This window comes from Artemia franciscana, chromosome 19 (assembly GCF_032884065.1).
Source record: "Artemia franciscana chromosome 19, ASM3288406v1, whole genome shotgun sequence".
NCBI lineage: Eukaryota > Metazoa > Arthropoda > Branchiopoda > Anostraca > Artemiidae > Artemia > Artemia franciscana.
Window position 1 is genome coordinate 5,572,342 of NC_088881.1, and position 109,868 is coordinate 5,682,209.

At 36.1% G+C, this 109,868-nt stretch overlaps 1 protein-coding gene across 3 annotated transcripts; it reads right to left on the reverse strand.

The window, feature by feature from the left end:
* Window positions 1-3,407: 3,407 nt before the first annotated feature.
* On the reverse strand, window positions 3,408-92,478 carry LOC136039214 (CCR4-NOT transcription complex subunit 3-like). Of its 3 annotated transcripts, none has more exons than XM_065722744.1 (12): window positions 92,338-92,478; window positions 78,957-79,189; window positions 56,602-56,757; window positions 49,597-49,776; window positions 41,130-41,408; window positions 24,176-24,425; window positions 21,514-21,671; window positions 15,864-16,205; window positions 13,539-13,641; window positions 10,403-10,635; window positions 5,111-5,320; window positions 3,408-3,978 (listed from the first exon to the last, which is right to left on the reverse strand). In XM_065722744.1, the coding sequence occupies exons 1-12, from the start codon at window positions 92,360-92,362 to the stop codon at window positions 3,880-3,882; spliced, it is 2,268 nt and encodes a 755-aa protein (XP_065578816.1). In that variant the 5' UTR covers window positions 92,363-92,478; the 3' UTR covers window positions 3,408-3,879. The 3 variants fall into 3 exon arrangements, with proteins under 3 accessions (XP_065578816.1, XP_065578815.1, XP_065578817.1); XM_065722743.1 differs by having other exon boundaries at window positions 49,582-49,776; XM_065722745.1 differs by lacking the exons at window positions 3,408-3,978; window positions 5,111-5,320 and adding an exon at window positions 5,549-5,680 and having other exon boundaries at window positions 49,582-49,776.
* Between the last annotated feature and the right edge of the window lie 17,390 nt (window positions 92,479-109,868).

Genomic DNA, 109,868 nt, shown 5'->3' on the forward strand with positions numbered 1-109,868 from the left:
TAAAACCGCCACGTGACAATACTTTGAAGCACTACCCTTATTCTAAACGTCCATTTTGGTTTGAGTTTAAATCATCGTTTCCCGTGGTTGCACAGTGCACGATAGTACGTAAAAATAAACCCCTCCACATTCACTTATTGCTAGTTTAAGCAACATGATTTTCTTGGAACTTATTTTCAAACCTATTCTTATATCCTGAACTTTTAAAACCTTCAAAAATCATTTACTTTGCTTAAATTTTCAGTTTAGACGCTCGAATCATTAGCATAACCTAAGTATTGGATAATTATAAATTTGTTCTTTGATTTCAAGCTTTTTCATAGCCTTTGCCTTGTTACTTAGGACAAACTCTATCGATATTACCCGTGGTAAAACGCAACCAAACCAAATGAAATACAAAACCAGTAACTAACCTTATTTCGTGCAGCATGTTTTTGTCTTACACGGTTATAGTTTTTAACTTCGTACCACACACGGATAGCAATTTCGCTAACGCTCTTTTGTATCGGCTGATTCAAACACTTGCTCAAAGTCTATTAAGCTGAGGAAAAAAGGGTTCTGATGACCCAAGGAATTCTCAACTATTAATTTAAGGGTGAACATTTTTACGAAGCCTTTCCAAAAACCATGTTGTTTTTCCCTTAAGCTAAACTCCTAGATCTAAAACTTATCATCAAACTAAGTAATTTGCTCCCTATGGAAAGTCAGATAACTCCTCTGTAATTATCTAACTCTTATCAAACTTAGTTAGCCCAACATAAGGCTAGTTAAAGTTTTCACGAAATTGCTATTTTCTTCCCCTTTGAAGAATCCGTTCTCAAACAGCTCAAAATGTCCTCTCTCCGCGAGTACTGATACCAACTTATCCTCAAGTTTGGAAAGCTACTACTGGCGATTCAGAAGCATTGTTTAGTTTTTGCCACCTACTTCTTCAAAGCGTTTGCCTACCCAAAGCAAGAATAAAATTGGACCGTTAAGATGACGCAACAATCGGTTTTCGGACTTTTGTTCCTGTTTGACAGTGCATTTGATTGTTCTTGTTTTTTTTTTCACTGTAAAATTTATTGATTTTGCAAGAAAAGTGTAATTTATGCAATTTAGTTACGTCCTAGGCCAAAATTGTGAAACTTATTTTTATTAAATGGCCCTTGACTTTATCTCAAAGACCGGTCAAAAGTGGTCTTAAAGTAAACTTAAAAGTTAAATAAATTAACAACAGGGATATTATGTATGTACCAATAATACATAAGTCACAATCAGATTTTACAAATACCAAGACTTAGCAACAATTATTTTCAGTCAGTCAGATTCTTCATAGAATTTTTCAACTGACTCAAATATTCACCAAAAAATCCTCATTGACTTAAATAACCGATAGTTGTATCTCGATATTATTAAAATCTCATTGTGAATGAAGCACACAATTCTTCTAATTCTAAGCATAGAATATAACTGAAGTTTAATCACTGCTGGTCGCTAATCATATTTTTAAAGAAGTATATTTTGAGCCCCGCTTGCCCAACAATGTACAAACTTTTATTTCACCTCCTACCTTCCGGTATTTGTATACAACTTGTCACACTAATGCAATTTGCGACTTTACTTATTGTTTTTATCTTCATTACAATTTAAAACTCCTCTACTGTCGATTTAGTTTATAACTAAGACGGTCAAAAGTGGCGTTAAAAGGATAGTTAAGTAAAATTAGGATGAGAAAGAAACTGCTAATATACCCATGACCTACTCGAGTACACTATAAATTTGTTCCTACAACTGTAAATAGAATTTATCTGAATCACAACTGTATTCATCAGTCGATTCTACCAGGGACATAAGTAGGTCTACTTATTACAACCCTAATTTTTACCATCTACACTTATCGAGTTAATTATTCTTATTATTACACTGGAAAAAATGTCAAGTGTCGCCAAATGCTCTTTGGCATGACCAACTTCTAAGAGTGGAAAATGACACTAGTGTCAAGGAAATGAATCATCAAACACCATCTAGCATTTGATGTTTTATCAAACACGGTAATTATAATTTTTTTTAGAAATTAAATCAGACATATGCTATATTACATTAATTTTGCCTTGAAATTGCACTAAAAATGCTGAGAAGCCCTAAACATTGACTCCAGCGCCACTTTCCACTTTTATGGGTAACCCATAGACAAGCCCCCCCATTTTTTTTTTTTGACTCGTTAAAACATAACAAGAATGCATACAAACAAATTTTTGATATGTTGTAAAAAAATCATAACCCCCTCCCCTCACGATAAAAATACCCCCCCCCCCCGAACAAAAATACAGGCCTTTCCCTTGTACACGAGTCTTTGCCAACTCCTTTACATATTGCTGTGGATGCGCTTTGGAACAATTTTTTTTTAATTAGTTAGAATGAGTGAAAATCCTCTTTTTTATTCATTTTTAGCACACATTTTAAAACGTTTATGCCAAGAAGATATTCTGCCGATTTTTTTTTGATTTTTTTAATTTTTTTTTTTTGTTGCTTGAATTTTCCACAGTGTTTAGCTTTAGAATAGAAAGTGAAATACTCTTTGTGAGTCGAATCACTAAATAAATTCATTCATTCATTCATATGGTTTAAAATTCAGAGAAATAGAGAAAAAGGGAAGGAGAGGAAGAGAAAGATAAAAATACAGACAAGCAGACGAGTGAAGATGTGATACAGAGAAAAGGAGAGAGAGAAAATGTGAGGGAAATACATCTTGATAAAAATCATACCAATGAAAGACAGGTATTTTTTAGAGCCAAATGTTCGATTTTTTAATGTTCATTTAAATTTTATAAACGTCTAAATGAGCTATTATTACTTTCTTGCATTCAATTTTTTAAGGTCTGTAAGCTTACTAGGTCCTTAATTCTTCAATGCCTTCTGGTACAATCAATCCTAACGATAAACTTAGTTGATTTCAGAAATGATACGCTTGCTATTTAGTTTGTAGTCTTTGGTTTTCCTTCTTTTATTCGTGCGTTTCTCTTTTTTACTTTGCTATACTTATTTTCTTTTATTTCTCGTTTCAACTTAAATTTATTGTAGAAATATCGGGTTTCCGGTAGAGCCAAAAATAAAGGATCTATGTATACATTTATCAGCAATTATTTTGAATAAAGCCTCGTCTTAATTGACATCATTCACCCTGTCAGCAGCATTTTATTGGAAGTGTATCATTTTCGGAGAGCTGGATGTTATTGAATAATTTGTAAAAATTCCTTAGGCTACGGCTGGCTGTACAATCAAAGCCGATCTTGCTAGTGGCAAAGAGAATGGCGTAAATCAAGACAAGCCTTAAGCTGATGGTTCATTCAGTGAAGGATAGAGAGAGAGAGAGAGTAGAGAAGGAGAATAAAAACAATTCTGGGTCTAAAATGAATTCAAGACAATGAGAGACATTATCATTTATTTATAAACTTTTCTTTCCTTGCGACCAAATACTGCGCAAAACAAAAAGACAAGAGAAAACTGTACAATATCACTGCCAAGGAAATGGCGAATGTTCGATACGACCCAGCCTAGGAAACAAAAACTCCAGACTTAAAACAGTGAGACTGTATTCAATGTGACAAGTCCGTTACAATAAAAAAAACTTTTTTTTTGTCAATTTTTTTCACTTTGACTACCTCAAACCACCTAGCATTGAAAACCCTAGATGGTTAGAGCTCCTTCAAAAGAACAAGAAAGAAAAGAGGAATACTCCTTGGAGGAAACAACATAATTTTCCTTTGTATCATAATAATCACAAGAACTATTACGACCCAGTAGCTTAATCGTGCTTGGAACAACAGATGTTGACAGAATTAAAAAAAAAAACAAATTAAGTGTGCGACCATAATGAGGTCAGCCGAGGTGATGACTTCAATTCAGATCCCTGTCTTCTAAGTACTTGTATTCAAACGTGAAGCCTTCTTTTTTCCTTTGACCCCACTTTTCATAGTCGAAATAAATGTACGTGCCCTGGAAATAAAAGAAAAATAGTGAGAAAATAATGAATAAAAGAAAAAGAAATAATAAAAATAAATAAAAATAATAAAAAGAAATAATAAAATAAAAAAAGAAATAAGAAAAATTAATAAAAGAAATAATGAATAAAAGAAAAAGTAATGAGAAAAGGCAGCAATGAATGAAACAAAGTTAAGTAGCACAAAAATGGCACTCCTATATATAACGTGTATTATATTATACAATTATAGGGTAGGGATATGGCCCCCAGCACAGAGTACCGCCTGGAAGACAGCATACCGCATATATATATATGTATAATGCATAATATATATACGTATTATATAGTAATACCGCAAAATATATGTAACAATTCGAGCAATGTTTCAGATTTAAATTTTACGAATACGGATACTGAACTAACATTCATTCAGTGAATATCTCTCTTTGCACTATACAATTTTCAGCCGGATTAATTTTGACAAGTAAATTCTTTGATTTTTTTTCAATAAATTCAGAGTAGTGGCATCATTTTTGCGAGCGCTGTACAAAATTCGATGTGAATTATCTTGGGCGTTCGTTTATAAAATTTTTGGAAAATTACAAAAACATAAAAAAATATAAAAAAACATAACAAAAACATTATTGAATCTAAATCTGGTTAGGAAAAGCGGGAAGCGATCAAGACAAAGTTATTTAGAGGATTCAAGAGGATCCACAGAGTAAATACTTATTAAATCAAATACTAAAATGCACAGAGGAGTAAATAAAAGAAAACACAGAATAGACAAACAAAAAGTACAACATAAGAAGAAAAGAACACCGAAAAATGAACTTAAATTTAAAGAAAACTTCAACTGGGAAATTAAAACATGAAAACCTATTTAAATACTATTTAAACATGGATACAATTAAAACGAAATTCAATGGCACGTTCTGTACGTTTTATACACGTTCTCAACTAGGAGTTTTATTTATCATTCGGGGACAATTCTTTCGACATTGCATGTTTTTCTTGACCTTCCCCTTTGGTACAGGAATATTTATATCGCAAAAAACACAGGGTTTTCGATAATACGGAGAAAATGGACGAACTCTTGTTAGGGATACAAAAGCGATAAAAGGAATAATACTGGTTTTAAATTACCTGTTCATATTCTTCGGTAATAGTTTTAGGCTCTTCATGCCTTTGAAACCACATCATATATTTGGTATGAAAACGCCAGGACTGTTTCTTCAGCGCCCTCGCAGCTAAATACTGTGCCTTTGTCCCTTCCATATAATAGAATATAAAGAATAATGTTTCTGTTGGCAGTCTTTGAAAAAACTCCACTGTATCAGAGCCAGGAAGCATTGCCTAAAAGAAATTAACAACTTACAACGACAACTCCGCTGTATCAGACAACAGTTAAACTAACAGAATATAGATATATAACAGTAGCGATAAGTTTCTTCAGAAATGCGCAGACCAAAGCGCATAGAAATGGAAAATCCGTCTACGTCACATCAATAGTTTCAGTTCGGGTTTCCTAAGAGCCAGTCGTTATGCGCTAAACATTTGTCATTGCGCGTACGCAAAGGTGGAGTCATGAAGAGAGGTCTAGACTGATATGTGCCGAAAATCCTTAATGGAGAGTATAGGAGTTTTCGCTACTGTTAACATACTTATACTGTGTACACTAACAAATTTCACTCCATCAGAGCCAGGAAGCATTGCCTAAAAGATAATAACAATATGCACTGACAATTCTTACAAATAATTTTCAACACATACACTAACAAATCCACTGTATCAGATAGCACATACACTAACACAGCACAGATATACAACAATAGCGAAAAGTTTCTTCAGAAATGCCCATACCAAAGCGCATGGAAACGGAAAATCCGTCTGCGTCACATCAATAGTTTCAGTTCAGGTTTCCTAAGAGCCAGTCGTTATGCGCTAAACATTTGTCATAGCGCGTGCGCGAAGACAAATTAAATGAAAAAAAAACAAGTTTTTTTTTAACTGCAAGTAAGGAGCGACATTAAAATTTAAAACGAACAGGAAATATTCCATATATGGAAGGGGTTTTCCCCTCCTCAACGCCCCGCCATTTACGCTAAAGTTCGAGTCTTTGTCACAACTCTACTGTTTAAAACAATAAAAACCCTTTAGCGTAAAGAGCGAGGCGTTGAGGAGGGGACAGCCCCTTCATATGCGGAATAACTTTCTGAACGTTTTTGATTTCGGCTCACCGCACATGCATAAATAAAACGAAATGTAAATTCCGCCAATACCTCGCTCTTTACACTAAAGCTTGAATTTTGTCCCAAATCTTTAAGAATGATCCCCGAATCACAAAGGCCGTAGAATAAATAGTTGAAATTACTAGAAATATTTTAGCGTAAAGAGCAAGGAATTGTGGAGGAGACGAACCCCCTTATATGCGTAATATTTTATGTTCGTTTTTAATTTTAATGCTACTCATTACTTCCAGTTTAAAAAAAATGTATTTATTTTCTCATTGTTTTTTTAAATAATGCTAGAAAATCCTGCATTCCCTTCATGGAAATTCTCTTCCATCATGATAAATTCCTCCATGGATAGATCCTCCCACGTAACCCCATCCCCCGACTCAACCCCACCCCAAAGCGAAAAATTCCCCCTGAAAACATCTGTGCAATTCATAATAACCATTACTATATTTAAACAGTGGTCAAAGTTTGTAACTTGCAGCCCCTCCCCCAGGGACTGTGGGGGACAAAGTCGTCCCCAAAGGCATAGTTATTAAGTTTTCGACTAAACTAAAAAGAATGACCATCTCAAAATTTTGATCTGGTAACTTCGGGGAAAAAATGTGCGTGGGAGGGATCCTAGGTGTCCTCCAATTTTTTTGGTCAATTAAAAAGGGCACTAGAACTTTTAATTTCCGTTAGAATGAGCCCTCTTGCGACATTCTAGAACTACTGGGTCGATACAATCACCCCTGAAAAAAAAACAAAAAAACAAATAAACACACATCCGTGATCTGTCTTCTAGCAAAAAATAAAAAATCCTACATTTTTGTAGATAAGAGCTTGAAACTTCTACATTAGGGTTCTCTGATACGCTGAATCTGATGGTGTTATTTTCATTAAGGTTCTATTACTTTAGAGGGTGTTTCCCCCTATTTTCTAAAATAAGGCAAATTTTCTCAGGCTCGTAACTTTTGATGGGTAAGACTAAACTTAATGAAGCTTATATATTTAAAATCAGTATTAAAATGCAATTCTTTTGTTCGTTTCTACAAACTGTTTGATTTGAAATTAAACAGAGTGGAAGAAAAAACTTGAGGGGAGGAGAGGGAGGAGTGAACTATAATATATGTGGAGATTTAGGAGATCTAAACTTCAAAGTTTACTATATGAAAAAACTGGAGGGGAGGAGTGAACTACAATGTATGTGGATATTTAGGAGATAGAAACTTCAAAGTTTGCTATATGAAAAAACCTGAGAGGGGAGGGGGGCTAAGAAGGTGGAGCGAACTACAATATATGCGGAGATTTAGAAGATCTAAACTTCAAAGTTTGATACATGAAAAAACTTAAGAAGAGGAGAGGAAGGAGTCAACTATAATGTATGTGGAGATTTAGGAGATCTAAACTTCAAAGTTTGCTATATGGTTAGTTTCAGCCAGATTTGGACTTTCATAAGAAAAGTAACGTGTTCTTAATATCCACCCATTTTAACTTTAAACGTAAGTACTTTTGCCAAAATTCAGGGAGGTTACCATCCTCTTCAGCAAACACATTATATGGACTTTCATTTTTTATGTTAAGAATCTTTCATAAAAAGTCTTAAGAACAAATATCTTATATAGGGATCAGGCAACATTGCCAGAAAGAAGTCACAACACAATATATCATCACCAAACACTAACAGTTTTTTTTTTTTACACAAACACTAATCACTAACATACACCAATTTTCTATAATCCCTAGTTTAATACGATCCAGCAGTTATGTATCTGGGTTTTCATAAAAGAATCAAATGGTTATAAGTACTTCGGACTAAAGCACAAGTTTAATAGCGAAAGGAATAGAGCACTCGGTTCTTTGTTTTGTTTTTTTTTGGGGGGAGGAGGAGGAGGGGATATAAATGTTAAATATCTATAGATATAACAATAAAGGCACATTTACTCTGGTACATTTCAACAATATCATTCTATCCTTAAATAAGTATCTTTTTCAGGTCTTCCTCAAGCCATATTTTATTATAGTGGAAGATAAAATTTTAGACCTTTTATACAATGCATAACGTCTTATAATGTAAAGTTTTTTAGACCTTTTATACAATGCATAACGTCATAACAATGCTACCATGCATCTTTTCCGCTTTTAAATTTATTTGAATGTGATGCCATGTCCCCGATGATGAAAGTTCCATGTCCCCGCCCATAACCCATCAAAATACTGCCACGCCCAACTGGTGGAGTCTGCCTCCAACTAGTGGAGCCTGGACCAACTGGTGGCGCCCAAAGTTGGGAATCACGGTTTTAGATGCTTAACATTTGAATAATTTGATCCCACTCCTTAACAGGCTATGGAGCCTTTATGGAGATAAGTGTATTTATTTATTGAATGATTTTTGTTCTATGTTTGAAATATACCTATCTATACATCTATTAAAATATGTCTGAATCCTCTGTTTTGAAATCAGCTATTTGAATAATTTTGCACCCTCAAAATACTGCCACGTCCAACTGGTGGAGCCTGCGTCCAAAGTTGGGAATCACGGTTTTAGATGCTTAATATTTGAAGATGTTGATCCCACTCCTCAACAGGCTACGAAGCCTTTATGGAGATAAGTGGATTTATTTATTGAATGATTTTTGTTCTATGTTTGAAATATACCTATCTATACTTTTGTTCTATGTTTGAAATATACCTATCTATACATCTATTAAAATATGTCTGAATCCTCTGTTTTGAAATCAGCTATTTGAATAATTTTGCACCATCAAAATACTGCCACGCCCAACTGGTGGAGACTGCGTCCAACTGGTTGAGCCTGCGACCAAAGTTGGGAATCACGGTTTTAGATGCTTAATATTTGAAGATGTTCATCCCACTCCTCAACAGGCTATGGAGCCTTTATGGAGATAAGCGGATTTATTTATTTAATGATTTCTGTTGTATGTTTGAAATAAACCTATCTATACATCTATTAAAATACGTCTCTGAGTACTCTGTTTTGAAATCAGCTATTTGAATAATTGTGCACCCTTTCCGCTCAGGCTACGCGCATTATGTTGTCCTAGGAGGTATTTCTAGATTTTTTTTTTCAATGAAAATTTTTTTTTCTAGCATTGAGCCGTAATTTGATTTTTTTTTTTTTTTTTTTTTTTTTTTTTTTTTTTTTTTTTTTTTTTTTTTTTTTTTTTAGCTTCAATTGGTAACTCCTTGTTGGCTAAACTTACTTAAGTCAGGGTTTCATATAAAAAAAAACTTCAAATGGGTTTTTGTACCAAGCTGGTAAACGCAATAAATATTTTGCGAAACGTAAAAACAACGAACTGAGCGGAAAGTGGGAGGTAGAATGAGATAGCCCACACCAGGTATTGGAGAAGTCTGGTGTACTGAAGATGCAGTTTTTCATTGTCGCTTGTCATCTAACTATGAAATGTGGACTTTTTCTTGATGTCGTGGCATAATCATGAGTTCGATACAACCACACTGGGAAAAATGCGAAGTTCCGTGAAGTTGTGAGACACAACTAAGGTTATGAGAATATGGTATCACGTGAGAAGTAAAAACTATCCTAGACTTAGGATATGCTGGCAATTTGAGTGACCTAGATAAAATAATACCAAAATTAATGAAATTTTGGAAGTTTTAAGAAAAGAATACTTTAACAACAAAAAAGATTGTACCTTCACACCATCACAAAAGAATAAAACAATAAAACAGCTAAACGGACACCGCCTTTTTCATCTTAATACGCTTAGCCTTAAATGTAGTTACGATAGAATTAGTAGTTGTAGTAAATACACAGATTTAATAGATAAATTTTAATAAATATATTACAAAGTCATGGACAAAACCTTTTTTTATGGGAGATCTAAAATGACGTCATTTGTTATTTAACACAAATAATAAAATAATATTGACTATTCTGAATCAAGAAATGAGAATTAACTTCAAAGTAGCATATGATGATCAAGGTTATTAGTAGACTTGAATATTTTTAGTCTTGGCAGATCAGCCGAACGCCATAAAAGTTAACGCCATTTCGTATGATGGGATGGATTAAAAATACCAACAACAAAACACAAGAATAGAACAAACAGTTGGCGCAAAAAATCATATAATCTAAATGTTTTGTGGAAGGAGTGTGGAACCGAAGGACTCACATCCCCTAAATAATTGGCAAAGCCTTTATTTAGGGACTTTTGCAATAAGAAAATATAATCACCTGTGGGTAATAAGGAGGCGTGTGACAAGGATTCCTAGGTAGATAATGCCGCAGCCTTTCCGAATCCGAGGGATGAGGCAGATGGAAGTACGCACTTTCGAGCATTTGATATTGGTACTGGTGTTCTTTCTGTAGAGGAACGGGCCCAAGCGGCGAAACACCCAATAAAGGTGGAATATGTGCAACACGAGTGGCACTCGGCTCAGTTGTACTATTTCGGTTGAAAAATGCGGCTGAAACAACAACAACAATTATCATGTGGTTGTTTACAATAACAACCTAACGGTGATGTCATTTTGCTTATCAATTAACTGATTAAAATAAACTATGGGAAAATCAACAAAGAATGTACATCGCAATGCCAAGCAAAGAAGTTATATTACTTTTATATCATTAAAACTTAAGAAAGGAAAAATTAAGCAGGACAGATTCCAAAATTTTTGTTTGGAGAGGGGATGAGGGTTAACAAAAAGAACTTTAGCAAAAACCTATTTGTATGCATTTTCGTTACTTTTTTACGAGTTAGTAAAATGTTCGTCGGAGGGGGCGCTACGACCCCCTTCCACCTTCCCCCCCACCCCACCCCAGGACATGACCATGCTGCGTAGTCTATTTTAGTGAGACCTTGAACTTCTTGGTTATAACGAGATGTCCAAAATAATTATTACAGCCCAGTACGAGAGTACCAACCTAGTGCGCAGAAAATCATGGTTCCAAGTTCCATCGATGGTTAATTCAACCGAAGAACTTACTATAATCCGTAAATCGACAATTTTTATCTTTTTTCGTTTTAGATATGGTGAGAACGAATATTTTAAAAAGAAATCTGTTCATTTACAAACTAATAGACTTCTAGCTGACCTGGTCACTGTCTACTAGACAGTACGTAATCAGTATTCTACACACTTGAGCTTCTTTTTTGGATGTTTTTTATTTACAGAATATTATGTTTGTCTTTCCTTAATTTCAGAACTGAAAAGCCTTCTTTAATAAAACGACATCAGGACTCTTTCTTTTTCAACCATCTTTCTTACTTTTAAATTCGCAACACAATACAAATAAAAACTACATAACTGCATATGGAGGTATTAGTCATTAAAAATAACTGACTTCTCTTCATTTTTTAAGATACATATGGCTGTGTAGGTTTCCACTTAACCGATTAAATAAACAAATTTCATTTCCACTGTCCTTGGTACTTTAATAGGACCTGAAATAAGAGTGGTTACTTTTTTTTTTTACTTTATGCTAGTGTTAATTCTATTTCATCTTTATTTTAATACGTATTGTTTGACTTAGGGTATTATTTATGGTTCCTTTAGTGCTCTACTATGGAGTTGTATGGCCCATAACAAGCAAAGCTTCTTGGACCGAATAACTTTTTTGCTTTTGTAATAGTGTTTTAGTATTGATAGAATGATTGATTGATTGCTTTTCGTTACAGGCATAGGAAAATTTCGGAATCCTCTCACCAAAATAGGAAAATCTGATTCCCCAGTTTTTTGAAATTGTGAGACAGCTCTGGAAGCTGTCTCTGGAACCTGTATATAATAGAATAATTAAACACCAGCGGAGACTAAATAGGAGGTGGGGATAAAATATGGCATTAAAACGGGGATCAGGCACCCGCCGGGTTGGGAACAATTACTTGTTGGTGATGTTCAATGAAGTGAATGTTAAGCCGAGGACATAATTAGGGAAGATAATGTCCAACAGCTAGCAAAATATATGATGAGGATGGAAAAATTAAATATTAGGTTGCTTTACCCTTAACTAATTGTTGTTTGTTTTTTGTTTATTTTTTTAGGGGGAGGGGGTCAATGGGCCTTTGTAGGCTGAAAATTAACTTGGACTGGTGAGTCTACCCATAAGACTAATAATTTGAAGCCTCGGGAGGGCGGGCACAGGAGTTTAGGAGGAATTACAACCTATATCGATACGAAGAGAACAAACTGAAAGATGTCGGCCAAAAATATGTTTCTCTTCTATCTAGCCCCCCCCCCCCCCCCTCCAAAACAAAAAAGCATTCAGGCGAAACAGATATTGGAATTCAGTTAGTATATACGTGATTTAATAAGGCCTGGTGAATAGTGTTATTTCCACTTGAACAGTTTCCCCCTCCCCCAGGGTCGGACATATCTACACCTATAAGAGTAATTAAAACAAACTTGATTTAGTTTGTTCAGTTGACTAAGCCTTTTCTCCTTGCACATTTTTGCTCTGACAAACCATCTTCCACCCAAAGGCTGGAGCAATCTGCTCCTATGGAAGAAATTAAGTAAAAATTAAATAAATTAAATCAAGTAAATAGATGGGGTAATTCTATTAAAATTTAGTTTAGTTTTTTTTACCACTATTCTTCTTTTTCTTGCTCTATTTCTCCTTATTATCAAATTTATTAAATCACCTGTCGGACAGTCTGACTTCTTTAGCTCAGACTCCTTAGGGATTATCTCTATTTGTAGCCTATTTTGTTGATGGCACTCAAAATTAAGATGACACCACAAAGAATAAAAAACAAAAAAGAAGAAAATGAAAAAAGGATTTTCTAAGGCCAAGGAAAATACGGGATGAAACAAAACGGGTAGGGAGTACAACCGCTTCCCTTCTTCAATAATATTAAAAAGAGTTTCAAAGAGTCCAGTTCATATTTTCTGAGCCAAAATGCGAACGTTTTGGCCCAGATAAAAATATAGAGACAATGACAAACAACGTGGAGACCAAGATGAACGAGAACCCAAATTGGAAGAATTAAAAAACCTAACAACAGAAAAAAAGAAGATAAAATCAAAATTAAACAAATTAAAAACCGATAGCAATTAAAAAAGCTAGCCGCTCACCCAGAATCCAACGATTAACAATAAATAACGCTCTCATTACGAAACTAGACAAGCTCCTTATTGAGGAAGAAAAAAAAGGAGAAATATTTTAATCCACAAATATCCATTTTGTCTCATCCAGAATTTTCGTTGGTCTTATAAAGCCCCATTCTCCTCTTTCTCCTCTTATGTTTCTTATTCTTTGCGACAGCAAGCCTTACGAAATTATTTCAAAATGACATATGTGTCAAATTGAGATCCATTATAAAGACTCAAAGACTCATTATCATTACCAGGCTCTATTAAAACTGTCTTACCATTTGCAGAGTCAATTGAAGGTATGCTGATTCCTGTTTTCCCGGCTTTGTCCACTACTTCCTGTGCTATCGACTTCAAAGATGACATGGCATCACTTATCACCTAAAAAGGAAGGAATGGGTCTAAACATAGACAAACATTCTAAAGACCCTAACAAGAAATCATAAGATTTTTCCAGCATGTCTATTCTCCCCCCCCCCGTCCTTAGTCCTTAAAATGGGCTAATAATAAAATAACTAGGCGCATACACATAAGTCATAGAAGCTGAGAAAGGCAGAGCTGTACATACCTTGAATGAGTGTCACCTTGGTATACAGACCCAATTAGAGTATACAAACCCAATTGGAAATCATAAAATTTTGCCAGCATGTCTATTCCCCCCCCCCCACCTCCTCTGTCCTAAAAATAGGCTAATAATAAAAAAAACTAGGGGCATACACACAATGTCATAGAAACTGAGAAAGGGAGATCTGGGCATACCTTGAATGAGTGTCACCTTAGCATACAAACCCAATTATACCCCATAAATAGCGAAAAAACAAAATACAACTTCAAAACCAAATGAGCTGTGCTTCCATTTCTGCTTACCATAGAGTAAGCAATCGCTTATATAATTAAACAATTAATTAAATATTTTTTAAAACGATTTTTTAACTCAAAATCAAGACCGTATCCAGGGAAAGGGGGAAGGGTGTCTGACCCCCCCCCCCCCGAAATGTTTGTCCGACTCGTAAAAATGTAACAAAAATGAATATAAACAAATTTTTTATGCGTTTATTGTTTTGAAATCCCCACCAAAGAAAAAAAACTTTTGTAACCCCCCCCCCGGAAAAAATCCTGGATACGACCCAGTTTAAACTATTTTTAAACTCTGATAGTCAAAGAAACTTTCAAGAAACTGTCAAAGGTAAAGTAAGGTCAAAGAGAGGTTCAGAGAAACTTTCAGGATTTGATCTTTGTTTTTGTTTAGTTGACTCCTGCAAATTTCATTTAACTGGCTCTACTTCTTTCTTTAAAATGGAAAATTCCCCCAACCACCTAAATGAAGGGATGAATAATGCTTTAGCTTTTTTCTCTCCCTTTTTTCTATAGGTTTGCAATGATGGCTATCGCAACATAGTGGAAACACAGCTTCATGCTTAAGGTTTTTCCCTATTGACATCATTGACATTATTGACTGCTGACATTATCTGGTAATGACAGGATTTCAAATCTGTTTTACATCTCCAACTTAAAGGCTCTAATTCCAACTAGGTCTGAGGGAGCCTATTCCTATTTCATTCTATTTCTGTTTCTATTGCTTTTCAGTTTAAGGCAGACTTTTGCTGCCATCAGGGTGTGGTCTGGGTAGATAATTTGAACTTTCATATCAAGCATGCTTGTTCTCCACTCCTTGCTTAATAAACAATGGTCGATCTGGTTTCGGGAGTGACCGTTAGGATATGTTTAAAAACATTTCTCCATATGCTTAAGAGGAAAGAAGGTGCCTCCTATCACAAGGTCACTGAGGAGTGCGATGATTACCAGTAGTTTTCCATTTTCGTTTCGCTGGCCAGGCCATAAGATGAGGGTTGCGAAGTCAATCAGTAGTTTTCCATTTTCGTTTCGCTAGCCAGACCATAAGACGAGGAGTGCAAAGTTGATTAGTATTTCTCCATTTTCGTTTCGTAGCCAGACCATTAGACGAGGAGTGCGAAGTTAGTCAGTAGTTCTCCATTTTCGCTTCGCTGGCCTGGCCATTAAAGATTTTAATACATTTGCATCGCTAACATTGTCGAACTATACTAAAAATTCAAAAGAATAAAATGTCCAAATTTCCACATCAAAGCACAGGTTTGTTTCTATTAACAGTCTTTTCTTTCAAAGCTAGAAAATGGGATGTGAATTCACAAACTTTACGTCCCTCCCCCTCTTCGCGATAAAAGACCAATCTTGTATGAATATATTTTTCTGCTCCTCGAGATTTTTTAAAAGACAGAATCGCATAGGAGTAATACAAGCAATATAAATACAAAATAAGCAATGTAACCAAACATAAAATAAGCAATATAAAAAGTTACTATAACCTGGAAAGATATCGCGAAGTAGGATGACAACTAGTCGATAAATAAATAAAGAGAATATTAAAATAAACGAGGTAAACAAAGAAACAAATAAATCAAATAAATATAAAGTAAGCAAACCAAATGCATAAATTAAAGGAAGTAGAATAATGAGAACAAACAAACGAATAAAATAAATGAGCGAAAATAGGCAGCCTAAACATGAATGAAAGAAGAACATTGCAAGATGACTTAAATAAAAAGCAAATTTGGAGTATATACCTGCCCTTTGGGACCTGGCCCATTCACCATTGGCATAGACGTTGGCACTCCTCCAGGAAGCGACCTCAGGGTGGCTAACGACATATGGAGCAAACCTGAAGTATCCCCTGTGCTCTGTTGAGATAACGAAGATAAAGTACCAGGTGTTGTTGAAGGGGTGGGCGGACTCACAGGATGTGGCAGAGGGGACGATGATGGAGCAGAACTAACTGTACTGAGTGGAGCTGAGCCAGAGTCAAGTGACAGTGAGTTGACAAGTTTTTGTTGAGTTATGTTAGTGTTCGTTGCCGAAACGGGATGAACTGCTTGTAGCTGCACTGTTGATAATGGAGTCGTTGATGGCTGCAAATAAAAAATAGATAAAAAAAATAATAAAAAATTATAAAATAAAAATAAATAGAAAAAATAGATGGCTGCAAATAAAAAATATCTGCAGAAAAAAAAGGTTTCCATTAATATCTTACATTGTTTTTTAAACCCTCGGCATAATGTTTGTCAAACAGACCCAGCCAATTCAGGAGAATGTTTGGGTATTTTCACCCCCCCCCCCCAAAAGAACCTATTTCACCCACACCCCCTCTAAAACAGAATTTAATAAATAAAAATATAGAGAAAAGCGGGTTTAATATTTAAACAAAGCAATGGAACAAAACAGAAAAAAAACTTTAAACAAATAAAGATACGAATATTTTGACTCCTCTCCCATGAGCCTTGATCAACGCACCGCACCTTAGTTTGCAAACAAAAATATCCAACCAATATATAATACATAAATTTCCTTGACATGTTGCCATATGTAACCTTAGATTTTTTTTTATAGTTCAATATATTTTAACTTTGCAATTTAAATCATGGGTCATAACCAAGAGCATATGTATTTTTTTTTTTTTTTAGATAAATATAGTATTTCATTTTTTGCTACATCTCATTACCAAATTAATATTATACGAAAGACAATTTGTTTGTCCTTTTCGCACTGCTTATTCAGCACAGTAAAAGTATATATATACATGAACAGTAGCGAAAAGTCCTATACTCTCCATTAAAGAATTTTGAAACACATAAATCAAAACCTCTCTTCATGACTCCGCCTCTTCCCGTACGCGCAATGACATATGTTTAGCACATTATGACAGGAATGATCTGATCAAGTGCCAAGTAGCAACTGAAACTATTGCTCTGGTGGCCTAGGAACTTCCCATTCAGCGTGGTATGACCTGTGTCATTTTTCTAGAAACTTTTCGTGACTGTTCGTCTATTTAATACTGTGTAATTCAGATTATTTGCAGTGAATGCAGCGAATATTCGAAATTATTAAGATATAAGTTTTATTTATTTTTCTTTTTCCCTTATATGTTGTGTTTAATCTAGCTTAACTCAATTTTTTCGTTGATAAAAGCTCGCGTATATGAAGTTGAAATATTCGGATTTTTATTATTAAAACTTCGTTTTTGTTTTCTTGTTTTTGTTTGCCTGCTTCGTTTAAATTTTGTAGCCGTTTTCCTCTCCACATTTTCATTTAACCCTTTTATTCCTCTCTACATTTTCAATTATCAAATTCTGCATAAAGAAAGGCAAAGATGTGGTCTAAGAAATTATTTACGCATGCCCTAAAAAATTATCTGAGCCAGAGTCAAGAGACAATGAAGCAAGGTTGCCACCCAGTGAGAAAAAATCACTAGAATTTAGTGATAAATCACAAGGGGAGGGGTAACCCTGCGGTGAAGTGACAAGACTTTGCTGAGTTATGATGGTATTTGTTACCAAAACGGGAGGAGCTTTGTAACCACACTGTTGATAATAGAGCGGTTGATTTTTGTAAATAACAAATGAACACGTAAATACATTTCGTCACTGGTACGGCCAAGGCCATGTCTGATATTTTCAAAAAGTCTGAGGTAATTGTGAAAAACTATTTGACAAGCTGTTCTCAAAGGGAAGATCAGCATGATAATGTATATTTTGAGAATTTAAGTGTTATTGAACACATATTGCCCTGCTGATTCCCCCTTTGAATGCAGTTCAGTCAACAGTTTTTGGCAATTATTTTAGAAGCTCAAAAATGTCAGATAAGACCTTTAGACGTGACAGCAAAAATTTGTAGAATGTAATATTTTAAAAATATAATCAATTAATTCTATTTTTGCTAAGGTTTTCTTAACTCTTATATTTTAACTTATTCAAATTCCGTCGGCAAAAACATGAAAAGAACGGAATAACAAATTAAAAAAAAGAAGAAAAAAACAAAAAATTACATTTGCAATGCCAAAACAATGCAACAAGATGTAAATATAGTTCACATGGCTGTATCCAGGAGGGTTGCGGGGTTCGAACTTCCCGCATCCCCATTTTTGTCAAACACGTAAAAATACAACGAAATGCATACAAACAAATTTTGATGCACATTTTGAATATTCTTTACCCCCCCCTCCCGAATAAAATCCTGGATACGCCCTTGATAGTCCAGTATACAAAAAACTAACAACTTGATTATATTTCAAACAATAACGGTAAACCATGGGTGACCTACTTTTTAAGTTTTCACAAAGTTCTAAAACTGCGATTTTTAGATCTGACTATATCTGTTGATTATATAAAATATATTTATTAACTAATATTAAAATCTTGAACAAACGAAATAAGTTTTTTTTTTCAAATGAAAGTTAGGAACGTCATTAAAACTTACACGAAAAAAAATTATTCCGAGTATGAGGGACAAGGTCTTATCCAGGATTTTTGTTTGAAGGGGGGGGGGGGGATAATTCTTTTTTAATTAAAAATAAAAATGTCTTTTTCAAGTGATAAATATTAACTCTGAGATTTGATTCCCCCAAAAAAACATTGTATAGTAAAAAGTGGTACATATGGACCTCTGAGGTATTATTCGCCGAAAGTAACATTGTCTTTTAAATAGCGGCATATATTGACTCCTGAGATTTCATTCCCCAAAATAACGTTGTATATTTAAAAAGTGGTACATATTTAACAACTGATGTATTCCCCCAAAATAACATTGCATATCAAATAGTAGTACATATTGACACCTGAGGTATTTTTCCCCGAAAATAACGTTTTTTTCTATTAAAAAGTGGTAAATATTGACACCTGAGGTTTTATTCCCCGAAAATAACGTTGTAAATTCAACAGTGGTACATATAAACAGCTAAGGATTTAATTCCCAAAAATAACGCTGTATGCTCAATAGTGGCATATATTAACCCCTGAGATTTTAATACTCGAAAATAACGTTGTACATTAAATAGTAGTACTTATTGACACCTGAAGTTTTACTCCCCGACAATAACGTTGTATACTAAACACTTGACGGTCTATCTCCCATTTGAAAAAATAAAAATGTCCTTTTTTAAAGTGATAAATATTAACTCTGATATTTTATTCCCCCCAAAAAAACATTGTATAGTAACTGATGTATTATTCCACCAAAATAACGTTGCATATTAAATAGTAGTACATATTGACACCTGAGTGGTACGTCTATCTCCCAATTGACCAACTGATCTTGGAAAAATATAGCGGGAAACTATTTGGACAAGATTAGAATAAATCCAAAGCGAAAAAAAAACTAATTTAATTAGACTAATTTTATAAAAAAACTAGCTGTTGGGGGACGCTTCGCGCCCCCCGCGCGCGTAAGTCGTTACGCGCCATTGTAGTTGCGTCATTTATATATCCCCCTGTGCCCCCCGGCGTCCCCGTTGTAGTTGTGTCCCTGTGTCCCGGTCGTCATTTATATTTCCTGTGTCCCGGTCGTCATTTGTGTCCCGGTGTCCCAGTTTGTAATTTCTCTTTGAGTGTCCCGGTCGTCATTAATATTCCCTGTGTCGCGGTCTGTAATTTCTCTTCGAACAATCCCTGTATCCCGGTCGTCATTTATATATCCCCCCTGTGCCCCCGGCGTACCCGTTGTAGTTGTGTCCCTGTGTCCCGGTCGTCATTTATATTCCCTGTGTCCCGGTCTGTAATTTCATCAGTTGACAAATATGACGTCAGTCGACAAACAAGTTCATGACGACATACAGCTCAATCCTTATAATGACGTCAGTCGACAAACATGACGTCAGTCGACACACAAACATGACGTCACTCGACAGACAGACAGACAACTTATTTTTATATATATAGACAAAGGAATCTTAAGATCGAATAATAAATTACACCTAGGGAGCGGCCTAAGGCTTTTTGTGTCCTTGATAAGGGGTGAGCGCAGAAAAGTTTTTAATGGGGATACGTATCATATAATATAACACGCTAACCTAAAACATTATCCGTAGGCCGAAATGAAGTAGAAAGGGATTGCCAATATCGAGTTGATTACTTGTTTTTTATGGAAAATCTTTCCAAAAATGAGTCCTTTTAGAACACCTAATTTAACAGTAGAGCCTTCTGTAACACTTTTCGAGAAGCTATAAAAGAAAGGGCTATAAAAGGCACTTTTCTAGGGCTATAAAAAAGAAGGGTTGAGATGGCTAGGACACGTCCTAAGGATAAAGGATGAGATTGCCAAAGATCGTCCTTGTCGGCCAACGATCTAAGGTCAAACGAAAAGTAGGTCAACCTATATGGGGTGTTCGTAGGGATAGATTTAAAGAAAATGGAGCTTCTTGGGATGGTGTAAACAGGGAGACCTTGAGTAGATTGGGATGGGGGAGGGGCGGGCGTAGCTATGCTGGCCACAGACGGCTTGGTGCCGCAGTGACTTTGTTAGTGGTAATTGTAGCTTACTTGATTGTGATGAGTAAAATACTCTTATTCAAGATTGCCTTTATATATTTTATCTACATATCCATTACCTCTATTCTAGGCACGAGTAAAAGTAAAAAAGAAATAGAATGAAGTTGCCAGTCTCAAGTTTCGATTATTTGCTTTTTAAGAAAATCTTTAAAAAAAACACATCTTTTTCTTGGAACGCTACTTAATTGTGAAAAATTAAGTTGGGGAATCAAGTTAAAACTTAGATTACGGTTTAAACCTACATATTCAACAACTTGTTCTACTTAAAGAAATTGCTGTTCGATCTCCCATAATATTTGTTTATTCATTTCATAAGAAATTGCTCTTCAATCTCCAACTGTCTGCAATTATATTTTATTTATTTATTTTATAAGAAATTGCTCTTTTATCTCCAATTATATTTATTTACTTATTTTATAAGAAATTGCTCTTCTATCTCCAATTATATTTATTTATTTACATTATAATAATTTGCTCTTCTATCTCCAATTATATCTATTTTATATGAAATTTATTATTTAGTCTTTTTTTCCTAACATATTAATTGACCTAAATATCGTTGACCATAATTAACCTAAAACTAGAAAAAAAAAAGGAATTTCAATTCAAGTGCTATGAGATGAGAGTACTTCAATGCGATAATTTAAAGCCAGCTTTTAACCGTATAGTGGCACATCGGCACAGGATGGCAGCCCTGTAGTCTGCTTGGTAACACATGATCGAAGGTTCAAAAGCTACTACAGGACCCGGAACTATATGGATATGACGTATTCACGTTATATCCATGACGTCATATCACGTTGTATCGTTCCCAAATATTCAAACAAGAAGAAAACCATTTCTTCAATAAATGTACATGCCGAGCTTATAATCTGGCTCATTTAAGTCGTCAACTTACTCTTTGGGGTGTTTGGGATGATTGAGGCAGATTGCTGGCAACAATGGCAGCGGCTGTTAATCCTGACTGTTGGCTCACAATGCTTGCCATGGTTACTCCTTGACTTTGAGGTACTGGACCGTTCTCTATGTGACCGTTTGCTATACTTCCAAAAAAGCCTGAAAAAAAAAGAGACAATTATCAAATCTATCAATATAATTGGCTGTGTCGGCAATTTTCAGCCAATCACAAGTCATCAGCTTTGAATTGTCCAATATCATACAGCATGCATTTGAAAATATGCCCGTGAGGAGAATTGTAAATATAAGCTGGCAACAGTGACAGAGTAACTGGCTACAGTAACTCTGAAATACGCAGAAGAACAGGACAGCCTCTCATTATTGTTATTCTAAGGAAGAAGAGACATAAGTGGACATATTTAGGGCATGTACTCCGTATGAAAGAAAGCCACCTTCCTCAGTCTATAATTGGAAACCAGACAACAGAAGAAGAAGAAGTCGTCCAAGTAACACCTTGCAGCGTACTTTTGACCGAGATCTGAGGACGACTGAGACGTCAATAATACCTGAATAGGAAGACGTCATCGCTGCAGTACCGCTTCGGGACGTGTGGAGAGGGGGCGAGAATTTACAATTCAAAATTTATAAATAATATTGTTAAGTGCAGATAAAAATGTATAAAAATGATTTTGGGCTGGGCGGTCGAGTTAAAACTTTCTGGAAGCTTGTCTTTTTTTTTTTTGGGGGGGGATGTCAAGAGAGCCAATTATACGTTGTAGGGAAGGGAGCAAATTCTTCTTCCTCTATTTGTTTTATATGCATGTTGTCCCAAAAGTTCTTTGCCTAGTAAAGTCCATAATTATTAAATATATTTTTGTTTACGACTTTTTTGGTTTCAAAAAAGAAATATATAATACAAGGCCAGTCAAGGTGCAACTCTTAAAACAGTTTTATTCCCAACTAAGCAGCTACAAAATAAATGCCTTATCCAGAACCAACCAGTCCGATAAGGAAGCAGTACACTGAAGAAGCTCATTAACATCAAAGCGTCTATCATCAAAGGGTAAATCCAATCTCTGCATAAAAATACATTCAGCAGATAACAGACCTACAGGGCCAATAAATAGCAATATATTCTTGTATATAGAATCAACAAGGCCATTAGACGTATGGTCTCATATTTTGAAGAAACTTGTTGGGTTCCAAATTTGAAGAGTACTTCGTCAATGTCACACCGGAACTTCATATCTGCCAATCAAACGCTTCTCAGATAATTACCTAAAATCATTGGCTTGGTTATGCTAGAACGGATGATTAGCAGAAAAGTTTATGTCCCACCCCACTTCATCTTCCTGATCCTTCCATTCCTTTACTGATTCTCTCTTTGAGAACTGCTTAACAAACAGTTTGTGGCAATTATTCAAAAAAAATATTCAAAATTATTCAAAAAGACCAAGTAAATTAAAAGCATTTAAAAATGAAAATTATGCCAATATTCTCATATAGTTAATAATGACTACAATAGTAAAAGTGTACTACTACCTTATTATATACGGCCATTATTTCACTGACATTATTTTAACAACGTTTTTCTGTTGCAGGTTATCAGTTGCCAGATCAAAAATTAGATGGCAAAATCCTTATATAAAATTTTAGCAAAAAAAAAAATATTAAAAAACACATCAAAATTTGTTTAAATTCATTTTTGTTATGTTTTTACGAATCGGACAAACATTTATTTATTTTTTTTTTTTGGGGGGGGGGGGGGTCATTTAACTGATCATTTTAAACCCAATCACTTTAACCGATTGCAGAGCAAAAGCAAGATTTCACAATAAACGAGAAGCCCCCTTTCCCGCGACTCAGGTCTGAGCAATAATATTTTCGAAAATCCTAGTACTTCATTATTTTTTTTTAACTAAAGTTCTAGTTGAGGGGCTTTTACAATCCTAGAAGTACTTACGTTAGGGGAAAGGAACTCTCAAGAACAGATCTAGGGTTACTAAGGGAAGGTGTTACCAAGGGTTACTCAGGGAAGATGTTACCATACTCAGGGAAGGTTTTACCAAGTTAATACCTCTACCCTTTCCTCATTTTTAGGGCTCAGAAGATTGCATAGACGACAGGTAATATAACTATTTAAATTTTGAAGAAAATGATACAAAAAAAGGTAAAATATTAATTTTCAATCTCTAATTGTTTCCCTAGATTTAAGAAATAAAACAATCATGTAAGGAAAGATTTAAGAGAAATTGGAACTTCTTGGGAGTGTACAAAGAGGGAGGCTTTGAACAGATTGGGAAGGAGTACAAGGCTCAAAATACTTTCCTTGTGCCTCATTTGAGAAGTAGATGCATTTGCAAGATTTCACTTTTATGGTACAAAGATTATAAAAGGTCATCAAAAACCAGAGTCCTTTGGAGGGAATGGGGCGGAGCTAGGTAATTTGCAATTAATACCACGATTTTGGTAAGGTAAAAGGACAGACCTGGCGCATTCAACAGTATAGATATCTTTCCTTTCAGCACAAGTCACAATCGTAAGCTTGTCACAAAATCGTATTTCTCCGAAGAAACACAAACCTTTGCCTTAAGAAAAACCTTTGCCTTAAGAAATTACTTTCTATTAGAAAAGTATCCATTGTCTTGCTACAAATGACCTACCTGAGCTTGGTGAACTGTTATTAGGGGTGGATTGCGATGCTGCGGAGGGCGGGACTTGCGACTTCACGGGCGTCGAAGTCGCTGACTTAGGTAACGGATGTGAAGAGTTAGGCACAGGTGCAGACGACACTGAACTAGTATTAGGCGTCGTCAACCCAAGAGCGGGGCCACTATTGCTTATTGCCATAGAAACTGTTGAGGAGGTACTGCTTGACGTCGGAGGCTTTACTGCAGTGGGCTTCACAGGTAACTAAAACAATTCCATAATTAATTAGGAAAATTAAACATCGGGAAGGTTGAAAAAAAATCAAAATGCTACAGTTCATAGGGTACTTGTATGATAAACACCTTACCTACTGCTCTTCTAATATGTATTAGAAAATAGTGACAGTACTACTGACAGAAGATATTCTGACGCTCAATTCTAATGAAATATACCAAAGCAAAATAAAAATATAATACTTTAAAAACAATTTTGGGCTAATTATTTGCACATTAGGGAGGGTGGGGGTGGGGGGTGCTGGTTTGGCAAAGTATAGGGGGTCTGCATACCTAATCTGTTATGTGTATTTATTCCGCATTTTATGTAGTAAGAATTGTTTTCTAACATCACACTATCCAAATACTTTCCTCCGCCCTCCTATTGAGCAAATATATAGCCCAATTTCCCGTCTATTCTGTCACTTCTCTTTGTCTTGAATCACGCTAAGCTGAAAGAAACTGATGAAAAAAAAGGTTTCTATAGTACGTCAATGAATGAACAACTTGAGAGGTAGGACGTTTATCACACAAGTATCGTTTATAGGAGAGTAGAGAATGATCCACAGGGTCTTCAAGAAAATCAAAAGCAGTTACTATAGCCTGAGGAAAGCATCGAAATTAACTTGAGCGGCAGGGCGTTTATCATACAAGTATCGCTTATAGGAGAGTAGAGAATGATCCACAGGGTCTTCAAGAAAATCAAAAGCAGTTACTATAGCCTGAGGAAAGCATCGAAATTAACTTGAGCGGCAGGGCGTTTATCATACAATTATCGTTTATAGGAGAGTAGAAAATGATCCACAGGGTCTTCAAGAAAATCAAAAGCAGTTACTATATCCTGAGGAAAGCATCAAAATTAACTTGAGCGGCAGGGCGTTTATCATACAAGTATCGTTTATAGGAGAGTAGAGAATGATCCACAGGGTCTTCAAGAAAATCAAAAGCAGTTACTATAGCCTGAGGAAAGCATCAAAATTAACTTGAGCGGCAGGGCGTTTATCATACAAGTATCGTTTATAGGATAGTAGAGAATGATCCACAGGGTCTTCAAGAAAATCAAAAGCAGTTACTATAGCCTGAGGAAAGCATCAAAATTAACTTGAGCGGCAGGGCGTTTATCATACAAGTATCGTTTATAGGAGAGTAGAGAATGATTCACAGGGTCTTCAAGAAAATCAAAAGCAGTTACTATAGCCTGAGGAAAGCATCAAAATTAACTTGAGCGGCAGGGCGTTTATCATACAAGTATCGTTTATAGGAGAGTAGAGAATGACCCAGAGGATCTTCAAGAAAATCAAAAGTAGTTTCTATAGACTAAGGAACGCATCTACCACAATCAAGACACGTCACTTTGTAACCGTTCGACAGTTTCAAAGATTTGAGTGGTTTATTCACCTATGATTGGGCTTATACTTGTTTGACTGATATGGATTTGACTATTCACTTAAGTAACGGAATTCCTATCCAAAACAAGCAAAAAATGCGCTATAAAAATTATACGCACTTAAAACACTATTATCAAGCAAATAAATAATTAAAGTGTAGATATGTAGATGTTGTAAAAATACGAAAACATGTCATCTAAAAAGGTTTTGAAACAAACACTTGTTTCTAAATTGCAGAGAATAAGCATACCAAAAAAAAAACTATAAAAAGGGGTAATATATGCATTCTTGACAAGAAAAAAACAAAAAACATAATATAGTGTGGTAACGAGGAGCTTATTTTGATACACTTTGCGTTGGTATAATAATTTTTTCATAATATTTCAAATATTATGGTATAATCAAAAACTAATGAAATTAAGATAATTTTAAAATAATTAAATTCGAAATTAACTGAATTCTATCAAAGTTAAAATATTTTTAATATCGAAAACTAATTTTTCCCAGGTGCGTTATATCTTCTCTTCTCCCTCTTTTGGGAGAGAAATGGAATTTCTGATAACAAAATTACTTTGCTGTAACGTGGATTCTTAGCAGAGCACTCTTTTCACAAACAACTAGTTTATAAAAGAGACTGAAAACTCTTTTGAAACAGAGAGGCTGAATACATATTTTGAGCAAATGCAGACATTTTGTTCTACCAACCGGAGCATACGCAACAATGAGCGCGCTCGGTTTCATGCTCCCCCTTCTTAGATCCTGAATGTTCCCAGGTTTCTAGGCGGTTCTCATTCAAAAAATCAAATAATATTGATCTTTCAACGGAAGCTCCCCATTTTCATTATAGGCTCCCATTTTCATTGTAGACCCCTGCTTTCATTGCAGTCTTCCATTTTCATTGTAGCAGCCCCCCTCCCCCATTTATTACTGTAGGCTCCCCATTTTCATTGTACCCTCCTATTGTCATTGTAGGCTACTATTTTCATTGTAGGCTCCCATTTTCACTGCACTAGACCCCCTATTTATTATTGTAGGATCCCCATTTTCATTGTGCACTCCTATTTTCTTTGTAGGCTACCGTTTTCATTAAAAGCCCTCTATTTTCTTTGTAGTCTTCCATTTCATTGTAGTAGCCCCCTCCCCCGGTTATTGTTGTAGGCTCCTCATTTTCATTGTACACTTCTATTGTCATTGGCTACCATTTTCAATGTGGGGTCCCATTTGCATTGTAGTGGATTCAATATTTATTATTGTGAGCTCTCAATTTATTATTGTAGGCCCCCCATTTTATGATACAGCGAGTTACAGATATTTCATTTACTATACAAAAAATTATGAAAATCACTTATATGATCAAAATATTGAGCTCAAATAGATAATTCAAGGACAATTTCACCATAAATCAACTACCAGTTGTTGAACACGAAATATGAAGATGCCCTAGGAAGCAGTACCAGGGACAGGGGGGCGACAATTTTTTTTAGTATATCTTCTCTAGGGTAAAAGATAGAGTCTTCTTCTTTTTGAAGTCCAGCTATGAACATAACATTTGCTTTGATACATTCTTTGGTTTATCTACAATACAACCAGGGTAAAATTCTCCCTCCTATACTATCTTTACAAAGTCACCAATTTTGATATGACTAAAGACTTCTTCATTCACACCCTCTTCATCAGGAGAACCAGCTTTCAAAGAATCGTCACTTTCATCATCCAGGCCATTTCGTCTTCACTAACTAGCTCTATGCAGAGTTTCGTCTTTGTGTCGGTGTTTTTCTTTTCAGCAGCTATCTGTTCGACTACTTTGCTGACCTTTACTTTCTTTTTTTTTTGTTGTTTTTTTTTTGTTTTTTTTTTTTCAAGCTGAAGTTTGACAGGGGTAACAGTCAGAACTTTTAAAGCTCCTTTCTTACGTCCTCGACTAAGTTAGGTAGCAAAAGGCTTTGGTTTGGGGAATGGTAGTCCTTGTTCAGGCATAACTCGTTCTTGATTTCAAAGGGGAGTGGGTGCTCTCCGAGCTTTTTCATTGTTCACCTCAACCTCAGGGTCTTAAGGATGACATAGGATGTAATTTGCAGGATTAATTGGTGCAGGCCCACGAAGATTAGAGGGAGCAGACCTGTCAGTGACAAAAAGGGTAAGAAAACCTTCTTCAGTGAAGATTTCGAGATTGTCGGGCCATATTCAAGTTTTCGCAAAGCCCTCATAGTATTATTTTGAGTGAACGATAGAGGAAGACTTCCTCCAAGAAGAAAAGCAATGTCATATATTGTCAAGGACTTCCCAGGATTAGAGAACGTTCAGTTATCTGCAGCTACTGTTGAATGGAACTTGAATGGAAAGAACACAATAACATCTAGCAGCTAGATCTTGTGGCTGCACTGAGGGGGAAAAGTAAGTAATGTAATGCCTGAATCTTTTTTCAAACTGCACAACTTTTAAGGAGACGCGAGACTAGACGTTATCTAAGATTAAAAGCTTGGGACTTTCTTGATATACATAGGAATATACCGTTGAAGTGATGAATATATTTCAAAATTAGACCTTGGTTGATCCAACCTGATTGCGAGGCTCCAGCTGCTGAGTTAGCTGGAGCACTAGTTAGCATAAGGCTGAAAATTTTTACTTGGAAATATAAAGTAAGGTTGTACCTACTGACCGATTGCAGAAACAGTCCCGGCCATGGTCATAAGGACACCTGTCTCTGAGGATGTCATCTTTCCCACTATTTTACTCCCAAAGACCTTAGGAGGAACGTGAACTATGCTAATGGAAGTTCACTCCTATATATCTCACTTGCAGTCAAAGGAAGCTTTTCTAGAACTAATTTCAGGTTTGAGAAGAAACGTCCATTGTTGACCCTATTAAAGCTCGTTGCTTGACTCAACCTTGCGGTTTCAGGCTTGCGCAGAGACTGTTGTGTATTTTGACCTCAAAAGCAGGCCAGTCAGTCTACCTCTGCTTCTTTAGCGTTGCTCCAATTCTGAGGGATCGTCTTGTTGTTTGCTATAGCAAAGTGGTTGATGCAGTCAAAGACGCATGCACTGGCAATTGCAATTACATGTGGTTGGGGTTGCAGTTGCAAGTGGTTGAAGTCACAGTCAAAATTGTTTCAGTTGCAAGCAGTCACATATGTAAAAAGTTAAAAGCAGTAACAGTCCGAAAAATCCATAATAGCAGTGGTACTAATTACACAAGTTGTAGCTGTGGTAGCCCTCAAAGGTTCAATTTATTGCTTTCAGCTATTACTTAGATTTTGTTTATATGCCCTTTTGACAACCTACATACTGAGTGCATCTTCATTTTGATACACTGCAATTTCTCTGATAGTTTCACCTCGATGCACTTACCCATACCAGATATATTGCAAACAGGCCATTTTAACATCCATATTTAGTTATGAATCCCCTCAAAATATCCTGGAATTCCAACTGAAAAACTTTTTCTGTTCCTGCGATGTCGTAATACACCTTTATGTCAAACTTTAATGGAAATAGTATCTTTTGTTTTAGTTCAACATCCCCAATAACTTGCTTTGAAATTTCCAACATACCCCCATCCCTTTTCCCGGGAAATTGCATATACACCATTTTGACAGTCTGGATATATATTGTATCTTTTGCTTTAGTTTTACTCCCCCTGTAATTTCCCTGAAATTTGAAACTTAAAACTTTATCCTATTCCTGAGACATCGCATCTATGCTGCTTCGACAACGTGGATGTACTTGAAATCTTATTGAAGAAAATTAACTTAGAAAAAAAAAAAAAAAAAAAAAAAAAAAAAAAAAAAAAGTCGATTTTGTAGACGGATGTCATCTGGTACATACTAGGACATGCCACAATGTGTACAGTTTTTCCTATCCCACCAAATATCAGATGACTAATAATCGAGCGTTTTTTTCTGAATATTTTAGCCACAAGATGGCCACATAAAATGACAAGATAATTTGGCTTTCGTTGGGTACTAGAAGCACTAAATGTTACTGAACTAAAAAAGAATAAACAAAGAAAATCTAAAGGCAAAATAATTTTTGGGGGTAGTTCCCAAACTTTTATGTACGTTTACTCAAAAACAAATATTGTAACATACCAAAATAATTGGTCTAGATGGTTGAACAAGCTAACTATGCTATATGGCGTTTACGGATTTTTTTTTAGAGAATGCTAGATGGCAAAAACGTGGCATGATCGATTATGCACCAGGCCCCACTATACACCACTCTCCCTTCTTATCATTAAGCATTAAATTCTCGTTTATTTTGTAAATTATAGTTCTAATACAAAGGAGAGAGAGTTTTTAAGTATGGGAATATCTGAAATTGCTAGAACACATCTTGAGATTACTTGAAATCATTTTTACAACTGCTGGATCTCCACCCCTTTTTTCTTTTGCAAAACTAAATTCCGATACACAGAGGAGAGAGCAGAGGCGGATCCAGGATTTTCTTTAGGGGGGGGGGGGTGCATAATAGGTTGCTTCGACAAACTTGCGAACAAAGAAATACCCGCAATTTAAAGGGAACCTTGACAATTATTTATCGTAGGTAGAAACCTACGATATGGAAGATATCCATATCGCATGGAAAGATAGAAGGAAAAGAAACCGCTCAAATATTTTTTTTCTAATTTTCAAAATTTCCAGAAATTGCTGGAGAATTCATTTTTCCATTTTCGAAAAGTAATGAAATTTTAATGATAATATTGAGAGAAAAAAGCGAATGTTTCAGAATTTCAGTAGTGCTAACAAAGGCAAAACTCAACTTTTAATAAAGGAAACAGCATAATCCATCAAATTTGTCACTACGTGATACGCAAACCAGACACGTGAATTATACTTGACGTCTTTTAAATTCTGTTATCACATATTTAAAGAGAATGTAGTATTGTTTATCTAAATACAGTTGGCCACAAAAGGAAAAACTAAAGGTCAGTTAAAAATTGACGAGCCACCAAAAAGAAGATCGTTAGAAGGTCCGTCTATTCAATTCTGCTATACGGAGCTGAAACATGGCCTGCAACTGCAGCTGTCCAGCACCGTCTCAACACTTTTCAATCTAAGTGGTTTCAGACAATCGAGGGAATCTAATGGAAAGACTATCAGCAACGACCGCCTACGAAGTATGACTTCCCAGACACCTTTGTCACACCTGGTTGTCGAGTGGCCACTTCATTGGTTTGGAAATCTTTTCCGAGTGCCTGCCGACACCCCGGCTCGGATTCTTTACGACTCTGAACCAACCAGTAGTGGCTGGAGGCGTCCAAGAGGAAGACTCCAGTTCCCATGGAGTGATCAAGGTTCAAGGTTCTTTTAATATAACCAATATATACAAAATATTAGGTAACTCAAGGCAGAGTATAACTCGAATGCAATTGAGCTACCTTTAAGCAACACTAAATCTGCACAAAAATTAAAAATAAATAGTTCTCTAACCAATCTTGGCAGAAATAAATAAAAAACAAAAAAACAAACAACAAAAAACAAATCCCGTGCCGTACGATACCATTTCCATCCTCCACACACCATTTTGAGACACAATTAAATTTACAACTTAAAACCAAGTGAGTCATAAGACATCTGGAGGCCTCATGGGCGAACTCCAGAGACCAACCCATTAACTTAAAAAAATAATAAACATAACTTCAAAAAAAAAAAATTCATATTATTTAGATTTATAAATTTCAATCAGCACTCTTTTCAGCTTCCGTCTTATAGCATCTATGCTTACATTAAAATCAATCTCATTTTTCAATCTTTCCCAATGTAGAGGAATCAAATACCTCAGGCAAAAACGCGACCTCTCTGTAACTACCTTAGGAGTCCGCAGATTATATTTACCACGGGTTTCAACTTGTGAAGATGAAGGAGAAGAAATAAGACCCATCGATGCAAAATATCTGGGGAGCTTTTCTCGTTCAAGCTTAATCTTAAACATAACACTTAAAAATTGGATACTTTGCCGAACAGGAAGAATATTATGAAGTGAAAAAAGGGTCTCTGTTGTGGATTTTAAGTGGAAATTTGATGGCGATGGCAGAAAAGGTTTAAGGATACGAACTGCTTTATTTTGGATAATCTGTAAAGGGGTAACATTACTTTTAAAAGTATTCAAAAAAATAATAGATGCATAATCAAAATGGGATTGCACAAGGGAAAAGTAAAGGGATTTAAGAGCGCAATATGGAAGAAGGTTTTTCAGTCTGCACATTATACCAACTCCACGGGCAGACTTTGCTCTAACCTGATTAATTTGCTCTTTCCATGACAAATTCTCATCAAACACAACTCCCAAATATCTTATTGATACAACCCTTTCAATAACAGATTCAGGTTCATTCGCAGAAAGGGAAACTGATTCTATATCTGGAAACTTGTGACCCGTTCTGCTGTAAATAATAAACTTCGTCTTCTTTCTGTTCAGAAGTAGTCTATTATCAGAGAGCCAAGTAGACAATCTATTATATGTGGATGTTAAATTGACCACTAGCTCTTCACGAGATTTAACAAAAACGGTTGCTGCAGTGTCGTCAGCAAACTGAGTGTCTATAGAAGAAACTCCAGTAGCTGAGCACAAATCATTAATGTAAACTAGGAAAAGCAGAGGTCCTAATACGGATCCCTGGGGAACACCAACCTTATCTGACTGCTGTAAAGAATCAGATGTAATATCATCATATATAAGTATCTGCTGCCTCCCATGAAGATACGATTCAAGTAACCTAAGGCAATTACCACGAATACCAGCATTCGAAAGCTTATACAAAATTTTTTGATGAGAAATGGAATCAATAGCTTTCTGTATGTCTAAAAATATAGTTGCAGGCGTTTCGTCACGGTCAAGACAATCACTATTATCTTGGACAATAATAGCCATATGATGATCAGTGCAGTGCTCTTTTCTAAATCCAAACTGAAGTTTTGAAATGTAATCAAATTCCTCAAAAAAAAAAAAATTCTGTTATATAGTGCTCGCTCTACAACCTTCGAAAAAGCAGAGAGTATCGATATAGGACGATAATTAGCAGGAAGCCTCGGGTCATCACCTTATGTAGGGCCACAATTCTTGCTGATTTAAATGTTGAAGGATAGACACCAGTTACAAATATAAGATTAATAATGTGGCATAACACCGGTGATATAACTGGGAATATTTCTTTGACCAAATTAGTTGAAGATCCATCAAGGGGTTCAGATGAACCGTTCTTCATTTTAGATATGATTTGTTTTAGTTCAATTTCAGTGACCAGGGAAAGGAACATGCTTTTTTCAGAGGGAGGGGGCATGTGATCTTTAAATAAATCATTATTATTATTATTTGGAGAAACATGAGATGCATTAGCTGTTTTTTCACCGATGCTTACAAAATGAACATTGAGCAAGTTCACTATTTCCTGCTCATCGGAAGAAAAAGTACCATCACCACGTAACAGTTCATTCGGAAATGAAGATTTCTGAGACCTTCCCAACAGAGAGTTAATAAGTCTCCAAGTGTGTTTTTGATCCCCACGAGCTTCTACAAAAGATTTTTCAAAATATCTAGCTTTTGCTTTTCGAATTAACTGTGTCAGGACATTTTTATACTTTTTAAACTCTTCTTTATTTTTAGTAGATGGGAATGACATAGATATTTTAAATAGCTTATTTTTTATTGAAATAGAGTGTAGAAGCCCGCGTGAGATCCATGATTTTTTAGGGAGTGTGTATTTTTTTATTTTAATGCGCCTCAATGGACATGCTTTATCCAAGCACTCACGGAAATATTTTAAAAACAGAGCCGTAGAAATCTCAGGGCATTCACATTCTAGAATTGCAGTCCATTCATTTAAATACAAAAGGTTCCTCAACTTATCCATTCCTTCTTTATCAATTTTTCGAGTTGGTTTAAATTCCGAAAATTTTGGTCTGTGATTAATTCCAACATCGGCAACTACAACACAATGGTCAGAAACATCTGTAAATATAATATGCGAAAGAGTAGCGGGGATAGTAGAAAAAATATTATCAATGAGAGTAGCCGTATCTTCCGTAACCCGGGTCGCAGACCTGCATAATGGTAAAAGTGATTTTGATAGGTTCATGCATAGAAACTCAAGCGATTTTTCATGCAAATGATTATAAATTCCCGGTCTATTTGTCTGAGCTAACAATAAATTAATATTAAAATCACCCATTACCAGAACTTGCTCAGAATTCAAATTAGTCACATCTTCAATGAAGCATTCATAAATTCGCAAAAAATCTTGTAACGAAGCCGATGGTGATCGATAAACAACACAGACAAGAACTTTTCTATTATCAATCACACACCCAATGCAAAGGCTCTCAAAAGTCATCTCTTGGTCATGCTTAGATAGTTGCTTCTTCACAACAAATGGAATATCATCCCGAAGAAAAAGTCCAACCCCGCCACCCTGTCTATTTTCGCTATTATTAGATATAAATTTAAATCCATCACAATTCTGAATTCTGCATTTTCATTACTTAAGAACGCTTCACATAGGCCTAAGATACTTACCCTGTGGTTACAAAGTAACTGCGAAATAAACTCGTGGCTACTAGCCAAACCTCTGCAGTTAAAAAGTGCTGATCTTATATTCCCATCAATTACAGGTGTTCCTAAATCCCCTTCAAATAAAAAATCAGTAGCAGGAAGGCTAGCTAAATGATCATCATAAACACCTTTAGCAAAAGCGGAAAAATCATAATAAATATTTTTTAGATCAAGCTGATCACCGAGGCGGCTCCCCAATCTTCCCCCAGACTCCCCACTACTCACGTGTTATATATAAATTTCATCTTTACCTTATGTCCCAGGCAGGGACGACGGAAAAATGGAAATGGCATCGCACCACTAATCAGGCAAATCGGGTAAAAAAGTGGCAGAGAACAAACAAGACCTCGAAACCTGATTTTTTTTTTTCACTAGACCTACTAACACTAGACAAAGAAAGAGAAGACAACAAAAGACAAAAAAAGGGACCATGATTATTACGGCTAGATCGTATTTAAATTTTAAACAAACTATGATGACGACCAGAAAAAAAAGAAACAAATATATATATATATATATATATATATATATATACATACACATATATATATACCTATATATACACATACATATTTCCCTACAAATTAAAATATAACCCATACTAACAGCAAAAATTATCGCTAATCTCGACAAAACCCCATCAAAAAAAAGAAAAGAAAAAAGAAGAACTTTCAACTGTTGTCACTTAAAATGAATAATAGACATTTTAAATAATCATTATAATCTTCACTGGAGTTCAATAATAACTATTAAGCTTCATGATGGTCATCGTATTTTATCCACTTATCAGAGTTCAGGTGACATACTTCTAATCATAGATCTGCTCCCTTTTGTTTGATCCTGGAGGACTCACATTTTCCAGCTTCGCGCAGACCTTTAGCCTTAGCAAGGAGGCTGTTCCTGATATCGTTAAGTTTGGGAGGAAGATCAGACACAACACGAGCTCAAAACCCTTTAAGCTTCCCCACATTACGCATAATTAATTGCACATCTTTGTCTTTGCTAAGGGAAAGAAAAACTGGTTTTAACGTTTCAGTTTTCGATGAGCCTCGCCTAGTGGTAATGTCATTGCTTGTTTTAGACCCCAGTCTATACAAATTGTCAATTGTAATAGGGCTAAAAATTCCCAAAGTATCACTGATCCATGATTTCACGTTAGATTCCAGGGTTTGGTTACCCTTTTCGTTTCGTAGACCATGAATGATGAGGTTTTTTTTCTGCTTTTTAAGTCAATTAGCAATAGTTCTTTCGACAGTAATTCGCAGGAAGCTTTATGAGCATTCAGTTGACTTTCGAGTTCACGAATCCTATTGCCACTTTCTATTCCATCCGATTTTATGACTTCAATATCAGCTTTCAAACTCACAAACTTTAGTGACAATTCGTTTTGGTTTGCCAAAATTATATCAAGTTTCATCAGCTTGGCATTAATGCTAACTTTAAAGTCCTCAAAATCCTTTTTGCTGACGCTCGCCATCATTAAATAAATCAATAATTACGATCTAGTTAAAATCACCTTAGATCATTGCTTGCTATCAACAATAATCTTATGCAAAAAACAGGTTTTGCACGGTTGACTTTAGCGAGATGCTAACACCTTGAATGACCAGTCAGAGAATAACAATTGTCTTACTGTATTGATGTTTATATCCAAAAAAGGTGTTTGCAGTATGAACTCTCAAACAAGACTGATAGTCTTGGGAATTTCCTGGAACAAACCGGAATTTTGCTGTCTGATATAGAGGCCCTTGCTGCAGACCGCCCCACATGGAGAAGGCTGACGACGCTCTCAACGCCATCCCGGCATGAGGATTAATCAAGTTAATAAGTAAGTAATTAACAATTCACACTGGGTATTGTAGCAGAAATTTTAGTGGATGAAGAACTCACAAACCAATAATCGCCGAGTAAATGAAAGCACAAAGATAACTCCCCTCCAGCCAGATACAGTACAATATTAAAGTGAACAGTTTTTTTTTTTCATTTTTGATTTGGCTGGAAATCGCTGTTACAACTACTAGATTTTTTCTTCATTATAGTTTTGATATAAGTAGAGAAAAAGTGTTCAAGCATGGAAAGATATATTCATTCTGAAATTGCTCAAAATATTTCCTAATTTAAGAAATTTCAGTACATTACTGTAAATTTTTTTATTCTATTTTTGAAATGAGATGACATTTTGGTTATAATATTAAAAAATGAAATAAAAATGTAACAAAGAATAAGAGGATAATAAGAAAAAAAGAAATATAATATACAAAGGAACAAATAAAAAGAGTAGCAGAATAAGAAATAAAAGTACATAAACTAATCTATAAAAAGAAAGAAAAACCTATAAAAAGAAAAAAGGTAAAAAACAGAATATTTAAGAATTCCGACTATGTTGACAAAGCTGAAACTAAATTTACTGACAAAGGATAAGTCAGATATGTGAATATGGCCAAGAACAAAAATTTAAAAAAGAATAAGAGGATAAGAAAAAAAGAAATATAATATGCAAAAGAAAAAAAACAAATAAAAGACACTTGATATTATTTAAATTACTGTAATCATGTATTTAATAGAATCAGAGTATTGTTTATCTAAATACGTTTGGCCTCTTCTCTTGGCAATACAAATAACCATAGAACAATATTAAAGGTCAATTAAAAATACAAACTGACTTTTGTAATCAAGAAATATCATGGATAGGTTCACCAACTCCAAGGATTGCTAAATGCATCAAAAAAGAAAAGTGTCCCCTCCACCCAGATATACTGCAATATTCTAAAATATTATTGACTAACGAAATTAATAGATTTTTAACTAAAAAATAATGAAATTAAAATAACGTTAAAATAATTTAATTCTATCGAAGTTCAAATATTCTTCAATACCGATAATTATGCTAGTGGCCAAACCAAATAAACATTCCATGTTACTTTCACATAACAGATTTTAACCCTTATGCTTTTAATCCTTCTTAAACCTTCTAGATTTTAAGGTCGTGATTGAGTGAACTGATGGAACTCGAAAATCCCATGTTAAAATTGAAAATTTATATTCAAAAAATACTCAAGTATTCATTGGCGGAAGATACTTCTTTTAATATCAGGCCGTAGCTTCTTGAAGATGCTACAAAATGTTTGATAGGATTTTGCTCTATTTCCTCTAATTGCTTATAAATCTTAGAAAATGTCTTGATCTTTTTCACAAGTGTACTCTAGGAAGGATATTGCTTTTAGAACAAAATCGGTACTATCACGAGCAAAAGACAATAACCTGTAAGATGATTGCAACCATTTTTCGATGTATTTTCCTGTTTTCGAACAGTCCCATAGAATATTTTCAGCTACCTGAAATTATTACAAGTTTTTTGCCAGAAAGAATCGTTTCAGATCGCACTGGTGACCGAATTTACAAGCTGGTATATTTAACCTGCTATTTCTGCCAATACACAAGTGCCATTTGAAGGGTTTTTGACAATTGACGGTCTCTAGAGAATTGAGAGACAGAAGGCTACCCTAACTTCAATTTTAAACCTCAATGCTTTCAAGTTCACTTAATCACGGCCTTAACCATTTCTAAGACTTTATTTTTTGGCATTTTGTCAATGGGGTAATTAGTCATTATTTTCAAAGTTATAGAAGCATATTAATTCTTCTCTTCTTTAATTAAAAAGAATTTTCTTTTCTTTTTTTATTTCTGTTATTTTCTTTATTTTTCGTTTAATTTAATTTCGTGAATTTCTATTTTTTTTAATCTAATTTTCTTGCAAATCTCTTCATTTCGTTTTGTCCATCATCAACTTTTCACTCGGTAAAATAATAGATTAAGATCCCTAAAGGGACTCCTAGAGCGTAAACCTCAAGGAAAAAAATAGTCCTGGGCTTGGGTTTCCCTTGCTCATGGATTAAATCCATTTTAAAATTTAAGGAAGCCCAACCATTAGCAAATTGTGTTGGTTTTGTCCCGTTTTTTTTTTTTTTTTTTTTTTCGCCAATCTCAGCTTATTCCTGGAAACTGGTAAGAGTCTAACCTGTGCGGTTTTTACGGAAAGTGTGGACCTCAGGCCGGATTGATTAATATGACATTACATTTTGGAAAGCTCCGCAGAACTCTTGCCTGGGGTCAAAAAGGATGGTTTTTGCTTGTCCACGAGCCAGAGCCTATGGTGTGCGAAGTGAAGTGGAGTTATACAGCCTATGTCAGAGAGGAGTATCTGAAGTTGTGCAGCCAAGCTTTCGTTTCATCAAACCATGTTTCTGCTTTCGAGTGGAAAGCTCCGTTCTAGCAGGCAAGCAGGAAGGCAACACTTTCAAATTGAAGATGGACCAAAATCTATAAGCGATAAATATATGCGGCAGTAACCCGGCCCCACAGCCAATATATCTTCTTTGAGTTATAAATAGAAAAATTTACAGAAGCAAAAATGTGGCATTTTCCCATGGGTCCGAAAGTGCTGCCATCTATTGTTTCTACCCATTTCTGTACGTGATTTCAGCTGAGTTTATCATTCGGTTTTTCGGACTTGGGATTGCAGTAGAGAAATGGTTTCAGATGTGCCTAATAAACTTTAAAAAAATCTCTCATTGCTAAAGAAATTGGAGCTTATCCTTTGCTCCTTTTTAAGTGGTGACATTAGAAAGTTGGCCTACGGCAAAAAGATCAACTTTTGAACTAAGATAGATTTTTTTTTCGACGGTAATCGATAGCTCTTGATGAGCTGATCAAAGTGTATGACATCCATTTTTTTATACAAAAAATCCTTCATGAGGTATACCAAATTGAAAGTTTCAAGGGGTTGACAACTTCCGTAGTAAGGTACACACTGAAACGAAATCAGGACTTGTAAGGAACAGTCGGCTGTTAGGGAAGAATAACCTTCGGCAATGAGGGGTTAGCAACTTTTGCTAGTTGGTGTATCTATTATTTGTTTTCAGTGTATTTGATGGCAAAACCAACGTGGTTCCAGTGGTAAGGCATGTAGGAGACTTGTCAGTAATAATCTGCTGTTAGGCTACAGTCAACTTCAGCGATGAGGGGTTTGCAACTATGCTAGTTGGTGTACCCATTTATTTGTTTCCAGTGAACTTGATGTCTATCACGGGAAAGGGACTTGTAAGTAAGAATCTGTTCACTTTGGGCTAGAAATTTGTGCAAATTGGTGCACATTGTATTCGATCTCTTTAAATCTGACAGAATTAAGTGTTTACACAGCGGGTACAAACGATAACGTAAGACAATAAGGTAGTTTCGCAATAATTAGTGTCACCTATGGTATTTTAATCCTGAAAAATTATGGATAGCTTTATAATACCAACTAGATTATATAAGATATTGTTCCAAGCTTTCATTTGTCACGATGTCTACGATTGAAAAGGATTAAGTTCAACTGGCTGCAAAGTCAATTTAGTCCCTTCTTTCAATATTATTTTGTAGTTGTTGTTTTTTCAACGCTGAGGAATAGCCTTTGGTCATGTGATAACTGATTGCGTTCTTGTTTGAACATACCGTTTTAAAAACTTCGATAGGTTGACAACTTCATTATTTAACCGATAGTGAAGAAACAAGCACAAACGAGAATGTAAAACAATGATATAGTTTCGTAATAATTAATAGAATGTCATCTATGGTATTTTGATCCTGAAAAGTTAGAGATAGCTTTCTATTACCAACTAGATTATATAAGATATTGTTCCGAGTTTTCATCCATCATGATGTCTACGATTGAAAATTATAAAGTTCAACTGGCTGCAAAGTCAATTTAGTCCCTCCTTTCGATACTATTTTGTTGTTATTTTTTCAAAGCTGAGGAATAGCCTTTGATCATGTGATTAATGATCGATAGCGAAGAAACAAAACCAAAGTGTTGCTCTCGCAACACTTTAGTCGGTGAAGCCGGACAAAGGTTGCCGCAACACTTCACGTTGCCCGGGCAGCGTAGGTCTAGTTTTTACTTGATAAGCGGATCTATTGGTCTTTAGGCTTCTATATGGTAAATCTAGCGAGACTTATCGATTTCGTTTTTCCACAAGCGTCAATCACGGATACAAGTGGTGGGGTTGGGGTGGAGTTGGTCATTCCCCCTTAGATTTTAAAAAATAACTTTATTGGGTATTTTCATCTAAAATGTCTTGTTTGTTATTTTAATTTGAAAGAAATAAAATAAGATAATTACAGATTTGAACTTTGATTTTAAAAAATAATATCCCCTTCCCCTTAATAGACTCTACTAGGTTTCCCAAGGGTTAAACCCATGCTTGAAATTATAAAAAGCAGGCAGTAATTTTGACTTGTTGCTAGCTATGGGGTAGAACGGGTGACTATCCCTATAACCTTCGTCCCTACTTCCTGCTTAGCCTTGACTTGATAGATGTGGATTGGGCCGGTTGACGGGACTATCCCTAGAACCTTCGATCATACTGGAAACCCAGTCTGGGTTAGAAGATCTTTGGAGGCCTTTTTGAAAACTAAAGATTTATAAGCGCACCTCACTTCGTTTTCTTTTTGTGTCCTGATATACGCTATAAAACATACCATATGAGATCCCGGACCCCGGGTCGAACCTGTTTTGTAGAGTTTGGGAGAACGCAGTCGGTAACTTGACTTGATAGATGTGGATTGTGCCGGTTGACGGGACTATCCCTAGAACCTTTGATCCTACTGGAAACCCAGTCTGGGTTGGAAGATCTTTGGAGGCCTTTTTGAAAACCAAACATTTTTAAACGCACCTCACTTCACTCTCTTTCGCGTCTTTATATAAGGTGTAAAACAAACCTTATGAGACTCATCTCCAGGCTTGGCTTTCCTTTTCTCATCCGTCGTGGAACTATCACTGGAATGATTATTGTTGATGGCGGGTGACGGCGCTGGGGAGCTACCAGATGGTGTTGAGATCGGTGTTTCACCTAAATCACCATCACCGATCCCGCTTACTTCACTCGGCACTAAGTCATCTGACATGTCAATGTCATCATAAAGGAATTGATTCTCTTCAAAACCAGGATTCTGGCACTCCTCCAAGTAGTAATTGACATCCTCTCGGACATTTTTGATCTGAAAGAGATTCATTTAATAAAAATAGCTGTTGTGGTTACGGCTAACAACACAACTAATTTGCATTACCTTTTACAGCAGTATTAAACACAAAACATAGTAAACACTAAAGATACTTTAAAAACAAAAGTTAAAACAAAAGAAACAAATAAATCTCTGAAACGACTTATTCAAAATTGAAAGATTAGTAATTGCCAATTATGTCTTCTAATTTTATATTCAGTAGGCATCCACCAAGAGAGAGAGGAGCAGACCAGGTGTTTTCCCCTCTGGAGACTGGCCAAAAAAGAGCCAAATTTGTGTAGTGTTGAAAAAAAAATGTCACCTTTCCCGTTCTTTTTCTAAATCTCTTCCCCATTTGACGACTTTTTGTTCAATGAGTATTGAAACCAGGTTTTCAGATCTGATGTGGTAATGCAAAGGACGCAAATCCTTTGCGTCAAATCCATTGATGACAATAACGGTGGTTGCATACTCCATCTTCTTCCTTTGGTTTTATACTTGACAACAGTGTTCAGTGTTTCCATCATTTTCAATTCCTTTTGTAGTGAAGGAATTCTGAAATCTCGAGGAGGACACGATTGTTAACCAAGAGGTAGGTAGCAATTAATAAGTGATAATGCAGAAAAATAGAGAAACAATAGAATGATTTTAAGCACCTGTTGAATTGAAAGGATAGTTTAAGTATCTATGGTTATCTATTAAAACTTTGTTCTCAAACCAGTCAGGAGATACAAGGGGTGTCGGACATACCCCAGAAAAGTCAAAATTTGGGGTAAACTCGAGAAGGGAGAAGGTGAGGATTTACCCCGTGTATGCAAGTGGCTAGTCTTGCAATTCTAGCCTAGATGTCAGTACATTTGTCAACTATTCATAACGTTAACAGTTCTCAATCCCAATGATGGGTCTGCTGTAACCTTTAAGCTTTACTGTTGTTAGCATATCAAATTCTTACCATATCAAAAATTCAAAAGTAAAGGACTGGCATACATTACGACAAATATAACAGTTCTATAATCAAATAAGACGTGTCAGGAATATGAACAAGATGGGGAGTTTGGTTCCAGGGGCCTTTAGTCCCAGCCCCTTCCTGGTATCTAAAACTCACCACGATTTCCCTGTCATTTAACCATAACTCACCAGTATTTCAAGCATTTTTCAAATATGTGAAGCAAAGAACCTTTTCCCTACTCGCCCACTGGTACTTGCAGAAGAGCTCCGGAATTGCCACCTTGCGTTGAACAGAGTATGGCAAATTCGCTAAAGGTCATGGAAAAGTGGGGCATGGGGCTTACCAAACATCAGTTCCTTGACGAAGTGCAAAAATTTATCAGTTTGAAAAAAAATTAGTACTCTTTTCACAAACAAACGGTCAGGTGAACACTATTGGCTTGAGTTTAAGAAAAGGATTTAACTTCTCGCTTAAGAAACCTTGGCGACTTGAAAACCTGAGGGCTGTACAACAAGCAGACCCTTTCATCATCCTAGGATTTTATGATCTGCTACAAAAAAAACAGCAGAAGAGCTTGACATCTCAGACAAACCAGAATGTTGCCTCAGCTTAAACGAAACTTCATTTTGTCAGGTTCCTGATAGCCTACCCAGTTGACGTCTTACCACAAAAAGACTACGTGAAAATTTGACGTCAGACCTGGGAGGCTTACCTTACCTATTCACTGATTAAAAGATCATTTCAAACAACCGGAATTTACAATTCCGCTTATTCCAGCATGTATCAATTAGACATAAACAAAAAAGAAACTCACTTAAAATCAAAGATCTTTTACCATGTAAGGCTTCTGATAGTCCCTCAAATATAATTTATCTTTCATATATCCCAAAAATCACTACGAATAAAAAAAAATTGCACACAAAATAATTTCTATATAGTATTTACTAATAATTTTAAAATCAGGAATTTACTAAACATTGGTGAAGATCAAACTCCAGGTACTCGCCAAAGATGGGTTTGTCAAACACCATGTGACTGCGGCAATTACTATGTTGGTAGAACTCACCAGAACTTAGATATACGCCTACAACAACATAAAGATGACATAACCAAAGCTTAAAATTTAAATGGTGCTAACAATTCTTTTGTTTCTGCTTTAAGCAGCTATGTTTTTGATAGCCCCAGCCAGTCAATACTCTTTGAAAAATCCTCCCTCATTAGCAATAACATAGGTATGTAACAGGTTGTTCATGAAGCAATTGAAATTAAACTCGAAATAAATAGTAAAATTTCTTTTAACTAGGGATTTGGGGGAGTACTCACTAAATGTTTTAAACACCAATTTAATTAAAGCCGATTTGACAAATCATATTTCAATTCAACTCAGTTTATTTCTGACTCGTCAACAAAACAAAAGAGGGTTGTAGCCCTAGTGACAGAGTATGACAAAAATAAAAATAAAAAGAGAAAATAAAGAGTAAACGAAAAGAGAGATTAGAATCAACAAACACAAACATAACTACATACTAAGCGAATAGCGATGACCACTGGTGGTTGAGTTTTCTAGTAGAGGATTTGAAATCTTCCACTCTTTTAGCAATAATGTTTGCAGTCAGAATCAATTTAAATTTTTCTACAAGTGAAGAATTACTGGTCCAAGGAGGCAGGTGCAGTAGATGCTTGGCGAATTTAATATAGATTTGGTTAACATTTTTTTTATTTGAAACAGAAAAAAAATTCCAAATGGGAGACATAGCAAGAAGATAGGGCACAGTTAGACTGTTGTAAAGTTTGGAAAGGTGAAACCGCCTAAGGTTTGTGATATTAGATGCAAGCGAAGCATGTGCAATTTCAAATCTTTTTTGGATTACAAGGTTTTGAATTACAAGCTTAATGGTTTCTTTAATACTTCTTCCAATGTACATACCAAGACAAATAAGGCTATCAGAAAGCGGAATAGATGTTTCAGAAAGTTCAAGTTGCAGGTCAGAGTTACCCTTAAGATTGAAAGTGATTAATACAGTTATTATGAAACCAGTAGTCAATACCAGTGAAGTTGTTACAAAAAGACCTTTTAAGTTACCTGCAAAAAAAGCACAAGAATAGCATTGAGGGCGTGTTCTTAATTATTTTATTTTACTTGAAGGGGCTTTCTCGTTTCACCTCACTTTGTCTATCAGTTCAGGTTGAACTATGTTGAAGTGAGGAAACTGGGACTGTTTTAAAAATTATTTTGAATTTTAAAGGTCGTATTTTAATGAATTATCTTATATATTCATTTGTGTTTTGCTGAGGACGGTCCTCGAATATAGGATCGAACTGTTCGTTAGAGTTCCTTAAAAAAAAAATCCCTATTAATCTACCTGTTATTTTTATTTATGGTGGAAAAGCAGTGTGGTCTTCGTTGTTATTTACGAGCCAGAGTCTATAGACATGGACAGAAAATATTTATTAGGTAATGCCCTTGTCGGCCAACCGTCTAGGACTAAACGAAAAATAGGTAGCCCCCCCCAATGGAAAAAATGTCGTCAGAAAAGATTTAAGGGAAATAAGAACTTTTTGGCAGGGTGTAAGAGGGAGGCTTTCAATAAATTTGGATGGAAAAGGAGCGTGCATAGATGTGTTGGCATTAGAGGGCTTAGTGCTGCAGTGAGATGTTAGTAGTAGTAGCATTCAATTGTATTAATACCTTCATAACTATTAACTATTGTTTTGATGCAACTTTGAAGGGATGCTACTCCTTTCTCAATTTTTATTTCAAGGCCTTACTCCACAAATCCGCACAGATAAAATAATAAACTTATTTACATTCCAAAAAAAAAAAAAACAAATAAGGATAAAATTTAAAAAGAAAGAAAAAATAAGCATTTATTTTAAGTTTTCATGAATTATTATTTTATATAATTTCATTATTAAATCAATCTAATATGATTGTTATTCAAAAATCCAATATTATTATATAAAAAAAACAATAATAAAAAGCTAATCAAATAATTTATTTTAACTAAACTAAGAGTAACATAGAGTGTTTAAATTAATCATAAATTTTGTCGCAGTGGACCGTATGCACGTCGTACTACCCAAACATTTTTTTTCTTCTTACATACCTCTACAAAAAACTCTTCTCTTCCTGAATATGCTCCAAAGGACCTTCTTTCCCCCCCCAAAAAAAAACGTAAGTTTAATTTAAAAAATGTTTAAAAAAAATATAGTTTAAAGATTATAATTTTATCTTAATTTTTATATGGATGTTAATGTTAGGTCATGAAACATGATCAAGTATTGCCACGTAATCATAGTTATGGTTGTTTCATCTTCAACACTATTCTGTAATTTTCAGGAGTCTGAATGGTCTCATTTGGACAATCACTGAACGGACTCCTTTAGTTAAAGCGTCTCATTCGGCCAATCACCGAATGAACTCCTCCAGTTACGTTAGGCCACTATGCGCCATTTCAGTGGTAGGCCTCCTCTTATTCAGCCTACAATAACTGACTTGGTGAAGCGTCTTTAAGAAAGTGGTGTGGAATGTTTTAACTGAAGGAGTCCATTCATTGGCCGAATGAGACGCTTTAACTGGAAGAGTCCCGTCAGTGATTGGCTGAATTGGATGTTTTAACTAAAGGAATAGGTTTAGTGATTGGCCGAATGAAACGTTTTAACTGAAGTAGTTCGTTCTATGGTTGGCCAAACTAAGATGGTTTAACTGGAGGACTCCGTTCAGTGATTGGCCGAATGAGACGTTTATACTGAAGGACTCCGTTCAATGATTGGCCGAATGAGACCATTCAGACTCCTGAAAACTGCAGAATATTGTTGAAGATGAAACAACCATATCTATGATTACGTGGCAATACTTGATTATGTTTCATGACAAGACGTTAACTTCCATGTAGAAATTAAAATAAAATTGTAGTCTTTAGATTATATTTTTTAAATTTCATTCTTTTTATTATATCGACGCTTTTTTTTGGGGTGGGGGGCCTTCTGGAGCATATTCAGGAAGAGAAGAGTTTTCTGTAGAGGTATGTAAGAATAAAAAATCTCTGCGTAGTATGAGGTGCATGCAGTCCACTGCGATAAAATTTATTATTAATTTAACCACTCCATGTTACTCTTAGTTTAGTTAAAATAAATAATTTGATTAGCTTCTTTTAATAATAGTCTTTTTATAATAATACTAGCTGTTGGGGTGGCGCTGCGCGCCACCCCAACACCTAGTTGGTGGGGCGCGAAGCACCCCCCCAGCCCCCCCCCCCCCCGCGCGCGTAAGTCGTTACGCGCCATTGTAGTTGTGTCCCTGTGTCCCACCTGTGAATAGAGATAGATATATATATATATATATATATATATATATGTTTTTAACTACGTAAAACATGCGAATATACAACATTCTTCGCTGTCCCATTGTCTGTGCATATAAATAGATTGTCAGGTTTACTGACTCTTGAACATGCAACATATAATTGTCCATGGGATAAACAATCCGTATTCAGATCTATATCTGATTATTCTAATGATGTGTCACTGTGTCCCGGTCGTCATTTATATTCCCTGTGTCCCGGTCGTCATTTGTGTCCCGGTATCCCAGTTTGTAATTTCTCTTTGAGTGTCCCGGTCGTCATTTATATTCCCTGTGTCCCGGTGTCCCGGTCGTCATTTGTGTCCCGGTCTGTAATTTCTATTCGAACAATCCCTGTGTCCCGGTCGTCATTTATATATCCCGCCTGTGCCCCCGGCGTCCCCGTTGTAGTTGTGTCCCTATGTCCCGGTCGTCATTTATATTCCCTGTGTCCCGGTCGTGATTTGTGTCCGGGTGTCCCAGTCTGTAATTTCTCTTTGAGGTTCCCGGTCGTCATTTATATTCCCTGTGTCCCGGTCGTCATTTGTGTCCCGGTGTCCCGGTATGTAATTTCATCAGTTGACAAGCATGACGTCAGTCGACAAACAACTTCATGACGCATACAGCTCAATCCTTATAATGACGTCAGTCGACAAACATGACGTCAGTCGACACACAAACATGACGTCACTCGACACACACATACACACACACACACACACACACACACAGACAACTTATTTATATATATATAGATTAGATTTTAGAATAAAAATCGAATTAAATCGATTTAATAATACAATTATATAAAATATTAATTTATAAAGGGAAACTTTAAATAAATGCTTATTTTTTCTTTCTTTTTAAATTTTATCCTTATTTGTTTTTTGTTTTTGAATGGAAATAAGTTTATTAATCAGTGCGGATTTGTGAATTAAGGACTTGAATTAAAAATTGAGAAAGGGGTAGCATCCCTTCAAAATTACACAAAAACAATAGTTAATAGTTATGAAGGTATTACTACAATTGAATACTACTACTACTAACAACTCACTGCAACACTAAGCCCTCTAATGCCAACACAGCTACACATGCTCCTTCTCCATCCCAATCTATTCAAAGCCTCCTTCTTTACACCCTACCACAAAGTTCCTATTTCCCTTAAATCTTTTCCTACGACATTCTGCCCATTGGGGGGTTACTTACTTTTTGTTTGGTCCTAGACAGTTGGCCAACAAGGGCAATACCTAATAAATATTTTCTGTCTATGTCTATAAACACTAGCTCATAAATAACAACGAAGACCACACTGCCTTTCCATCATAAACACAAACAACAGGTAGAGCAAAAAGGATTTTTTGTAAAATAGTGGAACTCTAACGAATATTTCGACCCTATATTCAAGGACCGCCCTACGCAAAACACAAATGAATATACAAAAATCTTACATTAAAATACACCTTTAAAACTCAAATATTTTTTAAAACAGCTCCAGTATCCTCATTCCAACGAAGTAAAACATCTCATTTGGCCAATTACTGACCGGACTCGTTTAGTTAAAAAGTATTTTTGGCCAATCACTGAGTGGACTCCTCCAGTTAAAACGTACCAAAGCACGTTCTTGAAGACGCTTCACGAAGTCAGTTAATGTAGGCTAAATAAGAAGGGGCCTACCACTGAGATGGCGCACATAACATCTAAACGTTGAAATAATATATCATTCATTTTCAAAATCAAATTATCTTCGCTCTCTCTTTGTTTGTGAATTAATTTATATTCGAATTACCATTGATTTAACTTTATGCTCCTGAAATGAAAATCACAAGAATTTTCTGAAAACAAACAATTTCATTTGAAAGAGACTTATGCGCCACCCTGTAATTATATATTATTCCTTTATCCTATTTATTTCTTTTGTAAACTACTTCCAAAGCTGTAGGGGTAATTTAATCTATCACTATGGAGCATCTTTGTGTCTCTTTTGTACTAAAAGACTATCTATCTGACATGAAACATAACAACAATAAATAAATAATTACAACACGAAAAAAGGTAAGTAAAACCCAGTCCATTCAAACCAACAACATCATCGACTTTCATCAACCCCGGGCATTTGGTACTATCTAGAGGTCCAGCATCATTATAATACCTAATAGATCTATAAGGTTTTTACAAGTGGTATATTTTAGTCTTTCTTACCATACATTTTAAATATTCCATAATAATACCAAGCTCAAGGTCGTATCCAGGTTTTTTTCTGGGGGGGGGGGGGGGTACAAAGAAACTTTAAAAACGCATCAAAAATGAGTTTATATTCATTTTTGTTACGTTTTTACGACTCGGACAAATATTTCGGGGGGGGTGTCCAAGCCCCCTATCCCTCCTGGATACGGCCTTGACCAGGAGTTAATTTTTATTTCAGTGTTTTAGTGTATTTCAGCGTTTCTTAAAACAAATTCAAAATATTCTACATTATTACCAGCAACGTGAACACATGTTTATTTTAGGACGAGTTTCCCAAAACTACAAAAAATGAATGAATTATTTTCAAAAATATGGGTAAATTTGTGAAAATCTGGTCGCTTTGGGAGGAGGGGCAAAAGCCTACACACTCCACAGATTCTTCATTATTACATTTTTAAGTTGTAATTATACACGTTAATATTTAATAAATGAAATATTTTTCAAACCTAGGAATTTCATCAAGTTAATCTTGTAATTCTCATAAGATAATCTTGGGACATTGTTAAATTGTCAGTGGCAACCCTAGACGACAAAATCATTCTTTCCCTGACGAAGTTGGCAAGCCGACAATTTTATCAGTTAGAATGGTCTGTGGCATAAAATAATGGTAATCAATAAGTTAAAATGGGAATTACATGATAAAGGGATACCTGATCAACGTCAATCGTTAAGTTATCTAGCATCCTTAACAGCGTTTCCAACTTTCTAACATGAAACCGGTGCCTTTCTAATAAGTCTTTTAGGGAATCGAGTCGGTCTTGCTTATCTTTATCCAACTTCTTCTTTTTGTTCGCAAGTATTTGCTCAATCTCGCTCTCAAAGGCATCCGCCTGAAAAAAAAATATAAAAAATCTGAAGAAAACATAAAAAAAAACCTGCAAAAAGTAAGGCAAACACAAATTATCAGGGTTAAAGACGTGATGAAACACTTTTTCTTTAAAAACGTAAAATGCTGATGAAGAGCAGCAAATTTTACACTTTCTGTATATTTGAGCGTCTCCAAAAAAACATTTCAATAGTTCCTGGAATCAAATGACCCTCTAGGAGATTGCCAATATGGATTCCAGAGGAACCTTTCAACATTAGACTGCCTAGCGGTCCAGCATCAGGAAAGGATCGAACTTCTGGCAAGGGGGTATGAGATTAGGCTATTGTGATTCGATATTGCCAAAATTGTCGACAGAGTATGGAACCATGCCCGGCTAAAGAAACTACATGCGTAATGTGTTCGTGGATGTCCGTTAATTGTGACTGAGAGCTTTTTTTAGATCGTTCACTGCGGGTTGTCCTTGACGGGTTTATTTCCCGCGAAGATTCGATGAAAGCACGGGTTCCCCAGGGCAGTTTCTTTGGACCTAGACTCTTCCTTATTTACATAAATGAAATGGGAGACAACCTTGCAAGCCATCACATTGCCAATGATACTACGACACACTCAGCCATCCCAAAAACACAAAGACCCAACACAAGCCTCTCTTTCCCTACAGATGGATCTTTTAAAATCGAAATGTGGTCTGATACACGGAGAGTTGAAATCTGAATACTGGGGTTCAATTTCTTCACTGCTCTCTCTTGGAATAACCACCTTGATCGGGTGAGAACCTCCTGCACAAGAAAACTCGTAGATTACTCTTCGCTGCAAAAACCATCTTGATCCAGCTCGATTATCCCACTTTACAAGTCCTCCATTAGACCCACAGCTGAATATGGATGCCCGCTATATGCCGGTGCCCCAAAATAGCTCTTAGCACCACTCCAAAAGATCCAGAATAGAGCAAACAGGGTGGTCTGCGTTTCTACATATGACTCGCTCCAACCTCTTAAGGAAAGTTTTGTATGTAGCGTCGATGACTGTTTTCCACAAGTACATGAATTGCCTCCCTCAACCAAGCTCTCTCGCATTGTCCCCCTTTTGTCCAATCAACAAGGCAGACGCGAAGGCATACAGATCGATCCAATTAGCTAAGGCGGACACGCCAACAACCCAAAACTTGAGGAAGAGCTTCATCCGGTGCTGCACTTCTATCCGGAACGATCTTCCTGTGGATGTTATTCTTGCATATCTCTCCGTTAACTCCATAAAAAGAAGGTCCTTGTATAAATTTGGAGTTGTCAACATAAATTGTATGTAGCTTGTATAGTTTGATAAATTATTGCTATTGCTCACCAATGTTCTACTAATGTATACATAAAGGATGCAGTTTTCATAGGATATACCGTCAATAGCGTTGTGAGTTTTATTGTCAGACTTTTTCTTCACCAAAACATTTAAATCAATAAAAGTGGATGATAAATCGACGAAATAATCTTCATTGGAAAATATTTGAAAGTGCATAGTTTCTGGCAGGGGTTGTTGAGGATGAAATTGTTCATAGCCATAACTGACACTGACATCAACATTTTCAGCATTGAATAGATTCACTGATGAGGTGATTGATGGATGTGATTCTTTGTGGGAGAGATAGGTCATCTTAAGAGAATAAATCCTTCTTTGATCTAACAATCTTTTTCTTCTTCTTCTTATTGCTCTTCTTTATTTTCTTCATACTTTTCAAAGTTGCTCTTGATGTCTTTTGCTTCCCACCTGGGTAGAGACTGATGATTGAATGACGACCACGCACCCTTTTTAACCCCTTCCCATTTTGCTGATATTTTAGTTGTTCGCCAACAGCTCTTGCTGAAGATCTAATATTTTCCTTAAGACACTCCTTGAAATTTTTACCCGGGCCCCAGTCCCGTATTTTTTAAGCAGCAAAACTTGTTGCAGCCAGTACAATATATTTTTGGCAAGGGACAGTTCAGAACGAAATAGCCTGGGAAACCAACTACCAAGGTCATAGCCAGACATTATAGTATGGATGCTTTCAGTCTGCGAATGTCAGCGTCAGCGAATGTGCACTCTATGTGTACATTCCTGCTTCTAACAGCACTCATATCTTGAGTGCCTGACAAGTCCAAAACAATTACACCGTGTGTTTTTGAAAATATGGGATCGGTTACTCCATTTTGAAATAGTTGTTAATCATCATCCAGTGTTTGCGTTGTCAATTCATATAGTGTTCTGTAAGATTATTTTTTTTATCATATGATAAAGTATACAAGGGAATTCCATTCATCTTGCAAACAAGACTGGATAAGCCAAAAAAATCGTGGACGGATGCGGTCCAGGATTTAACGGCACTAGCACTCTTCACAAAGGCCTAGGCGAGTTTTGAGGAGATTTATTTATTGATAAATGACGAGTCGGTATAATTACAAGAACCAGTGACAATGTGACGTTGATTGGTGTCTTTATGGGGAACAAGAAATTTGATTTTATTACCATTGGCCCTCCAGTTTTTCTATTGTTACCATCGTTACCGATGGCCTTTTGTTACCAGTTTTTCCATTGCCAATGCAACAGGGCTCATAATCTGTTGTTTTCGAACATGAAGTATTGCTGAAGTGAGACATTTGCATCAGGCGCTGCAGCAAGTGTTTTCCTCGAAATGAAACTGCCTGGAGCTAGTTTTAACTTTATGTCAGTCTTAGCGTTGGGAGGCAACCATTAATATATATTAAATATTTCATGATTTAGTTTTCCAACTAAATGATGTTATTTGGTCACTGCAGTAGTTAACTCGCCATCAGTATCTACATTCGATCTATGTTCATAGCCCATTGCCTGTCCTCTGAATTCCTTGTATAAATTTGGTGTTGTCAACATAAATTGTATGTAGCTTGTATAGTTTGATAAATTATTGCTATTGCTCACCAATGTTCTACTAATGTATACATAAGTTTGTCTGAACAAGTTGTGTAGGATGCAGTTTTCATAGGATAGACCGTCAATAGCGTTGTGAGTTTGATTGTCAGACTTTTTCTTCACCACAACATTTAAATCAATAAAAGTGGATGATAAATCGACGAAATAATCTTCATTGGAAAATATTTGAAAGTGCATAGTTTCTGGCAGGGGTGGTTGAGGATGATTGTTCATAGCCATAATTGACACTGACATCAACATTTTCAGCATTGGATAGATTCACTGATGAGGTGATTGTTGGATGTGATTCTTTGTGGGAGAGATAGGTCATCTTAAGAGAATAAATTCTTCTTTGATCTAACAATCTTTTTCTTCTTCTTCTTATTGCTCTTCTTTATTTTCTTGATACTTTTCAAAGTTGCTCTTGATGTCTTTTGCTTCCCATGATTTTGCTTGATGTCTTTTGTCTGGCTATGACCTTGGTAGTTGGTTTCCCAGGCTATTTCGTTCTGAACTGTCCCTTGCCAAAAATATATTGTACTGGCTGCAACAAGTTTTGCTGCTTAAAAAATACAGGACTGGGGCCCGAATAAAAATTTCAAGGAGTATCTTAAGGAAAATATTAGATCTTCAGCAAGAGCTGTTGGCGAACAACTAAAATATCAGCAAAATGGGAAGGGGTTAAAAAGGGTGCGTGGTCGTCATTCACTCATCAGTCTCTACCCAGGTGGGAAGCAAAACACATCAAGAGCAACTTTGAAAAGTATCAAGAAAATAAAGAAGAGCAATAAGAAGAAGAAGAAAAAGATTGTTGGATCAAAGAAGGATTTATTCTCTTAAGATGACCTATTTCTCCTACAAAGAATCACATCCAACAATCACCTCATCAGTGAATCTATCCAATGCTGAAAATGTTGATGTCAGTGTCAATTATGGCTATGAACAATTTCATCCTCAACCACCCCTGCCAGAAACTATGCACTTTCAAATATTTTCCAATGAAGATTATTTCGTCAATTTATCATCCACTTTTATTGATTTAAATGTTGTGGTGAAGAAAAAGTCTGACAATCAAACTCACAACGCTATTGACGGTCTATCCTATGAAAACTGCATCCTTTATGTATACATTAGTAGAACATTGGTGAGCAATAGCAATAATTTATCAAACTATACAAGCTACATACAATTTATGTTGGTAACTCCAAATTTATACAAGGAATTCAGAGGACAGGCAATGGGCTATGAACATAGATCGAATGTAGATACTGATGGCGAGTTAACTACTGCAGTGACCAAAGAACATCATTTAGTTGGAAAACTAAATCATGAAATATTTAATATATATTTCAATGGTTGCCTCTCACCGCTAAGACTGACATAAAGTTAAAACTAGCTCCAGGCAGTTTCATTTCGAGGAAAACACTTGCTGCAGCGCCTGATGCAAATGTCTCACTTCAGCAATACTTCATGTTCGAAAGCAACAGGTTATGAGCCCTGTTGCGTTGGCAATGGAAAAACTGGTAACAAAAGGCCATCGGTAACGATGGTAACAATAGAAAAACTGGAGGGCCAATGGTAATAAAATCAAATTTCTTTTTCCCCATAGACACCAATCAACGTCACATTGTCACTGGTTCTTGTATTTAAACCGATTCGTCATTTATCAATAAAGAAATCTTCTCAAGACTCACCTAGGCCTTTGAGAAGAGTGCTAGTGCCGTTAAATCCTGGACCACATCCGTCCAAGATTTTTTTGGCTTATCCAGTCTTGTGTACAAGATGCATGGAATTCCCTTGTATACTTTATCATATGATAAAAAAAATAATCTTACAGGACTCTGTATGAATTGACTACGCAAACACTGGATGATGATTAACAACTATTTCAAAATGGAGTAACCGATCCCATATTTTCAAAAACACACGGTGTAATTGTTTTGGACTTGTCAGGCACTCAAGATATGAGTGCTGTTAGAAGCAGGAATGTACACTTAGAGTGCAAATTTGCTGACGCTGACATTCGCTAACTGAAAGCATCCTTTTAATATCACTGAGTCAATTTCAAACCTATTGGGAGATCACCTCCGACGGCAGTGTTCTACTAGACTTGGCACCATGAACACAAATGAAATAATAAATACATTTAACTTGGACTCATTCATGTATAAGTGCAAATCCTATTGTATAGCCTCGCATTTCCTTGAAAAAATTAGTGATTCTCATCGGCTATTGGTTCCCTAGGGAGAGGAGTGTTCTGACATTTTTATTGTCAGAAATGTAATAATAAAATCGCATATACATTTTCACTTTATTTGAAAAGTTGCCCCAATCCATTGTCCTCAGCGTGATTCATGATTGTATTCAAATTCAATCCAAGTTGTAGTCTGGATATATACATAGTGTTCACTTTAGCTGCAAAACATAATTGTTCTTCTAACTTAAATTTACTCAATGAGACAACATATCTACCAAACATCTCATCCCACTCGAATGTTAGGCGACAATCCTTTGCAATTTCCAGTGTTACGCTGGGGACTCTCGTCTTCATATCATCACCGTTAACACCTTCAAGATGCGATAGTGTAAAACCACTAATTTTTAATAACAGAATGTTTTTTCGAACTTTAATCAATGTCATTTATTCAATTAAATAATGAAGCTAGTCAAATGTCTATTTGGAACAGTGATAATAACTCTTGATCAAGTTTTTATATCCACATCCAAGGACTGAGAAATCGATTGTGCGAGAGTTTTTGGCTCCTGTTCAATGATGCACCACACCAGTAGAATTCATTGCGGGGAGGAGTCATAAAACTCTCAGTACCTATTGCGCAGCTAACATCCCGGGGCCATAAAAATAACAGTTACATAAAATTTCATGGATCCTCAAGAGTTCCCTAGTGCTAAATCATTGTGCAACTAACACTCAAGGCCAGAGAAATCAGTTAAAGTTCGTAAAAACGTAAAGAAAACGTAAAAGTTCATTGATCCTCACGAGTGTCTTAGGGAATGGCCTTGACAAGCAAGGGGATACTTTCTATAAAGGTGTAGAGGCGCACGGTAATTCATTATAAGCGATCTACTCATAATTGTAATATTACTTAGATTTTCACGGTTTGTTGTTTATATAACTAAACCGGGCTTAAAATAGTTTTACTGTCCAGACTGGAACTTTGTCTAGTTTAATTGTATGTTTTTTTTCTAAATATTTTCTAAATAAGTCTTTTTGGCATGATTTGGAATTTTCTAGGGGAAGATTCTAAACTTGCTTAAAAAATAGGGATATTGTTCCTTTTTCAACGATTTTCGACCAAATTTCAACGTATTTTCAATTTAAAAAACATATACACCAAATTTCGAAAAAGTAATTTGGTAGATTGATGTAGTGGAATATTGGGTATGAAACGACATCAAAATTGTAGGTTTTTTCATTGATATGAAGATCATGGAGCAGTAAAATAGTATACAAAAAATTACACAGGAAAATTAAGCCGTAAGAAGAGTAAAGAGCGATATTAAAAATGAAAATGTAAAGAAATAAAGTCATACAACAAGTTAAGCTTGATATGAAGATAAACTAAATTTACGTAGCGACACAAATCGTTGTAGCAATGACCAAACATTACGGAGGAAAATATCATGGAGAAAAAACTTTGATTTCGTTTCACCACCATCGATTCAATGCAGTAGTTGTCAACCCCTGAGAACCTTAAACGGTATATCTCAAGAAGAATTTTTTCTTAAAAAAAATTGCTTCCCTGGTCATCAAAGACAGTCACAAAATACAATGTCCTCTTAAGACCCCCTTTATTCTTTGTTTCCTGACATTCAATCACAAAAAATAATCTACATGGCTTGGCTTCATGAAATTTGGCAATAAATGTACAGTTTTTGAACTAAAAGTCACCTGGAGGCCGAGCTTATCGATGACCTGACACAGCCAATTTGAAATCTCCTCCTTTTCCCTGGCAGCAGGGTCCAACTTCTGGGCAGCCCCGAGGCCTTCTTTGGAAAATGTTTTCGTTTTTGTCTCCCGTTCAACGACCTTAAACCGCTCCATTTGCTACAAAGAAAATAATTTCGTTGAAAACAGAATGAAAATTGAAAGACGATCAAAGATCTAGAAAAGGATAAAAGAAAACAAGAAACAAAATCAGTTTCGCTAAAAAAGGAATAAAAACTTATAAAAGCGATCTAAGATAAAGAAAATGGAAAGAAGAAACAAGAAACAAGAGCTAAAAGCTCATATGGCACTTGTGACGAGGTCGGAAGAGCCGAGAGCTCATATGGTACGAGGTCGGAAGAGCCAAGAGCTCATTTGGACGAGGTCGGAAGAGCCGAGAGCTCATATGGTACGAGGTCGGAAGAGCCAAGAGCTCATTTGGCACTTGTGAGAAGGTCAGAACCTAAAGTTAAACTTTATAGCACAAGATCCTTCTAAATATCAAATTTCATTAAGATCTGGTCACCCTTTCGTAAGTTACAAATACCTCAATTTTCAAAATTACCTCCCCCCTCCCAATTCCACCAAAGAGAGCAGATCCGGTCCAGTTATGTCAGTCACGTATCTTAGACAGGTTTCTATTCTTCCCATCCAGTTTCATCCTGATCTCACCGCTTTAAGTATTTTCTAAGATTTCCGGTCCCCCCAACTGCCCCCCCCCAATTACGTTTGATCCGGTTGAGATTTAAAATAAGATATCAGAGTTACGAGGTCCTTCTAAATATGAAGTTTCATGAAGATCCGATCACTCCTTCGTAAGTTAAAAATACGTTATTTTTCTTATTTTTCAGAATTACCCCCCCCCCCCGCAATTGAACGGATCCGTTCCAATTATGTAAATTACGTATGCAGGACTTTTGCTTATTTTTCCAACCAAGTTTCATCCCAATCCCTCCAATCTAAGCGTTTCCCATCATTTTAGGTCTCCCCACCCCAAACTTCCCCCAATGTCACCAGATCCGGTCAGGATTTAAAATAAGAGCTTTGAGCCACGATATCCTTCTAAAAATCAAATTTCATGGAGATCCAATCACCCGTTCGTAAGTTAAAAATACCTCATTTTTTCTAATTTTTCAGAATTAACCCCCCCCCCCCCAACTACCCAAAAGAGAGCGGATCCGTTCCGTTTATGTCAATCATCTATCTAGGACTTGTGTTTATTTTTCCCACCATGTTTCATCCCGATCCCTCCACTCTAAGTGTTTTCCAAGTTTTAGGTTCCCCCTCCCAACTCCCCGCCCCCATCACAAGATCTGGTCGGGATTTAAAATAAGAGCTCTAAGACACGATATCCTTCTAAACATCAAATTTCATTGAGATCCGATCACCCGTTCGCAAGTTGAAAATACCTCATTTTTCTAATTTTTAAGACTTACTCCCCCCCCCCCCCAACTACCCCAAAGAGAACAAATAAGTTCCGATTATGTCAATCATGTATCTAGGACTTGCGCTTATTTTTCCCATCAAGTTTCATCCCGATCCCTCTACTCTAAGTGTTTTCCAAGATTTTAGGTTTCCCCCCTCCAACTCCCCCCAATGTCATCAGACCCAGTCGGGATTTAAAATAAGAGCTCTGAGACACAATATCATTCCAAACATCAAATTTCATTAAGATCCAATCACCCGCTCATAAGTTAAAAATACTTCATTTTTTCTATTTTTCCGAATTAACCGGCCCCTACTCCCCCCCCCCCAGATGGTCAAATCGGGAAAACGACTATTTCTAATTTAATCTGGTCCGGTCCCTGATACGCTTGCCAAATTTCATCGTCCTAGCTTACCTGGAAGTGCCTAAAGTAGCAAAACCGGGACTTTAGGTTTTCCCCCTCCGACTCCCCCCAATGTCATCAGATCCGGTCGGGATTTAAAATAAGAGCTCTAAGACACAATATCATTCCAAACATGAAATTTCATTAAGATCCAAATACCCGCTGATAAGTTAAATAAAAATACTTCATTTTTTCTATTTTTTGCGAATTAACCGGGCCCCCACTCCCCCCCAGATGGTCAAATCGGGAAAACGACTATTTCTAATTTAATCTGGTGCGGTCCCTGATATGCTTGCCAAATTTCATCGTCCTAGCTTACCTGGAAGTGCCTAAAGTAGCAAAACCGGGACCGACAGACCGACAGACAGACAGACCGACAGAATTGGCGACTGCTATATGTCACTTGGTTAATACCAAGTGCCATAAAAACAATAAACAAAAGCAATTACGTTGAAAAAACAGAAAAAAAACTGAAAAGGCGAATAAGTATAAAAAAATAGAAAACAAGAAACCAAAACAGTTTCGTTGAAAACAGAATAAAAACTGAAAAGGCAATCAAGTATCAAAAATAGAAAACAAGAAACAAAAAGCTTCATTGAAAACGAATAAAACCGGAAAGGCGATTAAGGATCAAGAAAAATGAAAACGAAACAAGAAAAATGAGAACAAGAATCGAGTCCAAATATTGAAAACTCACCTACTTTAAAGGAGAAAAAAAAAATAGAAGAAAACCTTAAAAAATATGAGGTTTAGGGCCAGTAAGAAGAAAAAGAAGGAAATAAAATATTTCGTCTGTATAAAGAAAGGCATCCTCAAGTGTTGTGAAAGAAAGAATAAAACCATGAACAAAATAAAAAAAAAGAATAAAAAAAATAAAAAGAAAAGGTCAAACAAATACGCGATAAGATAAATATGTTACAACTGAATGAGGCACTTCTATAATCCTTCTATAACAGACTAACTAAGTTAGTTTTCAATTACTTTTATTATTTTGCCGTATGTTGCTTCTATTGTTATAGAAATATCTCGTTCTACTGTAAGGTACATTCTCCTTCCCTGTTTAATTTTTCACGGAGTGCATTAGTTTTGATTTTCCCTTTGTACTTCCAATTTCAGATTCCTTCACTTTTCAAGATGTTTCGATCCTTCCATTCCCAACGTTTTTCTTTCTATTGGCAACTTTTAAGTCGTTTCTGTTACAATACAATTTACTTTGTTTTGAAGTAATTATTCTTCTTCCTCTTCGTTCGATTGTACGTCTTTTTCTTACTACTAGCCATATACCCTATGTCATATCCAGGAGGAGGGGGTCACAGGATTTGAGCCCCTCCCCCGTAAAAAAGTAAAAAAAACGTACATAAATTTGTGATGCGTTTTGTGAGGTTTTTTATAGCCCCTCCCCCTGTAAAGAAAAAATCATGGATATGTCCTTGCATAGACCTATTGTTTTTCAATATTTTATTCTTTAGTTTTGGGAATCAAGTTTTTGGTTACTGACAAAAAATGAAACTAATCAATATCCATCTTCCTTTTCTCAATGTTTTCCTTTAGTTCACTTGAAACGTTGAACGGGATCTGAAATTTAAATTTTTCATCTTGCCACTTTTTTATGTGAAAATTCGAAAATGTCCGATACAAACTTTAGACGTGACAACGACTGTATGAAACCCAATCAAACATCAACAAAAAATGGCAATATGTAAGCTGAATGATCATATTTTACCAACCAGGGTTCATCCGAGAAGTACCAACTGCTTATTTGGGTTTAATCTTGCAATTTTTTTGCAAATGCAGATAAGGAGGCGCTAGGGTCTTTTTATCCGTAGTTTGAGGCATTTTATATCATAATAATACTAATCTAGCTCAATCACCACTTATGGATTCACAATATACCCGGATGGAGTGAAAACCAGTTAACTATGCCCTAGTAAGTACCACGTGTTGACGATACTAATCGGACTGCATCACGTCAATATCACCAATTCTGCTATGCCCACTTAATATTAGAGTCTAGTATCATCACCTTGTTTTCCATGAAATACTAGATGGCAATAGCATTTAAAAAGGATTAGATTTATTCCAACTTCTTTCATTGTTTGGGGGAGAAACACTACTGCTTCCCAAATTTGCTTTGTTTTTTGTCGCGATAAGAGATAAATATTCGTAGCTTTTTCTAGCATAAGGATCGTCAAAAAAAAGAAGAAAGCCTTCACAAAATTTCATTTACCAAAAGCAACAGAAATCATTATCTTTTTAGCCTACAGAATTTTAGCTTATTAACAAGAAGGAAAGCAAAACTTTTAAGTAATATACCAAAAGCAACATAAATCATTATCTCTTGAGCCTACAGAATTTTAGCTTATTAACAAGAAGAAAAGTGAAACTGTCTTAGCTTCAAAAGTGATCCTCTTAGGGATCATATTCCATTTAAGCCTCTTGGCTTAAACGGTTGGTTTTGCCCCTTGGAGATCATATTCCGTTTAAGTATTTTTACGGAGAAGACTGAAAAATAAATGTCTGTTCTAGATTTCTGCGACCAAGTCTAGGAAGCTCACTCTGGACCCCACGAATTCCAATTTTGTTTTCTATGTTCAAAAATCTTATAGTTTTCTATCATTTCCACACGCATCTGCATGCTTATTCTTTAAACTACGTGATATGCAGGACATAAGAATTCAGAGGTAAACATTCGCAACTTTTCCTAGCATAAGGATCGTCAAACAAAGAAGAAAAGTCTTCGCAAAATTTTAAGTAATTTACCAAAAGCAACATAAATCATTATCTTTTGAGCCTACAGAATTGTAGCTTATTAACAAGAAGGAAAGCGAAACTGTCTTAGCTTCAAAAGTGATCCTCTTAGAGATCATATTCCGTTTAAGTAGTTTTACGACTGAAGACTAGGAAGCTCACTCTGGACACCACGAATTCCAATTTTTTTTTCAATATTCAAAAATCTGACAGTTTTCTAGCATTTCCGCACGCATCTACACGCTTATTCTTTAAACTATATGATATGCAGGACATCAGAGTTCAGTGTTTCTGCTTAATAGGTGCCTCGTTAGTGTGGAAACCTTTAAGATTATTCAAATGTTCAGTTCAGCTGTTATATTTATGTCATTTGATAAGTTGGGTTTCAAGTTAAATGCAGAGGCTGCCTGCGGTTAGGTCCTTTTCACCCTCTTGTACGGTTGTTTTGACTTGTCTACTGAAAGTATCTTTATATGCGTGTGTGATAATACATTCCTGTACGAATTTATGTAAATGTGTATATATGTATGTGCATAAACATGTATATTTATGTCCATACTTTCCTTTTCTTCTTCTTTGTCCTTTCTCTGCGATATTCCACTATTTAATCATATTCTACACTGTTTTAAAATAAATTATTTTTATTATTATGCTAGCGTGAACGTCCGAAGTCTGGTTAATGCAGATATTCACCAGTGAATGTCCCAAAATGCCCTTTTCTCTGCTTGGATTCAATTAGCTTTGCGATTCAACCTTTTCAGTCTTACGCAAGCTATGATGATGAAAGTTAAAGTTATGTTAATGTATGTTTGGTACTAGGATAAATTTGGTTATGAATATCAGAAATGGGTTAAAAACCTAATTTAATCTAGCCCAACCTAACCAAACCTGTCATTATCAAACCTTGCAGTAAACTGAGAAGTTGGCTGGCAACGCTGACTAAATCCATGGAGAAAAAAGGTATTTCGGACATTCAACGGTGAATGTCGACATTCACGACAGAAATTCACGGTAACTACAGCTCATGACCAGAACTCGTCTGAAAATAGTGAGGCAGCAACCAGATTTAAATATATACATATAAAAAAAACATTTAGTTGCACTTCAGGGTAATCGGACCCAATGAAACCTCTTCGATGGCATTTAGCACAAGGAATTTTCAGGAATAAATGAATGCCGGTGGGGAGAAAGAGCTAAAGTAAAAGTTATGCTTTTTGGGGATCAGGATCCATCTTGACCTTTATAGGGGAGGGAAAGGAGAATTGTCCCTAAATTCTTGTCATCGAGAGATATAGGATCAGGATCCAATTTGACCTTTATAGGGGAGGGAAAGGAGAATGGTCCCTAAATTCTTGTCACGAATATCCATAGTATCAGGATCTAACTTGACCTATATATGGGAGGGAAAGGAGAATGCTCCCTAAGTTCTTGTCATCAAGAGATATAGGCTCAGGATCCAGCTTGACTTTTATAGGGGATTGAAAGGAGAGTGATCCCTAAATTCTTGTCATTAAGAGATATAGGATCAGGATTCAACTTGACCTTTGTAGGGGAGGAAAGGGAGAACGGTCTCTAAATTCTTGTCATCAAGAGATATAGGGTCAGGATCAAATTTGACTTTTATAGGGGAAGGAAAAAGGACGGTCCATAAATTCTTGTTTTCAAGAGATATAACAGAGTGTGACAAATAGAAAAAATAGATCGGAAGTGAGAAAACATCCTTGTTTAGTGTCTTTTGTGGGTTCGTTCATATTTTGACTTTTGTGGGGAGGGGTCCATAGATTCGTATTATCATAACATCTCCCAGACAAGGATATTGCATCTAGAACGAAGTTGGTGGGAAGTAAGACAACGAGTCAAAGTTCTGCCTTTCGAGATCCCATCGATGCGAAGGTAAGATATCTCTAGTTTTTTTCATCAGGATATATGACTTTTTACTCTTCATTTTAGCTTCTCTGGAGGTTTGGTTCTTAAATTCAGGTTATTATAACATCTGACAGAAAAGTATATTGGATCTCAATAGAAGTTAGTGGGAAGTAAAACCACTGGTCAAAGTTCTGCCTTTCGAGATCCCATCAATGTGAAAATAAGAGATCCCTATTTTTTGTCTTCAAGATATATGACTTTTTACTTTTCATTGTAACTACTCAGAAGGTTGGGTTCTTAAATTCGGGTTACCATAACATAAACCAGAAAAAGCTATCGTATCTCGACGAAAGCTGGTCGAGTAAATTCAGATTATTTTAACATCTGCCAGAAAAAGATATTGAATATCGATCGAAGTTGGTGGGAAGTAAGACCACGGGTCAAAATTCTGTCTTTCGAGATCCCATCAATGACAAGGTAAGAGACCTCTAGTTTTTTTGTCATCAGTATATGTGGCTTTTTACTTCTCATTTTAACTTCTCTGGAGGTTGGGTTCTTAAATTTGGGCTACCATAACATAAACCAGAAAAAGCTATCTGATCTCGACCAAAGCTGGTGGGAAGTAAGAACATAAATCGTGGTTCTGTCTTTAGGGATTTCAGGCACAATGTCATCAATGTGGAGGTAAATGGTCACCAGTTTTTTTTTTCCTCAGAATATTCACCCGAAATAGCTGTCGGATTTACAGTCAACTTGGTAGAAAAAAAAGCGCTGTTGTACTCTGTTATGCTTTTTGGGGATCAGGATCCAACTTGACCTTTATAGGGGAGGGAAAGGAAAATTGTCCCTAAGTTCTTGTCATCAAGAGATGTAGGATCAGGATAAAAATTAACATCCTATAATATAACATCTTTTATACAAAACATCATTTTTTGCACCCAGGCGAACAAGGTTAGTTATTTCAAAATAGTAACAAATAGTCTGCAGATTGTTCATCATCCCTTGCGGGCTTAAATAGCACGGAAGCGGTTGCAGATGCACAGATTAAACTTGATTCACATTCCAGTCCACTCGATATTGTCAATTCGCAGCCGGCTATTACCCAATCTTATTTGGTCCCAAAGGACATCGGACGGTTTGTCCACAAATCGTCGTCACTCGATATAGCGTTCAAACTTCGTCTGCTAAAAAGTCACTGGACTCCGGATATTGCATATACTTTTCCAATAGCCGGAAAAAAGAAAGTTGAAGTTTCAATTGGGTTGGCTGATTCTTTTCAGCTGTTTGTCCTATTTACCATTTGAGGACAATGCTTTTTGTCGATTCTGTCTTCTTTTTTCGTCCAAAACAGCAGGCAAAGGCAGCCACCAGCGCTTAGGTAAACTTGTCATCAAACCCTTCAGGAATTGGAAGGATGTAATTGAATGTTACACAAGTCACCAGCAAACACAGTTTCACAAAAAATATATTTTTACCGCAGATAACTTCATTTCTGTTGCGGAGAAAAGGCAAGGTAACATTATCAATCAGATAGACACGGCAAGGGCAGCACAGGTTCAGGAAAATCGTCAGAACACGGATCCAGAACCATCTCAAATTGCACTGTCCCAGCCTTACAAGCTCTGCTCTCTGTTGGGGCATAATATTGTTTGTGTATTTTTTGAGTTGAATAAAGAAAAAGTTGAAATGATAGTAATTTCTGAGCTCTTTTGAGACTAAGGACAAGGGTTGGCGATGAAGGTCTAGTGAAACATCTACTTTCCGCAGCAGCAAATGCTACCATGTTTCACCAAAGGTTCAAAATGGTCTGATTGTCGCTTGTGGAGAAGTTCTTCAGCAGTCCATTGTCGAAAAAGTAATCGCAAGGCCTTGCTTTTCCGTGCTTGCTTACGAAACAGGGAACGTTTCCGATATGGAGCAGCTATGTGTTTGCGTCCGCTACACCTCTGCTGGAAATCTTCACAAGGGTTTTCTTGGTTTTGTCCCACTTACGGATCTATCTGGACAAGGTCTCGCTTCGGCAATTCTGCATTTTTTAGAAAGCTCATCTCAAATGATAGTAATTTCTGAACTCTTTTGCGACTAAGGACAAGGGTTGGCGACGAAAGTCTGGCGAAACATCTTCTTTCCGCAGCAGCAAATGCCACGTATGTTTCACCAAAGGTTCAAAATGGTCTGATTGTCGCTTGTGGAGAAGTTCTTCAGCAGTCCATTGTCGAAAAAGTAATCGCAAGGCCTTGCTTTTCCGTGCTTGCTGACGAAACAGAGAACGTTTCCGATATGGAGCAGCTATGTGTTCTGCTGGAAACCTTCACGAGGGTTTTCTTGGTTTTGTCCCAGTTATGGATCTATCTGGACAAGGTCTCGCTTCGACAATTCTGCATTTTTTGGAAAGCCCTTAAAGATACAAAAGTATGCCTAGTGGACGCGTCCTCGCTCACAAGAGGCGGACTGACGGTCTCCACGGTTGACCGTTAGACAAAGTCCACGGAAAGATTTTTTTGTAGCCCCCCCCCCCAAAAAAAAACGAAGATCCTGGGTACGGCCTTGGTAGGAGCCCTGAAATTAGTTGATATATAACTTGTTTACTTAGGCAGGAAGGATGGGGTACATAGACAGGGAGTAGGGCCCGTTATGTACAAGGAAGCTGCTAAGTTTTGTTTAGGATGGGAAGTTATTAATAATAGAATACGAATCGCTCATTTTATGGCTAAAAAGTTCAGGGTATCAGTTATAGGAGAATATGCCCCTGTAGAACCGACTGACGGAGATACAAGGGACTCAGATTAGCTTTCCTTACAGTTAAAGGTGCAAATAGACAGGCTCCCAGGTAGAAATATGATGTTTTTATTAGGAGATTTTAAGGCCCAGGTCGATAGAAATAAGAATAGATGGTATCCTAGCCTAAGTATATTTGGTGTAGGGGAAGAAAACAGTAATGGCTACAGACTGCTGTAATTTTGTTAGAATAACAATCTAGTTATAACCAATACAATATGTGGTCATAAAATGGCCCATAAGCTAACAGGGTACTCTCACGTAATGGTAAGACAGCAAACCTTATTGATTATGTTATTATAAACCAAAGACTGACACGGTCAATGCAGGATACTAGGGTATATAGGGTGCTGATATTGAGGTCAAAAATAAACATCACCATCTAGTGGTGTCTAGGATTAATTTAAAGCTGAAATTTCGGAAGAGTAACTACCTCCCGGGAAATTATGACGTTGGTAGACCCCAGGATGAAAATTTGAAAGAAACTTTCCAGGAACAATTGAATACTAAACTGGGGAAGTTGAAACATGACATTTTGGAAGATGGATGAAAATTTTTGGGAAGTTGCTGATGGTGTCTTAGGAAAGAAAGCTAGGAGCGCTGCGAGAAATATTAATGAAAAAAAAACAGTATGTTTAATAGACAGGACAAGGGGCCTGTAGAAGTATTATTTGAGTGATTGATCATATGAAAACAAAAGGAATGTAAAGACAGTGGAGAAAGCATGAGGAGGTGTGAAGTAGAAGCCATGGATAAAATTGCCAAGGATCTGGAAGATCCAGCTAAACGGCATAATAATAAATTTTTATACTGACATGCTAATGAATTGAGAGGAAGTAGTTAATCCGCATTTGTTCCACGTAAAGACAGGGGCCACAATTAGTGATAAGGAAAGAGTTAAAGAGAGATGGGCAGAACATTTTGAGATTGTGCTAAACCGAGGTAGAGTTGCATGAAAGGATATAAAGGTTAAATGAAAAAGTTTGTAATACCTTGGAAGTGAAGGAAGATTTGTTTTATGAGGAAGAACTTGAAAAAATACTAAAAGGATTGAAAATAATCAAACAGTTCGTGGTAACAAACTGTAGTAAGGAGCGAACCGGCTCAATAGTAAACGAAACTCTAAAAAATGGAATTTTGATACCAAAAGATACATCAAAAGAATTGGATTTTCATGCTGATTTTAAATATACAAGTTTCATCAAATTCTATCTTTGTCATCAAAGTTACGAGCCTGAGAAAATTTGCCTTATTTTGGAAAATAGGGGTAAACACCCCCTAAAAGTCAGAAGATCTTAACGAAAATCACACCATTGCATTCAGCGTATCAGAGAACCCTGTTGCAAAAGTTCCAAGCTCCTATCTACAAAAATGTGGAACTTAGTATTTTTTTTGCCAGAAGACACGATCACGGGTGCGTTTTTATTTATTTTATTTTTTTCCAGGGGTCATCGTATCGACCAAGTGGTCCTAGAATGTCACAAAGGGGCTCATTCTAATGGAAATGAAAAGTTCTAGTGCCTTTTTTAAGTGACCAAAAAAATTAGAGGGCGCCTAGGCCCCCTCCCATGCTCATTTTTTCCCAAAGTCAACGGATCAAAATTTTGATATAGCCATTTTGTTCACCATAGTCGAAAACCATAATAACTATGTCTCTAAGGATGACTTACTCCCCCACAGTCCCCGAGGGAGGGCCTGCAAGTTACAAACTTTGACCAGTGTTTACATACAGTAATGGTTATTGGGAAGTGTACAGACGTTTTCACGGGGATTTTTTGGTTTGGGGAGGGGGGTTGAGGGTAGGGGGCTATGTGGAGGATCTTTCCTTGGAGGAATATGGCATGGGGGAAGAGAAATTCAATGAAGGGGGCGCAGGATTTTCTACCATTACTATAAAAAAAAACAATGAAAAAATAAACATGAAAAAGTTTTTTTCAATTGAAAGTAAGGAGTAGAATTAAAACTTAAATCGAACAAAGATTATTACGCATATGAGGGTTTCTTCTCCTCCTAAATACCTCGCTCTTTATGCTAAAGTATTTTTAGTAATGTCAACTATTTATTCTACGGCCTTTCTGATTCAGGGGTCATTCTTAAAGAATTGGGACAAATCTTAAACTTTAGTGTAAAGAGCGAGGTATTAACAAGGGGACAAACCCCCTCATATACATAATAAAAATATAAGCATATAGAAGTTTGTGACGTAATTTAAATCTTAAGTTACGCATATTTTTTTACTAATAAAAACGTTCGTTATAAATTAAAAGTTCTAGTTGCCTTTTTAAGTAACCAAAAATTGGAGGGCAAATAGGCCTCCTTCCCCACCCCTTATTTCTCAAAATTGTCTGATCAAAACTAAGAGAAAGCCATTTAGCCAAAAAAAGAATTAATATGCAAATTTCATTTTAATAATTTATGTGCGGAGAGCCAAAATCAAACATGCATTAATTCAAAAACGTTCAGAAATTAAATAAAAAACTAGTTTTTTTAACTGAAAGTAAGGAGCGACATTAAAACTTAAAACGAACAGAAATTACTCCGTGTATGAAAGGGACTGCTCCCTTCTCAACGCCCCACTCTTTACGCTAAAGTTTTTTACTGTTTAATAAAGTAGAACTGAGAGAAAGAGTTAAACTTTAGCGTAAAGAGCGGGGCGTTGACTTACTTTCAGTTTAAAAAAAAATAGTTTTATTTTTTATTTAATAAGGCTCCAGGTGCTGATAGTGTGGTATATGAGTTTCTTAAATATGGTGGCTCTGAGATTCGAAATAAGTTGATGAAGATTATGAATATGATCTTTGAAAGAAAAGGAAGTACCTAGCGATTTTGGGACAGTCTTAATTGAACCATTGTATAAGAAAGGTGATAAGAGTGAGTGTCCTAATTATCGAGGCATTAGTCTGGTCTCTCTAGGTAGCAAATAACTTAGTAATATGATACTTTTAGACTGAGACATGCTGTAGACCCATGATTCCCAACGTGGGCGCAACATTCTGGCTTGGCAATATTCTGGTAGGTCTTGGGGAGGACGTTCACCCTTAGGCTGACTATACTTTAGAGCCATAATTTTGAAAAACAAGAGCTAAGAGCTCGTATAGCACTTGTGACGAGGTTGGAAGAGCCAAGAGCTTTTATGGTATGAGCTCTGGCAAAATTCTAAGAATCAATAGATTGCTTCAAAAGGAAAATCAGAGGCTTAATGCCGGTCAGAATTTTAAATAAGAGCTCTGAGTCAAGAGGTCCTTCTAAATATCAAAACTCATTAAGATCTGACCACCCACTCGTAAGTTAAAAACACCTCAGTTTTTCTAATTTTTCCTCTTCCTTCAGCCCCAAGATGGTCGAATCGGGGAAAATGAGTTTATCAAGTCAATTTGTGCAGCTCCCTGACAAGCCTACCAATTTCCATCGTCCTAGCACGTCCTGAAGCACCATACTTGCCAAAGCCCTGAACCCCACCCCTTAACTCGCCCAAAGAGAGCGGATCCAGTCCAGTTACGTCAGTCACGTTTCTACGACATTTATAAGCGCTTTCCAAGATTTCCAGTTTCCCCCTCCAACTCCCTCCAATTTCAAAAGATCTGGTCAGGATTTGAAATAGGAGCTCGAAGACATGAGTTCCTTCTAAATATCAATTTTCAATAAGATCTGGTCACCTGTTCTTCAGTTAAAATACCTCAATTTTTCTAATTTTTCCAAATTAACAGCCCCCAGCTCCCCCAAAGAGAACGGATCCTTTACAATTATGTCAATCACGTATCTATAACTTTTACTTATTCATCCAATCAAGTTTCATCCCAATCTCTCCACTCTAAGCGTTTTCCAAGATTTCCGGTTTCCCCCTCCAACTCCCCCCAATGTCACCGGATCTGGTCTGGATTTAAAATTAGAGTTCTAAAGCACAAGATCCTTCTAAAGATCAAATTTCATTAAGATCTGATCACCAGTTCGTAAGGTACAAATATCTCATTTTTTCTAATTTTTAGAATAACTCTCCCCCCCCCCCCAACTCCACCCAAGAAAGCATACCCGGTCTGGTTATTTCTGTCACATATCTTGGACTTGTGCTCATTCTTCCCACCAAGTTTCATCCTGATATATCCGCTTTAAGCGTTTTCGAAGATTCCCCCCCCCCCCCCGATGACACTAAATCCGGTCGAGATTTAAAATAAGAGATCTGAGTTACGAGGTCCTTCTAAATATGAAATTTTATTAAGATCTAATCAGTCCTTCGTAAGTTAAAAATACCTCATTTTTTCTAATTTTTTAGAATTAGCCCCCCCCCCAATTCCCCCAAAGAGAGCGGATCCGTTCCGGTTATGTCAATCACGTATCGATGACTTGTGATTATTTTTCCCACCAAGTTTCATCCCGATCCATCCACTCTAAGCGTTTCCCAAGATTTTAGGTCGCCCCTTTATTTCCCCCCAATGTCACCGTATCAGTCGGGACTTAAAATAAGAGCTCTGAGACACAATATTCTTCCAAACATCAATTTTCATTCAGATCCGATCACTCCTTCGTAAGTTGAAAATACCTAATTTTTCAGAATTAACCCTCCCCCCCCCCAACTCCCCAAAAGAGAGCGGATCCGTTCCGGTTATGTCAATCACGTACCTTGGACTTGTGATTATTTTTCCCACCAAGTTTCATCCCGATCCCTCCACTCTAAGCGTTTTCCAAGATTTTAGGTTCCCCCTCCCAACTCCCCACAATGTCACCGGATCCGGTCGGGATTTAAAATAAGAGCTCTGAGACAAGATATCCTTCCAAACATCAAATTTCATTAAGATCCAATCACTCCTTCGTAAGTTAAAAATACCTCATTTTTCTAATTTCAGAATTCCCCCCCCCCCCCTCAAATCCCCCAAAGAGAGGGGGGATCCGTTCCGATTATGTCAATCACGTATCCAAGACTTGTGATTATTTTTCCCATAAAGTTTCATCCTGATCCCTCCACTCTAAGCGTTTTCCAAGATTTTAGGTTCCCCCCGCAACTCCCCGCAATGTCACTGGATCCGGTCGGGATTTAAATTAAAGGTTTGAGACACGATATTCTTCCAAACATCAAATTTTATTAAGATCCGATCACCTAATCGTAAGTTAAATATCCCTCATTTTTTCTAATTTTTCCGATTTAACCGTCCCCCCACCCCCAGATGGTCAAATCAGGGAAACTGACAATTTCTAATTTAATGTGGTCTTGTTCCTGATACGCCTGCCAAATTTCATCGTCCTAGCTTAACTGGGAGTGCCTAAAGTAGCAAAACCGGGACAGACAGACCGACAGAATTTGCGATCGCTATGTCACTTGGTAGATACCAAGTGCCATAACAAATTATGTGAATGGCGTCACATTCAAATACGTACATGATATAAAGGACATTATATTATTGCAATGACGTCATTTCGAGTAAATACGGCGTTTTCGATATTTCCTCAAAAATGGATCAGCTTGTGGATAGGTTCCATAAGCGTCAAGAGAATATTGTCAACTTTCCATGTAATTGTGTAGCTTAATTGCGTTGCTTAAATAGCTGAGATGGTGTTTGTTTTTGTGTGAGTTTTCTCTTGTTTACTGTTTCCATTTTTTATTGTATTTTTCTGTATTTTTGTACTTTTCTAAGTGCATTTTATGTATGTAAAGAGGGTTTAAATGAATTATTATTATTATAATACTTTTAGCTTCCTTCAGGTGAATACACATGAAATTCGAATCATAAAATATAAATATCAAGGGGCGTGCATTAGGACTTTAGATATGCCTTGGTGGGACATGGCCTAAAATCGGTTGGGAACCACTGCTGTAGACAAAGCTATAAGAAAAGAACAGTGCGGTTTTAGAAAAGGTAGAGGATGTGTCGACCTAATTTGTACTTTCACCTTTCGTCCTCAGTTTAATAGATTATGAGCAAGCCTTCGATTCTGTTAACAGAAGAGCGTTAGTGAAGATCTTATTCTTGCATGTATACCACACTAATACATTAAAGTGATTAGTGCCATGTACGAGAATAACACTGCTGCGGTGTTATTGAGGTTAGGAAATGAGGTTAGCAGCTGTTTTCGATTTAAATCAGAACTTAAGCAGAATTGTGTTTTGTCCCCCATTATATGGATCGTTTTGATGGACCCCATTTTATGGATCATTTTGACGAACTTTACCTGAAGGAGCACAGGAAAGACAATGGGAGACCACGGAATCAAATGGGGAGCAAAAACTCTCCTGGACTTAGATTATGCCGATGATTTAAGCATCCTAGATTGAAGTGCGAGCAAAATCAAGCTTTTAGAGGTTTTGCGAGATCAGGGTGCTAAAACAGGTTTAAAAATTAATATTAAGAAGACTACGCCACTAAGGCAAGGAATAAGAAAAGATGAAAACATGACGTTGGGTAACGAAAACATTGATCTGGTGGACAGTTCACTTATCTAGGTAGCATTATTAGTAAAGACCGTGGGAGCAGTGAAGATGTTAAAAGTAGAATAGCCAAGGCTCAGGGTATTTTTTCACAGTTAAAAAAGTTTGGAAGAATAGGAAGATGAGTCCACAAATCAAGATTAGAATTTTTTGCAAACTACAGTGATGACAGTGGTCAAATATGGCTCTGAAGCACAGGCACTCCGAAAAGCGGATGAAGATTTGCTATATGTTTTTCAGAGAAATTGCCTATAGATTGTTCTGGGTACCCAGCTGACTGACCGTAGTTCAAACAGCAGACTGCACGAAGATGGGGTTCAATCCCGCTTTCTAGGGCTATAATGAGAAAAAGGTGGAAATGGCTAGGTCAGGTCCCGTGGATGAAGGATAACAGATTATTAAAGATTGTCCTTTTTGGTCAACTGTCTATAGCTAAACGGGAAGTAGGTCGTTTTCGGTTGGGGTAGAAGGATGTAGTAAGGAAAGATTCAAGGGAAATGGGGACTTCCTGGAAGGGTGCAGAAGGGGGCTTTGAAAACATTGGGATGGAGGAGGAGCGTACATAGCTATGCTGACCTCTGAATTAGTAATAGTAGTAGTACTCTGAGAAAAGAAAGTAGAAGAAATCTTAGCTGCGGCTATAGTAAACCAACAGAAACTTAATTGATGTAATATATGTTCTAATACATGTTACTAAACCTTTGTTAATCACGAATAAAATAAATAAAAAAATCAAAGTCGTGCAAAAAAAATAAGTCAAATAAACAAATATACATACGGTACTTTAAATTACACCTAATGGGGTTCCATATTAAACAAATTGGCTTCAAAAAATTAATAAAACTACTTCTGCCTTCAGTTCCCTCTTAAAATAAAAAAAATAGTAACTAAAATAAACAACACAATAACTGTTTTTAAAAAATGGTAATTAAAGTCGTTTGAGGAGGATAAGTCACCCTTTTTAAACGAATAAGGAGCGGCGCTGTAACTATACTGCCTTCATTTATCTCTTAACAAAAAATATAATAAAATAAAAATAAACAACTTGTCCCTAATTGAAGGTAGACAACAAAAGATGATGTTTATTGAAAAAGCTCACCAATTACAGACAAGAATATCAGACTTTTAAGTTTACTAAAAATAAAAAGGGCTTGCAAAATATTCACAAAAAGAAAAATGTGTTTTACAAACAAAATTGCGGACCTTGCTCGCCTATAGTATACACGAGTTAGATAAGAATTATCAGACCATTTGCTATCTTCAACAGTGATAAAAGCACTGAACGAAATATTAACCACAAAAAGGAGTTTTTAATTTCATTCGCAATGGAATGCGGGGCTCCCAAGCCCTTTGACTTTCTTTAAAAGGGCATTCGCAATAAAATTTATCCCCATTTTTTTTTAACTACGATAAACCAGAGACAGTTTGTGTGTTAGCCTGTCTTTGCTAGTGACACCCTCTTCCTTATCATACCATACAATTTTTCCGCTATCCCAGAATTTGTGGAAATCATCCCTAAAAGCCAGTTGTGTTTCCCGAATAGACCTTCTAAAAACTAAATATTTTTTATAACTTCTTTACTGATACTTATAAAAATGATTGTAAAAATCAAACTTATTAACGCAATTTCAAAAAAACGTAGCAAACAGTTAATAACTTACCTTACAACTTAACAAGCTTATCCATGTCCAGCTTGTGTTCATTTTCACATGTTCGGTATTAATACAAATAATGTACGCAAAACAGCAGTATGAGGTGGTCTTAGCATGAAAAGGTTTAATAGGGCCATAGAAATCATTTAGTTTATTAAACCAAAATATTAGTAACCAAATATTATTAACCAAAATATAGAATACTCTTTCGCTTGTTTCAATACTATTTGGTTCAAGGAGAAAACCTTCTTCTTAAAACCAGTACCTGGACTCCAGACAAGACTTCTTTCAGTTTCAAAGAATTTTATCCGTTAATTCTATGCTTTTCATCTTCCGGTCCGGCACTTCTAACCAAGGTGAATTTGGTGAATTCGCAAGTGACTATGTTAGTCTCTATTATCCCACCTCAATAAGTGGGACAATCTCACATAACAATCATCTTTTTTTGTTGCTGGCAACTAGACATTCAATAGATCACCATGGTCTGGCTTAAGCTATATTCTCAAGGGAATCTTCTCTTTTTGTCTGGGATGAACACAAGGACGACTAGGCGAAAGGGACACAATGGAATTCTACTTGAAATCTCCATTAAACAGAATAATATGTTTTCATTGTGAATTCTTTATTCTGTATGGGACGAATAAGCGTAATGGACATAATGGAATTCTACTTGAAATTCCCGTTAAACATATTAGTATCTTTTTATCGTGAACTCCTTGTTTTGTATGGGATGAATTGGCGAAACGGACACAATAGAATTATACTTGAAATCTCTATAAAACAGGACAATATATTTTTATTTTGAATTCCTGGTTTTCTATAGGACGAATTGGCGAAACGATATAATTGAATTCTACTTGAAATCTCCATGAGACAGAACAACATGTTTTTGTTGTAAACTCTTTGTTGTTGTTTTTTTGTTTTGTTTTTTACGGGATGAATTGGCGAATCGTACACAAGGGAATTCTTCTTGAAATCTACACAAAACCGAATATCTTTTTTTTTTTTGAATTCTTTGTTTTGCCTAGAACGAACACAAGGACGGATTGGTAAAAATAGCACAATAAAATTCTGCTTGAAATCTCTATAAAACAGGACAATACGTTTTATTGTGAATTCTATATGCATGGCCAGCTTAGGAGACACTAAAACGGTCTATCTGTGTAAACCTAGTTGGTACAGCCAATTTTTATAAGGGGTCGTTGGCAGAGCAGACGTTTTGACGTCCATATGACTTATGGACTGATAAACTTTAACAGCTATTTGCGCATTTTCAGAACTCAATGAAACACCAGAAATCTGTAAGAGCAATACCATCTAGTCTTCTTTTTGACAATTCAAATTCAATGGTGGGATGTAATAATTCCGTGACAAAATTCATTAGCAATAATTATAGATAGATGGCAGATGTCAAATGCAAAAGCTGCTCCATTCAGCTTCAACTTTCTAGTAAACAGATGACCAAGTCTCTAAGAGGGCTTGCACTGTCGGTGAAAAAATTGGAGTATAGAATCCTTTGTGATAATAAACTTCAAGGCTGTATCCAGGGGAGAGGGTTAGGGAGTTTGACCCCCCCCCCTTCAAAAAAATATTTTTCCAATTCGTAAAACGTAGCAAAAATGAATACAAACAATTTCTTATATGTTTTCGGTTTTTGTCCACCCGCCCCGAAAAAATCCTTTTGTACCCCCTCCTCGGAAATAATCATGGATACAACCCTGGTCTACTCCATAAGAAAATTTTATGGTATCAATTTTTATAGTGTCCCCGGAGCATCTTGATGGTCAGAAATTGCACTGATGGTGACCCCAACTCTTCATCAACTGTACAGCATGATAGAAAGTTACAAACCATTTCTAACAGATTATCTTAGCCAATGTAGTAACCACTGCACTGCTATTTTATGCTCCATCATAATTCTAACTGGTTCACAAAAATCCCTGAATATTCACCAAACATAATATATAATTAGGAGCTTTTAAGTCATAGGGCTCAATTTCGTAGTTACACGAAAGATAACAATTTTCTCGCTGCAATTTTTAGGGAAATTCCGTTTCTATCTTTGTGCAGATAAGCCCCCAACTGTGATCCTATTGTGTCCTGTGCTTGTGGAAAATCGCCATGATAGTTGTATTTTATGCCCGATTTAATGTCCCGACATACGTTCTGCCCTAGGAATGACGCATGGACGGATGATAGATAGACTTATCTATCAACAAATGAACTGACATCATTTTTATACAATCCTAATAAGGGCTTATGCCAGATTTACCTTTCACTCAATCGGACTATCTGTCTTGGCTTTTCTACAATTAGCCATGACTTGATGCCTAAAACTACTTGATATTAATTCAAAATCGATTTATGTTCAAAATCGATTAACTAATTGATTTAACACAAAAATTCTGCCTCATCTACCAAATTTTCAAACCATTCAATGAATACAATATAAAATATGTAAGTAAACCAAAATGCTGAGATCTTGAATAAAAATCTTACTAGAAAGACCAAATAGAATCAGGTTAGTTTAGATGATGGATGAGTGTAAGCAAGTCCAGGGATAACCCATTTATTGGTATCTAATAGCACACCAGAGGTGTAAACCTAAATAACAAGCTTATCTAGCTCAGAAATTACAGCATCAATCTCCCGATTTTAGGAAAATGTGTTCGAATGTGACACCAACATTTATATCCCAGTGAAAAGCAAATTATTTAGAATATTCCCTTTTGGTTAAAAGTTAAAATTTTGGAGATAAATATATTTTATGTCATTTTACGCACAGATAGATAAATAATTTCATTTACGCACAGAAAATATTCCTTTTTGGCTAAAAGTTAAAATATTAGTGAAAAATAGATGTTAGGTCATTTTACGAATAAACAGATAAATAATTTCATTTACGCACACAAAATAAGGCCTATTCCTTTTTGGTTAAGAGTTGAAATTTTTGGATAAAAATAGATATTACGTCATTTTACGCACAGATGAATAAATAATTTCATTTACAGACAGAAAATATTCCTTTTTGGTTAAAAGTTGATATTTTGGAGAAAAATAGATATTAGGTCATTTACGTACAGATGGATAAATAATTTCATTAAAGGGGGAAGGGATATTTTACCTTCGTTAATTAGCATTCAACAGTCTTAGTTTTGTAACTTCAGAGTTAATTTTATTGGGGGAGGGGGATATTGAGAGAGGGGGATAATTCTTATGCGATTACCACATAAGACTACACTACAGTTACTTAATGTGTCTTATCAAAACAGTTATTTATTATATAAAGTTGAAAGAAATATTAAGCTTAAAAACAAACCTAACATAAAGAAAAATTGATTTATTTAAGTTTATGTGTCAGGTTACAAGGCGTTCGTGTGTGTGGGCTGGTGGGGTGGGTCAAAACTTAAAGTCGTATTTTAACCAATACTCCATAGCAGTTTCCTTGACCAGTTATAAGGGAGACTTATTCTATTTACACTGATTCCAAATGAGTGACATAATCTGCGGTGCCCCACAAGGCACCAAACTCGTAGGCATAATATTTCTTGCTGTAATCAACTACATATTGAGCGAGCACGAAGACAGGTATAAGTTTGCGGATGACTTATCACTAATGTTTACTTGTCTACTCGAGGGTAATACTCCTATAGCCCAGCTTGCTAGTGACATATTATTTTACTTAATCTATTTACATTAATTTTCTAAACTATTTTCTATATTTACTTATGTCTATTTATATTCTAAACTTGTTCTATTTTACAATTCCATTATAAATTTTGTAAAACCTAAAAAAACAGGAAATGTTATAATTTGTAAAAGTCATAGACATTTAAATAAACAATAATTAACAAGGACTTGTTTAAATTGGAATTTGTTGCCTTGTTGGTTTCGATCGCCTCCAATATATTGAAAGCCCTAAACTCTCTGACAAGACCAGGATTTTAAAACTGATCCTAGGGATTTTAGAACTAGATCCTTAAAGCTGACTTAGAATTCACTCATGCAACTATTATGAACAAAGGATTCTAAATCACTGAGTTAATAAAACTGGAGTTGGACAAAAAGAGAACGAATCCAGGAAGTAGCTTTGCTATTAATAATTTATAAAAACATTGGAATATATAACAAAACTATAAAGGAAAAAAAAAAAAACATTTTCAAAAACACCATCTGGTATCCAACAAACAGCTACCACAGAAATTAAAAATGTCTCAAGATCCGCTAGCAAATAATCTAAGGTTTGAAAAAAAAAAATCAAATTTTAAATAATAATTAATTCATATGTATAATTGTATATAGCCTACATAAATATTCATACATATATACTCAGGTAATAGGCAGGGTTCTCCTACGAGCCCCTTGGGTATACTGATGACAATAGAAATACATATGGTTAAGAACTATGTTTACTCTAGCAGTTACTAAACAAAAAAAAAAGAAAAAAAAACTGTTGAATCCAATATTTTGCAACAAAATTATAGGAAACCCAAAAAAACAAACTTCCCCAATTCAGCTGGATACAATTCAATCAGGGAAGTGCAGTTATTGTTTTCTCGATTGAATTTGTGGCAAAAGAAATGACCTATTTCTATGAAACAGTTTTTATTCAGATAAATGAAAACTTTTGGGTGCTTAAACTATTTATATATTAAAAGCTCACTGTTATGAAAGTGGAATTAGTTAAACTTCCGAATAAATCTCAGGGCCAACCAGTTTTAACCCTAATCCCAATACAACTTTCCCGAGATCACAAGCTTAGGACTGAAACCAGGAGATCTTGGGGAAAATCCTAATGAGTGGCAACCCTGATCCAGGTACATATAGCTTATAAACATAATTCCTGGAGATGACCTAGAGGGCAGCAAGTGGCTCTTTACTTCTAAAAAATATAACTATGATCTGCCACATTGGTTTACCTTGATACTGTGCAAGGGTAGTGGTTAAAATGATCCCCAAGGGTCTTGGCTATGACTGGCCCTTCTTAATGGGAGGGAGGAGTGAAAAAAAGGTATTTTCAAGACCTACTGTTTCAATGAGTTTCCTGTTGTCCAGTAATATACTTTTATCCTTAATCTCTGCTGAGGCAATCCATGATTTGATCTGATCACGCAATCGCTGTAACTTCTTGATTTCCTTCTTGAGATCTGCCTCATATTTTTCCTTCTGATTAGTGTTTGTAGCATTGTGCACTTTTTGCCAAATATCCTCAAATGTCTCTACACCTTCCTGCACTTTTTTTAGACACCGATCAATTTCACCTTGAATAAGATAGATAAATTACACTTGTTTATATAAGGACAAATTAGATTAAAAGGGAAACTATAGAAACTATATAAAAAAGGAAGTTATTTGGGACATATCAGAATATGTAAAACCCAGAGGCTGGAATAGAGTCTAAGGTGGCCAGAATTTACATGTGCCTCCCTCTCCCCCAACTAAATATAACGATTTTAAACTTTTTAATTTTAATTTTAAAACTTAGTAATAATTAATTTAATTTTAATTTTGAAATTCTTCAGATATTATCTTACGGTTTCCACATATAAGTCTCTCCTCTTTTAGTGAGCAGCTGAACACCCCCTCCCCTCAAAAAAAGAAATTAAACTAGTAAGTCAAACCTGTAACAGGTACATTTACCTATTCCACATTAGGCATCTCCCGGAAGATCTTCTTAAGTCTATTTTAGGATGGGACTGGGGTGGGATTTGACAGCAAAAAAGAGAAAAAAAATATGAACAAGAGCTAAGAGCTCATATGGCACTTGTGACGAGGCGAGAAGAGCTAAGAGCCAAGAGATCATATGGTATGAGCTCTAACAAAATTCTATGAATCAATAGATTGATTTAAAAAGGAAAATAAGAGGCTTAATACCGGTAAAGATTTAAAATAAGAGCTCTGAGTCACAAAGTCCTTCTAAATATCAAAATTCATTAAGATCCTATCACCCACTCGTAAGTTATAAATACCTAATTTTTTCTAATTTTTCCTCTCCCTTTTGCCCCCCAGATGGTCGAATCTGGGAAAACGACTTTATCAAGTCAAATTGCGCAGCTCCTTGACACGCCTACCAATTTTCATCGCCCTAGCACGTCCAGAAGCACCGAACTCGCCAAATCACTGAACCCCTCCCCCCAACTCCCCCAAAGAGAGCGAATCCAGTACGATTCTGTCAATCACGTATCAAGGACATATGTTTATTCTATCCACCAAGCTTCATCCCGATTCCTACACTCCAAGTGTTTTTCCAAGATTTCCCCCTCCAAATCCCCACAATGTCAGAAGATCTGGTCGGGATTTGAAATAAGAGCTCTGAGACATGAATTCCTTCTAAAAATCAAATTTCATTACGATCCGATCATCTATTCGTAAGATATAAATACTCCAATTTTCATGTTTTCCAAGAATTCCGGTTCCCCCCTCCAACTCCCCCGAATGTCACAGGATCTGGTCGGAATTTGAAATTAGAACTTTAAAGCACAAGATCCTTCTAAATATCAAATTTCATTAAGATCAGGTCACCCTTTCGTAAGTTACAAATACCTCAATTTTCAAAATTACCCCCCCCCCCCCAATTCCACCAAAGAGAGCAGATCCGGTCCAGTTATGTCAGTCACGTATCTTAGACAGGTTTCTATTCTTCCCATCCAGTTTCATCCTGATCTCACCGCTTTAAGTATTTTCTAAGATTTCCGGTCCCCCCAACTGCCCCCCCCCCAATTACGCTTGATCCGGTTGAGATTTAAAATAAGATATCGGAGTTACGAGGTCCTTCTAAATATGAAGTTTCATGAAGATCCGATCACTCCTTCGTAAGTTAAAAATACGTCATTTTTCTTATTTTTCAGAATGACCCCCCCCCCCCCCCGCAATTGAGCGGATCCGTTCTAATTATGTAAATCACGTATGCAAGACTTCTGCTTATTTTTCCAACCAAGTTTCATCCCAATCCCTCCAATCTAAGCGTTTCCCATCATTTTAGGTCTCCCCACCCCAAACTTCCCCCAATGTCACCAGATCCGGTCAGGATTTAAAATAAGAGCTTTGAGACACGGTATCCTTCTAAAAATCAAATTTCATGGAGATCCAATCACCCGTTCGTAAGTTAAAAATACCTCATTTTTTCTAATTTTTCAGAATTAACCCCCCCCCCAATTACCCCAAAGAGAGCGGATCCGTTGTGGTTATGTCAATCATGTATCTAGGACTCGTGTTTTTTTTCCACCAAGTTTCATCCTGATCCCTCTACTCTAAGTGTTTTCCAAGATTTTAGGTTTTCCCCCTCCAACTCCCCCCAATGTCATCAGACCCAGTCGGGATTTAAAATAAGAGCTCTGAGACACAATATCATTCCAAACATCAAATTTCATTAAGATCCAATCACCCGCTCATAAGTTAAAAATACTTCATTTTTTCTATTTTTTCCGAATTAACCGGCCCCTACTCCCCCCCCCCCAGATGGTCAAATCGGGAAAATGACTATTTCTAATTTAATCTGGTCCGGTCCCTGATACGCTTGCCAAATTTCATCGTCCTAGCTTACCTGGAAGTGCCTAAAGTAGCAAAACCGGGACTTTAGGTTTTCCCCCTCCAACTCCCCCCAATGTCATCAGATCCGGTCGGGATTAAAATAAGAGCTCTGAGACACAATATCATTCCAAACATCAAATTTCATTAAGATCCAATCACCCGCTGATAAGTTAAAAATACTTCATTTTTTCTATTTTTTGCGAATTAACCGGGCCCCCACTCCCCCTCAGATGGTCAAATCGGAAAAACGACTATTTCTAATTTAATCTGGTCCAGTCTCTGATACGTTTGCCAAATTTCATCGTCCTAGCTTACCTGGAAGTGCCTAAAGTAGCAAAACCGGGACCGACAGACCGACAGAATTGGTGACTGCTATATGTCACTTGGTTAATACCAAGTGCCATAAAAACATAGGAATTTCTGGGGAAACCATCCTTGATTGGGAAACCATCCTATGTTTATTAAAACATGGGAATTTCTGGGGAAACCATCTTATGTTTATTAAAACACAGGAATTTCTGGGATTTCTATAAACCATTTCTAATAAATATAAATTTCTATAAACCATCTATGATGGGGAAGCCATCCATGATGGGGAAACTATACTATGTTTATCAAAACATAAGAACTTCTGGGGAAACCATCATATGTTTATTAAAACATAGGAATTTCTAAGGAAACAATCCATGATGGGGAAACCATCCTATGTTTATTAAAACACAGGAATTTCTGGGGAAATCATCCAATGTTTATTAAAACACAAGAATTTCTGGGGAAGCCATCTACGATGGGGAAGCCATCCTATGTTTATCAAAACTTAGAAACTTTCTGGGGAAACCATCCATGATGGGGAAACTATACTATGTTTATCAAAACATAGGAATTTCTGGGGAAACCATCCATGATTATTAAAAATTAGAAATTTTCTGGGGAAACCATCCATATGGGGAAACTATACTATGTTTATCACAACACAGGAATTTCTGGGGAAACCATCCATGATTATCAAAACATAGAAATTTTCTGGGGGAACCATCCATGATGGGGAAACTATACTATGTTTATCAAAACATAGGAATTTCTTGGGAAACCATCCTATGTATATTGAAACATAGGAATTTCTTGGGAAACCATCCATGTTTATCAAAACATAGGAATTTTCTGGGGAAATCATCCAATGTTTATTAAAAAACAAGAATTTCTAGGGAAACCATCCACGATGGGGAAGCCATCCTATGTTTATCAAAACTTAGAAATTTTCTGGGGAAACCATCCATGATGGGGAAACTATACTATGTTTATCAAAACATAGACATTTCTGGGGAAACCATCCAGAGTGGGGAAACTATACTATGTTTATCAAAACATAGAAATTTCTTGGGAAACCATCATATGTTTATTAAAACATAGGAAATTCTGGGGAAATCATCCAATGTTTATTAAAACACAAGAATTTCTGGGGAAACCATCCACAATGGGGAAGCCATCCTATGTTTATCAAAACTTAGACATTTTCTGGGGAAACCATCCAAGATGGGGAAACTATACTATGTTTATCAAAACATAGACATTTCTGGGGAAACCATCCATGATTATCAAAACATAGAAATTTTCTGGGGAAACCATCCATGATGGGGAAACCATCCTATGTTTATTAAGACATAGAAATCTTTTTAACCAACTAAATACATCAGAAGATATCAGAGCTCCTTTTTGTATGCTTTTACCCTCATGTCCATATGCAACAACAGATTAAAATTTCAGAACCATTTTTATCAAAATGTTCATGTGAAAAAGCATGGGACAGGTTCATTCTTGTCTAATGAGCAAATTCAAACGTGGCAATACAAAAAAAATGTAATACCAAAATATTACTAATGCTTGACTATCATCATAGACCGAGTTTGGATTCCTCCAAGAGAACCCAACCCTGGAGGGAAAAAGAATAATAATAATGTCTGAGAAAGGACATGAGCTTCACCTTGCCTTTGTAATGAAGAAAATGGTTCTGTTGGTGCTGAAAAGAGATAAACCACAGCATATAGTCAAACAGTTCGTGGTAACGAACTGTTTTAAGGAGTGACCCGGCTCAATAGTAACCAAAACTCTAAAAAACGGAATTTTGATATCAATAGTTACATCAAAAACGTTTTTTTTTTTACATCAAACACAATATTTTTTTCCCAGGGGTGATCGTATTGACTAGAATGTCGTGAGAGCGCTGATTTTAATGGAAATTAAAAGTTCTATTGCCCTTTTTAAATGACCAAAAAAATTGGGGGGCACCTAGGCCCCCCCCCCCATGCTCATTTTTCCCCAAAGTCACCGGACCAAAATTCTGAGATAGCCACTTTATTCACCATAGTCGAAAAACCTAATAACTATGTCTTTGGGGATGATTTACTCCCCTACAGTCCCCATGGGAGGAGAATCAAGTTACAAACTTTGACTGTTGTTTACATATACTCTTGGCTATTGGGAAGTGTACAGACGTTTTCAGGTTTTTTTTGGTTTGAGGGTGGAGGGAGAAGTTGGGGGGGGGGGGGGTATATGGAAGAATGTTTCCATGGAGGAATTGGTCATGGAGCAAGAAAATTTCAAAGAAGGGGGCGCAGGACTTTCTAATATTACTAAAAAAAAAACAATCCAAAACTAAATATGAAAAGTTTTTTCAACTGAAAGTAAGGAGCAGCATTAAAACTTAAAACGAACAGAAATTATTACGCATATGAGGGGTGCACCTCCTCATAATACTTCGCTCTTTACGCTAAAGTATTTTTAGTAATTTCAACTATTTGTTCTTCAGCCTTTGTGATTCAGGGGTCATTCTTTAGAAATTGGGATAAAATTCAAGTTTTACTGTAAAGAGCGAGGTATTGACGAGGGGGTAAACCCCCTCATATACGTAATAAAAACATACAAATATAGAAGTTCGTTATGCAAGTTAATTCGTAAGTTACGTATTTTTTTTTTACAACAAAAACGTTTGTAAAAAATTAAAAGTTCTAGTTGCCTTTTTAAGTAATCAAAAAATTGGAGGGCAACTAGGCCTCCTCCACCGCTCCTTTTTTCTCAGAATCTTCCGATTAAAACTATGAGAAAGCCATTTAACCAAAAAAATAATATGCAAATTTCGTTTTAATTATTTATGTGCAGAGAGCCAAAATCAAAACATGCATTAATTCAAAAACGTTCAGAAACTGAATAAAAAAACAAGTTTTTCTTAACTGAAAGTAAGGAGCGACATTAAAACTTAAAACGAACAGAAATTACTCTGTATATGAAAGGGGCTTCTCCTCCTTAACATCCCACTCTTTACGCTAAAGTTTTTTTACTATTTTAAAAAGTAGAGTTAAGAGAAAGAGTCAAACTTTGGCTTAAAGAGCGGGGCGTTAAGGAGGAGAAGCCCCTTTCATATACAGAGTAATTTTTGTTCGTTTTAAGTTTTAATGTCGCTCCTTATTTTCAGTAAAAAAAACTTGTTTTTTTTATTTAATTTTACAACACTTAAGCCAAAGTTTGGTAATGAGTGGATTAGTGTGCTGGATTTACAATCCTTTGTCCAAGAGGGTGAGGGATCTAATCCTAGTGTACCCAGTTATTTGGTTTGGGACAGGGTAAGTAGCATGACTGTAAGCTCAGCCAGAATTGACCCAACTATAAATGGGTACCTGGAGCAATTTGGGGCAGGTAAACAGGAAAGCTGTGCAAAAGCACAGGATGGCTGGCCCCCCATCCCCCATTGCATTTCCTGGCTGAAGGGCCTTAAGACAGAGATCAGCACTGCCGGTTTGGACCTTAAGGGTCTAGTACTGCATCCTTTACTTTTTTTTACCAATATTTAGAATATAATTTTAATTTCAATTAAATGGGCATGCTTTTTATAAACACTTGTAGACATGGAACAACCATCATACAATAGCTAGGAAATGCCGTTAGGCCCATAAAGCAATCCAGGGGTGTAGCATACTTGCCCAAAATATGACTCTTCTGATAGGAGTGCATCTTTGTTCTATTTATATCCTGCAACTTTTTATTATCTTGGGGGGAGGATCCTTATGAGGAAGTAGAGAATGAGCAGCTTCTATCTAAAATGCTTTCAACCTTTCCTTCTCATACAAATAACATGCCATCAGCTAGGAATCCAAATAACATATCTCCATAATTGCAAATTTTTAGCAGAGCATAAAAAAAACTTAAATTTTTTTATTTCTCCTCAGATAAATGTAGAACAAAAACGGATCCATATATAAAACCAATACATATCAATCCGTTTTTGTTTCACGGTTATTGGAGGGGAAATAAAAAAATCGAGGTATTTTTTCTGCTCCTCTGAAAGTTTACAATTACAGATATACATCCCTTTGATTCCTGACTAATGATGTACCAGATTGATGTATGATGACTAATGATGTATACTAATGATGTATCATATTTGAAAGTCGTTCTTTTGTTAATTCCATTCTTCTGCACTTATTTCTAATCATTGATTTAATTAGCTAATTTGAATTAAGCGTTTTTATTTCAATGCATTTTTCACTCTTATTTGTAGTGTTACATATGTAAATTTTTGTATGCAGACAAAAAGCTTTGAAATACAATATCATTTTTATTTAATTCAATGTATTTTTATTTGATTATATACGATTTTTTGGCATACAGTATTTTCCAACCATGGCAAAAATCAACTTGTCAATCAATAATAGATTCTTTGTTTAAATATATAGCCTATAGATAGGCCTACTTTTCAACCCACTTGTATATCCTTTTGGTTTGCTATACCTTTGCACAGCTCAGAGTCATACTTCAAATGAAATTGAGAAAATTATCATGAAAATTAAAATTTCAAAAGTATAGGAGTTGCAGAAGGTGAAGGGGGTTGTAAAAACACTAATAAGAAGAGAGGGGTTGAAAAAAAATTAATAATGTATTTCTGACTTAACACCTTAAGTCAGGCATTTTTTACAAGACCAAACAGCCTTCCTATTATGAAAAAATAAATTCTCAAATGGGCTAAGTTCATTTGTTAGACAGTGGATGCAGATACAAAAGTCGGGATATTTAGCAATCATCATTAGAAAAAACACTGAAGCATTAAAATTAAAACTAACATATTTATACAGAACAAAATAATAACTACTGGTTCAGTCAGCTCAGTTACTGAACTCAAACAAACCTGGTGAACAGATGAAGGCTGAAGTGAAGAGAGGGTTGCCCTAGAGAGTGGGATAGAACCATATTTTTCATACAGCTTACTATTTGAAATATAGTTAATTACAGTTACTGTTACATACAGTTACATGCAGCTTACTGTTTGAAATATAGTTAGTCAAAAAGATGCCCAAAACAGTATGTAGAAAATTCCTTTGGGAAACGTCTATTAAATCCTTTTGTCGTCTTTGGAGGACTGACATTTCAAGACCATACTTGAACAATATTACAACTGCAGCTTCCAATGTTCTAATCATGGTTTACACACTTACATTCTTATTCTTCCAAAAAAAATTCCACTAAAAAAACATCCTGGGCCTGAGATTATCCTAATTTTAATGTCTTTCATTGCATCCACCATCTCTGCTAATAGAACTATCTGTATAAGTGAAGTTATCCATGTTACTGATCTTTTCATTATCCATTATCACCAACTCACCATTGCATATCCCCAGTCCCAGCAACTTAGGTCTTCTTAATACTAATTTTCAAGTCTCTTCTTGCACCTTGAATTCTCACAACCTTCAAAATATATTTTCATCTAGTTGGCTTAAATCACCAGCATAGTCTAAGTCTAGGAGAGTTTTATTTTTCCCTCATAAGCAACACTTCTTAGGATAAAGTCCATCAAGACAATCAATATAAATATGGGTAGAATTAAAGCCTGTTTCACTCCTGATTAAAAACGGAACCAGCTTTTAACTTCATTTCCTACCTTAAATGCAACAAACTAGTCTCTGAAAAAGTTGCCAATGTTAACCAGGAAAAGCACATTTCTGATGATATTTATGAGAGTTGGTCAAATGTAAAAATAGAAATTATGCATGCTGAAAGGTCTTATATCAGAATTGACATCAGATAAAATCATCAGAAAAACTGCACATATCATTTTGATATTTTAAAAAAGGTAGAAAAGACCTTGCTGAAAATTATCAACCCAATAGCATGACATCAGCAGTTGTTAAGGTTCTTGAAAGAACAATCAATTCTGTAATTGTTAAACACCTTGAAGCAAATAATATTTAGACAGTTCACCACTTTCATTCAGGAAGACCTGTTGACACCAATCTCCTTGAATTATATTATCACATCACCAAGTTGCTTGATATTGGGTTGCCAGCTGACATGATCCTGCTTGACTTTTCTAAAGCTTTTGACAAAGTGTGCCACAAGCAACTGGCAATTAAATTACAAGCAGTCAATGTTGAAGAGAAATCCCTGTTCTGGATCCTTGATTTTTCTTTATTTGTGATCTCAATGTGTTCAGTTATTTGATGTCACTGGTAATTGTATTATTTCTTCCTCTATGCATGTTCTAAGTGGAGTTTCTCAGGAAGTGTTTTTGGGTCCTACATTATTTAATATCTTCATCAATGATGCTCCTTCCATTATCAGCAGTAAAACAATTTGTTATGCAGACAACCTGAAGCTTTTTGGACCAGCTTTGTACTGTGAAGATCATGCCCTGCAACAAAATAAACTTCAACTCCTGGGTCAATGGGCTGACATCTGGCTTCTTGAATTTAATGTTGCCAAGTGCAGTATCATTCACTTTGGTAAACTAAATCTTTGCTACTCTCATTTTTTCTTAGGTCACCCACTCTCTTCTGTAAATAATGAGCAGGATCTTGGTGTCACTATTGACAATGAACTAAAATTCAGCACTCATGCTAAGAGGTCTTCTGCTGTGGCTAGTTCAATCATGGGACTGAGTAAGCCTACTATTTCCATTTGTTTCCCTAAAGTCATCAGTTTTCTATATAAGGGACTTGTGCATCCTAAGCTAGAAATGGGAATGCCCTTTGTCTCCTCATATTTTAAAAAAGACAGATAAGTTCTTGAAGATGTGCAGAGACATGCCAGTAAAATGATATCTGGCATGCAGGAGCTTTCCTACCTTGTAAGACTATCAAGCTGAATCTCCCTACACTTGTTTACAGGAGAAATAGAGGGGATGCCATTTTAGCCTACAAGTTACTGAGGACTAATACTCTCCAAGCATTATTCCCTATTGTTGGTACCAACTTAAGAACTAGAGGTCATCATCTGGAACTTGTCTACAATATCTATAATCTGCACTCAATTCTTTTCATCATGCATTATCAATAGTTAGAACAAGCTATCTAAATGGCTGAATCTGTTGATGTTTTTAAACAAAGGCTAGATGTAGAGTGGTCCTCCAGAGAGTGTAAACTTGATTAGGATGCTACTGAACATGGAACAGCACCTGGTCTCTAATGAACTTTGTATACAACTCAAGTCAACATTCTGGAGCTCTACAAGGAGTAATCCATAGATTGCTCCTAGCTGCAATTCAAGGTAATATTATTCTCATGCATAGCCTTTCAGTATAAGACCTTTGATAAAGCTCTTCTACCAGCTGAATCAAACAGCTGCTTCATATCAATAAACCTAAGGACTAAAGAGCTCTGATGACTCAGTCACTTCTCAATTATTAATCTAAGAGAACAAATTTTACCAGTGCATCCTCTCCCCTTTCTAAAATCACACTGTTCTTCTCTTAAAACTCTATCATAACACATAAAACTTAGATACTGGCCTACAAGTATAATACTCAACCAAATAACCCCTATTTGTTCCCAAAGTGTGCTATTAATCAACTGAATTAGTGATTGTATGTATAGTTGAGTCCTTTAAGTCATGACTTGACAAAGAATGGAATCACAAGACATGGAAATATGAGTTAACTGCTCATTCCATTCAATTACCCACTGATGTAAACCTTGTTATAAAAGTTTCTTGCTGGATGTCTGATACTGCTTTTCATATTCAACTATCTTGCATACACTATCTGAAGTTGCTGTGTGTGGCAGGGTTAGTTTCAAACTACTGAAGAATGGTCATCATAGGCCATACCTATCTTTTGGTAACCATTTTCATTAAATTGCATCCCCCTAGCAGAACTCTCTTGCAGCATGTCATTGGGCCTTAACATAGTAACACAAATTCACTATCCTCAACACAAAGTATGGTATGGATCTAGCATAATCCTTAATTTTACTCTAAAGTACAAATTAAGGTGATTTACCAGCTTCTAATTATAGGGATGAAGAATATTGGTTTAGATAGTTAGTACTGGTTAATATGACAATTAAGACTGGATGATAATTAGGAAATGATTAGTTGAAATTTGCTGACTACAATCTTCTACATTGTAAGATCTAATCTGTCTAAGATTGAGTGTTTCTATGATTTAGATACTTTGTTCTTATTTTAAGGCCCTGTGCTAAAGATTGGACAAGATTAGCATTGAGCTTTAAATGTGTGCCCAATAACAGTTTTGACTGTTGAGTCTCAGTGCATTTATGATATTCAACATTGCCTGAGGATTAAATATTTGGTAAAGTTTAAGCATGGCCTAATCATATTCTTATTTAAAAAAAAAAAAATCCTCCAAATTCAATAGTTGAATGCAATTCTATAGGGTTTAATCCTTATTTTGCTGGACAATGTGATTTAAGGTAAAACAATCCACTTTCTAGGTGATTCAATACAGAATTATGGTGACTCAACTATTGAATTATCCTAGATATTTACTGCCTGAGTCAGGTTTGCCAACTGACAACCTTGCCAACATGTGATAATAAGAGCCAAAAAATTGTAACAGTGATTCTTTTTTTTAACCTAAAAATGAAACAAGCCTAAATTTTGGTATCTATATATAATGACTGGAAAGCTTAAGAATTGTAAACTACAGGTTTGACAAGATTAGGAGGATGTTTTCACAGCATCACCTTAATCACTGAAAAATCAGCTTCAGTATTAGCAAGAAGCCTATACATTTCCATAGCAACAAGTCATTGGCCTAGTGATGCAAAAACTACAGTGAACTATAAAATACTGAAGACAGTATTTAATCTTAAAATAAAATAAAAATATCATTAGCAGTCAAGTTTATTTCTACTATTGTCCTTTTCTGCATTGGATTTTCCCAGTAGGTTAGAAACCAACATTGACACTTCTTCCAGATCAAGTCAAAACCTTCAAATTTTGAAGAGTAGGGTCATTTTGTTTACACCTTTAGGAGAAGAGCTCAACTTAAAAACATCAACAATTTAGTTATGCCTATAGTAGCTGATGGGCACTTAACAGACCAGAATCAATCTTAGCTGCCAAATCTTCTACTGTTCTATATCAGCATAGTTTGATGGGATCAGCTCAAGTTTAAAGGGGTACCAAGCTTTCTTGTTAGGCTATCTCTAATGAGGCATTTCAGAAGAGGCGGCACAATGCAGAATTTCTGAAGTTCTTGATCAGGTGGTGGATTTGGGTCAACAGACTGAAACTCTGTTCAGGATATTCTCTTTCTCTCAGCAACAAGCTTAGGAAACTCTCATAGCAACAAGCTTCAGAAAATATAAATATGTAAGGATTGTCAAGTCTATATTTATGTAAATATAGTCATATATATATATATATATATATATATATATATATATATGTAAAGTGTAGATTGTCAAGACTATATAAGTGTATAAGTCAAGACTAAGAAATTTAAAATTCAATAAAAATAAAAATTTACAATTCCTGTTATAAGAATAAATCAAATATTAAGTATCACTATTATTCTAGAAAGAAGGAGCTTCTTGCCTCTACTTTCTTAGAAGGATCTACTTGCAACACAGCCTAATTACTAAAATTATAAACTGTTTATTTGCACAACCATTCCACTGAAAAAAATTAAGGCAAAAGGATTAAACTCCATTTTCCTTAAATTAACCTTGCTTATCCATTTGTATATTTTATCTTTGTCCTAATTCTGTTTTTGTTATGGCATAAAATAGTGGTAAGCTTAAGTGTAGGAACAAACTTAGCACAAGCCTATAGCCAAAGTCTATTCTAGTGATGGTAAAATTCTAGTTAATTCACTTCTTGCTATCTTGGAAAGGGTTTAGGTTAGGAAAACAGAACTTTCAGGGATGAATCTACAGACTAAAGTATGTCCTGGGAAGGTATTTTTAAGTAACTACCTCTACTCCTTTTCTCTTTAGAGGACCCTGACCTTTGATGAGCTTTAAAAATATGTGTGTTATAAAAGTGAAACCTTGCAAAATAGATCTTCTGCTTAACTGAAGTACAACAAAATTGTTTTCAACTTCATGACTTTGCTCAATCCCATTTGATAATGTTTTGACGATAGTCTATGCAAATACATTTCCTAAATTTTGAAAAAAAAAACATAGATATGGCTCAAAATTCTACTCAAATAACAGGAATTGCATTTTCAGAACTAAAGGCAGAGAAAAAGCAACTGGTAACTGAAAATTGAAGTAAAATGTTGTTTTGTCAAAATTTCAATAGGTATAGACTTGTCATGTAGGCAAATTTCAAGACTCTCTAGAGGGAGAAGGAGTGTAGGTGAATACTTTAAAATATCTTCCCATGACATACTTTAGCCTGTAGACCATCCCTGAAAATTACATTTTCCTAACCTAAACCCTTTCTGAGATAGTAAGAAGTCAATTAACTAGAATTTTACCCTAGTGATCATCAGAAGAGCTGGAGGCAGACCCTTCTATAAAATATTCTCCAATAAAGTTAACAAAAATTATAGCATACAGAAAGTGTAAACAATTTTAGTTAATTGTTTTGAAAGCTATTATTGAGCAGTTACTAGGATTAATTTTATCAATTATTCAATGCCCACCTTGAAGTTTTCTAGACGCAGCCATGTGTTTGCATAGTCACTCTGACACATAAACCAATTTAAACTATACTAAAACAAGTTTTTAATGTATATCTATTTAATTTAGGATCTTCTTGACTTTCCTCCTTTCTTTCCAAAATCAGAAAATGTTTAACGGCAAGCGATTTAATAATGGCAGGTTAAGAGCCATCTAATACGTATTTTGGCAAAACAATAAAAGCATGCATGGGCTAAGTAACAAATTTATTATGTTCTGCATGACTTCGGCAGTGCTCAAGAAGCACATACAATAACCAAAAACTTTTGGGATGTTTAATGTTTTTTAATTTTCAAAACAGGCTAATTCTTGTAGTCAAATAGCACGAAAAGTTTAAGCGTCTGATATGAGATTTTACTTTTCTTTTGCAACCTGCATTTAATATATCAATTAGTAAAATAACATTTTTAGGGGCTTAATTTATGCTTAATCATTGAAATTATAGGAGCCTATATCTTAAATGAAGGCAGTCATCACTTGAATCATTTTTCAATTTTACCTATGTTTACCTGTCTATTAAAATTACTCTAAATTCTTTCTGAAACATTTATTTGTATATGAAACTTTACTAAAAGTTGTCATTAAAACTGACTTCCCTTTACCACCGAACGCCTGATAAAATTAATGTTCTTTAACTTTTTTCTGTTCCCTCTTGAAATAATCGATGTGTATATACATATTTGATCTTCTGCGACCATTTTTTCAATACGATCACCCCTGAGAAAACAAACAAAAAACACAAAATGAATAAACACGCATCCGTGATTTCTCTTCCTGCAAAAAAAAAAAAAACAAACAAAATACTTGAAATAAGTTGAACTATCTGTAATAGCAAGCTTTTACCTCAGCTTGGTAATTTGGGACCCAGAGATCAAATCTAGATGTGGTGATATACTACAGAACCTACGCAAGGACTTTAGTGGTCAAGAAGTGTCGCTAATTCAACACACATGCAATATGTCGAACTACTTACTACTCAAAAGTACGAGCATATGGTGATAAGCATGTTGCATATGAACATACTTTTACACTGACTTTAGCTTGACTCAATGCCCATTCATCATGGAGTTAGTTTCAACGGGGAGCCAAAATTAAAATCAACATTCCCCTTATGCATCTCCTTTTACGGGATATGCATAAACTCCTCTTTGGGACAAGCACCCACAACTTGGTCAAATAAAATCTCATACAGATCAACAAACATATGAGTACAAATCAAGGGGGAGGTCTATTTCTGCTGAACAGATTTCAAAACTTTACCCCAATCATGGAAAAAATTACATAGACGGGTCTCTGCATTGTCAGTGAGCTGGAGCAAAAACACGTGTTCCATCCCTGGATCTCAATCTTCAACCTCTCCTTCCATTGGGTTCCTCCATTTTGTCTGTCAAAACGTGTGCCATCTACTTATCCCTAGATGACCTAGATGCTTATCCCTAAATAAATTGCTGCGTAAAAGCAGCAAATATCCTTTGCCTAGCAGACTCCAAATTGGCAATACTTTTGCTTAAAAATATTATGAAAAGGGTCAAAGAGAAAGACCAATATAAAATTAAAAGACGGTTTCTAAAACCTTCAGGCCAAAGGCAATCAAATATATTTTCAACATGTCCCAAGCCATGGAGGAATCAAATATAATGATACTGCTGATTTACTAGCAGCCAAGGCCTCCTCCTTAAGCTTAAGCCATTCCTCTGGCCTTATTACTAGGGACGTAATTGAGCAAAGGTCTAATTTAAGTCACAGTAAACTAATATCATCTCCGTTTCACACAAGAATGCATACGGTACAATATATCCGACCAAAATCAGATACCCTTCTTCTCAACAGTTTGCTATTTAAATGGAGGTTACATCGTTCTCCACTATAACGTATCTGCTTCGTTAGAGATTAAACAAACCAGAATTTCTCGTTTGAATGCCAGCCACAGTGTGAGGAGACCATAAGCCTCAAGCGACACAGATCCATGGCTAGAATATCTAACACTTTTATGGAATCATGAATCCTAACCTCCCTCCTCATTACAACAGAATGTTATTTAAGGTATTCATTGAGATCCATAAGAAGAGACAAATTTACTAGTATGTACATTGTTGTTGAATATGCTTGACTTCCGATTTACTCTTTCATTTTTTGCACATACTTATATCCCACTGCGGTGACCAGTGCAATACAGAGGTGAAAGAACCTATTTTTGTGTTCACAGATCTCCTGTTTCTGAAGAAGAAGACTACGCAATGAAACGATGTTAAAAAACCAAATTGTAAGAAGAAGAAGAAGAAACGAAAATTGCTGTTGAATCGCACGAAATATCAGCTACCTGTTTTTAAGGCTCGTAAGGCAATAAAATACAGATTAGGGAGGTAAATATTCATCGTGGGGGGGTATTTGAATAAAGTTAAAATTATCTAAAAATTATAAGAAACTAAGTGTCAGAAACTCCGAGGCGATACCTTGGTCCAAAGCCTTTAGATGCATAACAATCAGTGTGACTGAAAAAGGAATCAGACTTTATTTTAAAAGACTTTACCTCGACGTGCCTTACCGGCTTACTGTGTTTGATTAGTGCGCCTTTTTTCTTATAATAATATGAAAGAATGTTTACGAATGCAAAACGAGTCAGAAATTCGAGAGATTTACGCTCAAACTATGGACCACAAGACAGCAAATTGTCCTTTAAACTTTTTCTTCTTAATCAAACAATTTTCGGTAACGGTAAAAGTACGAAGCGACTTGGGTCCAGAGCCGGATATAGGTTTTTCTCGGAGGAGGGGGCAAATGTAGACTTTACCGTCCCCTGTTGCACTATTAAACTGTAAATATTACAATTTTCGCTTAGAGTGAAAGTTGAACGCATTTCATGGGAAAATGATAGTGCTGGCATGCATCATTAAATATATGTAATTTCACAATTTATTTCCACTACTTTTGAAGGATGTATATTATTATTGATTTAATAAAAACTCCACTCTCTCACACATAGCCAAAGACCTAAGCTCATTAAAATGGTAGTAGGTTGAACAAATCTGATGAAAAGCGTAACATTCATGAATTGTATATTTACCCAGTAAAATTATCAAATAGCTCATGTTAACAGTGGGTATGTGAGAAGCAGCTCGGCCCAATAGTAACCACAAGTAGAAAAAATTTAATTATGACATTAATAGATACGTCAAGAGAATTGGTTGTTATGCTGATTCCAAATATATAAAATTGATTAAATTTAACTTCACCTATCAAAAGGTACGGACCTGAGAAAATTTACCTAAGAACCCCTTCCCATGAAGTCAGTAGATCTTAGTGAAATCATACCATCAGATTTAGGATATCAGAGAACCTCACTGGACAAGTTTCAGGCCACTATCTGGAAGATTTCGGAATTTTGTATTTCTTGCCAGAAGAAAGATCACGGATGCGTGTTTATTTATTTTTTCCTTCCCTAAGAGTTGATGACATCAAATCGAATGGTACTAGATAATCAAAACAAAGCTAATCAAAACATAATTAAAAGTCCTAGTGCCCTTCTTAAGTGACCAGATAGAACGGAGGGCAGCTAGCCCTCCTTACATGCCCTTGTCCCCCAAAGACATAAGACCGAAATTTTGAGAAAGAGACATTGTTCAGCATGGTTGAAAAGTACGACAATTACTGCTCTGGGATTGATCCCCAGGCCCTGGGAAACGGCGAATTATTTCTGTTCATTGTTTTATTCCAACGGGTAGTGTCGGATAATTTGCCCCCAACCACGCATTGCACTCCGAGCCGAAGGCATTGAAGCAAGAGTTCGGTACCTGCGCATCGCAGACCATTGGTCAGTGTGCAAAAAAGTTTTTTTTTTACTGACACATTGTGTTTGTTTATGGTAAATATACCGCAAAAGTTAGGGGGGAGGGGTCATCGATAAGTAATTTTTCATAGGCATAATTGTCCTCCGGGAGGGAAGTTTCCTAGGAAATTTTCCAGGGAAATTTTGTCTTACTTTCTATTTGGAGACCCAATTTTACACATGGATATGTTCTAGGGGAGCTATCAAGGGGGAATTTTCTGCAAGGTTGGAATTTTCTGGGCGGATTTTCCATGGGGGTCGGGGTTCATGGGGAAAATTTTCCATGGGGTAATTCTCCTTGAGAAAGCTTTCTATTTGGGGTCCAGGGAAAATTCTGAGGAGGGGGGGAGGTCCTGGTGTGATTTGAGAAATGATCAGAAATTAATCAAAAAAATTGGTTTGCAAAGAAAGTAAGGAGGATCTTCTATGGAGAATTGCCCGCAGAAGCTTTTCGTGGGAGAATTTCCAGCAAGGATGAAACTTTTTCGTGTGGGGAGGGGAATTTTAAGCGGATTGAATTTTCCATGGACGAATTTCTCGTATTGGAGGGTTTCCGTGGGGGTGTGGAAAAATTTCCCTGCATTATTTGAAAAACAGTCAGAAATCAAATAAAAAGCAATTTTTATCAACTCAAAGTATAGAGCAAAATTAAAAAGTAAAACGAACGAAATGATAACATTTATGAAGTGGGCTGCCCCCTCCCTTATCGTTTGCTTTTTATGCTAAAGCTTGACTTTTCCCAATTCTTTTATATATGAAATAATATGAATGTTATTTGTAGTAATCATGGTTTCTTGAATAGCTGCGATCTAGTAAAGAACACACCACAAAAGCCAAAAATTTTAAAGTCCGTTTTAAGGAAAAGTGACTTACGAGGAAAAAATTCCATCTGGCGTCGATTCAGGAATGATGGCTATTATTTCGACTCGTCTGAATTCTAGAAGCTTGTTACAAAAACAAATTTATGGAAAAATTGCCTGAAATCCCCCAAAACGGTATCAGATCGAAATTAGTACATCATTCAGACCGCCGTTGCCGAAAACATCGCACAGGAAACCCACAACGTGATCGACACGGGAAACTGTCTTTTTGAATGGTTTCTTTAAGGAGCGGCTTGGGTAAAATTGAAGACACGAACTTGATCAGCCCCCCAGTAGTCAGGGTATTTTAGGTCTGACTATCCTGTCACTTTTGACGTAATTTCAATCATGGGTCGTTTATTAGTGATTTCAGATCACTCTATAGATTAAGTTGGTATATGTCCCCAAGATCCTCCCCCAAGGTCACCTGTTACCGGTAGCTTCACCGCCGGTCTCTGGCACTCGGCAGGCTTCTATATATAGATTCTCATTGTCGCTTGTCTTCTAACCGCTGACGTAAAACCTCTTCTTGATGTCATGGCGTCATCGCAGGTTCATTACAACCATGAATTCTTCCTTAAAGTCCCGACCCATTTAGATAGTCTTTGTGGCCAGTCATTACTGTTCCTTATTTTCCAACCGTAGATTTTGTTATCCATTTTTGTTCATCATTACCTCAGAAGATTTTCCCCACGCCTTTAACTTTAGTAGTTTAGATTCACGCATCATCTTATATAATTTCTTAAGGTGTTATAAAAAAATTCGTCTTTTCCAGTTTACAACCACAGATCACTGTTCAAAATTTCGTTTACTATTTAATGTGATTATCGCTGTCGTTTGTTCCATGCCCTTTGCTTTAACTATTACAATTCTCACTTTCACTAGTTTCTAATCACATGTATATGTGCTTCAGTTTCATCAAGCAACCCCTTGAACATTTTAAATGGACCTTAAATAAGAAGTAGTGGCTTTGTAAAATTAATACTTTGTATTCTCAGTGTTTCAGTTACCGTTGGCCTGATCTCAGTTACCAGATCTCTACGTCTACGTCTCTACGTGTTCCAGATCTCTACGTCTTTTGGAGCTGGATGTGGTTTTACCAGCTTCTGCTTCACACTTGCCAATATAATTAAGTCATCTGTCAATATTATTAGCTATTAGCATTCCGTTACTAACGGTTCTAACCTGAAGTTCATCAGCATTTGCTGCAGCATCAGGTTTTTCGTTAATGTCGCTATAAACTCCAATGTCTATATTATAGCTATTTCATCGCTAGAGGCTGCTTAAAAGTGTTGAATATCTTTATTTACATTCTTCTTTTTTATTGGACCTTTAACTTTTACCTCTGCTTGTCTTTTGTCATTATGAAAAAGATAACGCCAAATCTTTTTTTTTTTAAACATCGGCTTATGCAGTATCAGGTTCTTCGCTAGCGTCCTTATAAGCTTAAATTTTTTTTTCGTTTGTAGCTATTTCATCGCTCAGAGCTTTTAGAATAATGTGTTGAACGTCGCCTTTTGCCTCGGCTTGTCTTTTATCAATATGACACGTATATCACCGAACCTTTTTTAAGCATATGCATGGTAAGCATTGATGACCTCCTCCATGTCAAATTCCCAAACCTAATCATCCTCATTATAATTTTTGAATGTGAAATTTACACATTCTAATTCTTACTGCTTCTTGTTTGATAACTTTCCGTCACTAACAGTTTTAATCTGAAGCTCAACAGCATTTGATGTAGCATCAGGGTCTTCGTTACCGTTGCTATAGACTCCAATTTCTATATTTACAGCAATTTCATGAGATAAGATAATATTTATTTTCAAAAGACTATCACAAACTCTATAGAGCCGAATCCGCTTTATATGTCAGTAAAAGCTAAGAAAAAAAAATCAAAACAGTACATTAAGTCAAACACTTAAAATTAAAAGGAATTAAAAAAGCAAAATCATCAAAGATAAAGGGCAAATCAGTAAACTTAACAATTAAATTACAAGAACATTGTAGTAAATCAAAATAGAATAAAAACGGCGATAGAGGAAAAGGGGAACTTGGCAAGTACATAATCACAAATTATTATTAAGGTGTTCCAGAATAAAGGGTATAAAACTTTTACGAAACCTTTCTGTAACAGCATGGATCGGAGAGTAAGTTGGGATTAGTTGCTAAGGAGGCTGACCGGGGGAGTCGGAGTCTAATGGGATTGTGAAAATCAGGGAGTAAGTCCTCAGTACGGGGATTGGAAAAGACTGATTTAGCGAAAAGCAGGCAAATTTTTTCCCTCCTTTCTTTTAAGGTGGTAATGCGTGCAGCTTTAAGGAGGAATGAGTATGGAATTTTGCCCTCTTTGTAAATGATCCTGAGCGAACGCTTTTGGACCGACTCAATTTTGTCACTATGTTCATTTGAAAGTTGCGATGCCAGACCGGACATGCATATTCCAATAACGGCCATAAAGGATAAGTAAAAACGGAGGGAATATATCTTAGGACAATTAAATTTGTTTAGCAGTTTAAAAATGGATAGTGAAACATTTGCTTGTTTAACAATGGTATAAACAAGTATGTCCCATTTAAGATCATTAGAAATTGTGACACCAAGAAGCTTAACATGTTTCACTAGCATTTCGCTTGGGATCGGGTCGCAAAAAGCAGGAGTATATTTCAAGAAATTGATCGTCATTATCTGTGATTTAGTGGGATTTACTGTCATATTTAGATTCTTAGATTCATCCGAACATTGGGTTAGGATTTCAACGGGGTCACTTTTAATGTTTCTATGACATACTTCAAGGATCGACAAGTCATCAACATATTTCCATCTTTGGGGGAATTCCTTGCCAATTTCGTTAATCATGACAAGAAATAATAGTGGTTCCAATAAGGTTCCTTGAGGTACTCCACAGTACCTAGGGAGGGAGTTAGAGAAGGTATTTTTGTATTTTACAACTTGTGATCTGTCTGAAAGGAACGATATAACAATATTTACTAAAAGTGGGTCAATGTCAAAGTTATCATGTAGTAAACGAATTAGGATAGTGTGGTCAACTAAGTCAAACGCTTTTTGGAAATCGACTAAAACCAGGTTTAGCCAAACATTTGGTTTCTCTAGTTCACTCAGGATCGTGTGAATCAAGTGTACAAGGTAATGGGTGGTGGAGGTTTTTCTTAAATTACCAAACTGTCGGATGTCAATGCGTGGTATAATTTTAATTGTAAGCCAGTCACAAAGGAATCCTTCGTAAAGCTTAGAAAAAACTAGAGTGAGTGCAATAGGACGCATGTTGGTTATAGTCAGACTGGAAGATTTCTTTGGGATGGGTGTTATAAAACCTAGATTCCAGCAACTTGGGAATTTACCAGATTTTGTAATTTGGTTAAAAATATCAGATAAAGGTCCAGCAATTGTGTCTGAAAAGGCTTTAATCAAGTCAATTGGGATGTCTAATGGGTAAGTACTTGATTGTTTGAGCTTTCGGATTTTATTTATAACATCAGAGGGAGAAATTTGTGGGAAAGAGGTGGAGGGAGGAATAGTTTGACCTGAGCCAGTGAAAGGGGGGAAAGTTTGTGCTATGGACGCAAGATGCAGGTTCAAATCGTTGGCTATATTGTAAGGGGGCTCAGGGAGATGAAAATTACCTTCAACAGGGTTTTTTCCGCAAATCTCTTTAATTTTCTTGTAGCATTGTTTGGGCTTGTTAAAATACAAATCCTTAACCTTACTATTGTAATACTCAGAAGCTGCCTTTCTGAGTTTTCTCTTCAGGAACTTTCTTAGATCATTAGCCTGTGTGATATGTCCTTGCTTGAACAAATTGATTTTTTTCCTTATTAGTTTTTTAAAACTCGCAGTAATGTAAGGTTTATCGGTAGAGCATATTTTTTTTTTTTTTTCACCGGAAAATTGGCTTAATAATTACTCCTCGATAAATTTTGGAGGGAGAAAGCCTTGAAGTCGACATCATTTGTTTAGTACACAGGGGACCAACTAGTGATCCAAGAGCCAAAATTGTAGAGTCCTCAGTCAATTAGAGGTCTAAAGACGGTTTCAGTAATAGTAAAGGAATGTTTAACTGTAGCTAGTGGAGATAGGAGTAGGCTAAAGTGGTAACTACCTCCGAGAGGGGGAAGAATGGTGACGGGTCTGAATGGTGTCAAAGAAATTTGACATATTGGTGCATATTAAATCAAGAGTAGAATTGCCTTTGGTAGTAGGGACTTTAACAATTTGTTTTAGACTAAAAGTATTACATGTAGACTTAAGTTTCAATTCATTTGCATCACCTAAGAGGAAAATTCCAGCATTTGGGTATTTAGATAGTACATAGTCAGCACTGCCATGCAATTTTTCAATAAAATTAATTTTTTCAGCCGCTCTCTGCCCAGGAGAGTAGTAAAAACAACACAGGACAATCAAATTGAAAGGACGTGGTAAGACCTTAGGTTGAACACAAACCCACAAAATTTCATCAAAGGGAGTAAGACAAGGAACTAATATTTCTGAAGGATAAAAATCATTACGGACAAAGAAAAGAATTCTACCCCCTTTCTTACCCAGAGGGTGGGTTTCGGGTCTGAGTTTAATAAACTGGGAGAAATTATTCATTTTTAACATGTGTGTATTTTGAGCGTGTACTTCAGTAAGCGATTATGTCTGATCTATATATTTTAGAAAAGAATAATTCATTAAGTTTTTCAAAATTAAGACTTTCAGCGTTGCTTAACAAAAGTTTGGGAAATTTAAAACGACCTGCAAAGGTACCATTTTTACACTTAACTTTATTTAAATTACAAATGGGTACAGGGGGTGTGGTGGGATTCTTAGCGGGGGCCAGATTATTGTAGTCAGAACAAGGGACCGAGGGAGCACATTTGACTTTTATGGGATGACTATTAGTCATCATCGATAGATGAATTATTAGAGTAAGGGAAGGATTTGTCTTGGGGATTTGGGGGTGGGGGGACGGGCAATGATATGGATGAAGCACGAGGAGAACTATTAGGATTCATTACAAGACAATTATTGAATGCAAAAAGTCTCAGACCTGAGTCACGTTGACAGGGTAGGCACGAAGGATAAAACGAATGGGCTGGGGGTGAGGTTTCGTAAGATTCTGGAAAAGGGGGGCTGGATGGGAATAGTGATTCGTGTCCGTCAAGAAAATGCTGGTTTGTGGCAGAGTAGGGAGGGTATAGGGCAGCATACTGTGAGGGGGGAGGAAATAGGACTTCTGTATGCGGGGAGGGGGAGGAGGTAGCAAAGGATAAGGGAGGAGAGTTCGGGATCGGGAAGGGTTTGTCAATTTTTGAGCTGTGCCTGATGAACTTTGATGAGAAATTTTTGCTTGAGTGCGGTGCACTAAAAAAGGACGGCGGAAGGGAGATGAGTGGCTCTTACAATTTTTATCTTTGGACAGGGACACTGGAACAGGGCCCCAGGGAGGAGAATTAACATCATCTACTTTTGGTGCATGGGCAAAACTACAATATTTGTTATTACAAGCTAAAACTGGACAAAGCTTCACATGGTCAAAACTGCACTTAACGGAACCACAACTACCTGAAATAAAATTACGATATATATATAAAAATTTGCACTGCTTACTAAATTTACAACGATTGTGATTAAAATGTTTGCATATCACATTTTTTTTGTTGGAACTTTTTTGCTGGAACTTCGTTGATGCACTTGGTTGAAAATCACTGATCTCATTTTTTTTTTAGTGTAATTTGTGTTAACTCTATTTTCGAAAACACTTTTTGGCTGGAGCTTGGTTGAAGAAAAAACGTGTTCAAATACACAATTGTCTCCTAATTGGCAAGAACCTGTCAAGATTATATTAGCACATTTTAGTTTATTATCAGAAAAGACAGTCTTATTATGCAGGCTATTCACCTTTTTAATGTCCACACATTTTTGAGCATCTGTAATGTGGTAATCAAGGTTACCATTATAATTAGGCTGTATCAAGGGTGGATTGAGGTCAATGAAAATTTCCGGATGTGTCACTTGTTGTGACAGATATCACTGGATTTAATCCTCTAAGTCCTTCATCAATATTCATTTGGTTTATGGACATCGCACTTTTTTTATGGTCAGAGATGAAAGTGTTATTAACCTAATTCAAAATGGAATTATATGCAGGTTGATTTGCTATATCGCTTTGGTGAATTGTTAAAAAATTGGAGATGAAGTTAACACATCCGTTAACTTTTCTTGTAAAACCAAGATTTTGGTAATATCTGGTTGTAAGATGGGGGTTGTAGGGACAGTGTCCGTTTGAACTGATTTATCAATACTACAGTCAATTGTTTGGCAAGATGCATTTGTTATCCCATCAGAACAGCCTCGGTGCTGGGGAGGGAAATTGAAGAATCACACAAACTAGTGCCAGCCCTGTTAGAAACGGTTGGTTCTTCAGTAAATAGAGGAAACTGGCTGAGCGGAGTGTCTGGAAAATGTTTAGGGCTGCTGAGATCACTTAGAATGCTAAGAATCCTTCTTCTTTCAACAGGGTTACGGGGTGTCCGAAAAGTTCCAGATGGGGGGATAGAAAGCACTGGAGAAAAAGTACAATTTACCTTAGACTTAGTAGAGCAGTCTAGGCACATCCAGGAGTTATTCCAACTAGTGATTTCTATCCTAGCACACTTTTCAGTCCCTGCATGGAACCAAGAACTGCAATTAAAACATTTGACTGCGTTTGAAGTAACCCGTAATCTGCATTCAGGACAAAATTGTTTTGATTTCGTCATTTAGTCTTGCAGCACAGGTTTAAGCCTTACTTAATTGAAAGGTCTTAATATGTCTTAACAGGTCAGAGACTGAAGAGATTTCATCGCTAGAAGCTGTTTTAAAATGTTGAACATCTTTATTTAGGTTTTTTTTTGTTACTGGAAAATTTCACTTTTGCCTCGGTTTGTCTCTTGTCTTTAGGAAAAACATAACACCGAACCTTTGTTTTTTTAACATAGGCCGATGCAGTTTCAGGTTTTTGGGTAACGCCCTTAAAAATCCAATGTCTTTATTTATAGCTATTTCATTCGCTTGGAGCTTTTATAAAATGTTGAACGTTGACTTTTGCCTCGGCTTGTATTTTGTCATTACAAATTACATATCCCCGGACCTTGGTCTTTTGAACAAAGGCAAAGCAAGCATTGATGAACTTATCCATGTTAGAATCCCAAATCCAATCATCAACTCTATCATTTTGAACGTTCTTTACTATAAATTCTCATTTTCAAAATGTGTTTTTCAACTTTTACTTATTATTAATATTTATTGAAAACCGGTCTTTGTACAAAAAGAAAATGACGGAACACTACAATAAGAAAAAAAAGAAGCAAAATCACTATACAACTGTGACAAGTTAGCTACAAGCATGTCTTAAAATCTTGTGGTTGTTTCTCCATAAGTTTAGCAACAGCTATGTGAAGACTGTTGATAAGTTTGAATTGCGTGTCCAAGTTGGATATCTCAGTAGGTATTTTCCGAGACGAAAAAAAAATGAAGTGGATTTTAAATTTATCAACATTTGTAAGAATCTTCCAGAAGGGTGCAATGTAATGGACGCGGGGGAGAGCAACAGTGTTGATAGCGTTGCGAGATAACGACGATTGAAAAGAAGTTTAGTAGAGACTATGGAAGCATAGGAAGCTGATATGCGGCGTTTCATGACTTCTGTTGGGAGATCACGAGTATGAGAAAAGGTATATTCAAGGGGAATACCAAAGATAAACGATTTGGTCAGACGGACAGATCTTTGAATTCTCAAGTACAATTTCATGAGGAAGTGGGCCTTTCCACTTAAAAAGTACGACGTCAGGCTTTGTAGCGTTAGATTCAAGACCAGATTTTAAATATTCTACTTGCAGTATTTGGAAATTTTGTCCAAAGTTTGGCTAATGTTAAAAATGCTATCAGCATAAGTGCCTAAGGAGATACTGAGGCTGGACGGAACGCAAGACATCTCACACTGGTCGTGAGCTTCGATGACATAATCATTGAAATACCAAGGTGAGGCAATTGCACCTTGCCTGGCTTCTCACCTAACTGGTATAGTTCTATCCAGTGGCCTTGTCATTTCATCTTGCTTAAGAGGAATTTTAAGACGGACTCGTAGCTTAGGATACATATCCTTTGAGATCTAATGACAGCCGGATTTACTCCTCTTTTAACAGCCCTTAAAAGCATAAGGGGATGGATCAGGGAGTCAAAAACGTGACAAACATCATGACTCGCCAAGGCGAGTGAACTACCTGTACAAGAAGCATCAAGCAGAGCATTAGCAACAACTGCAAGGGCGTTTGCACATCCAATGCCATGTTGAAAGCCAAACTGATGTGGAGGCGTGTAACATTTTTCTTCAAGCTCTTTTATAAACAGTAGTTCATAAAGCTTGCATAAATTGATTGGAACAATTATGGACCTGAAAAGTGAGAATTGATTGGAGGTTTTTTACTTTTTTGGAATAGGACAAAGATCTCCCACGCAGAATGTTGATGGATCCAAACCTTGTGTAAAAATCATTTGTAGCAGTAAAGAAATGTTCTAAAAACGAAGGACCTCCGTTTTTGATATGCTGAGCGTGAATTCCATATATGCCTCGTGGACTGAATGTGTCCAATCAAACGTATAAAGAAGAAATTTTTTTTAGCCTGGATCACTAGTGATATAATTGTAGTATTTTTTTTTTTTTTTAATAGACACAAAGTCAAATAAAGAGATAGTACAAATATTCTCAGATTCGTCTGTCAGAATTTTTTGACCTATGTTGTCTACGAATACGTTGACCTGACTATGTTGCCGTAATGACCGATACGAAACTTCGCAAATGACACATTCATAAGCTATTTTGTAAAATATAATTTTTTTTTAGTTTTATGTTACGTTTTAATAAAACCTTTGCAAGTAACAAAATGCCGATTGATTGTTTTTGTGTGTGTAGCTTTTCACTGTAATTAAAGGTATCCTCACAAATAAAAAATGCCTCTAGTTTTCTTCATTTTGTATCATTCCTTATTTTCTAAGAAGCTGTTTCTTATCTGGATACTAATAAACATGGTTAATTTGATTTCTAAACATTAGTAGTTTACATGGCAATATCACATTAATTGATACTGGACCGGCCTTAATGCTTTTTTTTTTCCCAATGAGCTCCCTAATTACCCTCCAAGTCTCTTTTGCATTGCCTTTATTTTGGCTCAGTCTATTGGCATAATATTCTCCATTCGCTTTTCTTTCGAGCTCCTTTGAACTTCCCGAACTCGCCTTTACAATGCTATTGATAACTTGCAGTTGACTATTATGCCTATGATGTTTAGTTTTGAAAATTTCACGCAAAGAGCATTTTTTTCGAACCCCTATCATTTGCCCACTGAGCTGCTGAAATCGGTGCCCGAAAATAGCTACGCCTTTCGGGGCCTTAACACTTATTTGCCTTTTTGTCTGGGCCAGTTTTTTGATTCAACATGAACGGCACCTACAGCTGACAAATGATCTGACTTGGGGCATGGAGCCCCGTCTGCGTAATTCTGACAAAAAAAAATTCGAACCCAGGAATATATTGAAGCTTACAGTCGCCAAATGAATAGTAGCCACATCGCAAAATGATCAAAGCCACATCACCGCAAAGAAGAATAGATGCTGAAGAGTGAAGATCATCAGCAACCATTGGATTTAAAAAATACAAATTGTCAAACAGTTCGTGGTAATGAACGGTAAGTAAAGAGCGATGTGGCTCAATAGTAACCAAAATTCAAAAAAACGGAGTTTTGATATAAATAAATGCATTAAAAGAGTCCACTTATTACGTTTATTCCAAATATATAAGATTCATTTAGTTTAGTGCTACTTATCAAAAGCTACGAGTCTGAGAAAATTCGCCTGTTTTCGAAAAAGGGGGAAACGTCCCCTAAAAGTCAAGGAAGCTTAATGAAAATCGCACCATCAAATTCAACGTATCCAAGAACTCCGATGTCGAAGTTCTAAGCTCCCATTTGCAAAAATATGGAATCTCGTATTTTTTGCCAGAAGAAAGACCACATATCCATGCTTATTTGTTTGTTTTCCCCAATTGCATCGAAGCAACAGTCCTAGAAGATCGAGAGAGGGTTCGTTCAAACGTAAACTAAAAGTTCTAGTGCCACTTTTGAGTGACCAAAAAGATTGGAGGGCAACTGGCCCCCCTGCCACCAATCTTTTTTCCTAAAATACATTCGATCAAAATTCTGAGATAGATTTTTTGTTCAGCATAGTTGAGAAGCCCAGTAACTATTTCTTTGAGGATAACAAAACCCCGCATAGCCCCTGGAGAAAGATATCTAGGTAAAGAAATTAGCCCATTGTTTACACATAGTAATTTTTATTGGGAAGTATACAAACATTTTAAATTTCCCTGGGAAGGGAACTTCCCGGGGGGGGGGGGGGGTGAACTTTCCATGGTTAAATTTTAAGCTGAGGGAATTCGCTAAGATTCCTATGCAAAACTCTTTTTATTTGTGTTACTTTCTCCGTACCGAGTGTACTTTACATGTGAGATATTGAGGGGAATCGTCCGGGGGAAATATTTATCGGGTTGGAATTGTCTAGAGTATCTTTCCGTAAAATAATACATATTTAATTGGTTATAGGGAAGTATACAAATATATTTTTGAGGGAAGTATTTTCGGCGGGGGAGCGGCTATTTTATATGGGGAGATTTTCACATTGGGAGGGTAGTTCCGGGAGGTGAACTTTCCAGACGAAATTTTACACGGGGGAAGCTTTGTGATAATTAATATACAAATTCCGTTTTAATTTTTCATGTACGGTGAGCCTATTCGAACGTACGTTAGTTGAAGAAGCGTTCAGAAATTAAATAAAAAACAAGTTTTTTCAACTGAAAGAAAAGAGCGACATTAAAATTTAAAACAAACAGAATTATTCCAAATATGAAAGGGGCAGTCCCCTCCTCAAAACCTCGCTCTTTACGCTAAATTTTGACTCTCTGTCGCAACTCTACTTTTTAAAATAATAAAAACTTAGCGTAAAGAGCGGGGCGGTGAGGAGGAGACCACCCCTTTATATACGAAATAATTTCAGTTCGTTTTAAGTTTTATGTCGCTCCTTACTTACAGCTAAAAAATTATTTATTTTCTCCACACAAATCCGATATCAGCACCTACAACTGACGAATGATCTGACTAAGGGTAGGGAGCCACGTCTGCATAATTCGGACAAAAAACTTTGAACCCCAAAAAATATTGTTGCTTAAAGTCACCAAAAGAAAAGCAGTCACATCGCTGAATGATTAGAGCCATATGGCTGCAAAGAGGAATAGATGCTAAAGGGTAAAGATCCTTAGCAACCATTAGGTTTAAAAAATCTAAACTGTTTCCATCCAAATCCAACATGATCGGCACCTAAAATTGACAAGTGATCTGTTTTCAACCTAATACCTTAAAATAGGATTTGAACGTTTATTTGCTCGACAAATGATCGGACTAAGGGTAAGGAGCCACGTCTGCATAATTCGGACAAAAAACTTTGAACCCCAAAAAATATTGTTGCTTAAAGTCACCAAAAGAAAAGTAGCCATATGGCTGCAAAGAGGAATAGATGCTAAAGGGTAAAGATCCTTAGCAACCATTAGGTTTAAAACATCTAAATTGTCCCCATGCAAATCAAGACTGAAATCACACATTCAGGTGTAATAACAGTATGAAACCCACGCACCGGCTCCCCCAAAGCCGCGAGAAAAATCCACCCAACTGGCACTGGGAGGAATTTACACAAAACAAGTAATAACCTTTTTACTCCCAAATTCAATTGTTAAGTCAAATTTTCAAACTTACCCTCAATCCATCAACATCATTCCTTGCTTCACACTTCCAGGAATTTTTAGCCAAAAATTGTGCTAGCTAGGGCCATGTCTTCATTAGGAAAAGTAGCTCGTGTTTTTTTTTTTTTTAATTTTTCGGGAGGCCTCAGTCTCCATCGGTACTTTTAAGGCTTAAAAGGGCAAATCCGGCGCATTCAAAGTGGCTGTTTTTCAAAAAAAAAAAAGATGTTTTACTTGGTCGACTCATCGGAAAAATCCATAATGAAGACAGGGCTTAAGACTTTTGCTTCCACAACCTTACGGAAGAGTCAATACTGAGATGATCAAGAAAATTGAAGTACCAAGGACATCAAAATAAATACATTTTTGTCTCTTTGACCCATTTTGGGTGGATACTAGCTGATTATCGCGATTTTCCGAGACTGTTCTTTCATAATTATAAAGTTTTTAGGGCGGCACCACAGTTTCGTCAGTTAACAAATAAGGGAAATTGACATGTCACATCCGACGCTTTCCGTCCATAAAAATGCAAACACAAACAATCTGTTGATTCCCAAGAGATCTGCACCTTTAAAGGACAGCCTTACCTTCTTAAGCTGTTTGGCACCATGAATATTTGATGTTTTTTTTGTTAATTTCTCACCCATTTTTTTATCTTTTATTTGGCACCCACTGCTACCAAAGTACGGGTGCTACTTTGGTGCAGGTGCAGTGCAGTTGTGCACCAAAAACTAAACAACTGCAAGTAGAGGTCTTTTTCATTAAAAATTCTGTTTTCCTAATTTTTTAAAATACACATGGTAGCTGTTTCCATTTAGCCAATTCAAGCCACCAGATTTAATTTTCACTGTCCTTGGTAGTGATTCAGGGTCTTCATTGTCCTTTCATCTTACTTTGAATCCTGTTCAATGACAGAACACGTGTATGATTCCTATTGATGTTTGTGCACTCTGATGTACTCTCCACAGGAATGCAACGGCA

Bases quoted from the DNA above. Each gene is read 5' to 3' on its own strand.
- LOC136039214 (XM_065722743.1), bottom strand. From the start codon at position 92,362: ATGGCTGCGTCTAGAAAACTTCAAG. The intron at 79,190-92,337 runs GTGGGCATTGAA...ATCTTATTCAAG, and splicing joins TGCGTCTAGAAAACTTCAAG to GTGAAATTGATCGGTGTCTA. The intron at 21,672-24,175 runs GTAGGTCATTTG...TTTTTTTTTCAG, and splicing joins TAACAGTTCACCAAGCTCAG to GCTTTTTTGGAAGTATAGCA.